This window comes from Anguilla rostrata, chromosome 14, assembly GCF_018555375.3.
Source record: "Anguilla rostrata isolate EN2019 chromosome 14, ASM1855537v3, whole genome shotgun sequence".
Lineage (NCBI taxonomy): Eukaryota > Metazoa > Chordata > Actinopteri > Anguilliformes > Anguillidae > Anguilla > Anguilla rostrata.
The window spans coordinates 26,687,752-26,808,583 of NC_057946.1; the positions used below are offsets into that span (position 1 = coordinate 26,687,752).

The 120,832-nt window shown below is 41.6% G+C and overlaps 6 protein-coding genes, 2 long non-coding RNA genes and 1 pseudogene across 13 annotated transcripts; 5 read left to right on the forward strand and 4 right to left on the reverse strand.

The window, feature by feature from the left end:
* Window positions 1-1,068: 1,068 nt before the first annotated feature.
* On the forward strand, window positions 1,069-2,414 carry LOC135239996 (uncharacterized). Its single transcript, XR_010325541.1, has 2 exons — window positions 1,069-1,485; window positions 1,654-2,414. It is a non-coding gene; the product is annotated as an uncharacterized LOC135239996 (long non-coding RNA).
* A 4,632-nt stretch (window positions 2,415-7,046) lies between these two features.
* il11ra (interleukin 11 receptor subunit alpha) lies at window positions 7,047-48,392 on the forward strand. Of its 3 annotated transcripts, none has more exons than XM_064309020.1 (12): window positions 7,047-7,241; window positions 28,556-28,652; window positions 30,643-30,709; window positions 30,856-31,022; window positions 33,084-33,198; window positions 33,888-34,054; window positions 34,769-34,932; window positions 35,776-35,917; window positions 37,060-37,161; window positions 38,466-38,562; window positions 38,861-38,940; window positions 42,904-48,392. In XM_064309020.1, the coding sequence occupies exons 2-11, from the start codon at window positions 28,556-28,558 to the stop codon at window positions 38,937-38,939; spliced, it is 1,197 nt and encodes a 398-aa protein (XP_064165090.1). In that variant the 5' UTR covers window positions 7,047-7,241; the 3' UTR covers window position 38,940; window positions 42,904-48,392. The 3 variants fall into 3 exon arrangements, with proteins under 3 accessions (XP_064165090.1, XP_064165089.1, XP_064165091.1); XM_064309019.1 differs by lacking the exon at window positions 7,047-7,241 and adding an exon at window positions 7,778-8,145; XM_064309021.1 differs by lacking the exon at window positions 7,047-7,241 and adding an exon at window positions 15,627-15,670.
* A 7,552-nt stretch (window positions 48,393-55,944) lies between these two features.
* si:busm1-57f23.1 (uncharacterized protein LOC368621 homolog) lies at window positions 55,945-59,835 on the forward strand. The gene is made up of 4 exons (XM_064308049.1): window positions 55,945-56,205; window positions 57,859-58,004; window positions 58,410-58,511; window positions 58,681-59,835. The coding sequence occupies exons 1-4, from the start codon at window positions 55,974-55,976 to the stop codon at window positions 58,762-58,764; spliced, it is 564 nt and encodes a 187-aa protein (XP_064164119.1). The 5' UTR covers window positions 55,945-55,973; the 3' UTR covers window positions 58,765-59,835.
* Window positions 59,836-60,863: 1,028 nt separating this feature from the next.
* On the reverse strand, window positions 60,864-71,308 carry rassf6 (Ras association domain family member 6). Of its 3 annotated transcripts, none has more exons than XM_064308047.1 (11): window positions 71,098-71,308; window positions 66,984-67,072; window positions 66,660-66,738; window positions 65,643-65,791; window positions 65,073-65,173; window positions 64,229-64,422; window positions 63,862-63,963; window positions 63,649-63,700; window positions 63,137-63,255; window positions 62,879-62,976; window positions 60,864-62,331 (listed from the first exon to the last, which is right to left on the reverse strand). In XM_064308047.1, the coding sequence occupies exons 2-11, from the start codon at window positions 67,037-67,039 to the stop codon at window positions 62,262-62,264; spliced, it is 1,020 nt and encodes a 339-aa protein (XP_064164117.1). In that variant the 5' UTR covers window positions 67,040-67,072; window positions 71,098-71,308; the 3' UTR covers window positions 60,864-62,261. The 3 variants fall into 3 exon arrangements, with proteins under 3 accessions (XP_064164117.1, XP_064164116.1, XP_064164118.1); XM_064308046.1 differs by having other exon boundaries at window positions 66,984-67,084; XM_064308048.1 differs by lacking the exon at window positions 60,864-62,331 and having other exon boundaries at window positions 62,875-62,976; window positions 66,984-67,084.
* Window positions 71,309-73,847: 2,539 nt separating this feature from the next.
* On the reverse strand, window positions 73,848-76,235 carry LOC135239337 (zona pellucida sperm-binding protein 3-like). Its single transcript, XM_064307934.1, has 9 exons — window positions 75,612-76,235; window positions 75,414-75,532; window positions 75,094-75,197; window positions 74,830-75,007; window positions 74,648-74,765; window positions 74,487-74,572; window positions 74,327-74,412; window positions 74,116-74,223; window positions 73,848-74,007 (listed from the first exon to the last, which is right to left on the reverse strand). The coding sequence occupies exons 1-9, from the start codon at window positions 76,206-76,208 to the stop codon at window positions 73,886-73,888; spliced, it is 1,518 nt and encodes a 505-aa protein (XP_064164004.1). The 5' UTR covers window positions 76,209-76,235; the 3' UTR covers window positions 73,848-73,885.
* Window positions 76,236-79,608: 3,373 nt separating this feature from the next.
* On the reverse strand, window positions 79,609-82,075 carry LOC135239336 (zona pellucida sperm-binding protein 3-like; annotated as a pseudogene).
* Window positions 82,076-84,185: 2,110 nt separating this feature from the next.
* On the reverse strand, window positions 84,186-86,515 carry LOC135239543 (zona pellucida sperm-binding protein 3-like). Of its 2 annotated transcripts, none has more exons than XM_064308257.1 (9): window positions 85,892-86,515; window positions 85,695-85,813; window positions 85,397-85,500; window positions 85,132-85,309; window positions 84,940-85,057; window positions 84,770-84,855; window positions 84,610-84,695; window positions 84,444-84,533; window positions 84,186-84,349 (listed from the first exon to the last, which is right to left on the reverse strand). In XM_064308257.1, exons 1-9 carry the CDS (start codon window positions 86,489-86,491, stop codon window positions 84,225-84,227), a joined length of 1,506 nt encoding a protein of 501 aa, XP_064164327.1. In that variant the 5' UTR covers window positions 86,492-86,515; the 3' UTR covers window positions 84,186-84,224. The 2 variants fall into 2 exon arrangements, with proteins under 2 accessions (XP_064164327.1, XP_064164326.1); XM_064308256.1 differs by having other exon boundaries at window positions 84,186-84,334; window positions 84,426-84,533.
* A 1,060-nt stretch (window positions 86,516-87,575) lies between these two features.
* Window positions 87,576-88,659, forward strand: LOC135240103 (uncharacterized). Its single transcript, XR_010325594.1, has 2 exons — window positions 87,576-87,653; window positions 88,492-88,659. It is a non-coding gene; the product is annotated as an uncharacterized LOC135240103 (long non-coding RNA).
* A 2,087-nt stretch (window positions 88,660-90,746) lies between these two features.
* Window positions 90,747-119,490, forward strand: musk (muscle, skeletal, receptor tyrosine kinase). The gene is made up of 17 exons (XM_064307509.1): window positions 90,747-91,097; window positions 98,255-98,381; window positions 98,609-98,760; window positions 101,695-101,822; window positions 102,127-102,268; window positions 103,114-103,238; window positions 104,936-105,095; window positions 107,560-107,566; window positions 108,788-109,051; window positions 110,045-110,217; window positions 111,643-111,666; window positions 111,787-111,875; window positions 112,758-112,917; window positions 113,390-113,561; window positions 114,066-114,257; window positions 116,230-116,378; window positions 116,836-119,490. Exons 1-17 carry the CDS (start codon window positions 90,995-90,997, stop codon window positions 117,516-117,518), a joined length of 2,850 nt encoding a protein of 949 aa, XP_064163579.1. The 5' UTR covers window positions 90,747-90,994; the 3' UTR covers window positions 117,519-119,490.
* The last annotated feature ends 1,342 nt before the right edge of the window (window positions 119,491-120,832 follow it).

The window sequence follows — 120,832 nt, forward strand, 5'->3', positions numbered from 1 at the left end:
CTTCTCACATTCTGCTCAGTGCCTGAAGTTACCGCCTGTTCAGAACCACCCTAAGATTACAAATCACTGTAATGCACATTTCCTGAATATCAACATCAAATCTAACACCAGAGATAGTCTATTAGGTAATCTATGGTCATTTATCTCTCGCTACAGGCTTTTCTAACGCTGCCATTGCTCTGGAGAAAGGAAAAGAGGTGATTTGATTGGTTTCCATTTTTTACCAGTTCAGACAGCTCAGTGCAAGAAGCTCTTCCCTACAAGCAGCTGATAAAAACAAAAACATAAAAATAAAAAATTGATGGTGGTAATGTTTAATTTATTTTAGATTTAGTGTAACTAACGGACACTGATTCTAAATCAACTGCAGTTAAATGCAAAAGTATTGGGACAGTGACACATTTTTGTTGCTTTGGCTCTGTACTCTAGCACATTGGATTTGAAGGGTAACAATGATGTAATGATAAAGATCATGAGGTTATGAAGTTAAAGTGTTTCTTTACCAGCTGTGGGTCTTTGCATCATACGTTTATGCACAAGAAAGCTAACAATGGGTGTAAGATTGATTCTAGCTGTGGTATTTGGAGTCTGTTGCTGTTGTCATTCAACATGAGGGGGAAAAAAACTGTGTCAATGCCAGTAAAGCAAGCCAGCAGGAGGCTGAAAATCTGAATAACTAAATCTGAGGCATAGCCTAAACGTGGGCGTGTCAAAACCGAATGTTTGATCCAGCAATAACGAACACTGGCAGACCACTGAAGATCGCTGAAATGGTTGACCAAAGAATACTTTCAATTGAGAATAAAAACCCGTTTTCAACTGTAGAACAGATTAAGAACACTCACTAGGATGTAGGCATAGATGTGTCAATGACTACCATAAAGAGAACACCAGCAGAACCTCAGAGGGTTCATCGTAAGATGCAAACCCCTGGCAAGCCTCAAGAACAGAATGGCCTGGTTAAAGTTTGCTAAAAAAAAAGTACTATAACAAAGTCTTGTGGACAGATGTGATGAGTATTAACCTGTACCAAAGTGATGTAAGGAGGAAAGAGAAAGAAAGGAACTGCTCACAAGACAAAGAATACCACCTAATCTGTGAAACAAGGCAGAGGTATGGTGTTATGTTTTGGGCATTTATGGCTGCCATGAAATGGCCTACTTGTCTTAATTGATGACGTCACTTCTAACAGCAGCAGGAAGAGGAATATTTGACATTGTAGCAGTCGATCCGCCTGAGAGGAGGATTGGTCTCGGCTGCGCCGGCTGGTGGAGAGGGCACACGCACCTGGGCTGCGTTAGCTAATCAGCCCAGGTGCTTAAAGGTGTGCTGCTCTCCACAGTTCGGGGCTGAGACCGGGAGCCGAGACGCAGTTATGATTTTCATTTCGTTTTATTTTGAGCACAAAAGAAGAAGGAAGCAATCCTCAGCTGAAAAGTTGGAGGAGCTGGACCTGGCCGGGAAGGTGGGTCAGCTACAGAGCAGGTAAACTGAAAAGTTGATGCTCTGTTTTACTTTATTTTGTCTTTGTTATTTTAGCTTATTGTTTTAGTTTATTGTTTTTGCTCAGAACCCGAAGGGGGAAGGGTAAAGTGGTGCATTTATTTTATTTAATGTTTGTGTGAATGCGCTCTGTCTCTCTCCGTGCAATAGAAACTGTGTTCCCCGGTACTGTCGCATCTCCCTGCCTGGTGTGTCACATTGGTGTGTGACAGACGTGTACAGAAACATCTTATCTTCTCAGATCCAACCAAATGCTGCAAAGCTCACTGGATGGTGCTGCTAAAGCAACCAAGTTTTTAAGGCCAAAAAGTGGATAGTGTTCTTCACTGGCTAAGACAATCACCTGACCTGAATCCCAATGAACATGCATTTCACTGGCTAAAGACAAGACTGAGGGCAAAAATCCCAGAAACAAACAGGAACTGAAGATGGCTGCAGTACAGGCCTGGCAGAGCATCACCAGGGAAGATACCCACCATCTGGTGATATCCATGGGTCACAGACTTCAGGCACCCATCAGCTGAAAAAGATTTTCAACCAAGTAGTAAATATGACAGCTTTATTTAAGGCTATGTAAATTTGTCTAATTACTGTTGGTCCCCTTAAAAGGGGGGACTGTGTATAAAAAGGGCTGTAATTTCTACATGGATCACTGGATATGCAATTAATAAATACCATTAAATTAAAGTTGACAGTCCGCAGTTAAACCTAGCCACTGCTTCCTTTCAAATCCAATGTGATGGAGTACAGAGCAACAAAACAACAAAAATTGTGTCACTGTCCCGATACTTTTGCATTTAACTATGCTCATCTGTTCTCTGTTCCATCCAAACATCTGCATTTTGCTGTAGTTCATCTGAATCTTTATGTAAACGAAAGCGTTAAATATTCTGATGACTAATGATTACAGACTGACATCTGCTGGACAGATAGAGAAAATGAAACATTTGACTAATCGTTATAAAATTTTGACTTTTTTCCATGTCTATTGGCAAATCACACTTTAACATATGTTCATTGTTATTCAACAAGAACTTATCACAGCACAGTGAAATGGGGTTCAAAAAATAATATTTTTTAGAAAACAAATGACTAGTGCAGCTAAACACAGCAAATAAAGACACAGAACACACATTCGACTAGCATAAACAAAACTAGGGTGACAAAACTGAGAAAAACAGATCTACATTTATAAAAAGAAAAAACATGGAAAGAAAATCTTTAACAGTGTCAAATGTGGGGGAGAAATCTACTGAATGAAATAGTGTCCCAATACAGTGCTGCAAAAAGATAAGAACACATAATGCAGTTTAAGTTCCAAATAAATGTTTTTGCTACATGAAATTGAACTGGGGACTCGCTGACGTGTAATCGGACCAGTGATTTGCGGTATAGGGTCATTTCAAGGTTTTGCTTCACCGATAGAGCCTATGCATGGCGTGCAGTAGAAACATTTTCAGGAAAATCCTCTAATACACTCTATAAGCAAGTTTGATATGATAAAGGGTGAGGGATTTCCTCCGTCTGCTGCTAGTGGGGTATAGACCATGTTGGGAATAAGAAACGTGGAAGGAGTCACTATTTGTTATTTAACGCTCAACTGGCTTCGAGCCTCTGGCGCTCTGTATACTGTGGCATCACGGGATGCCAATATACAAGATGAGAAATTAGGCAAAGAGCATAAATATTTTCCCCTAGTCTTTTGGAAAGACAATCCGAGCCGCTCATTAACTGGTTTGAGTTCTCCTTTGAGCATTCTTACGAAGCGCAGAGCTTGACAGTGTTTATCCGCTAACGTTTGAAGTATATACCCACACTCTAGCCTACATCAAAACAGAAGCTGTTTCAAAAAACCCATAAAAAACACACACAAGAAACTCACCGCAACCACGTACGATCATTGATGGCATTTGGCAAATTTAATAGTAAACAGAACTAATGAATGTATACATTAATTAATTCTTAAAGTTTTGAGTAAGGTTTCTGCTAAATACGGTTGTATCATATTTTTGATTTTCAGAGGAATGTGTGCAAATATACAGGATTATTAAACTGAATTCTGACAAAATGAAACGATCTTTTTCCTTTAATCAAAGTTATATTTCTGCTATTTGTAAACATGAGTGACTTCCAAGGAAGGGGAAAATAAAAGTGAGGTTAGCCCTATGAGAGATCAGTGTGTGCGCACATTCTAATTCCCACCAGGAAGTTAAATATTGCAAGTTAGACTCGGTACACGTCAGTGGCATCATGTTGTAGAGCTGCTGGTTTTTATTCAAATGCAATTTGCATAGATTTTCACAGCGCATCACGAAACGTTCTGCACAGTAGCAAAAATTCTGCTGACTTTATAGATGGATCATGTCAAACGTGTGACAAGAAAGGAAATAAAATGACACTTACAACAAAATATAAGCCTTCATAAAGGAAAAGCATTCAAGAATGCTTGTCACTGTGTGACTATTTTACAGTATCACAGCTATGTTACACATTTCCCAGTATGTTCCTTTCTTGTGGTACGACAGTACAGTGGTCCTTGGGGAAATGGAATATACTGAAGATAGATTATCAAAGTATTGCAACATTTCACAGTATTATATTGGAAAATATACAAGTTATTACAATTTTCAAATATTGAATATGTGGAACATACACTGTATGGCCAAACATATCATCCCTTGGTCTGTGGCTGTTTTTCATGGTTTTGGCTCAGCCTCTTAGTTCCAATGAAGGCAAATCTTAATGCTACAGCAGACAATCACATTCTAGATGATTCTGTGCTTCCCCAAAGGTTTGGCGAAGGCCCTGTTTCAGCATGACAATGCCCCTGGGCACATAGTGAGGTCCACATACTCTAAATATGATTTTGCCAAAAATGGTATAGAAGAACTTGACTGGCCTGCATAGAGCCCTGACCTCAACACAGGTGGATTGCAGGCACCATATAAATCGGGGGAATTGCTACTATTATTTATGAGTCATTTAGGCCCCCCAGTAAATGGGCAAGGTGCTCCAATGTGTGGGACTTCTAGGCACAGTCATAGCTAGCTTTTACAGTTATATAAGTCATAGGGCACTAACCACTATGAAGCTTTGTGCTCAAGCTTGTGTGATAAATTTAAGCAAGTGCTACATTAAAGAACTAGTCTTCACTGTAACTTAAAACCTGCAGGTTCAATTCTCAACAGCCAAACAACAGGCGTTGAAAAAAAACATAGCTATATAAACTATAAGCAATGTATACTGTAATAATTATATTTCTGCTTCTGCTATACATAGTGATTAAACAGGATACTTTCAATTATCTATATAATACTCAGTTCAAATGGCTCCTGTGACAGCCTGTTTGTCAGACATGAAGACAAAAGCAACTTATTCACCGCCCTGCCCAGATATCAGTAATTTCAGATGCAGTCAGCCACCTTTGCAGGGACAGTTGAGCTGTTTCAGTTGTGCCTTGACGTCTAACCAGCGGCCTTGGGATCTACAGTTGTTTCTCTGAAACCAAACAGTAGATGTCATCAGTGAGCTGAAATAAAGCAGCGTTCATTGTAAGCTGTGTCTTTAATGGAGTTAGAGGCTGGGAGTAATTATTGAAAATTGTTTTCGCATTTTCTCTATGAAATCATTATTATTATTACTTTTGTTATTATTATTGTTATTGTTATTGTTATTATTTAGGGTCCAATAAGAGAATGGGTCTACTGCCTCTTTACAGGTTAATGTCTGTAAAATCCAGAGACGCTCATGAACTCAAACTTGGCAGGATTGTATAGGACCAAGTGAAGCACGTGTCCTGATGACATGCCACCAGTTGGTGAAATGGTGGCACTACAGCAGATGATTTAATGAGACAACTTTGAAAGCAAAGTTTTTATCCACTATATAATTTAGGGCTGCTATGCTATTAGACCATAAAACTGATTCATCAGCAAATATTTGACATGCTCACATTTTTTTTTTTTCTGCTGAAAGGGCAGTTTCAGGTGACAATATTGACCTTTCAATGTTGCAGTGCTGGATACAATTTTCATGAACTGTCCATCCTCCAGGGACATCTTGCCCTTTTTGATTTCATGTTGTTCCATGGAATCAAATCTTGATTACACTGCCTGAACAGCAGCTCTTCTAAACTTGTGATTGAAATTCTATTGGTGCACAGTGATGCATATGGCCATCCATGACAGGTTTTTGGGAATGGATCACTGGCCACCCATACAAGGAGGCTTTTTACAGCATACAGTATATTACCTTCACTGTTTATGAATCTTCATGGGCTCAGTGACTTTTGGACATTGATATAAATCGTCGGCCCAACGCCAGCATCGATTCCAGCCGAATCAACATCCCCCCAACCATTTTTTAATGTCATATGATGGAGTACTGGCTTTTGTGACAGGGATGCCTCTCTGAGTTAAAAAACATCGGGTATCAAAAGGAATGTATTGCTTTTGAGACTGACAGCTTATAGCCTGGAGACTTACAGAGAGAAAAATGAACGTGACCATTAAACACAGACAGCATTTATCTCTAATGTTATGTTCCACTCTCAGATATTTGTTTCAGGGGCTTTTTATCCGTACAGAGTTCTAGGAAATGGGCCACAAGAAATATAGGGTGCTCTTTATAGCTTATAATGGCAGAGAACATACAGCTCTGCCAACACTGTATCAATAACAAGTCGCTTTGGGAAACGGAAAACAGAATCATATGTACTTGCTCTGGCATCAACATGACAACATAGAGACAGCTGCCTCATTTATTGACCCTATGTCATGCAAAGCCCATACACTGCCTGTGCGTGTGACAAAATTGATTTTAACTGAAAAGACAACATGTACTAACTTTGTTCCAGGTCCATGAACCCTGGAAGCAGGAGAACAAAACATTTCCCTTGCCCTTTGCACACTTCCCGTTCAGAAATACTGAGTTTGCAATTTCTAAGAGAAAGAAATGTACTTTAGGAATATGTCATGTGATGTGTGTTCTTCAAAAACCTTTTTAAAAAAAATTCTACTGGATCTATTTCTGTCTTTCACTGAAACATATACACACAGCTTCCACTGAAGCACATACAACAAACTCCACATACAACACACACTACGAGAGAAGAGAAAGGCAATAGGTTTTCTGGCGTTTAAACTCATGAGCAGTTAATCAGAGTGGGTAGGTAGTTAGATCTTCGTACTGATGACTATGATCTGCAAAGTTTCACAGAATACAAGTGTGCCTTCTGTTTTCTTACATACGGCTCACACCTAATTCATTTATTTGCTTTGAACTGGTTACACTGCATTTAATGTGCCATGCCTTTATGCAGTTGGGTATTTACTTTAGAAACTCAAAGACAAGTCCGGTGACCCAAGCTAAAACAGCAGTAAAACCGGCTGACAAATTCATTGGGTTTCTTTTTTTTTGCTCCTTTTTTCCTCACTAGTTGGTGTGCCCAATTGTGCATGTAAAATCGATACGACCTGTTCTGTCAGCTCGGGAGAGTGCAGTCGGTCACACGCTCTTCCCAATGCACTCTCTGTCAGCTGCCAGTTCCGTTCACCCTGCGGTAATCTGGCAGAAGAACTCACAAGAGCATTCAGTCTGAGGAGTACAGTTCGGTCTGACCACGCAGTCTGCGGGTGCCTGACTGTCCAGAGAAGGTTACTGGTGCATGATGCACTGAGGAACAGCCCTCTACCAGGAGGCACACCAACCTACACCAGACGAGTTCCTATTGGAGGAAGGTGGGTACCCCGGTTTAAAAATACAAATATCTAATTTTATTATTGCGTTGACCCATATTATTACTAGTAGGTGTAAGTCCATATATTTTCTGTATATAGAATATTGTGAACAATACAACATGGCCCTACCTGACAAGCATCACCAGTACAATATCAGACTGACAATTTTTATTCAGTGTAGCATGGCTAGCTAGTTAGGTTAGACCAATGCACAGAACTGATCATCATAAGCTTATGTTTTCCAAACTTTGGGATTATGGAATAATAATACTATTTTATACTGCAGATTACTATATTTTATATTAAATTATATTTTTAGTAAGTATAAGGCCTTCTCCAATTTTAGGCCTTCTCCAAGAGTTTACTTTGCAGAGAAGTAAAAATAACTGTGCCATGATTGGCTTACTTGGCCTAGGCAATGTCACGACTGAAATTCCAAACCATAGACTGTATAAAAATAGTTCCAAACGCACAGCTTTTCAGAATGGTAGCCTACTCTACTGAACCCATGCTTCATCTCAGTCCGTGGTCAGATCGGCGGGGTGGGTTTCAAACGTTATCTCAAATAACCTAATGTAGTTTTCAGAAGATCGCAGTACATATTGTACTATATGCAAAACAGATTTTGGGTACACTCGTGAGTAATGTCGGATCAATATCGGGGCATTTTTAGAAGACCTACTGCCAACGCTGCCAGCGCCGCCTCCCCCCTCCCCAGGAATCCTACTCCCACAATGTAATTGACAGGAGGCCGTTCCAATAGGCTCTTTTCCTTTCGGATCTCATCGTATCCTGCCGTGGGGTTTCTGAATACGAGGAAAAACTTGGACAAACAAATACTATGGACGGAGATAATAAGAAAATGCTTCTTTAACCGGGAGGTATTCGACCCAGATTGTGTACGGTAAGTTGTGTGTATGACTAACTGTATGTTGCTGGCTAAAAATGGTTTCAATTTGGAGAAACGCTGCGCGTCCGGGTGCCGCAGACGGAATCGTGGAAAAGTTTCCATTCAGCTAGCCAACATTAGGAGGGATATGGTCTGCAAGATATCACTGCTTAGCTAGCTAACTACCGGACTACTGCCGTTTCATAACATTATTGTCAGTTGTGTATCTGATATAAAAAAATAGCTTTAATTAAGCGACATTTAGCAAACTTATTTAGAATTGTACTAATCGGAGGGTAGACTAAGCCTTAGCTAACAGGAACTCTACTTCATTCGATAGATAACGTTAGCTAACCTAACATTATAGTAAGCTCATTACCCGAAGATTGTAGCAGCTAAGCTACTGAAGTACAGATCGCGTGCCGTCGGTATTTCACCTAAAATAGCGGGCTAATTTAAGTTATAGTCGTTAGCCAGGTAGCTAGTCTAGTTGAATAACATTTACATTTAGTAAAGATATACAATTAGTTTGCTAGAAGAGCTGATTAAGTAGTTGACTAGCATAACTAAGTTACTAACGTTAAAGTTAGATACCGGCCGATATCGATTCATGATGTTGCAAAGTTATCTAACTAACTAACTAAACTAATGTTAAGATGGCTATCTACTAACGTTGGACTATCGTATAGTTATAGACCTATCGAATAAAATAACGTATGCACTTGTTATTAGCTAAACACGCACTGTGTGTTTTATGCCAGTTAGCAAGCGAACATCTGGCAGCTCGTGTTCTAGTTGACGATAAATAAAATGAGAGTGCATTCCTCAAGCAAATTAACTTCAGAAATAGAAGTCCGTTAGCTAGGCTAGTCTAGCAAATGTTGTCATATTTATAGTTCCGTTAGCTAAGTTACTTCTCACCATTCGATCTCCCTGTGTTGTTCGAAACAACTTTCGCTTTCTTTATTTTAATATTCTTCAAGAATTAGACTAATTTCCAGGCCCTGTTTCATGAAAAAAATTTAACTGATTGCTTTTCGTATTGAAATGTTGGGAGTTCTTCCCTGTTCCCTCTTTGGTAAAGGGGACTGTCCTGATTAGTTTTGTGCAGCCTTCCAGAGATTAATTGGTTTGTTTCAGCCAGTCTGAAGCAGTGCAGATGTTGCTTTCCAGAAATAGCCTATAAATTAAACTTAATTTCCTCTGTGCCCGTGATACGTTGTTATCTTATTTACTTGCAAAATCATTTTATTCCACATTTTTCTCCATTGCCAAGAACATATTTACAGTGGGGGTTATACTCCTGCCTTGGTGGTGGTCATGCCAAACAACATTGTTGCACAGCTGTTAAAGTTGTGATTGTGCATACTTTAGTCAGTGGTTAAACAATTCATAATTGTGCTGTAGCAGGGGAAAATCGAAAACATTTAGGATTTTTTAAAAAGTCTGTTCGTAATTGGTCAGATTTTGTACAGCAATTTCCTCTCACTACCTTGCCTAACTGGTTCAGATTCTATGGTAGAGTTTAGGTTTTTTTTTTTTTTTTTTTCCATGGAATCATTTTATGATAAGTGTTATGCTAACTGTTGCTGTCGATAGCAGTATTCCAGTAAACAGCACTGAGGGCTGTGAACATTTATCCCACACACAGTATCAAGGTCAGTAGCTGTACCAGATGCCATGAAGGTATCTGTTCTGTAAATTAGGGATAAACAGTAATACCACCATACAGGTTTTCTTATGCTTAGAATATATTATCTAGCCTGTGTCATTGGGTGTTTTATTTAAACCCGTTCTCTTTTTAGGGGTCTCTTTAGGACTATGCACCTTTTCACACAGATAATAAGAACATCCAGGAGGGTCTATGTGACAGCCTTGGCAGGTGATAAAAGCATTTGCCTTGGCCAGTGGTTGTCAGTTTCGGTCCTGTGGGACCGCTGCGTATGCTGGGTTTTGTTCCAACCACATGGGAATCCCTGAAATTTAACAAGCTTTTAATTTGTCTTTTCATGTTTTGAGGGATTATTTACCCGCTTAAGCCATATTATGTCAGAAATAGTTACGCAAATGCCATGAAGAACAAAAGTCCCACATTCACATCGTGCTGTATTGCAAACAGTCACATACTGAGAGGTTAAAAAAATAAATTACTGAACAAATTAAAGACTGAGGCGAATCAATAGGATCCTAATTTGTGAAAGTGTGGATACATCGCCACTTAAACTAACCATTTGGTAGAAAATTAAGAATACAAAGACAAAGCCAATGATAACAAGCCAAACTTCCTTTAGCAAGTTTAAGGGAAAAGTATGAAATAATTTTACACGTGTTCGAGAAAACTAATCGAACGAAAGTTTAACTGCAAGAAAAACCAGCGCACACAATGGCGTCCTCCAGAATCAAGTTTGAAAACCCCTATTCTTGGGCGAGGCCTGTGTTGTAAGATAGCCTCAGGTGCAAATATGCAAAATGCCCATTGCCAGTGCAGGTTTCATTTTGGAATAGTACAATTAAAATGTATATAGAGAGATTGTGTGCTATTATTTTCTCCTTGAATGGATGTAAATAACTTAGCTATTTTTTGGTTTGAATGTCAATTTTGTTGAATTAATTATCATTTCAGTTGAAATTCTCCGGTCACTATTCACCCTCCTTGTTGTAAGGTCCAGGTGCCTGAAGAAGAACAACAACCTGCTCAAAACAAAACTGCTGTGCTCCAGTTTGCCGAAAATATTTTCTCTATAACTGGCATTTATTTGTTTATTATTTTTTAAAGTGCTTCATAAAAACTGAGAGGGCCAGGCAGTGTCCGTGATTGAGTTGGCATGGAATGAATGACCCATATTCCAAAACATTTATTCACAGACTGTTAAACAAGGCTTGTATGCATGGTTTACCTTTTAAAGTTTATGTTTAGTTTATCTTAAAATGGCTGCCTGTTGTGGCATGCCGGAGATGCCTGGTGATTGCAAAAACAGCTGCTAGCCAAAACCTGAGAGAGACTGGGCTAGAGACAGTCCTGATTGCTGTTTTTATCATTAGCTGTTGTTATGCTAAGTCGCTTTAAATAAACATGTAAGATTAGTCTTTAAAGGGACTTAAAATTTTGAGAGTTTTGTTCAAAGGTAAATAACACTTGCATGCATATAATGCTTCTTAGTAGCTTATAAACTTGTACATTAGAACTACCATATACATATTTTTTGTGTGCATCAAAGCCTAGCTTGTACTGAATTCTCAACAACATTTTGGCAGTGATTTTGCTCTGAGAATTCAGTCCAGGAATGCAGTCCAATTGTGGCAGAATTTAATCTGATTTAGGCTCGTTTCCAAACCACTTCTTATTTTCTTGAGGTACCACAGGCCGTGGTGAGTTTGCTGTCAATGTTTATTTTATGGCTTCTTCTCAGACGATCACTGCAAAGGTCGTAGAATACGGGGCGAACCTCACACAACTTCTGTATATTCAAATTTTGATGTTTATTACCAACATTTGATTTAATTTAGTAATTTAGGCTAAAGTTTATATTCCCGTATCACTGATTCATGCAGCCAAAAAATCGCATTTCCAAAATCAAATTTGTTTGAAGTATAATCATACCACTCTGTTGTACTAAATCCGGAAAAAAAAAATGTTTATTTTTTTTTAATGAATACCCAAATTTGGAATTGGCTTGAAGACACCCCCCGCTGCCGGCTCAGGAGAGTGAACACAAGTCGCAGTTCCCCTCCAAAAACGTGTGGTGCCTTCCGGCTGTTTCTTTTTGTACCTCAGCCACGAGCCGCACGCGCGTGCAGAGCAGGGGCGGAGGAGGAGACCCAGTCATACGCACATGCAGAGGGCAAGCCACGGGCTCCCGGATGGCCCACCGGAGTCACTTAAGCAGTGAAGCTTGCTATCCCCGCCTACTCAATCCCTCCCATGTATCCCATGGGCGAAGCGAAGCCGTTTGTGTGTCACCCCTGCAAGGCTGCTGACAAGAAGAATTTCTAATTAACTTACTATTATTGTTTTTTTTAATTCAGGTCATTGTAGAATAATTCATATCTTACATATAGGCGTGATTCCGTGGAGTACAAAGTACTCGGCAAAGTACTGTTTAGAAAAATGGTTTATGCATGGAAAAGCACATATTTATTGAAGTGAATGTGTACCAGCTGAACGCATCTCCTTACAGGAGGCTGTTTACTGCATGGCGGCAGTTAATAATGCACAACTGCAGGTCACAAGGTTACGCTTCCCCGGGTGACGCTCAAAAATGACTCTGAAAAATAACAGGGAGAAATGCAGGCCATTTGCTACTCCATCATTGATTACATATGCAAATGATGAGTGAGAGATGGCAAAAACATAAAAATAAAACGAATATTCTAGCCGCTAGATAACATTTGTTAGAAAACAGTGTCTGAATATTGCTAACCCAACCCTGTTGTTGTGACACAAAGTCGTTTGTGTTTGTTTTTGCGCATAATGACACGTTCACTATAAGCCCTCGTTAACTAGTCCTTGGACTTATCCTGTCCTGTCTCGGCTTGTTTTCCCGGGTCCTTCCCTGTAATTACGCTCAGTAGCTGCACGGCCCTGTGTAAAACCGTGCTCGCGCGTGAGGTGGGCGACGTTTACTCCGAAGCACCGAAGCTCTCTCACCGCGCGTCTGTAGAGCGGGGCCTTCTTCTAGCCTAACCCTCTCCACGATGCGTTTGGTGAGGAGCTGCGCTCGGCTAATTGGGGAGAGGTGCCGCTGGGCCCTCGGAGGGTTTGAGGCTCCGCGCGGCGGTGACTCATCGCTCTGGTATACAGCCCCGTCTCCCGGACCAGCGCGTAAATCACTTCACCCCCCCCGCCCCCCCGTTTGGGCAGAGGAGATGGTCTGGCCCGACCGCGGGCCCTTTTCGCTGTTCATTGTTCTCATTTCCAAGCTGCCAGGTCCCCGCCCTGCGTTTTCGAACCTCCGACGTTCCGCCAAGCCCCGCCGCCGCGGAGCGAGGGCGATCAATCAGCCCGGATCGGGCCCCGCTCTTTATTTATTCCTCCAGTCCAAAGTGTTTACGGACAGACTGCAAAGAATGGGGGGCCCCCGAGAAACCGGCGGGCCCCAAATCGCCGGCACCTGGTTTCCACGTCGTCCTGGAACCTTCCGGAGCCTTTGGGATAAAGCCCGGTATCCGCGCGACCCGTTTGATGTTTCCCCGGTCGCTGGAGTCGAAGGAGCCAGGGAGAGATGGCGATAACATCCAATCGCACGCTCGGCGCGCCGCTCCTGTGTGTTTAAAAAAAAAAAAAAAACCCCGCCCCTCCTTTTCCCCAAGCGCTAGGCTGTGGTACATGTTTTATAAACAGCCCTACACACTGGAGCTGTAAGCGGTGGCCATTTTAGGCCTCTTCCTGTCAGCTCTGGGTCCTTTGAAGTGCGCCCTACTCGCACGCGGCCCTCTGCACGTACTTTCATCTCAGGGGCCTGCTCATACCCTGGAATACTTGGGTAAAAGACATGGACACCTTCACTGGATGAAAATCACTGAATAGAAAGCGGTGTTCAAATGTAAGGAACGAAAGGGAATGCTATTACATTACATTATTGGCATCTTGACTTGGACAACTTGGACAACAATAATTATTATAATTTTTTTTTACATAGCTGGATATATACTGCAGCAATGCAGGTTAAGTACCTTGCTCAAGGGTGCAACGGCAGTGTCCTACCTGGGCTTCGAACCTGTGGCCTTTAGTTTACTAGTTTACAAGACCTGCTCCTTACCCATTGTACCACACCAGTAGGGAATGTTATCTTCATCTGTGAATGTTATCTTTTTTTGACGTCTCAGCACGAGTAGTGTTTTAACACTAGCTTTTCATTAACTGCAGATGTGCTGAACGCGGTGTTCAGGGAGATGAGCTGAGGTGTGACGAGGCGCGGGGTCGCGTTTAGGGACGGGGGGGGGAGATCGGCTGGGAGGGAAACGCAGCGGTCCAGATGTGAAGCGTAACAAGCCCGAACAAGGAGCCGGGTAGGAGGGGCAGTGACAGGGTGTGAAATGGACACCCGCCACCAGCCAAATGCCCGTAGCGTTTTGATCGTGGCAGCGAAGATTTTACGTTCCAGCAGCCGCTTTGGCAGGTGACCAGCCAGGTTGTGCTGTATTGCGAAAGGTAACACGGCTGGGTAAATGTTGATGATGGCTGGTGAGTTTTTAGAATCCACAAGCCAATGAAAACAGTGAATTTCATGCCCTGAGCAGTGGATTCTCTGGATCTTGCATATAAAGAATTTCAGTGCTGCAGGGAAGGAGGAGGAAGAGTTGGTCGTCTAAAGTTTCCTCTTGGCTTTTTGCAGTAGAAGTGCTCAGTTCTGTTCCAAACCGAGGGAGAGCTGGAGCACAGGACAACCACAACATTTGCTTCAAATCAGTCAAAAAGAATCAAATGGATTTAGCTAGGTTAAAGACACTAACGCAAGCCAGCACACTGTGCATGAAGACAGTATTACAGTTGGCGATGAGTTGAAGGTTTAGCAAAGAACGGTACGGTGAACAGTCATAGGGAAACTCTGAGGTTGTGTTGAATTGTGACTCTTGAGATAAACTATTTATGAATTGCCTCTCAAGGTCGTCTTTGATTTAGGTTTACCCAGTGCATGTCCCGTAGACGTGTTAAAAGAGGAGCGGTTTTTAAATACTACAGTTGTTTGCTTTCATGGCACCAGACTGCATACCCACAACATGTGGCAGCGTGACTGGAGGTGCGAGGAGGTGCGCTCGTTTGTTTGCTCTGTCTGTCAAGCCTGCGGTCCCGCCCACCGGCCCCGCCCACCGGCCCCATGTGAGCCGCGTGTCTGCGTCGGCTCGGTCCTGCGGGAGAGGGGCAGATACGTCTGTGCCCACGACATTAGGGCCAGTTGTTTGTGTAATTCATCTAATTGTTTTCCTCTGTTTTCAACGGTGAGTATACAGGCGTACCTTTTCTTTGCGAGCGTAACGTGAAGAACGGTTGTGGAGTAAAGACATCGGGACCATTTGTTTCTCTGTGTTAGAATTGAATGTGATATTGTTACTGGAGCAGCATCTGTGTGTGCATGCCTCTATAGCGTAATAGCAGCCATATGCCTCTGTAGCACATAGAAGCAAATCCTTGTGCCCCCCCCCACCCCCCACCCCCTCCCCTTCATAATCGCTCCCTCTTAAGGACTGTGGAACTGCTGGCATTGGCTGTTTTTGTGCTAAGACCTTGTTTCTTGTTTAAGATCTTTAGACCCCTTAAATGCATGCAAATACGTTAGCACTGCACCAATGCCCTTGCACCTAGTCCACCCCTCAGAACAAGCAACCTAGCCCCCGTCGCTCCCGTCCATGGCTAGCGCTTGTTGCACTCCCTGCGCTGAAAAACGTCCTTCCGCCTCTTTGTGGCACTGCAAAATGTCAGTCTACCCTCATAAGGGCTCTGATAAGGCTATTTTTGCCTCCTCAAAATAGAGCTCTATAACTCACCCGGTACTTGACAGAACACACACTTCCGTTCAACGTTGAGAGAGTGAGCGTTAAGGTACAGTAGGAACCTCTGCATGGCGTATCAGAGCTGTATTGTATCAGTGGCATTTTTGATTGACGGCATTTTGTGTGACTGATTGACTGTTTCTGGATTTAACAGGCTGGTAATGAGCAACTGAATATCTATGCATGTGTATTGTAAAGCTAAAACCTACGGATGCGAGCCAATGCTGAGTGAGTGCTATATTTGTAAAAGGGATAGCTTAGACGCTATTGCAGTGATGGAAACTGTAGTACAAATGCGCACAGCCATTTTATTTTTTTTTCCATCATGCGTTCCTGGAAAATTTTTGGTTATATTCCACTTCTTCTTTTTTTTTTTTTTTTTTGGCTATATTTACCTCAGAATGATGATGATTTTCTTATGAACTCTCATGTTTGTTGTGTATCCAAAGTGCTTTGAAAAGCTGTAATTTTGTCAGCTCTCCAGTCTTAAGTATTTCCACATGGCTGTTTGGAAGGCTTTATGTCTTAGTGGTTGAGTTAACAAAGACATTTTTTAAAAAAGTATTACAGAGCACAGTTTTGGGGTACAGAGTTTCTGTTGAAGTATTTTTGTACATATCTAATTCTTCCTAAATGTTTAAATTGCATCTCAGACACTGGACCTCATGCATGTGGTTTTGTCCTTTGAATGCCCTGAATAAGGTATTTAAAGGATTAGCTTAGATGTATGTGGGAGCAAGTTAAAAACTGCTCCCAAACATTAATGCAACAATGTGCAGTCTGGCCAGTGACTATAATTTCTGGCCCATTTAAATTGAATTTGTGAGAGTGAGGTACTACATTGTATCTTGGAATATGGCACACAGTCTTTGATCAAGACATGAAACAAAATTCTTTGACAAATGGCCAGTTTGAAGAAATTCACCAGCTAATCAGAATTACCTGTGACAATGCATTTCCCTCTACCCTCTAACTCAGTCCACTATTACACTAGTTTTGCTTTCGACCATATCCTTTTTACACACAACAGTTTTGTTGCTCATAACATAAAGAGCCTGGAAAAAAAGTCAGAAGCTCATTTCAATATTTGTTTCTTTGAACTGCTATTGTTTGTATTATGCCGAACTGAGAAATAGCCTAAGTTGAAAGTTAAATGGTACCCTCAGGGCAAAATGCCATACGAAATGAAACGTAATGAAAACCAATGCACTTAGAGGTAAACACGCTCATGCCTTGTAATTCTTGAGCGTGTTTGTTGTTTAATTTGGGCTTAAAAGGCTTCCATACCAGCCTGCCCACCTATAATGACTTCAGGCTGCGTTGCGTACAGGTTAGTGATTCTTTCGGCTCTCTCCCCTTCCATGTTTATTTATCTTAGCTGTGTAACGGCACGGCCTGGCCTTACTGATTTATAATGTCTCAGCTGTGCTGCAGACCTGCTCATCCTAGGGTGTGCTGAACGGCCTTGTATTTGACTGGTTTATTTTATGTATGATTGTGTTCTCTGTGTGTGTGTGTGTGTGTGTGTGTGTGTATTTTTTGTGTCTTATGTGGTATTTTATATCTGCGCAAACAATGCTGTTTCTATCCAACTGAATTGCCCCATGTGGAATAAATGAAGTACAGTTTGAATCAAATTGAATCATTCAGTATGTCTGAAAACTGTGCTGAAATCCTCTGCCAGATGTTGAGTGTCTATTAAAAATGTATTTTTCAATTAAATTTTTTATTTAAATTTTTTTATTCCAAATTGATAAAGGCAGGTTTTTAAAGCATGTCCTGGTAATTATCAGAAGCCTTTATTTAGACACTGAAGCATTTTTATGCCGTTAGCTTGAAGTCGGATTTAACTGAAGTTCAATCACAGTCGCAGAAGAAGGAAGATATTCAGACACGAAGATCACGCGATTTGAACAGTGGCTCCTTGAGCAGAGTTCGGGCTTTGGATAAGCCAAGCGGAGGCACTCAAATGGACCGTTGTTTTCCTTCGGATGCTGTGTTCTGCCGAAGCAAGGAGAAGACGAGGAGAAATCTGGGGGGGCGGGGGGGGGACCTTCCTCCACTCAAAGCACAGTCATTAGGCTTGTGCCTCGGGGAGCTCGGTAATTTCTCCCAGATTGCGCTGCTGCGAAGCCCGTTCCAGCAGAGCTTCAGCGCAAAGTTTCCAGTCTCTGTCTTGACTGCTGCCCTCTGTCTCTTGCGCAATACCACAAAAGGTCAGCATTTTGCATTTCATTTGCAAAATCTTTGCCAACCCATGTTCTCAGTGTAGGGTTATTCTGGTGGAAAATGGACCCCTTTTTAATTTTGTCCTCTCAGATCTTGTGATATGTGACACCCATAATGTAACCTTAAAGTCATGACCATTGGTATAGCCTACTTTTGAGGAGGGGGGGGGGGCAGCATCTTTAAGAAAATTAGGGACAAAGCGTCCCTATTTATCTTCACTTGTGGTCTACCCACCTCTGTTTTTGAGACTTGCAGTAGGCCTATTGGTAATTTTTGAATGCTTTGACAATTCTTTGCATTCATTAATACGTATAATGAAAAGTAATGTAGCCTAATTATCTGAAAATTGCATTTTATAATTTTGCTCAATTTTTCATATATTGTTCTATGCAGCCTGATGTATGCACATGCCAACTTGCAGAGTGGGATCTCTTGTCCTTTTTGTTTTACAGTACTCTTACAAGGGGCGACTGACTGGTTAAAGCATGGGTGCATTTGCGGTCCTAGTTTTTCTTCCCACTAATTGTCTTAGTTTTAGTTTTCTGAACAGTGCTCTTAAATTTAGACTCAAATTAAATAGGTTTTGCAAAGTACAATATGGCATTTTAGGAGTGTACATGTTAATTCTGCACTCTGTTTAAAGGTTCTTCTCAATCAGTCAGGTTTGCCTTCTTTTATGCCAAAATGGTAAGTCCCTGTCTGTTACATTTCCATCACTGTTACTGCACTATAAAAATAAACTATGTCTGTTTTTGTCTGGTTTCTGTTTGCAACGGATTATGGGAGCCCGAGGCAAACACACAGAACTGGCTGTGTAAACCGTTCTCAAGGCGAAGGATAAAAGATGGAAACTGAATCGACTTGCCATCTTGCTCGAGCACCTGCACGTTCACGTGCGATTCCTTTTGAATTTGCAAAGTTAATGACAACTTGCTGAGAGCATGAATGCCAATGTGCGTACATATGCTTTTCCTACTAGCCGGGGGCGGGGAGAGAGAGAGAGAGACAGAGAGAGGAGAGAGAGACAGACAGAGAGAGAGAAGAGAGAGAGAGAGGGAGAGCGTGTGCTGGCTTCCAAAGCGGAGCATTACACCGATCATAGTGTAATTGTGTTATCATTGTTATCAAGTGTTTTGTGTTATCATCTGCATCTAGTCAAACCATTGACTCGAACAGTCCTCTTTATGTTCAGCGCTTTGTTTAATGATAGATACTGCTTTGGAGCCTTAAAAAGTACCCATCATGCTTTAGAATAGACTCTCGATCGAAGTTTGAAGCCTGATTTCCTTTCTCCGCGTGCCAAGGCATTTTTTGGCAGGAGTGAACTCGGTCGGCTCTGCACCGGTGGTCCTCTATGGGGGGAGTATGTATCCACGAAGACCACCGGGCACAGCTCAAACATACTGTGAAACAAAAACGCCAGTGATTCAAACTGCCCATTCAACCGTCTTTGAAACGGTTCTGCCGTCAGATGCCCTCGTTCTCAAGGCCAGCTCCGGACGCCGAGCCGCACCGTTCACAAGCGGGTCTGAACGCCTGAGGCTGGCCTCCTGATGCCCTCAGGGACCTCCTGTGGAGCTGTGCTGAAACAATGAGGCCTAATGAGACCCGGAATAGGAAGGACTACCGTGTTCTATCGGTGACTCACTCATTTTGCCCGGCCATTGTGTTCTGCCGCGGAGTGCCAGACTTATTGTTTGAACTTTGAGCGGTCGGTTATTGATGGCACTTAATGGCGGACTCTTCTCCTGGCCCTTAGAAACAGATGCACAGAGCTGATAGCCTGACTCGCTGCACCCTTCCTCATTTGACGGTTGGGGTCAACTTATGAGTACTTAAGTTAAATTAAGCTTACATTACAGTACATTACAGGCATTTAGCAGATGCTCTTATCCAGAGCGACTTGCACAACTGTTTACACATCGTATTACTGAAGCAATGCAGGTTAAGCACCCTGCTCAAGTATACGGCGGCAGTGTCCTACCGGGGAATCGAACCTGTGACCTTTAGGGTACAAGACCAGCTCCTTACCCATTATACTACACTGCCGCCCCAAGCTTGTGTGCAGCTGATTGTTAATTCGTTCAGCTGCTCTGCTGAAGTGCGTTTGCGTTACAATTCCGCACAGTGCAAATGACGGATAAGCCATCCTTGAGGGCAACTCCGAACGCAGAGACCGCAGATGTGTCAACCCGGACTGGGCAACGCCATGGGTAAACTTCTGCAAAGGCGTTGCCTTGACTGCAGTGTGGCTGTCCCGGAAATGTAGGTGGCTCAATACCTGCCCTACGCTGGCCCGTTTTTCAGCTTGGTGGTGTTCAGCTCTGAACAGTGTGTCTGGAATGTCATAGCTGGTTTAGTGTAGGGCAACATACAAGTGTGAAAGAGATGTGTCTGATAGATGGGTAGCCAGGCGGAAGGAGTGTACATTGTAAGGGTTCTCTATAAGAAGCTGAGTACTGTATTACCACGTTGGTCCAGACTGCTGTCCAATGAAGTGGGATAGAATATGCTAATGGCTCATCAAACATCTTCAGTTTTTTTTTGTATATTCTTTATTGTTTTTCATTGTGAGGTCTTTCTCTCTTCTTTTGCATTCTGATTGAATCGAAACGTAAGAACATATTTAGAAACGGGCATGCTTATGCCTTTAGACCGAAAACATGGTCGTGGCTGCACAGGGGCCCACCAGAGGAGCTGGCCACGCCCTTTAGCACAGTACATCATGGGTTCCAGCTGCAGCGGAGCCGCTCACCGCCTGGAGGCCCGCGGCGGAGAGTCGCAGCTGCGCCCGTCCCACCAGGGCTTGGGCGAGGTCCCCGGTTCGGGGGTTCCTCGGGCTACAGCCGCGCGTTCCCAGAATTCCGAGCGCTCCTGTGGCCCAGCGCCGCCGCGTAGCGTGGAAAATAGCGCTACGTTTATAGACGTGTGCTCTGCAGGAACGGACCCGCATTTAAAACTAGTTTTTGAAGCAATTTCTAGATTTTTCTCCCATTAATTATCAAAATGAGTTGCCAGAATTTTGACCAATGTAGACTTATGTTCTTTTTTTTAAAAAAATTTAAAAAAACTGAGTGTCCTCATATTTTTTTCTGTTTTGAATGGTGTCCCTCGTCTGTTGTAGCTTTGTGTACCGGATGTGTGAGCACGTGACAGTCCTCCCGTAAAGCGCTCCTGCATCGCAGTTGGCTGTGACCCAGGGAGTCGGCGCAGGCGGGGCTGTTGGCTGTATCCCAGGGAGACGCCGCGGGCGGGGCTGTTGGCTGTATCCCAGGGGGCGGGGCCCTTGGGACCGGCGTGGCAGAGGGAGGAGCAGCAGCAGCACTCCCTTCCATGGAGCTGGAGTTCCTGCACTAATCAGGACTCCCACAGTAAATCTCTCAGCAGATTGATTTAATGCTTTCCAGGCTCCGAGCCCAGGCTTAGGAGGCCCTGACTAGGACGGTTTCGTTTCGAATCGCGGGCCTTTCCCGGTAGTGCATCCTGTTCTGGCGCTTGCTCCGGGGGCAGTGACCTGACCCCGGGTTCGGGGGGCGGACGGTGTCACCGCTGACTGGAGCCAGGGACCCGCGAGAGGACGCGTTGGCGGCCAAATTGTGGAAAGGCACCTCAGTTTGGTGCCGAGTGGGGGTGGGATCGTTTGGTCCAGCGAACAAGTACTCGCCCCAAGATTCTCATAGGGGCAGTTCACCCAAAAATGAAATAATGCTATGTTTTTGCTTACCAGGAGTGCTACAGTATCTATCCATCCAGATAGTTCTGCTGAGATTTGAGTTTTTTGATATCCGCTGCAGCTCACCCTGATGCAGTGAACCTCAATGAGACAAAGTTTTGTAGCCTGTATAACGACACGGTTACTCATGAAGATTCACAGTGTGCACCGTTTTATCGGAAATTACTTTTTACCTAAGTACGCCAACTGTGTATATCCGCTCGGCCGAAGCACTCCAGTATTCTGGGGTGCAGTGTCAACTACGTTAAATAAAACTCTGAGGAGCATTTTGGGAAAAAAATGTAAGATTTTTACATGCGGTTTTCTGTTTCCAGTTTCTGTTGAACTGCCTGGTTGTGACCAGTCCTGGCTCTCTCCTCTGCCCCTTCCTCTCCCCCATAGTTGGAGGCCAGTTTCCTGACTGAATTGTGATAAGAAGTATTTTTAGGGTGGTGTGGTTAGCAGATCCCTGTTACGAGGCCGGTGCCAGGCTCCAATTTATGCAGCCTGAAATGGAGTGCTCACTTCTACTGTACTGTCCCACCATCACCCCTCAGTTACTCAAGTGAACTCAATAGGCATCAACTCAGAAAGCATGTCATTTCATTGCATTTGACACTGCTTACTGCTTTAATGCTCTGCACCTACAATCCATTTACACAGCTGGACATAGGCTATGTTGGACTACTTCAGGTTAAGTATCTTGCTTAAGGGCATCAAATCTGCAGCCGTGGAGTTGCAGAGCTGATTTCGTAACCATTATGCTGTTCTTCTGCCCTGTTAAGAACCTGATGCTTTGATTTTCACCATATTTTTTTGTCAAGCGGAACTAGACCAGTTGTAGTCTAGTATTGTGGTCAGATACTGCATAATAATTCTTTTTCTTGGCTTGCTTGAAAACATCTAGGGAATTTTTCTCGAAATATTTAAGAGGAACAGGCAACTTAATGTGGTGTTTTAATGCGAGTTGGCATGGAATCGGCAGTATATTTGTACTTTAAATCAATATAGGCTACTTGAGATTACATGCATATCAAATTTCAGTCTATATTTGAAATGCAAAGCTGATTTAAAAATGATCTGGATAACCAGCCCGACGTGGTCTCTTCCTGTTTTTATTTCCTTTTCAGGTGTTGTGGGATTTAACTTCTCCAGAGATTGCACTGACTTGTGAAAGCTATTCCAGGTGAAAAGGTGCTTTGGGCGATTTGCGGTTCGAAGGCCCCGTTGAGTCTTGTGTCAGTTGCGGATTAACTGTTCCAGAGTTTACCTTCAGCAGCTGGCCTCTCTCTCTCAAAGACAGGAGAACCGCTGACGCGAACGCGTCACCCTTTGTTCAGTGAGCCGCCGTGCTCCGTCAGTGTTAAGCTCTTCCTTTGACTCCGACTCCGCTGAAAAGCCGTAGCGCAGAAAGGAGAACAATACGAGGGTTGAAGATAGGACGCAACTTGTTGGTTTTTTTTTTTTTGTTTGCTTTTAATTTCCATCAAATTATTGCAGTCTGCTATACGTCGCTCCCAATTCTTTTTCAGCGAAATGCTTTGCAGATGTGGGCAAAAAAAAAAACAAAAGCTAAGTACGCTGGCAAAGCCTTCTCCGGTAGAGTGGAAAGCTGGATGGAGGGTTTGTTAGTAATGCGAGTACTATTCAGTCATATGGCTTTCATCTCTCTCATTTCTGTCCTTGGCTCCCCTGGTCGGTTGGAATGTAACTCTCACTGCCTTCTACACCAGCAAAGAAGCCAGAGAGGGGCGGGGTTTGAAGGGAGGCTTCAGAACCAGGGTAACGCGGTATGGGAAATTTTGGGGCCGGCATATCGATAGCCCGCACTTGGCTGGCCATGTTGGCCCGTGCCCGTGCTTCCCTTTTAAATCGTTGCTATGCAAACAGCAGTCGAGTTTCCGCGTTCGTGGAAGACGTTGATGAGCGAAGACATCAGCTTGTGCTGGAAAATTTTTATTTGCATAACAAAATTTTTCAACTTTCCGACTGTATTATTAAGCAGGGAGCATGAGTCTAGAAAGACAATGAGCCTCTGTGTAATTTTGTTTGTGTTGTTTTATTTTTATAGCTAACCTGTTCAGTTTCATTTTTGCTGTTGTGTAACACACTTTGTGTCTAGCGATTGTGCAAGCTTGCTAGGCAGCCATTCATTTCTCATAAATTGGACAGCAATGAGTTAAATTCTTGTAACCCAAATTAAACAAAAGTTCATTTAAGTGCAATGCTGTCACCCTGTGGTTAAGTTTTCACCCAGCCCAGCCCTGATCCTTTAATTTAATAGCCTAATTAATTTTCCATTTCAACAGTATGCCGTATTTATGGATTTTTGGACGGTGCTCAAACTTACACAAAATCTCAGAAACACTTTTTCTGAAGTCAGTAATTGGACAGAGTTAATAAAATGGAGATTGCTTGAACCTTAGCCTTATTAATGACATTTTTTAATAATGTATTGCATTTTAAACATCTTGGTTTTATTATACGACCTTAGCCACAGATATCCACATGCTGAATCTGCCAGTTTTTAATTACCACAATGCTGTCGGTCAGTGTGCGGTTCACTTGTGTCCTGACTCCTGGCAGGCGTCTCGGGTGCGATGTGAAGAGGAGTGCTCATGTGACTGTGACGGAGGCAGGGCTGGCCGGAGTGAGCGTATTGGAGTTCAGTGAACTCGAAAATGCGCGGCGGCGGCTGGGGAACCGAAAGAGGCCCTTACAGTTTAGAGGAGCTCGGTGTGGCCGCCTCGGTGTTTGTCTGAGTGTAGCATGCTGACGGGAATGGCGATTCGGCAACGGCAGGGAGGGAGCTCCTTTACCATCAGCTTCTTGAGATTCAGCTTCTTCAGCGTCAATTTCTTGAGCTTCAGATTTTAGGGATTCTGCTCCTTCAGCTTTAGCTCCTTGAGCATCAGCTTCTGGAGTTTCAGTTTCTTGAGCTCCAGATCTTGGGGATTCAGCTTCTTGAGCTTCAGTTTCTTGGGCTTCAGATCTTGGGGGTTGAGCTTCTTGAGCTTCAGATTCTAGGGATTCTGCTCCTTCAGCTTTAGCTCCTTGAGCATCAGCTTCTGGAGTTTCAGTTTCTTGAGCTCCAGATCTTGGGGATTCAGCTTCTTGAGCTTCAGTTTCTTGGGCTTCAGATCTTAGGGATTCAGCTTCTTGAGCTTCAGTTTCTTGGGCTTCAGATCTTGGGCATTCAGCTTGAGCTTGAGCTCCGTGCCCGGCCTCTCTTCCCGTCCCTGCCACACCCGCAGATCTGTCTTCTCAGTCTGAACCAAGGTGTTGACAGCTCGCCAGTTTTTTTCCCTTTTTCTTTCTTTTTTTCTCCTCGCTTTTTCCAACCTCGCTCTTGTTCACTCCACAGCCTGATGCCAGTTTTTCCCGCAATTATCTTTACGGCGTTGATGATCCATGATGTTGCATCTGCAGTTTTTTGATTGTTTTGTTTTAATTTGTCATTTGATTAATTCCCTGAAATGAATCATGTATTCATATCTCTCTTAGACAGAGGTCTGCACAGGGCACAGGGGCGATATAGCTCAGGAGGTAAGACCGATTGTCTGGCAGTTGGAGGGTTGCCGGTTCAAACCCCGCCCTGGGCATGTCGAAGTGTCCTTGAGCAAGACACCTAACCCCTAACCCCTAACTGCTCTGGCGAATGAGAGGCATCAATTGTAAAGCGCTTTGGATAAAAGCGCCATATAGCCTAAATGCAGTCCATTTACCATTTACCATTTACATATATATGTGTCATATGCATTCATTGAGTCACAGAATAAACATGTTTTACCCACAAGAACTGTCAACCGGTCTTTCTGGAGTGTATTTAAGTCAAAATGGAAAGAAAGGAAGAAAAAAAAACCCTGAAGGCTTTGGGACAAAGCCCACCTCCTTTCCACGGTGACTAGTCCTCCTGGAATGTCTCTCTTTTTTAATTCTCTCGTTCCTGCTCACCTGTTTGGGGAGGATGCTGCAGTTGCAAGAAAAAGTTTGCAAACCCAATTAATTACATTAATGCACTGACTGCATTAGGTACTCATTAAATGTGGTCTGATCTTAATCTAAGTCACAATAATAGACAAACCCAATCTGCTTAATCTAATAACAAACGAATAATTGTACTTCATGTCATGTACTGAATGCATCATTTACAGTCTTGGTTAGAAAAAGAAATCTCTTGAACCTGCTAAAGTCTCTATTCATGTGTCCACTTTAAGAAAAACACTAAACAAGAATGATATCCATGGGAGGACACCTTGGAGGAAACCGCTGCTCTCCAAAAAAAACATTGCTACACTTATCAAGTTTGCAAAAGACCACCTGGATGTTCCACACTGTTTTCTGGGAGAGTGTTCTATGGATGTATGAGGCAGAAGGACCTTTCTGCAGAAAGGCACAACGCTATGTTTGGAGGGGAAAAGCACTGCTCACCAACACAAAAACCTCATCCCAACTGTGAAGCATGGTGGCAGGAGTCCTAGGGCTGCCTCTGGGCCTGGACAGCTCTCAGTCATTGCAAAAACCAAAGCATTCAAAATTATATCAAGAAATTTTACAGGAGAATGTTAGGGTAGTGGTCTGTCCCCTGATAGCTTAATAGAAGTTGGGTGATGCCACAAGACAATGTTGCTAAAGAGGTCCTACCAGTTACTAGATACAAGGATTCACATACGTTTTCCAGCCTCAACTGTGAATGTTTAGACAATAGGTTCAATAAAGACATGAAAGGTGCAATTAATTGTGTTTTATTAGTTTAAGCATAATGTGCTTGTCTATTATTATGGCTTAAATGAAGATCAGGCCACATTAATGCAGAATTCCGGGAAATTCCAAAGGGTTCACAAACTTTTTCTTGCTACTGTATACTGTCTGTAGTCTCCCCAAAATGTGCGGCTGTTTTCTCTCCCCAGTTGAGCTGTGCCTTGACTTTAATTTCCTGGAAGAAGGTTTTTTTTCTTCCTCCAGTGCATTGTAGATTGTAATCCCCCAAAGGCCATGTTTTTCTTATTGGGCTGGGCGAACTGAAGAGATGAATTGACCTATTGCCTGTTTGCGTACAGTACAGTACTGGACAGTGGTATAAATTACAGTTATTCGTCTTGCTATCAATAGGTTGCAGGTTCAAGCCTTATCTTGGGTGGGCCACAGCCTTTAATCTCCATTGTAGTGTGCCTCGCTTTACTGGCTTCAGTTCATCCCAAAACATTTAAATGTGTGTTTAAAATGGCTGCAGATAGGATTGTCTGCTAGGCCAGTAATCCCATCCCATGGCAAATTAGTACTTGTATATAATTTGATGGAAGTGCAGATGTGCTTTTGCCTTGTTTGGGAGAAAATGCACATCGTTTGGCCTCGCTTGGATCGGAACACTGCTCGCGGCTAACGAAACAGCAGCTGCAAAAAAAAAAAAAACGGTCCTTGTGTTGAAAATAAACACTAGTATTTCAAGGATGTCGTACGGGCCCCGTTGGTGTAAGCGTGCGAGCGAAAGAAACGAGCTCCTCGCGGCCCTGGCTTTTGTGCGTCCTCGTTCCAGGCAGTGGAAGGACATTCATCGGTTAGGAAGGCAGATTCATCGGCTGTTTTCTACGCACGTCTAAACACTTTTCAGACTAAGCGTCTGTGTAGCCTAGTTAACGATAAAATGAACCCAGTTCCTTACTATCTCTGTTAAGCCTGGAGGCATTCACCTTTACTGCGGCACTTGAGAAGTAATCATAGCTTTGCCTGTGATGTTTGCTGACCCTGTGAAAGGCACTTTTTGTACGTCACTTCGGATAAAGGCTAAATGGTAAATTGTGAAGTCACTGATGCAGGCAGCCGCATCTGCCAATGGAAAAGTGTCACAGAATTAAAAAAAAAAAAACTAAATAAGGGCAAAATCATAGTTGTATTATTTATGGAGACTGAACAGATGAGAAAGAAGAAGAAAGATGGGTAATACAGAGTATTAGAAGAAGTGAATCGCTATAAAGGCAGCCATGAGAACAGGTCAAGTAAGGCCTTCCAAAGCTTTGGGTTCAAACCGTTTTAACAAGAACGGAGTAAGTGTAGTTTTCCCAAATGTCAAGGAATTTACGGTTTGTTGCTTATCATTACAGCGCTGAAATAGGCCTAAACCGCGTATAATTTCTTCTAAGTACATATTTCATTTGACGACATATCGTAAAGCTGTAAACATGTAATTTTTTTATAATGGAGCTAATCAGTCGAGGCACTTTGGGAGGGCCCACGGTTTTACAGTACGGCAAACGACAGAAACATTTTCTTTGTGACCGCAACATGGCTAAGTATTGCTGATGGGGGTGTTGGTGTGGTGGTGCATGGTGGAGTTTTTATGAGAGGGTGTGGAGGTGCATTGGCCTACCGGTGTTTAATTTGAAGTAAAGGAGTGTTTGCTCTGTATTTTGTGCTTCATAGAAATCATATTTGTTTTTACGGAAGAAGGAAATACAAATAGGAATAATGGACCCATCTGGTAAATTATTGCGTGTGGAGCCTTTCTGTCATATTATCTTTAGCTAGACTGTTGCTGGAGACATCTGGTTGTCAGGCAACCCTGGACTGGGCTGTATGCGGTTTAAATGTGCTGTTCTCAAAAGGGACGTCAAGTTTTACTGACCTATTATTGCCGGTACCGTTGGCACTGTAGTCGCTGCTCCTGATATTTATAATGCTAACATTAAACATCATTATCGTAGCAGAATAGCGAGCTGTAAATGCTTTTTTTTCGTTTGTTTACGGCTCAGTTACTGATTACCCTTGGAGCCAAACACTGCGCTATAATGGCGAGGACATAAAATCGGACTCGCTCCGTTGCAATGACCGAGAGACCGAGTTCGTTTTAGCCTTCAGGTCTTGAGAGGAGACAGTTTTTCTATTTTTGAATTTTTGGCACACTTTTTTTTTATGGTGTGTCCATGGAGCTTTAAGCTATTTGTAATTCCCTCTGTCCAACAGTTGAAGGTTGATCCTCTCGTTTTTCACTTTCAGATGCCCGGCAAAACATCATGTCCCGGAGGTCTGATAGTCATTGGCATCATCTCTCTGTGTGCCGTCCATGTCAGTTCTGAGATATGGAGCAATGAAGGTAAGACAAGAAGGGCATTTTTACTGTACTAAAAGGTCTCTTTCTGGGGTATTTTTAAAAAGTATAAGTTCAGTTCTGGTGTGTGGTTTGGATTAGTTTGTGTTTGCGATGAAGGATATTTTAGGTACTTACGCATGTTTCTTGACAACTTTCCCGCTTAACAATGACTGATACAGTATGGGGGTTACCAGGGTTTCCAGTCTAAAGGGGGTAAATGCACTTCAAGTGTGCTTTCTGAATATGTAGCCTATGTATTGCGCGATTATCGTTCAAAAACAATTCGCCTAATGTTCGTTTCAGTTGGAACGGTTTCCTCTGGCCTGTTTATTGATACTTTTCTGACAATGCATAGTCTTGTGTAGTTTGCTTGAGAAAATCACTTTTCTGTTTTTGTATTTGAGGTCAAATATAAACACAGTACATTAAGTTGCAGCTATACTGTACCTGTAGCTGTGTAGTTAAATTGTTACTAATTTTGAACACACAAGGTTATTATTGAGTAACTCCAACATGGGTAACATTGAACAACAGGTAGCAGCATTCTTAATTAGACATGTGAATATTTTTAAATATTGCCTTTACTCTAATTGGTCATATCTTTATGGTTCATAACGAATAAAGCTTGCCTGTTAATTTCACAATGTGTCTCCATGATACAGAATGACATTATTTTAGCAGGAGAGATGTAAACAGCGCTGGCTTTGTTTCACATGTAATTAAGAATAGCGCTCACTGATGTTACATGTTTCCAATGTTAGCATTACTTAGGAATAACATCTTGTTACCAAACCAGTTACAATTTAACTTGGCAGCCGTAGTTGCAACTTATTGTAATGTGTTATCAAATTATGTACACTTGACCTCAATTTAAACAGTTGCCTTTTTCAGCTTTTTTTGCCAGTTGCCTTTTAGGATTCTTTTTTGAGGCCTGTTTTTTTGATTCAAAGAAGGTTTTCTGGAAGGTCCGTTAGGAGTTAGTGAGACTACAGTGAAACAGTACTCTGCAGTCCAGGGGGATTTAGCTGAACAGGATTAGCCTAGTTAAAGGAGCTTATATGGTATTTGCTCATTTTATAGCCACCCAAGGGTGACTGTTAATTCTGCTCCTGGCACAAAGGTGAAGGTTTAGTGGTTTTTTGTTCCCCCCCCCCCCGCCATTTCTCTCGGCCTGTTTGGTTGGCCATCGCGTGGGCGTGTGACAGAAAAGAAAAAAAATCTTGATTTATGTTTCACTGCCAGGGCCTGTAACCTCGAAACGCTGGAACTCTTCCACAGTCAGCAACAGGCTTGGAAACACAAACCTGTGGGGTTTAGTGCCGGCCCTACACAAAAACCAGCCCCCCCTCCCACCCCCAGCGCGTTTGCCCCCGTTTCCATGAACACCAGGCACGGGGAGCGTTCGCCTTTTTTTTTTTCTGCTGAGGCTGCGCTTTTTAAAAAAAATTTGGACCGGCGAGTTCCCCGAGCACACGGCAAATTTACGACTCGGCGAGAAAACGCTCCCATTGGCCGGAGCCGTCGGAAAAATAAATTCCAGGCTCAGAAAAACGAAGGCTCCGAAATAAAAATTCTAGGGCGCAGCCAGCCGCGATTCTCAATAGTTGTGCCAGACGGCCTTAAATACGAACACAGGCCCTGGGCTAATCCTGCGCCCGCCCGGGCCAGGGTCCGAGGCACGGCAGGCCGTTCGTCTCCCAGAATGATCTAGTTCAAGGCCTGGCTACGAATACCACGGATGTGCATACCAAACCTAGATAAGGCCCACCTGGTTCTTTGCAGAGAACAGAAACGGCAGGAGGCCGGGTAGAATTTCTTTGCTCTGCCAACATCGGCGGTTTCAGCGGGGCGAATCGGAGCTAGACCAGGCCGGGGCCTGGATGTTTGAGTCACTGTGAAACCATCTCTCTCGCCGGTGCGTCTCTCTCTCTCTCTCTCACGCGCGTCACAGAGGCACTCACCCGCCCACCCCCCTTCTCCCCCGTCCCTCTAGTTTCAGACATCGAGTACGGGAAGCTGGGGTCCAATGTCACGCTGGTGTGTAAACCCTCCTGGACCGGGTATGTATCGTGCTGTGCTGAGCCTTTACCAGCACGCGTACAGTAAAACCTCCCTCCAGTAAACCGGCAGTTATGCCGTAGAGTTGCGTAACGCTAGAGCTCTCCCGCTGAATGACGGCGACTGCGTTCTCACCGTGTGGCGGCAGGTCCCCGGTGGCGTGGCGGTTGAACGGAAGCGCGACGTTACCACGGCAGGCGGTGTCGTCCAACGGCTCGCTCACCCTCGTCAACACCGACCTCTCCATGGAAGGCAACTACAGCTGCCTGGACCAAGGGGGAGACCTGCTCTGGGCCACCAAGCTGAGACTGGGCCGTAAGCATCGCTCCTCCCGCCGGATTTGAAGAACGTGCCTCAAAGTTCCACACTAAGTTAAACAATAAGACGTAAAGGTGAAAATGCCAGCTTGGTTCCAGCCCGGTTTCAGTCTGCTCCAGCTGGTTTGAAGCTGGTTTGGAGATGGTCTGGCTGGCAACAAGATGGTGGAGATGGCGACCATGCTGGCAGGACCGTGTCCATTTGGTGGGCCAGCTTGGAACAGACAACAGACTATCGCTAAATTCCAGATGGGATCCAGCTGGAGCAGAAGCTGGTTCCTGCTAGATTCCATCTTAGGCTGGTAGCTGGTATTTTCCACCAGGGGTAGCATGTATGTCCACCCCAGTGCTAACCTGAAAATACATCTGAGTGTTTATAATTTAAATTTTGAAATGTGTGTTATGTTTAAAAGAAGAAAAAGTTGTTTCTATTGTATTCAAATGCAGTTCAAACCTCGATTTAATCTGAGTGTTTTTTGAGTTCAAATTTTTAGGAGTAAAAAAATTATGCCTTTTGTTGTTTTTTTTTTTTTTTTTGCAGTTTCCTGACATTTATGTACAAAATACATCCACATGGTGTGCACAGATGACACCCAGATATAGTGGAAAAACAGACATATTTCACAGACAAAAATGTGCCTCGAGGAGCATTTGGGTGCTGAATTCTTCCAGTTTTGTTAACCTTCCACATCTGCTCTGCACTGACCCTTACTCGGGGTTTGCTGGTGCTCGCATTTTTGTTGGATTTACGGCGGCCGGTTTATACAGCCGGATTTCACCCGTGATGCAGAGTCCGGTACAGAGACCGCCGCTCCCAACGTCTTTCTCAAACTCAACCGGGTCGCTTTTTTGAGAGGCGAGCCAACCCGAGGCAGACCTTCGAGGTCTCACCCTCTTTTCTCCGGGGACGACCGAAAAAGGAAGAAAGGGGCGAAAGCGCCGGTGGCCTCGGCCTTTCGGGGGGGGGTGGGGGGTTGCAGGAAACGAGGCTGGGGTAAACAGAAGCGGCGAGGTCGCTCGAAGAGCGTTGCCCGAGCGTGCGGAACATTTCGTATGACAGGAAGTGCCGACCCTGGCCGCAGTCCAGCTTCCTTTCAGGAAGAGGTGGTGCTGATACTGCAGGGCCGGTTCCTCATCCCCCTCTCCCTAATTACTTTAAATGTGAATGAGGAGCAGGATGTTTTATGGCACAAACGTGCCATTTGGGACTACCTGTCGAAGCTCATCTCTTTCATCTGAGTGCATTCTCCGTGGTCTAAACCCTAATGTTAAGCACCTCGACGATTTCTGCTTCAGCAAGTCCTACTAAGTTATTCCACGTTCATAGTCAGTTTTGTAAGACTCATAAATGAGTCATCGTCAGGGTCCATATGTATAAAGCATCAAAGAGTATGAGGCCAGACCTAGGATGAGCGCTCCCCTGTCCATATCCTAGCCTTTTCCATTATGAACTAAAAGACAAAACTGATCCTAGATCAGTGCTTCAAGCTCTCAGATGCCTTATTAGCATTACCGCTGCTGTTACCACTCAAGCTAACTCCCACAGCCTGTAATTAACGCGCGCTTGTAAACTTGAACACAACAGTAATCCCGCCTGACGGTAGACACCTCCTGAGGTCCAAAGCAGGACGGAGGTTAACTTCTGTTTCTTGAAGGTTAACTTCTATTTCTTGAAGGTTAACTTCTGTTTATTGAAGGTTAACTTCTGTTTCTTGAAGGTTAACTTCTGTTTCTTGAACCATGCTTTTGAGCTCCAGCGCTATACAGTATAAAATGCTCAGCAGAAGGGTGGTGCTATTTAAGCCCTGTTAAATTGGCACTGTTTCTGAACTCCGAGCCACAGAGCCATCGCCTTTCAGCACCGAAGCTATTATTGGTTTTGAACTGCAAGCTGCAGTCAAATCTTTCCTGTCAGCGCGATTCTGGTTATCAGGTTATATCAAAACCACAGTGGCTAACTTCTGAGCCTTGAGCAACCGACTGTTGATATGTATTGATGTTGCATTTAAACCAATCCCTTGTACCACCCATCTGACCCCCCCCCCCACCCCCGCTCCAGATATGCCCGGGCTGGTCAGCGTCTCGTGCAAGATGTCCAACCACCACAGCGTTCGGTGTTTCTGGAAGCAGCCGGCGAAGTCCCACCTGCCCACCAAATACATCGCCTCCTATAGGTGAGGCATCTCTGGGACAGGTGCAAATTAGTTCGAGTTAGCCATGTTCTTAGTTTAATGCAAACTTATGATCTTAACATTGTTTGTAATGGACGTTGAGCACTGATTATGGCTAGTCTGTTTTACCATGGATTGTTGAGAAAGTTAGTGTAATTTAAATGTTTTTATTTTTTTATTTTTTTAAGCAATTGGCAATCTCTGGCTTGCTTTTAAAACTTGAATTTGCATTTTAAAAATGTACAGCCATCATTCCTATCTCTTATCCAAATCACACCCAAAATTTCCCCCTTGGGGTGAATAAAGCTATTGTATTGTATTGTATTGTATTCTATTCACACCCTTCCTGTTGAGCTCACACTATAGATACATATTATCTGCCCTGTAACAGTAGCAGAGAAATCCTCCGCATGTCTATCAGTAGTAGCCTCCCTGTCCCACACTTACCACTCTCTCTTCTGGGGATTCTACTGCGCCCTCACGGACGCCCATTAGTTCTGTTCCATTAGACCTGGAGTCTCGTTCTGTTTTATTTGCCATTTCGTGAATGGCCAGAGAGTTTTTTTTTTTTTTTTCTTCTTCCCCATGTTGCAGGAAGAGATAAAGGGCTGCACTACCCAATGACTCGAATTTAAGCGCCACGTTTCAGGTCGTGGCTGCTAGTCGGTGATCATTTTCCTCCTCCTGTACAGCGACCGGGTGAGCAGGGTGGAGCCCTGCCACCAGGACTCCGTCCGGCCGAACGAGTGCACCATCCAGCAACCCACCCTGTGGCATCACTACCACATGGTCAACATCACCGAGGTCAACCCCCTGGGCGCGGAGACCACGCTGGTCCGTTTGCAGCTGGAAGCCCTGCGTACGTACGGAGCGCCGCGCAGAACGGGTCGCCTGGCGGACGCCGCCGGTTAAGCGCTCTGCCAGCGTTCCCAGTGCGGGTTTTTTACCTTCCTTCATCTGTCCGTATCGGAGCAGATCTCTAAGACACGTTCTGTTTCGTCCTCCGTGAACAGCAGACCCATGATGTCATATGCCTACGTATGCCGTTGCAGTCCAATAGCACATACTTTTCACTTTCTGCCTGCTGGAGCGTGCGTTGATATTCGCAGATCTTTGTGTTTTTGGTTTCTGTTTGGGGCGTCTCAACAAGCTCACTTGCTCACCCGTTTATATGCTGGCCTAATAGCCTGTGTGCTGTGCTGCGTACGTCTGTTTCTCCTCTCGGTCCGTGCCACTGCATATAGGTAATGTCGTTAATGTGTAATGTGTGAGTGTGTATATCCATCAATTGTGACGGTCTCATTTCCTTGTGTGTGTGTCTGTGTGTGTGTGTGTGTGTCTGTTTGTCTGTGTGTGTGTGTGTTTGTCTGTGTGTGTGTGTGTTTGTCTGTGTGTGTGTGTGTGTGTCTGTTTGTCTGTGTGTGTCTGTTTGTCTGTGTGTGTGTTTGTCTGTGTGTGTGTGTGTGTCTGTTTGTCTGTGTGTGGGTGTGTGTGTGTGTGTGTGTGTGTGTCTGTTTGTCTGTGTGTGGGGGTGTGTGTGTGTGTGTACCTATACCTATGTGTGTGTGCTCAGTGAAACCTGACCCCCCTGAGGCGGTGACCCCCGAGCCAGTGGAGGGCCAGCCCAGCAGGCTGCGGGTCAGCTGGACATACCCTTCCTCCTGGCCCAGGGGAGAGGCCTACACCCTCCTCTTCCAGCTGCGCTACCGTCCCCGAGGCTCCGTCAACTGGTCATTGGTGTGTATCCGACCACCCGAGCCAATCACAGTCTGTCCTTTCCCCGCTCCGCCCCGCCCATTCTGAGTCACGTTGAGGAGCCAGCCCACTGCTGTGTCTGCTCTGTGATTCCAGACCTCCCCATACCCAGTTCAGCACTGCACCTGTTTCTGCTGCTGTTGTCGCCCACAGCTTTGTTGTTGGTTTTGTTGACTGTTCATCTAAATCACTCAAAACTTGAGATCAATTCAAGAAAGATTTGGCTAATTTATCGTACTTAATCTGTCTGTCATTACCCCCGAGTTATCTAATCAAACATGCTTCTATTTTCACCGATTTGAGCCAGTAGGACATGAAAAAAATGTATGGATTCCATTCCATTTTTTGGAGGCTGACTTAAAAAAAAGAATACCTTTGGTTTTAGACAATGATGAAATTCAGGGCTAAGTTACTGGAACAGGGACATGGGAGGCATTGTGGAACACATAGTATAGTTTGTGTGAAATATATCTCACAAGTTTGCTGAAATGCATTTATTTGTTGCTGCATAACGTCATACAGTTGACTGCTGTGCTCACTGGAGTGCTAAGTATTTTTATTAGTGAATATATCATTATTCTGCTAAACGAATGTCTAAAATGGTACACCTCTGTGCTAGTGATGTGTAACTCCTCGAAGGGCCCGTTGTGTCCTCTTAATTCTTAAAACCCCGCTGGGACCGCTAGGCGAGCCTACCATGTTGGATAAGGCGAGGTTCAGCAAACGACAAAAACGAGGCACCAAGAGTCTTTCGAACTCTTCATTGTTTTTTGTTGTGCGTTTAACTGTGATGTTTGTCGGTTAACCGTTGGCTTCTCCTCTCAGCTGAACACCACCAAAACCACCCTGCTGATCACAGACGCCCTGGTGGGCCACGCCCACGTCGCCCAGGTCCAGGCCATGGACGAGCTGAAGTACGGCCGTTGGAGCGACTGGAGCGCGGAGGCGGAGGCCATGCCTTGGACCGGTGAGCGCCGACGGGGGTCGGGGGGTGGGTGGGGGCTTGTCTTTCGGGTGTCAAAGTTCCTGTTTCCTTTTTGCTGCGTGTTTCTGGATGCATGTGACAGTTAGACAAATACTTGTAGAAAGATCTTGTTTTCTTTATCAGGTACTAAGCACATAAAATGTGTTCTCCGGACCAATATGGCCTCTGTGTACTAAGAACCAAGTTTGTTAATAACAGGATGATTATGCCTTACCTGTACTTAAGCATGCAGTGTCACGATTCGGTTTCTCTGTGAAAGCTGGTTTTCCTGTTGGGTGCTGTATGAAATTTCAGCGTTTAGACATGACTGATTACGCACACTCAGCCAAAAAGATGCTCAACTTGATATCAGCCTGCCCTAACAAACAGATTAAACAAGTCTTTGTCTTTGCAGAGAGTTTCATTAGTGTTTGTCTTTCCGGAGAGTTCCATTAGTGTTTAGAAGGCATAATGAATCTGCTGATTGCCTTTATTTGCTAAACCTGAGGAGGTTTCTAGCTTGCTGAGTGTGCAGTTGGCGAGATAGCACATTGATAGATCTGTGCTTGTGTTAACGGCTGTAAATGGGTAAATAATACCATTGCAAGCAGGCTAACTGGGGGGAAAAATGTGCTGAAATCCTGAGCAACGATACCTGTGTTTCAATACTCAATACTGCATTGTAGAATTTAAACATTTAATAGGTATAAACTCCAGATTAAGTATCACTGAAACAACCTCCAGCTATAATAATATACTGCTTAATGAAACTAGTAGAATTTAGGAGAAACATAATTTCTCTTTTATCTGTGATACACACACATAATTTTAGAATAATCGTTGTGTAGTGAACACACTATAAAAATGCATGCTGGAACAAGAGAGAAGGAAATACAGTTTTAATCCAGATTTGAACATCATGACTGTAATTAATGATTTAGGTATTTATACTTGACTGGGGGGATAAGCTTTTCAAAATGCACATTAGTTGGCCAGCAGCAGTTGCTGGAGAAAAGGTTGTTCTTCCTTAAGATCTCATATAATTGTACACATGCACAAACTGAACAAAAGTATTGTTTGAGCATTGTTTTTTCTCTTTTTAGAACCCAAAGCCCGATTCTGAACTGTCTTTTTCCTGATTACAGAACCAGAGAGTTCCACCCTGTCACCAACTATCTGGATTGGGTTATTCACCGATGGAGGAGGAACAGTCATTCCCACTGGTGCTGAAGTGAAGACAGATGAAAGTAAGACAGGTGTACACAATTCCACCACAAGGATTCCGTATCCCTGAAAATGTCAACTTGGCAGTAGACAAGGGCAATTAATTACGTTTGAACGAGTTTTTTATTTTATTTTTTAATATAGCCTTTTGAGGTGTGTCCAGAAAGACCAGGGTTTTGGTCTAAATGTCTACAAGTACAAGTCTGGGCTTTCAGCCGCTTCCCTTACAGAAACAAACTGTAACAAATTTACAGTTAAGTGATGGGTGTTCAAATCTACAGATAAGTGCTGTGTGTGCAAATCTACAGATAAATGATGGGTGTTCAAATCTACAGATAAGTGATGGGTGTTCAAATATACAGATAAGTGTTGGGTGTTCAGATAAGTGCTGAGTGTTCAAATCTACGGATAAGTGATGGGTGTTTAGATAAGTACTGAGTGTTCAAATCTAAAGATAAGTGTTGGGTGTTCAGATAAGTGCTGAGTGTTCAAATCTACAGATAAGTGTTTGGTGTTCAGATAAGTGCTGAGTGTTCAAATCTACAGATAAGTGTTTGGTGTTCAGATAAGTGCTGAGTGTTCAAATCTACGGATAAGTGTTGGGTGATCAGATAAGTGCTGAGTGCGCAAATCTACAGATAAGTGTTGGGTGTTCAAATCTACAGAAGTGTTGGGTCTTCATATCTACATATAACGGTTGGGTCTTCAAATCTACAGATACATTTTGGGTGTTGGTTTTATATCGTATATTGGCACTGGCAAGGACCCGACTCAGGAACTTTGTTACCAGAGAGTTAAAAGTGAACCACATTTGTTAGTGTGCGCGCTCAGGAAGCTAATTTGTGCTCGTGTTAGAAGAGAGAGAACAGTGTTTACGAGCATAGGGCCAAGATAACCGAATGAGTGTAATCAATATGAGGACCGGCAATCTGCTTTCAACTCCTTCCTTTAAGTTTGCTTCCTGCACAGTTTGGCTGTCTAGTTGATGGCCTGTCATTTTTAAAAGTAAATTATGTGTTTCAGTGAAATATTCCCATATTTACATTTTTTTTTTAAAAGACATTGTTCACCAAAAAAAAAAATGCTTGGGATGTCATAATTAAATTGTAACGAGATTTTATTATCTATATATTTCAGTTGTTTTATGTACTTTAGTTGAATGCTGTAAACATCGGCATATGGATAGGCTAGTAAAGCAGATGCAAGTATATGCCCATGCCCAGAAGTGTTACACCTGTGAAAGAGGCTCTTTTGATCTTAGCGTGGTTGTCTGTTGTGGTCTCCCTGACTGACTGATCTTTTGTGTGTGTGTCTCTCTTATACGCAGACGAGGACGAGTACACGAGTCTGGGAGTGCTGATCTCCCTCGGCCTGTTTGCAGGGCTCATCCTGTCCACGCTTTCCGCTTTAGTCGTCTTTCTAGGGTAAGGGTCTCTCTGTTCCGTCGGCTGCTGTTAAACACGTCTTCGCCACACGCGCCTCTAACCGCTCTTCCACTCCCAAAACCCAAAAAACCTGACCACGAGACAGCGCGGTGCTTTTGTGCCCAGATGCGCATGCTTTAATTCCGTTGCAGTATTATGTAACCGAGTCAGATGCAAATTCTCGCAATTTTGTCATTGATGCATACCTGATAGCACAGTTCTTAATTACTGTGCAGATCTTTGTTTTGTGTACGGTTAGTGTAATCTGAAAACCAGTGCTCTCTGTCTGGAAATGCAGGGTTCGGCAAAGGAGGCGGGATGAGATGATTAAACAAGAATTGACCTCAATGGTGAAAATGAAGTCCTTGCCAATATAAGGTGAGTGAGACCTGTTTTTCTCCATTACATCAGTGTCATGTAGCTAAGGCACAGGGCTCTATGTATACGTGTTGTGCATTGAATGCACAACACTTATACATAGAGAGATGAATGGATTAAATGATTCTCGTTTGGGAAAGACGGTGGAAAGGCTTCTGATCTGAGCGCATGGTTCAGTTCCAGTTCCGGTTCCAGTGTAGAGTTTCTGTCCTTTACTTCCGTTTAGCTCCCAGGGTACTGGTAGCTTGGCAACAGGTGCATAAAGATCAAAGATCAGCAGAGCGGGGGGGGTCAAGATATTTTTTTTCAAAGAGAAGCAAGTTGCGTTGCCGTGCCAACAAAGCCTTATTATCACAGTATTATTGTTATTCAACCTTGTGTGAAATTCAGTGGGTAGGCCACTGTAATTATAATAATTTATTCACTGCCGATTGACTGAAGTTAGTAGCGCGTCTGACAAGTACATTTTGTTGTGACAGTGACATACTAGTTACTGACACATGATCACTCAGAGATTCAGTTCAGTAATGCTTTGTTGACAGACGTGTCCATTATTAAACAACATGCCTCTAGTTTTAAACTAAATATGCTTTTTACTTTTAGGCTACAGTCTTTTTTAAACGTTGAAAGCACCACTGTCCAAAATAACTTTTATTGCCGATTGTTTGGTTGCTAAAGAGAGAAAACGTCTCTTTCAAATGGTCTGAAATGAAAGGCTGACAGTCAGAATCGCAGCGTTGGCAAAAATGGACAGAAAAAATACACATTCATCTGACCACTGTTCCCTGAAGCCAGACGTTTGTGGCAGTCGTATATCATGAAACTGTTGCCTTTACCAAGTAATTTTAACTTGGATGCCATTTTGAAATGAAATACAGTTATTTCCATTCCACAACGTTCAAAGCCCCAGCGCAAAACATAAAAAAATCAAAAAATGAAGCTTTGACAACAGGCTGCTAACAGAGCAGTCGAAGCATTGTCCAGGCAGCCACCCAGCTCTTTTTTTTCCTAGAAAACTGTTTTGAATAGTGTTTCATATGATCGTTCTTGATGATGTGATGTGTGATGGTTAGATTTTAATGAAATCTACATATCCATGTCACAGCTGTCCTAAAAAAGCAAATGACCCATTGACGTCAAAATGTAAATGTAGCGGTACCCTGGGCCACAAAGAAAATTTCAAAGAATTATATTATCCCACATGCAACTTCCCTGAGGAATACTTAACCTGTTGATCCCTACCTCCCTTCTGCACTTGGTGTACTTGAAGCTCTGTTATGTTGTGTCTTTTGCATTTCTATGATTTGTGCTGTTTTTGTGTATTTTGCTATATTTATATTTTGTGGTTGTTGTTTTTAATGCAATGGTGAAGCCAAAGGCAAATTTCCACGGATGGAAAATAGTTTTCAAATCAAATCTGATTTTAGATAATCTAATCTAATCTAAATATTGCTATCATTGTCTTTTTATTATAATCCCATATAAAAACAAGAGGCGGTTGCTAGGCCAGAGCCAAATTTAGAATGAGGCCTGCCAATTTCTACCCCCTGCACTAAGAGGCCTAATCCTCTCTACTGATCACTCTGTAATTTAGGTTTCCCTCCCGAATAGCAGCTTGCTGGTTGATAGCAGTGATAAGCACGCTGGGGCTTTTTATTTACTCTCTCCATTAGCCCGTCTGTTCTGGCTGCTTCCTCTACACCCTGCTGCTAATACTCTCACTGCTTCCAACCGCACGGGTTGCCAGTCACTGGATGTTTATGTGTTACTGAGGGGGGGCTTTCTCCAGTCCGCTCATTAAAATGTAATTCCCTCCCCTTCGCGCTGTTGCAAAATGGCTGTTTTCTTTTCTCCCAAGTCTGTGGAATTTTAGGTTTATTTATTTTTTGTTTATTTGAACACTCTCCCAGCCACCAGATATCACTGTTTTCAAGCTGTTTTTGCTGATTTTTGAGTCCCCGCCCCTCTCCCCTTCCTTCTGGTTGAGTAAGTTTTTGCTCTCTTATCAGTTATGACACGCTGCCAGTACTGTGGTGTAGCAGGGCGGTCAGAGCTGTGCGGGACCTCATTGTGCTGGGCTACACCTCCCCCGCCCGCCCCCGCCCGCCCCCCCCAGACGGAGGCCTCTGAGGTTCCACACTGTGGTTTTAACCCTTTGGTGGTTCCTCGGCACCCCAGAGCCTCCTCAAGGTGTTTAGGTGCTGCCTGGGTCCGCAGAAACCCACGACACGGGCGTGGCACTTTAATGGCGAGTGGCCTGCCAGGCCGTGCGACCCGGGCCTTCGAGAACAGTTAGCACCTACGGAGGTCACGTGACGGTGGAGCCTCGCCAGGGACTCTCGAGCTTCCTGGAAACGGCCGCCCTGGTTGCCGGGCGCGCTGCGACGGCTCACGGGCCGACAGTCTAACGGACAGAACACGACGTTCCGCTGGCGAGCCGCCGGCTCCATGGCGGCTGCACTTGAGCGGCAGGGGGCTGCCGTCGCGGTAACGGGCGGCGCTAATTCCTCACGCCTCCTCGACGTTCCCGGGGGCCGCCTGAGTAAAGAGGTCCTGCCGACCCCCGGCTGACGCAAAACGTTCCCCGCGGCGCTGCCGCCAGGTTGTGGCTGTGTTACAGCATCGACGGAACATTGTGGGAACACGTTGTGCAAACTGGGAAGAAGGTCCTGTTTGGGCTGCACCCGTAAGTGGTGTCACATAAACATTTGTGAAGTGGATGCAGCCTCTCTCCGGCTGTGTGTATTTTTCTCCCCGTGGTTGCCAGGTTTTTGTCTGCGTACAACTTCAAGTAGGTGCCAGGCAGCTATTTATACCCGTCACGGGGGGATTTCTGGCTTCAGACCAGCTCACTCTCTGAGGGCTGTCAGGTAGCTATAACAACCTAGCTCTAGTTCTTTACCCATGGGGTATGTGCACAGCCTCCATGTTCTTCAGTAACACAGAGCTCTAAGAAGGTGGCCATTTTGATTGTATAAGCGCATCAGACACTTTACTCTCACAGGTGTTTAAGTTCAGAGATGGACACTTAATCCCAGATCCCTCTATTGTCCGCTGGGTTGTTTTTCAGGTCTTTCATGTGTAGACCTTTAGTGTTCAGGGCCTCCCGTCTTTTCAATGCAGGACTGCATCAGCTGTCCCCTTCTAAGCCTTGGGGTCTTGTGTGACTCACAGCAGGTATTCAGATCAGCTCTTAGCGCGTCGCGTAGATCATGTTTCTGGGCCCGCCCCCCGTCAACGCGGTCATCTGGCCCCTTTGGATCTGGGATGGCATTTCGTTGAGTCACGTTTGGGGTGCGTGGGCCTCTGAAAGCCCCCGCCCCCCATCCCCCCCTCCCTCCCCCATCCCCCCAGAGCGGTGGCAGCTTTTCTGTCACCCCGTCAACAGGGTCTCCTTGAACTTTTTGTTCACGGGTCGCCACGGCGACGGCCCGGGGTCGGAGGCCACGGCCATGTTTTTTGTGGATCCCTGTTCGTTTTCTTTTGGTCGCGGTTTTTATTTCCGCGCGTTCCGCCGGCTGAAGAGCGAGCGCTGGGCTCTGCGGTCTCCTTCAGACGGTTTCGGCGGTTTTTCCTCCCCGTTCCTTTATGTAGACCGCGGACACCACTCAGAACGCGCAGCTCGACAGACGATTAGGTGGGAACCGTTCGGTTCATTCGATCAACTGTTTCATGTCGCGTGCTGCTTAGCTTAACTGGCGCTACTCGTCTGCGGCAGACAGAGAATTTTTGGGGAGATCGCCAGTTACCAGGGAGTTGCCTATCCCTGCCCAGCAGGAACCAGCCCTAGGACATAAACAAACTCATGGCTGGAGTTTGTGCCAGAGCGAGAAATGTGCAGGCCATGTTTGTGAAGCCTTCCCTCCGTCTGCGAGCCTGTAATCTTGCTGAGCCGGCTGCAGGTTGTAATTAACGATGATTTATACCTTTCTAAGCGACTGTCTTTTCTTCTGCTCTTCCCAGATGGCCCGGATTGGCGCACTCCAATGTAAGCACCCCCCCCCCCCCCATCTCCCTTTGGGTGTCCTGAAAGGGGAGCGCTACCACTGCCAGCAATCGGGGCAGAAATTACCCACAGTCCACCAGGTTCCTGCGCCGCGCGGCTGCTATTCGAGGGTCCACCCCTTCCAGTGGATTTTTGATTTTTGATTTTTTTGGGCGAACTGTGAACTTGTACAGCCTCTTTAGCGCAAGCAACGGATAAGAAATCGGATCTCTTTCGTGGATTCGCTTCACAGACCGACCTGAACCGAGAGAGAAAAAAAAAATAACAGAACATTGCTCTTGGTTCTTGCTTAGTTTTTGTATTTTTTATTTTTGAAAAAAAATCTGAATACACATTTATAGAAAATGGTCCGCTCAACATTTCACTGAGTGACTCTTTACAGGACCGCTGTGAAAGGATGACGTTCGTCACTATTTGTCAAAAGAGAGCAGTGTTTTGGGCATTACGGACACACGTTTATTTTTATATTGGAGTTTAGAGAAATGGGAATCGAGCGAAGGCTTGCCGACAGGCTGCTGCTATCTGTCCTGGGGCGAGAAGGAAGCGAGAGGTTACTGTAACGATGGCGGACACGCGAGCAGGAATAAGGCCTCGTTTTTACCGTGCCACAGGAGAACCCCGAGCCCCGCCCGGACGCGTTCTGCGTGAAGTCGGACGGTCCGAAGGTCGGGTTGGGGGGAAATCTCTTTTCTTTACCTCCTCCTAGTGCCCCTCCCGTCCTAACTCGCGGAGGGCTCGGTTTAGACGCACGGAAGGTCGTTGTCGTCGTCGTCTTCACGCCCCAACGGACTTTGGCGGGACCGGTGAGAAAAACGTCACCGCGGGTCCCTGTTAGTTTTGAATTCCGAAAAAAAAACTAGGAACTTGCGTCGGGTTCATCGGCTGATTTACGTTCACTCAACGATTCCGACTTTTAACAAAGGGCCTGATGAGAAGAGTGTGATTTTATTTCAAAACCATCGCTTGGATGGATGACTCACAAGGGTCACATCACATGACCAGAAGATGTCAAAGTAAGTCTTTTCCCAAAGGGCTTGTCACCACATGACCATTGGAATTTCTGCAAGAGGACACAATTCGAATTGAGAAAAGAGAAGGTCCGACAGAGCTGCCATTATCTTAATGTTTGTGTCAATGCGAAAATAATTATTTCACCCAAATATTCAGGGTGCAGTTTGCACCACCTGCTTTCATTTCTCTCTGAATCAGTGTCAGAAATTATTGTCTGCAACCATTTGTTTAAAAGATATGTTGTGAGAATCTATGTGTAAGCAGTGAAACCCAACAGCCAACTAGACTGTAATGGCTGCCACAGCGTCAGCTGTTCGCTGTTCCTCTCAGGCTGTTACCCGGTCCGTTAAAATGTCTGCGCAAGTCTCTTAAATTAAGAGGGTGCTTTTCTTAGAACTCCAGAGAGTATAAAATCACGATAGATCATTCAAGTTTGGGCATATTCGCTATTTGAAATCGAAGACGCATAGAATACAGATTTTGACATCATTATTATATGTTCCTCTAAACTGTGAGGTGCTGTAACGTTAAAAGATAAAAATATTGCATTGTATCCGAACCAATCTACCATGTTTCCTCAGCCAGAGCTCTCCATCCAGACATAGGTATGATAATCACTTTAAACTTTGCTATGTATATTATATTAACCTACAAGTGAAAAGGTATTTTAGTTTGTATGAACATATATCTGTATATATATATATTTTTATTTTTTTTCCCGTTGGTGTAAAATGACTGATCTCTCGAATGGATGACCCCACATAACCTCTGTGACACGTACACATGCAGTGATGTTAAGCTTACAACAATCTCTGCCCCAGTCATGTAGCATAAGCGCTTTTTTTTTATTTATTTTTTTATTTTTTATTTTTTATTAGAAAAGCGTAAAACAAGCTAAATGAGGCTTTAGGAATTTATATGTGAGTTAATTAGAGAATGGAAGACTGAAATGTTTTCTTGCTGTTGACTTATGGACCATGCAATGTTTCCATTAGTACTTTTTTTTTTTTTCAAGATGTCTGTCTTTCGCCCACCTAGAAGATCTTCAGACTAACCGCATGTGACTGACACCCAGAATCCTCGAGTAAACGACTTGCTTAAAACGTCCAGATAGGAACATAATGGATAAACGTGAAAAATATTTCTGTAATCGGAACATAAAATCATAAATTGTGCACAAAACCTAATTAGGATGCGTTTCTGATTTAAAGAAAGTACTGAATTAAAACCTCATGTATCAGCAGAGAGATCATTTTAAGACCAACATTTTTTTGGAGAGAGTTGCCCTGGAAATACTGTTCAGGACCGATGCCATGGATAGCCATGAGGAAACTGTGCTCCTGGTTCATGAATGCACAACACATTCACTCGGTTAGAGATTTATTTTTGCCCAGCATGCACAGTTTAATATATGGGCCTGCGGTTTTTCAGGATTGTAAGTTTGTAAGGACCAGTTAAAAGCACTTGGGAACATAATGTAGTTGCTGGTGGATGTGTTCGGGTGTAGTTTTATAACGAGGTCTTGTAAGCACGAGAGAAGAGAAGAACTGAAGAGGGACGAACGTGCTTGCAATCAGTTATTTAGTTTTTTTTATGGTGCACGGGGTGCTTTTGCAGTAAACGCGTTTTTTGCAGCGCTACAAATACTGTACAATCAAACACATTTAGGATGAATGTTAAATGCTTTCTGCTCCTAATAATTTAAGGAGCCCAGTGGTTTCTTTGATGGTGTCATACATACATACCTACATGTTTGATAAAGCTGCAGTTCTGAACATTTGTCCTTAGTTAAAGCATTTGCTTGTAGAGGTATGAACCAGCATTGAAGCTTGCAGCCGGAATCCACAGCATCACCCCAGCATGTCTCACATTGTGTACGCTTGCTGTTGTTTTATTGCCCGTTTTTATTGCCCGGATTACAGTTTGAGATTATAAATCCCATTCACACACTCTAAATGTTGAGAAGTGCTCAGGTTCTTGAGCCTCCAGGATTTTGACATACATTCTGTTTGGATCAGAGTTTGAGATTATAAATCCCGTTCACATAATGTTGGAAAGTTCTCGAGTTCTTGAGTGTCCAGGATTTTGACATAGGTTCTGTTTGAATAGCAGAGTTTGAGATTGTAAATCCCATTTACATTATTTTGGATTGTGCTCGAGTTGGTGAGACTCCTGTTTTCTGACATTCTTTTTACTTCAGAACGGTAAAAGTTGAGTTTATTCACTGACATTTCTTGTAGTTTTTGCTGCCACTATTTTAGTGTCATTTTTTAAATCTGGTCTTCTCTTTTTGGCGGTTTGGAACAAACTGGTAGAATTCTCTCATCAATTTTCAAGTGAAAGTTTTTGAAACCCAACAAATGCACAGATGTTCCATGAATTTTCTATCAGAAAGTATTTGTATGGACATTTGCATATTCTATCAGATAGTGCTCAATACAATAAAATATATGAATTCTTGTGTATACTGTAACAGTGTGAATGCACACATTAGGAAGGCATGAATCTGCAACAGTTTTTTCTCAAGAATTTACTCAAGAATGATATCAAATGTCAGTTTGAGTTATATATAGGCTGCCAAGCCATTAACGGGTGCATATCAATTACCAGAAAATGTCTTGCTATGTGGACTTGAAATGTAAACATTCAAGTTTACACTATTTGTCTTGGCTGTCTGTATGTTTTTTTAAATTTTTTTATCCAAGGGTAATGTTTTAGAAAAGGAGACTTATTTTGCTTGTATATCATTCAAATTTAGGTTCAGAACATTTTTTTATACAAACAGTAGTGTTTTAAGGCTGACATATATTACATGCGAGTACATTAAAGTACATGGGAATGCTAATAGAACTTGGGTAAGTTGCACGAAAGGTTTTTTTGTTGTTGTCGGAAAGGACACACGGATAATGTGTGAAGGTTTTAACAGGCTTAAGTTTGAACAGGTTTGAAGATGGTTTTCTGTTGGCAGCTACACCTGCTGTGCTGTAGATTTCAGCAGAGAAAAAACTGCGCTTAATTTGTCGGAACTAGCTACAGGGGAGTTGCGGATAGTTCATGAACCACCTGCCAATAATTGCGGATTTAATTTTATGATCGTTGTTTTAAGGCATAATTTTTTGCTCAACTTTGTGCTTAACTTTCATTTAACTTTCATTCAACTTTCCCATTGAATTAGTGTTGGACTCGGACACGGTAAGCATCATTTACGGCACAAGGCATGCGTCTCAACGACCTGTTATATAATTTCCAGAAATAGACGGCGCTTGCGGTTTAAAAGCCGTCTTGTTGAAGCCGAGCAGGCGTGGTCCTGTCGACGGTGGTGCAGCGGAGAGCGTAGTTTCGTGAGAACGGTCTACGGTGCCGTCCCGTATAGCAGGGAGGACGACCGTGGCGATGACGGCCAGGGATTGGTGGGAAAACGCCGGCCTGGTCGGTCCACATAGCGCAGAGAGGAATTCCAAAACAAACAAGATCTTCTTTCCTTTTCTACCGCTTGTTTCTTTGTGATGTGTCAAGTGCTCTGTAGTAGGTGACTCAACGAAACCACAATGGTTGGATTGCGTACGCTCTCTTGTTTGTACAGGACCAGACTCAGCAAGGCATGGTTGCTGTGGTTATTTTGGGTGGCCATTTCGTTTCTGTTGAACTGATTTCAAAGCCAAAGGCTGCAGGAAAAAAAAATACATTCAGGTTATCCTTCAGATGCTCCACGTACAGACAGATAATACAAGTGAAATATGCAGGCTAGTTTAATTAAACTTTCAATCAGATTGAGAATTGACCTTTCTTATTGAATGATAGACACTCCAACACAAACACTAAAAGTAAAAAATTTAAGAAAACAAAAGTGTGTTGCTCTGTATGGTTTGTTGAACTGGGTCAAGAGTGGAATTTTTGTCAACAGTGTATATATGAAACATTGTTTTAGACTTATACATAAAATTCATTTCAAAATGAATCATTTTTGTAGGGCTACTTTAAAATTGTATCCATACTTTAGTATTGATTAGGAAAAGTCCCAAGTTGCCTTGTCTTTTATTGAAAATTGAGGAAATTGTATATTGTTGGTCAGAAGCTACCCAGCTACCACAAAACGCTCTCACAGTGTTGTTGCCATGTACTGTAGTGGCAATGCTACAACATTGACAGAACATTCCAGTAACATTGTGAGAATATATTTTGTGTCAGCTAGCTACATGATGGCTGCTCATTGGCTCCATGAATGGTACACGCCCAAGGGTGAGTAGCACTTGGGTGTTTACCTTTGACACAACACTTTTTATTTTTGTAAATGGAGCAGAAAATGAGCCCATTTTAAGTGACAATAAGTATGCTTACTATATGACTATATGTGTACGACTATATAAGGAATAAGCTGTTTTGTAACTATCCGTGTTTGTATTTGTACTTATGTGAAATAAATGCTATTTTATCATGTACTTGTAAGTTGTGTTTTTTACAAGTTGAATTTAATTTCAGCAGTAAACATGAGGATCAACAGTTTTGCCTCACTGAGGTCTTTGTGTGATCAGTTCTGATGACAGTTGTAGTATAGCCAAATTGCTTGGAGTTTGACAAAAATATTAAGTTTTTTCTATATTTTGGTAACTCGTTAAATTCAGTGCAATGCAGTCCAAGAATTAAATATAAGCCTATGGCATATGCCTGTGGTGTTATGATGGTTTCCCTATATTCCTCCTTAATGCAAAATTATATCTGTTATATATTTGTTTACACTGGATTATATATTGTAAGGAGAGACAAATTACTGCATGTACAGTTTTTGACCACTTGACACAATGTCAAAGCAGGGCACTACCATAGATGATCTGGAAAGAGATGATTTAGACCAATTAATTTAGAGAGAAGAAAAAAAAAGTGTTTCAAATCTCTAGTCTTCTGAGTAAAATATATTTCTCTAGGCTCCCTAATCCATATGGTAGGTTAGGATTAACCATCCTGTAAAATGGTACCCAGCGAGCAATCAAATATCTCGGAGTAAGGCTGTTTCTAAACCTGAATTCCCTTTTTGGAAATGTACAATGATGTGTTTCGCACAGATATGTTATTCTTCCCAAGCTCTGCCAAGGTCTGCCTCAGAAAAGGATATGACCGGAAAAAAGTGAGCATGAACCCAATTAGCTTAATGAAGCAACGGAAATGCGTTGCTCACAATATTACATTAGATAGATGCATTTATTAGATAACGGTGTGAGACAAACAAATTCCCCTTCCCCCGTTATTGGGTGACAGATATAGATGGATTTCTTTGTTGAATAGATACAGATTGTGTTGACCGCACACAGTAAAATGTTCCGTGTTAAATCAACTCTTACAGAGTACATATGGTTCCCATCGGGCTCATATGTGCTCTGTTAGTTTAATTAGCACTGGGCATTTTACTGTGTACATATCCTTATTATAGAGTGTAAAATGGTAAACCTTAAAGCATTTGGTTAAACTCTGGTTACACTTAAGTTCTGCCAGTTAAACAGTAAGTAAATGGACTGCATTTATATAGCGCTTTTATCCGAAGCGCTTTACAATTGGTGCCTCTCATTCACCCATTCACACACACTCACACACCAATGGTGAAAGGCTGCATTGCAAGGTACCAATCAACTCATTGGGGAGCAATTCAGGGTTAGGTTTCTTGCTCAGGGACACTTTGACACGCCCAGAGCGGGGGATCGAACCGGCAACCCTCCGACTGCCAGTCAACCGCTCTTACCTCCTGAGCTATGTCACCCCTAGTAAGTGTGCTATATATACCTATTCCTCAAGGAAAACCGCACAACTGCTGGATTATGTGCAGCGGAAGGATGTATACATGTGATAATGCCTCTATAGACTGCTCTTACCTTGTTTTACAAACACACTGAAATCAAAAAGGAATGAAGATGTGTACCTGAAGCATTACAAACAACCATACCTGTGTCTACAATCTGCATTAAAAATGGGTGACAAGATCTGAAGCAGATCTAAAAAGTTTTTGCCGTCTCTACGTATTTAAAAGCAGTGGTTTGCTTCCAACTAGTGTTAATTGGCTTTAAAGATATTTTAAATGAGAAAAAACCTTGCTCAACCTGTAGAACCATGTTAGAAGTGACAACACATCATAATAAAACTAGAATGTTCTGCATACTGCATCATTCCCACTACAGGATTTGGGAGAGGAGAAAGGTATGAGGGATGAAAAGAAACTGTGTGGGAGGATATAAATTTTCATTACACCAGGTAGGCTGAGAATTTAATTTCCACCTTAATATTATCAACATGTACGTTTGAGGAAATTGCCTGGCCACTTCATGAAAAATAAAGGATGTTGTTTGCATCTGAAGAAATTTGATTAACAGAGCCCTTAATAAAATGGGCTTAATAGCAGAGCTTTGTCTGAGCTGACGTGAGAAGTTCTGATGGGGGATCGAAGTAGGCAACTTCACTGGGCACCTCTTTCTAACGAGAACTCTGGCGACCTATGTACAAGCAGCTGGATTTCTGTTCTGTCATTGTATTAATAAGGGCACACTGCCCTCTAATGGATAATTTAAGCACCTCACTGAAAAAGTTCCCATAAAGCCTAGCAAACGGTTGTGCTCTGTGCTGTACGGTTGTGCAGACAGCAAGTCTTCCACTTTGTAGAAGACGTGAAAGCGGATCCACAGAGAAGGGGTCACAGAACAGAAGATGGTGTGGCACAGAATCGAACACCTGGCCACATGGTTTGGACCTGTAAGTGGGTCAGTAATCCTACGCACTGCGGAACATGACCTCCCAAGCATCTTGTTCCCCCCCCCCCCAATTTGGAAAATTGCAGAAACAGCCCCAAAAATGCATGTGGCCATCCACCTCTTCTATTTACCCTGCAGCCCACCAGTTATGTTGAATGAATGGGTAATTCCAGGTCAATTTAACGCACTTTTGGACTGCATCATCACAGATTTTAATTAAATTTGGCACGCTTGTTTGGTCTTATAAGAAACCCTAGGAGCCGGAATTACATTTGTCTCCCATCATTATTACGAGATATTATGAGATATCGGATAATTAAGTTGTGGCAAATTAGCTGATAATGACTTTGGCTTATCCATATACATATTGACTTAGCCATATCTACAGTACATTAATATTGGTAATAGAGAAATGTTTTTTATGTTATTTTTAAGGTCATTTATCAATTATTGTAATCTTGAAAGTTTATCTACGAAAGAAACATATTTCAATATGGATCAAATTTTCACCACAGTTAGGTTATGATGTCATCAAGTCCTCCAGAAAATTTGGTCTTTGGGCTTTTGAGTTGTTGCCTAAATATCATTACTTATCTGTAGTGATCACATTACTAAGTCCTTACAGTGTTATTGAATATAATCAGTGCTAACAGACATAGTCAGACACATGCAAAATTTCAATGCACTACCTTCTTGATAGGCCCTTCTTGATGAGCTCACTTCAGGAGTCACTTGACTTTGCAAGCATCAGAGGTTATATTGTGGTAGCATATGATAATAATTGGTGGCTGTAATAATTGGTATTGAAGAGACAGTGCCCAGCACTGGAGAATTACCTATTACCTCAGACTATACCTAGACTAACCACCACCACGCTGTATATTTCACTCTTTAAAAAAAAAAAAAAAATAATAAAAAATTTTAAAAACCCCCCTTTCATGTCACTTGTTACATGTTGCCCCATCCCAGCACTTTTTCGTAATTTGTATTTGTCCTAATACTGTAGCTTATTCTTCTGCCTAGTTTGTTTTGTAGAGGTTAGATCAGTATAGTGTTCACTGTGTGAACTGTGTTCTTGGCTAGAACTAGCTGTACAAAATAAGTATTGTACCTTACTGAACCTATGTTTAGCAGTTGTCTATGGCCATGAAATGCACTTTTTGTACGTCGCTTTGGATAAAAGCGTCTGCCAAATGAATCTAAGGTAATGTAATGTGAATTGAGATCGGACATCTGCATTGTGATGGACCATCTCCATTGTACCTGTTCCCATAGTGCCGTGATACACTTGTGACGGACCACCGATTTGTACTAGTGGTGGTTACAGCAGTCATGGCAACTAAAATGGACATACACAATCTCGAGCAGACACACATTCCTTGCATCAAAAGCTCTGAAGGAGCAGAAATTGAGAGTATAATGCTAGGGCGTTTCTTATTTCTGCAAGTAATTTTTTTTCATCTCCTTTTTGACCGAGGTTTCAGTTGGACTGTTTTCTTGTTTGCTCTCTGATTGGATGATGATTCATGCTCTCCCTGAGTGGATGTAACCTTCCAAGTTACAAGTTTTGATGATCTCCCTGTGTTTTTTTTTTTTTTGTTTGTTGTATTTTATCTTAGTTCAGTTGCAACTCCACATGGGTAACCTTCACGGTATCCTTCAGAACTGTTTTCCCTTTTCTTTCTTCTATATTGCTTTGGTTTTTTTGCTGAGCGGCCTTTTTTTATTTTAGTACCTTGCAACCATTTGTTTTGTTTTGGAGGAACATGAAAGATACTGCTTATTAACTTCATCACATCAAGAAGGCAGTGCATTGAAATTTTGCATGTGTCTGAATATGTCTGTCAGCACTGATCATCATCATACCATACCCAAATAAGAGGCAATGACTCAAAAACCCAGAACCAAATTTTTTGGAGGCTTTGATGATGTAACCTAAGTTTGAATAAAATTTGATTCATTTTGAAAAGTAGGTTTACTTTCATAGATCAACTTCCAAGATTATAATTACTCATAACTCTGTTACCTGTAATTTTCAGGTGAACATAATTTGTATTTAACATACAGAGATGGGACAGTCCTTTAAAATGACATGAACCATTTATCTATGACTTATATTAATGTCGATATTGGCAAGTCAAAGTCATGAAGTTGCGCTAATTTGCACAAACTTTGTTAGCCCATATTTCCCTTAAGGATCCGAGACGAGTGTAATTTCGGTTCCGGGGGTTTCTTGTGAGTCTAAATGAGCATGCTAAATCTCATTAAATCGGTGACGATGCGGCCCGAAAGTGTGTTGATTTGACCAAGCCTTACCTGCATGGGAATCACCCCCCCACACCCCTCCCTGGTTTACATTTAAATACATAAACTATTTTCAGACACAATTATTGCTTAGGTTCGTGTTTACAACTGCTAGATAATTGCTGTGACCTGCAATCATGGGAAACAAGCATTTTAAGACTTGGCTCTTGACTTTGCTAAGACCTGTTAAACAATATTGTTCTTCTGTGTTTAATTACTGAAAGCATGGGGTGTGGCTGTTTAAATCTGTTTAAAATGTGACCTAATTGAGCAGTTACTTCAAGTCCTTAATTCCATTGAACCATCTGCGCTTCCTGATGTAAATGTGTAAATTATCTATATTTCTGCAATTGATCTTCCTCCTGCAAGATTTTGTTCAGCAACCAATATATTTTAAAAGCTAAGATAATTAATACATTTAAACACGTTTTTGAAAGGGTATGTATTTGAACCATACTAGATCTTTGAGGACTGGCCCTAAATTTATGCTTAAATTATGGCACAATGTAAATCCTATAAGGAGATATTGTGACAATATAATTTCACAATGACACTGCAAGCCATGCAAATGTGAACATAGACTTAATAGTAGACTTAATAATAATACAATATTTTTTGTAAAAGTGTAGATATTGGAGAACTAAGTAGTGTTATAATTAGCTATGGGAGAAATACACTATATGGCCAAAAGTATGTAGACACCTGACATCCAACTTCTCTTCCAAAACTATGGGCATTAATGTGGAGTTGGTCCTCTCTTTGCTGCTATAACAACTTCCACTGTTCAGGGAAGGCTTAATACTACAAGCTGGAGTATTGCTGCATGGATCTGTTTCCATTTGGACATAAAAGCATCAGAGTGATTAGGCCTGGCTCACATTTGGCTTTCCAATTGATCCCAAAGCTGTTGGATGGGGTTGAGGTCAGGGCTTTGTGCAGGCCAGTCAAGTTCTTCCACACCAACCTCGACAAAACCATTTCTATGTGGACCTCGCTGTGTGCTCCGGGGCATTGCCATGCTGAAACAGAAAAGGGCCTTCCCCAAACTTGCCACAAAGTTGGAAGCACAGAATCATCTAAAATGCCACTGCATTAAGATCTGCTTTCACAGGAACTAAGGGTCTTTGCCAAAACCATGAAAAACTCAGACCAAGAGGTATCCAGATACTTTTGGTCATACAGTGTATATTTTTAAAAAGCAATAAATGGATTTTGTTCTGAAAGAAATGGATAAAAAAATATCCAAGTCTCCAAAACCAAAAATCTAAATTACTATGTACATGAAACACTATTATATAATATGATCAGTGTTTTGATGACGGTTTCTCTGCTGTAGGTAGATCTGTAGGTACACCCAAGTGCAGAATGCTGTCACACAAGAAATGCCTACACGTTCAACCAACCCTTATATTACATAACGACACACAATCACAGCCTCAAAGTTTTTTAGTTATCTTAACAGACAAAGGTAACAAATGCGAGGCTTTTGAAAATTTGCTCTTTGCATACATTTTATCTAAAATTGAACAGTATAAAAAGCAAGATATTCAATATACAAAATATGATTTAAAAAAAAAAAAAAACCTGACATGGAATAGGTTGGCTGTGAAATTGTGTTGTTAAAAGGACAGTGTTCCTGCCCATGCCTGTGGCCCAAGCCCAGACTGCCTAATCGATGTCAGTCTCTCCAGGCTGGTCATCGGCCGTTCCACACATTATGCCTCACTTAGCCTAGCCTCCAGGTTTCCGGTAATTGGTGACGTCAAATTCCAGGCCCTGATAATAGACTGCCAGACAGACCTTACACTGCTGCACAGACTCTCTGCTTGGCAACCTCACTTCCAGCCATTTTATCTGTCTGGATCCTCCAGCGGTGGAATGGCTATGCTATGGTCAATGAATTATTGATAGAATTATTGAACTTCATCCAATGGCGACCAGTCCAAGACACCTGTCCACACGTGGACATTTTGGTCAGTATCTGATCACACATCCATCCATTATCTAACCTGTTTATTCCTGGCCAGGGTCCTGGGAGAGCTGCGGCTTATCCCAGCATGCATTGGGCAAGAGGCAGAAACCACACCCTGGACAGGTCAGCCATTCATCTCAGGTCACACACACCATTCACACACACACAGTCACACCGGTGGCAACTTAGACGCTGCAATTAGGCTAACCTGTTATGTCTCTGGATTGTGGGAGGAAACCGGAGTGCCTGGAGGAAACCCATATGGACACGGGTAGGACATGTGACCTCCACACGGAAAGACCCCGGCTGGGATTCGAACCCGGGACCTTTCTGCTGTGAGCTGGCATTGCTGATCACACAGAGTAGTTTCATTCTCTTGCATGATCATTAATGTGTATGGCACCATGCCAATATTGTCCATATGAGTCACTGCTTGGCACCATGTGCCATGTACGCTATTAATAAGATGAATGATTATTTGTTTAAAACTTATAGCAATAAATACCTAGATTTGGGGAAAAGAAAAGCACAAATAGGATTAAACTATAAAAATAATTGCAGTACTGATTTAAAAAAAATCACCCTTGGAAAATGACTGTAACAACCCTAATTAGGTTAGGTTGAGCATAAAGGCATACAGCCAACCAACTCATTTGCTGCTCACCTGATGGGGAGTGGTGTGAGAAATGAGGAAAAATGACAAGACCTAGACTCTAGACATTAGGTCATACTTTAAGGAACAGCAGTAGAACAAAAAGAAAAAAAAATGGACAGACTGTTGGTGGGCAAGTAAAAACAAATTATTTAATCAGATTCAGGTCGTCTGACACAGACAGCATCATGCATTTAATACCCCCCAATGAATTAACACTAATTAAGGCGGTAAGTGGCTTTCGCGGTTCAAGCAGCTTCTGTGAATTCTGCAGGGAGTGGCTACTCTGTGACTCACAGTGTGTGATGACTCTGTGGCTAATTCAGCAGCCCATAAAGAAACTCCCTTTTTGTGTGGATGTATTGGCGCAGCACATACCGTTCTCATTTTCGGGAAAGGAGTGCACCTCGCGGGTTGGTAAAAAATTCCTGGGCTGAAATACAGGCCGCCTCAATTCAGTCGCGTTCCCTGTGCAGACGACGGACTGCTGGCACCATGGGTCTCCACGCTTTTACGCTCCTTTTGCTAACTTCCTCGCTTTGTATTTCAAACGGGGACCAGCCAGTGGAAGAAGAACTTACCACACCAAGTAAGTTGAGTTTGGTCTGTCATTGTGGAGCTATAGTAGGCCTACCAGACCAGTTTTTGTTAGCAACATAAACTTTTTCAAAATGTGTTTTTATATACTAACAACAAATCTCGCAAGTTAGTATATTCTCTTCCTAGAATCTCATATACAAACCAAGAGAGACCTTTAATCATGAATTTAGCCTGTCATTTTAAGAAGTCAGCCATGAGTTAATATTGTCAAGTTCTATTTTTCAGAGATTATTTCAAGGTAATTAGCTAGTACAGACATGATAGGCCTACTGTACATCGATCAGTGCTCGCGATCAAAGCTTAATTGTCTTGAATTTAAAGCTCTTTAGTTGTTTTTGGGGGGGTTCAACCACTCCAGAAATAAAACAAAAAAGAAGAGTGCTAAATAGAATGACTGATGAGTGTTCTTGTGGAGAATGACTAATGATAAATTCCTGTGGTGTTAGTTCATAGCCAACACAATATATCAACGAAGACATATACATGTCAATCAGAGCAACATTATGGTAATTGGTAAAAATATATATTCTTTAAAAAACGAATTCCTGCCTCAAGGCTCAAGCTTAAAGTGGCAAAAGGCATACATGTATATATCAGAGAAGTATATTTCTTGTGCAGCTCTAAAAAGATGGCACGCTTTTGTTATTTTAAATCAGGAGGCCAGACCATTTCTGAAATAGGGCATTACATGCGCTTACGTCAGATAGGAAAGTTCCGCTCTCCATTTGGGAGAGCCGCCAAGTACAAACAGCAGAACTTTCGACTCAGATCAAGTAAATATTTAGAGACAATAGGTTGGCTTTATCCAGTTGAAATATGAATTGTCTGCATTCCATCAATCACAGCACAATGACCCACTGATAATCCAGAATGTGGAGAATGTGTAATATAACATGCCTGATGAAGAACTTACTTCTTGATTTATTCTAATATTTTAAAATGATCTCAACAATTTACAAATATAAAATTAATTATGGAGAAACCCAGAAAGTCAAATTGACAGTTGCGGCTCATCATCAAATAGCTGGCTAAATGCAAAAACATTCTGTCATATAATGGCGTACTATCAATTTGTACAAGGCAAATCTCAAAACAACAGCTTTATGAATTACGATGATGCTGTATGATGGTTCTCATGAGCTGAAATACTCTGTTGTAGCTGGTTGTGGATAGTGTCATGTCATTGTTATGGCAGCATTGTGTAGGGCTAGTGGCAAATAGTTTACTATTATAGTTCACTATGTGACTGCGAGATCTGTTGCTGACTTAGAAATCAATACTGACTTCTTAACTGCCTGATGTTGGTGGAATAAGTGCATGTATACAGAATTGGTTACCTAGCTAGCTGTAGGGGAAAGGTTGCTCAAGGAATACAGTAATGGTAGCTAGGATGATTGTCTGCCGATAGCCGTTTACAGCAGCTTGCTATTGTTACGGTATGACACCGCATGCTACTGACCATTGTCCTTTTACTTTTTGTGCAAAGTCATCACAATATTTAATTGTGCCTCACCTGATCAAACTGCCACAGTTGTCTCAACTTCTGGTTTTCTTTTCCTCTTTGTGTGTGATCAATCTGAAGGAAATCCTAAAAGCATTTACTCGAGACATAATGCATATTTGCGAATGTAACATTTTACAGGGGACGAGCAACCTCTCGGTGGATCATATAAACTACATCCTCACAGCGCTGAAGTCCAGCGCGTGGCCAAGAAAGCAGTGGAGGACTTCAACCAAAGATCCGAATCAGACTTCAGACTTCTCAGTGTCACATCTGCTGAGTACCGGGTAATGTAATAATGTATGCATGTAAGTCTAGACACTTGTTCTTAGCGAACGTACTATTGGGATAGCGCTGTCACCTGACGGCAAAAAGGTACCGTGTACAAATTCCAGCCAAGGGTCTTTCTGTGTGGAGTTTGCATATTCTTCCCGTGTTGGCGTGGCTTTCCACCAAGTATGCCTGTCTCCTTCCACAGTCACGTATGAATGTGTGAGTGAATGTTGTGTGGACCCTGCAATGGAATGACAAACTGTCCAGGGTGTATTCCTGCCTCTTGCCCACTGCATGCTGGGATAGGCTCCTTAAAGCGTACACTTGTTCATGCTACTGTGTAGTCTCATTTTTGATTGTAACACATTTTCTAAGTATCATGCAATAGCTTAATGTGTCTCTTGTTTTTAAAATGATAGGTTACAAACGTGATAAACTACAAGATAGATGCTGTGATTGGAAAGACAAAATGCCCTGAATCTGAAGGTCCTGACCTGGAATCCTGTGTTTTGGAAAGAAAGGTAATTTAAGTGCAAATTTAAATTTATCAGAATATCAACACTAATATATGAATGTACAATTAAATAATGTACAAATTGTTTTTTATAAAATGTAATATTTTGTTTTTTTGATTACTTCATCAAAATATGTTTTTGCATTTATTTTAAAGTGATTTATTTATTTTTGCAGATGTGGCAGCGAAAATGTAACTTTGAAGTTACTTTCGATCCTCGGGATGACACATATGGCTTTTTTCAGCCCTCCTGCGAGTAATGACCTTGCAATGACCTTGGATCCACAAGGACATTTTTTAAAATAGACTGCTTTTGTAGACTGGCTGGAAGCAGCAAAATATTATTGTAGATGTGGTGCTTCTCATTTCTTATTTTTTCCAGTTTCTTAGCAAATATTGGTCATGATAAGATCAGAATATGGGTTCAGTGTGAAAAGGGTACAATGGTTTCAATGCTAATCTACCACTGGGCTCTTTGTCACAAGTGTGTGTGGGGGGGGGGGGGGCATTCATGCAGAGCTGTCCCTAGAGTTTCGGTGGCCCTAGACAACAGTATTGTTTTGACTACAAGATTCTCCAGCGTAAATCACATACTACTTAACGGGTGAATGAATTAACTCACTCGCTTATGGCAGTCCATTGAAAAACAAAGATGACTTTGCTTCCATGCTTCAGCAGGATGAATCTGAATAGTCTTATTGAAATATTCTCTCTTTTCACACAGATTTATAACCTTAGTTAGCTTTGGGGGTGAATACTGTACAATTAATATGTGTTGCAAAAAAAAAGAGGAACTGAATTGTGTGGCCCTAGGACGGTTGTGGCCCTAAATGACTGCATGGAAAGGTTATGTCAACAGCCAACTGTCATGGCTTGCTATGGGAGATTTCATCTCTGCACAAGAACGATTTGATTTTTTAGAATCAAGTCAAATCGTTATGTTAAAGGACACATGCTATAGCCAAATCCTAGACTTGATAACACTGCCAGTTTCAACATATTCTACCATTGAAGATATTCATTACACATGATTCATCATGGTATGATTTTCAGGGGCAATGGTATGAAGTGCCTGTTCTGAAATATTCACAATGCTGTCTTGTTTTGGCCATATTATCCACCAGGCAATAAACATTGCAGGGACCTAAAAAATTACATGGCAGTAAAACTCCATTATAATTATGATCCTATTATTCCTCTAACTACTGCTGGTCTCATGCTCGAAGAGTTATACTGGAAAACTCTTTTTACGACTGGGAAGAATGACAAAAAATAAATTGTACCCTTTAAAATGAAAAATAAATAAAAAACATTTTCTTAAAGTGCCCAAAGATTGAGTTGTGCTGGTTTTACTTCACTGGGTATCAGGACTTGTTGTGTGTAAAATTTCAGCAAAATTATCTTGAGACTTGCCGTGCACACACCTAACAAACATAATGTATATCAGAAAGATGCTACATTCACCATACTGCTCAGCTTCTCTGGTGGACATAAAGCACATTCTATTGTTTTATTGCAGATGATATCTGGAAAACTCATGCTTGCATGCTATACAAAGGACTGTAAATGAAAATGGTTGTCTTAAAGAACATTTAAAAGTGAAGTGTTTACCAATATACATAACCATAAGCTTTTTTTTCAAATAAATGTTTAGTTGCAGACTATAAGTTACATTTTATGTCCATTCATTCACTCTCTTAAATTGGCTGAGTAATAAATGCTAAAAATTCTACACAATAAGTAATTTCATGTTTAACACATTCTATACAATCCACAAATATGAAAAGTACATTGGAAAAGTTGGCTAGATGCTTAAGGAGATGACCTGCCAATTGTTAATTTGGAAAAAATATCAGGGACAAACTCATGACTGTATTATTTGAGAGTAATTGAAATACTGAAATAATTTTCTTGATTTGGCCCTTTACTCTGTCATGTTTTATTTGTAATCAAACAATTTATATGCGGATTCTCAGATATTATATATATTATTTTCATACACTTTGGATTCACTATATCAAAATTGCAACATTTGTAGTTCTGTCAATGAAATTCAAAGAAGCCTATTATGAGGATAAGTCATTTCTACAACTTGTAACCAAAATACCCTTTAATAAAAGCTGAGAATGCACTTGTGAATTGTTAGATTTCAAATTGAAAATTGTGGAGTACAGATCAAGCAAAAATGTCTTTAAACATAATAATGTCCCGTACTTCATGGAGCTCACTGAATATAATTTAAACATAGAAGAGCAAATTTAAATGTAGTGTATTTTAGGTTTTTCAGCTATTATAAATACAGTATTTAAAATGACAAAGATTGTAACAAGCTGGGTAAAAATGACCAAATGAAACAAAAGAAAATCGATTGGTTTTATTTCATGTTTAAATTACAACATGCACTTATTGTAGTGTACCCAATCTAACAAACATTTGTAACATCTTACAGAAAAATAAGCTACACTTCAGTACTCTCCACAAACATAAGAACCTGCTGGAAAACATTTGTTTATCCAATGTAATTTTTCCAAGACTTCTGAGCAGGCTTCATCAAAAATCTAACTGAAATATTTACATACTCATGTCCTTGATACAGGTCAACGTGGGACGAGGAAGAATGAAAATGATGGAAGCGATCAGAAATGATGCAAAACAGGGCAGCCCTGTTCTTAGAGATCTAGAGATCTGTATGTTTTCATTTCAACCCTAATTTGGCACGTCTGATTCTAAATAGCAGTTGAACGAGATCTCCAGCTGTTGAATGAGGTGTGCTTTGTCTGAGTTGGAGTGAAAACCTACGTGACGGTAGATCTCCGGGAACAGGCTTGGGCAGCCCAGATGTAAGCAGTCCCTGCTAAATTATACCAATACTACATTACAGGAAAAATAACAATAATTTTATGGGACTGCACAATATAAAAATAGATTGTATATTTTACCATTTCCAAACAAGGAAATTATTATTATTATTATTATTATTATTATTATTATTATTATTATGTACAGAAACATATTTGCAGAATGTAATCGCAAAGGGGAATAAATCATTGCAGCAAATGTGCCGGCTTCACTGTCTTTGCTTTTGCCAGTTCATTTGTGAAGCCAGAAAAGCCACATAGCCCAAGTGCTCCTGTTCCTCATGTACTCCTGTTCCTCATCCACTCCTGTTCCTCATGCACTCCTGTTCCTTATCCACTCCTGTTCCTCATCTACTCCTTTTCCACATGCACTCCTGTTCCTCATCCACTCCTGTTCCTCATGCACTCCTGTTCCTTATCCACTCCTGTTCCTCATCCACTCCTTTTCCACATGCACTCCTGTTCCTCATCCACTCCTTTTCCACATGCACTCCTGTTCCTCATGCACTCCTGTTCCTCATGCACTCCTGTTCCTCATCCACTCCTTTTCCACATGCACTCCTGTTCCTCATGCACTCCTGTTCCTCATCCACTCCTTTTCCACATGCACTCCTGTTCCTCATGCACTCCTGTTCCTTATCCACTCCTGTTCCTCATCTACTCCTTTTCCACATGCACTCCTGTTCCTCATCCACTCCTGTTCCTCATCCACTCCTTTTCCACATGCACTCCTGTTCCTCATCCACTCCTTTTCCACATGCACTCCTGTTCCTCATGCACTCCTGTTCCTCATCCACTCCTTTTCCACATCCACTCCTTTTCCACATGCTTGTCCTACCACTCCTGTTCCTCATGCACTCCTGTTCCTCATGCACTCCTGTTCCTCATGCACTCCTCTTCTACACAGTAGTTTCTGTTTTTGGCTTTGATCCCAGGCACTGTGAGAGGAGTTTGTGCTGCTGTGTGTACCTGTCAACAGCGGTTTTGCAAGGTTTAGCACAACAAAGGACTGGCCTCAATAATAAACAGAAATACTTGATTTGGAAAGTTGCTAAACGGAATGAATTTAATAATAATAATAACCATTTATGAAAACATTTAGTCATTAAAATTAAATAATAAGACATGGAAGTGATTTCAGTGATGCCCATTTGATACAGACATTGTTGTATCCTTCATGTTTGATGAGATTTGTGTTGCTATATACCTGTATATTTACTATAACAGAAAAATGTACTTAAGTTTTTAAATGAATTATCTTCCTGGTACAGAATGGGCTGTAAGGGAGTATTCAACTCTGCTTAATAAAACCTATTATAATGTTGCAAACACTGTCAGTGTCAGTCACATTAAGACTTTTCTATCAAAAGAAACCTGTTTAAACTCGTAACGACTCAGTGTTAATATTGAAGTTCAAAAGGTTTTGTACTATTTTGATATAACACATCATAACAAAGCCAAACTTTAAGTGAAAATCTATAAGCATATGGAACGTAATATAAAATAAATAACTCACTTTGAACAGATTCTTTGTATCTCTCTGCTCTCTTCTTCTCTCAATCTCTGAAGGATTCCTTCCAGAATAGGCAGCTCGAAATTCAGATACTGTGCAACCTTAAAAGAGCACCAGTCAGATGGTGATTGATTCATTCAATAGCTCTTTTACAGTATTTTGTACTTTTTGTCATAGCATTGAATATCTCATTGATTCCAATTTGCTTCCAAAAAGTATTGCATCCAAAAAACAAAAAAAAAGTTGTGCATAGCTACGTACATCATTGCTGACTTCCTGCTCATCTCTGTCCATTAAAAAAATCTTCATTATGCTTTCCGAAGGGCCGTGAAGAACCCGCTCCCACAGAGGTAGGTCTGAGTCGCTCAGCTTTCTCCTCTCTGATGAGGTACAGTAAATATGAGCAGATCGTAATTAATGACAGACGTGAAGGGCAACTTGAATCAAATCAAAGTCATAAAATGCAAGGTTAACACATTTTTTCCCCACAGATGTAACAGAACAAAAGGGAACAAAATGAATCAATCTCCGTGATAGTCTCCTGGTTTTTATGAAATATAAAATAATCTTAATTATGACCTGCTATGATCGCACAGTAGCGCGTTCTACAAGCAAACTTCACTTTACAAAATTAATCATTCCATTCAGACACATGCGAGGAGTTTTGTTCTTTAGTAAAGTGACATTTTTACGTGAAACATCTTCCATCGTAGCTATGTCTACGGTAGTGCTTCCATGCCATCAAAGAGAGGAGAAATATTAAGACGACATACCACCACTTTGATGAATGCAGTACAAGGCAAACTCGTGTGGATCATTCTCCATCTGCAATCAACAAAGGTAAGTGGTGACAATTTATCGTTTATAATGCACCTGTGATCTGTTAACTGTACAACTCATTAAGTTTGAGAATTTATCCTCATTGCTCTCTTATATGCAAGGATACTATGTTTACTATGGAAAAAGTAAAAGTTATAAGAGCTCACCTTGAACTTCTGAAGTAACTGCGCTATGACCTCGTGGGTTGTCATCTTGCTATTGATTCGTACGTTGGTGGGCGTCCCAAAGGAAGGAGTAAAGATAGAGGTCTGCGGAGAATTCGGGAAAAAATTAGCTTCATTGTATCATGAAACAAAATCCACACCACAACTGCAGATAATTCCCTGTCGTGATTGATTTTATGACATAGTCAGAACAAATCAAGTATATTGTTGAGTATTAAACATTTATCAGATGAGAATAATTAAGATTATGAATCCAAATGGTTTACTATTTTCAAACGAGCTCCCGTAATCCACGGTTAGGTAATGAATCTGTGCATCTTCTTCCTTTAAAACGCTCCCTGGAACAGACCTTGTAATTGTAGAAATGTCCATTGATGGAGAAGCGGTGCTGTTCGGCCTGCTGCCTCTCCGCCGCTGTCCTGGTTTTCACCCTCTTCTTCACCAGAGAGGCGTCGCTCATGGTGCGGAAGAGGTTCGAGGCTTCCTCCAATTCGGAATTCTTTTTCGGGAGTCTCATTGTGTTGCTCTCGTATACTGTGCAAACTTCACAAAATAAGCCGGTCGTTTAGTCATTTACTCATTTCTCATACACTGAGATGTTGTATACTGTGTGTATATATTTAGACGGGTAACCAATTAAAGGAAAAACCACCGTAAAGTGTCTTTGTAAGCCGTTGGGCTACCACGAGCTGCCAGAACAGATTCAGTGTGCCTTGGCTTAGATTCTGCAAGTCTCTGAAACTAGAGGGATGAAACACCATCCTTCCAAAAGATATTCTCTCATTTGGTGTTTTGATGATGGTGGTGGAGAGAACTGTCTATGTATAAAAAATGGCTGTAATTCCTGCACGGATCACCCGATATGGATGTAAATACAAATGAAAGCTAACAGTCTACACACACGCGCATACATGCACGCATGCACACACCCATGCACGCACACACACATACATAATGTGGCACAAAGCTGAAGGGTCATGAAAGTTCATAATCAAGCTGTACTCCATATTATATTTTTAAAAGGAATTCTATTTTCCTTACTTTTATTTAAATATATTACAAAATCCAGTTATTATTGAGTGTTTTCCATAAATTAAAACCTTACTGTACATTGTAATTTATTGATCAAACATGTCCAGTCATCAGTGCTCCTATTGATGTAAAGTAGGTGCAACCAAGCACACAATGCAAACCTGTATTGTGGTTAGTGGGTGCGGCTGGAGTGTCCAGTTTCAGTTCTGCCATTTCATCTATGTTAAGAAGGTCATCGTATTCCCCCCAACGCGTCATTCCTCTGGAAATTATGCCAAAAATTTATTGGCCAGCACATTAAAGGAAATTGTTAATATTATAATTTTTTTTAAAACAATATTAAATTTTTTCACTGGTTGTCCTTTGTTCATATTTTAGAACAAACGTAATGGCATACGCACATTTTACTGTACATTGCGCACGCTGGAGAAAGCTAGCTCTTTTAATGCCCTCTACGGGACAATTGTTAGTCCAGGACTAATAAGGAGTATTGTATAAGAAAGAGAAAGCACTGCATGCAAAGCACAAATAATGCATTCTTTTGTCACTACAGTATAAAAAAAATGTTCTGCTGTCTTTGCAAAAATATTCAACTTTAAGGTAAGATTTCTTTGAACAGATATATTTATTTACTTATTCTTGGTAATGGAAAATGTTTGGACTGCAGTGGTGAAATAACTAAACTCTTGAAATGAATGACAAGTATGTGCGTGATAAACATGATACATAACCTCTTACTTCCCAAAGGACTGATAGGGTCTGGTGACTTTTGAGCAGCGAGAGAGAGGACTTGCTTTTCGTCTTGTATTTTCAAGCGGATGGGTCTCCGTACGCCCCAGGAGATGACCAGGAAACCCTCTACTGTCACCATGCCTCCTTCCTGAGAAAGGGGCGGAATAATATAAATGAAATTTAGGCCTATTTCTACGTAGAGAACAAGAACTATTTCAAGAAAAGTAAAGATAAACAAGGAGGAAACAAAGTTCTCCAAGGACCACAACTGAAAATTAAACCAAAAGGGATTTCCACTTGCCCTAGAAGATTGGTAAAAAATAAAATTTAACAAAACACACAGTTTGTGTACCTATTAATAACTTAATGTTTTTGTGAAAAATAATTTTCACAATAACACAGTAAACAACGAAATTGCTTTCCTCTGGCATAGGGCCAATATAAAATATAATCCGTTCTGTTCAGCTGCTGTGACCATTAAAAGAAACTGCTTTTATTGCCTGTCGTTCAGCACTATTTGGAGTGATGGAAGAGTCATGTCTATTTTTCATTTGGGTGTTTCCAGAACAAATATAATTTGACCTTGAGCCAGATTATGCCAAAATATATTTCTTTGGAAATGAAATTGTTTTAACAGACTAAAATGTCCCTCAGTGTAATTGACAAGACTTAAAGATCAATGGAGATGTTGAAACATATTGTATGTTCAACTATTCAAGCAGATATATAGTTTAGAGAATTATAGTTTAATGAATTGGTCAGAGGTCCATGTGCTATGTTTGCTGAGGAACAAATACAGGCTGTGATCTATGATTGTTATTACACAAGATCCAACGTACAGCTTCTGTAGTTTGCAGCGGTAGCTGTTGGCAGATGGATCAAATAAACCGCTGTGATCTAAAAAGAATTCCTCATATCGTGTTTCAGTCCAGAGTGTACCACTAATTATACCATAGCACATTACTATGATCATGTACTAAGGCATAATCCATTGTAATTGTATTACAACCTCTTACCTCATCAACATTTAGCTGTAGATTTGGCTTATCTTTTAAAAAGCAGTTATATGTGTTGAGCAAAGATAAAACCTCAGCCCTGAAAGAGATAAAGAGAGGCACATTTTAGAACAACAAGGGGAGAATATATAGGAAGGATCATAGGATTAGGTTTATTTATGGAAATTAAGTCAATTTGTGAGTTGTATGCTGCAGTCTCAGTGTAGACCACAAACATATACCACAGCTATTTAAGCTTTTTTTATAGTTATCTGACCTTTTTCTAAATGGGGACAAAATTCAAAACTTTAATCAGCTATCAATCTTATTTTTAATAACAGATACCTGGAAAGTGATCTCCTCTCTCCAATTCGGACAACAGATGACTGTCTTGAATTCATTGTACGATTTCCTCTTACTAAAATGGTAATTACCTGTAATAAAAACTTTCAGAAAAGACAAGGGGAAATTTATTCTTACAATACATTAACATGTGTGCTGACCAATCAATTTTTCATACTATTTATGAAACTAAAATGAACACAAACACAAAAAATAGAAACAAATGCATTTAATTTGGACCATGCTGTGACAGCAAGTTCCACGATAACTTGTGACATAACAAAGTATTGGCTTGTATTCATTCAGGCTACATATGCAAAACTGAGTAGTCCCCATCTTTATCGCATTTCCGTCCTATTATTTGATAACAATGAAGCTTTTCCATTTCCATACCAATCAAGCTTTTTCACTTTATTTGTGTATGCTAAGTTAATTTCAGCTAGGTAGCTTGTTGCATCTTCCTTTGCTATTTTATCATGCCTAATTATCAATACATACTGAGTGTTTTTTTGGTAAACACACTTTAGGCCAAGTTGAGGATCATCTGTCCTGCTCTCTGAATGGATATTCTGTTCTTTTCATCCAGTTTTGTCTTGTCTCCTTTGTCCCAGACCACAAAATCCTCTGATCTGCAAAGTATCTGTGATGATGCATTGTGCTGAATCATCAGAAATTGTCCCAACAACAAAAAGGCTGTTGCCAACAGCTGCACAATCAGCCAAGATGTTCTGGAACATTCAGTGAGGTAGGTGTATGTGGCCATTTGGCTGGAGTGTAACAGCCATAAATCAGCACTACTGGTGCTGAGGGAAGGACCTTGTCATCTTGGGTAAAGTGGTGTCTTAGACAAGAGGATGGTAACGAGGGAATGTCAGTAGCTAGCTATAGTACATACACTGCAAGGCTATAACAACACATGTATTGGTTGCTTGGCACATATTGGTTTGACATACGTATGTATTGGGTTTATCATTTATGCATACCTCGGTTTGTAGTATAATTGGTGCTTCTATTAGTTTTAATGTTATTCATATTGGTTTGCTTCACATGCATACTGGTTTGATATATGCTAGCATGGATTAATAATTTGCATTATATTGGTTTGTTGTTTTCATTTGCTTTGGTTTGTCACTGATGCTTGCATATTGGTTTGTTATTTACGGATATATTGTTTGATTTCCATGAATATTGGTTTGCTATACACATGTATTGGAGAGTCATTCATGTGTATATTGGTGTTATATTTACACTTCTATTGGTTTGATTGTCATGTTTATATGAATGAATGAAAAAGCAGTATATGCACAAATGACAAAAAAATACATGCCTAATTCAAACCTATATAAATGTGAAGCAAACCAATATGCATGGTAATCAAAGCAATAGATGCACAAATAGAAAACCAAAATATTCATGAATGACTATCCAATAAATGTGTATTACAATAACATGATGAAAAACAACAAAAATGTCTTTCTGTCATTCATTACGAATAAAAACCTAACACAACAGAACAAAGGAAACCAACACAAGGAAAAGGGCAACCTCAACTCAACACCCACAGACAGCACTTGTCCATCACGCCACCACCACCACCATTCTCCCCACCCCCCTAAAGTTCTCTCCTTTAGGCCTGAGCACCAGGCCTTTTATTAGGCCCAATGATTCGGTGAAAGGCCACAGCTTAAGTGACTACAGTGCAACACAGCTGTGGCCATGCCTGTGAGTGGGGCCACAGCTGCCCCCTGGTGGTCAGCACCCCAACTCCCTGCCTGGCGCCACAATGTGTAAATAACAAACCAATATACAAGCATCAATGATAAACCGATAACAAATTAAATGACAAATCAATATATGTGTGAATTATTAATCCGTACATGCGTATATCAAACCAATATACATATGAAGCAAACCAACATGCCTGACAATCAAACCAAGAGAAGCCCCAATTTCAAATCGATGTATGCATAAATTACATTACATTACATTACATTATAGGCATTTAGCAGACGCTCTTATCCAGAGCGACGTACAACAAGTGCATAGGTTTCATGATGTAGAGGCGCAAAAGAAACACTAGAGTGAAGTAAGGATCGTAGTGCCAGAAGTGACCACATCGATCAGGACTCCAACCCTGTAGAGTAAGCTTGTTCAGCAAGCAAGAATCCTACCAAGTACAAACTAGCGCTGGAATCACACCTAATCATACAAAAACAATCCTGCCAGATACACTAACATAATCAAATTATCCTAGCTAGGTACAGTGAGTTGAACTATAGGCTAGGGAGGGGTGGGGAGAGGTGCAGCCTGAAGAGATGAGTCTTCAGTCTGCGTTTGAAAGTGGTGAGATTCTCTGCTGTTCTGACCGTCACGGGGAGGTCATTCCACCAGCGAGGGGCCAGGACAGACAGCAGACGGGAGCGGGAAGTGCAGATGCGAAGAGGGGGAGGAGCCAAGCGTCCAGAGGTGGCAGAACGGAGAGGTCTGGCTGGTGTGTAGGGTCTGATGATTCTCTGAATGTACCCTGGTGCTGACCCCTTAGCTGCCTGGTATGCAAGCACCAAGGACTTAAATTTGATGCGAGCCATAACAGGCAGCCAGTGGAGGTCAGTGGGCAGGGGGGTGACATGGGAATGTCTGGGGAGGTTGTAGACCAGACGCGCTGCAGCATTCTGGATGAGCTGCAGGGGTCTGATGGCGGATGCTGGCAGACCAGCCAGTAGCGAGTTGACAAACCAATAGGTGTGTCAGTGACAGACTAATATAGACGTCACTGACAAACCAGTACATGAACATATTAAACCAATATATATGCCTAGCAACCAATACATTTGTACACTAAATGTATAATCTTTTTCCTAAATGGTGCCCAATATATTATAGCCAGCATCATGCAAATGATTTATTCTACAGGAGTGTGGCAGTGTGAATGCTCTCTTTATACTTATGCAAGTTTTTTATTTATTTTTTTTACCACAGCCAGGTAATCATCAACTAATAATTATAAATCATAATTAAGTCAACGTATGGAAATGGGAATGAAAATAAAGAACAGCAACTTGGAGATGCCATAGAGGATGATAGTTCTCCCTTTGTTTACTGAGTAACAGAAGGAACCGTTGTGATGTCAGGTGAACAAGGATAAACAAAAGAATACTTTCTGGTCAGGTGGATACAGACTTCACATTTTCCTTTGAGTTTTCTAATAAGGTAGGAAGTCCCAAGCCCTGGAATACTGCAAATGGAATGCTGTCTCGCAGCATCTTTCTATTTTTAGGGTTTGAGAGCACCGATCCTTCCAAAATGATTTAGGATGGACTTGTTCAGTCAAGCCCAAAAGTGCTTTATAATCACTATAACATTCACTAACATTAGTTGGAACAGAACTCCTGAAATTTCAATGGCAAGGAATGTCCGTCCCATAAGAAAGAGCAAGTCCATTTATCAGGTATGTCAAGTAGATCACAGGCGAGGAAAAAATGCACATTCTCTGCTTTCAGAATATTTGGCGAACAAATGACACGCCCAGACAAGACATGCTTATTCATGCAATCCATACAAACCCTGGCTGAATTATACAGCCACAGGGAACTTCCCTGAACATTCGTTCACCACACCCAATTTAAAATGCAAAACCAACGCAGGACATAAAATGGTGAGTGATCAACATTTCATAGCCACATTGAAAGGACAGGCTACAGCATGCAGTACCATTCAATACCGAACATTTTGCAGTGAGACATATCATAGTATTTATTTGTGAACAAACATGTATGTTTACCAGCAATTATTCCTAAAGCCAATCATAGTTTTAATGAAAAATGTTAAACTAGTAACATTTCTCTGAAATCGCCGAACCTTCTCAAGTTGTCATATTTTCTGAAAGGAGATCTGCGAGTCTGAGAACACTGTAGCTTTATCACAGTTTAATGTTTAACATTTCCCCTTTTTAAGGTCAGATAAGACAAAGTGAAACTAAAAATGCTTCGTACAGAATAAGGTTAATGTTCATACGTTTTGGTTTTGTTGCTACACAGTTCAATTGGAACACACTGTTCAGAACTAACAGTTGATAATTTTATTAGAACTAGTTATGGAAAGGACAACCACAACTCACCAGTTAAGCTCTAAATGTATATATTGCACAACGAGGTCCAGGTGTACAGGTAATGACCACGTTATTCCTTGAACAGCGAATTAGGGCCATCGGTTCACATTCTTCATTTGGAAAATAAAAATGAAAGCACCGCCAATGGCTGATTTGAATGCATATGTAGCCTTTGCTAGAAGGTTCATATGATATACCTTGCCCCAGTTAGAGCTGGGAGTGTTTGCCTAACAGCGGAGTGGGTATCGCATAAACACACCCATCCTGTAGTTGCACACCTTGCGGCTCATTGGAGGTAGATGTTACCTGTAAATTAACCCATTACACACCAAATGCTACGCAATTATACTCCGTCATAAAAGAAGCATTTTCAAATATAGTTTTATTTTTTTGGCTGTAGTCAAGTAGTTGGATTGTTTTTTTGATTTAAAAAAAAAAATGAATTTACTGTATGCATTTCAAACATGACATGATTTTGGTGCAGGCAGGGAGTTGCAGTGGAGGTTACTGTGTCAACATCCTTGTAAAACACCAGCATCTGTTTATGAGTAAACAGGATAGGCAGAAACATGTTTGAATTTTAATTAGTTGCTGATATAATTACTCAATAAGGGCAAAATATTAAGGCTGATATTACTGTAAAAGGGGCTAGACGTATGCCCTTACTGATTTTGTTTTCATTTGTGATTTTTTTTCTTAGCATGCAACGTACAAAATTTGTGCATTTAAAAAAGGGGCAGCAGCATAATTCATCATGAAATGTGAACAGCAAATGTGAGAAAAGCAATACAAGATATCCTATAGAATTCCTCAGCAGCTAATTACCAAATAGCTGATGGTTTTCATACCAAATCAGAGTATGTTAAAACAGCACCTCAGAAAAGCTGAAAAATCAGTTTGGCTTATAAAGTTCTCTTGTGCTGAATGACAAAATCTGAGCGCAAGTCGTTATCCCATGAGTCACACTCATGTTTGAAGTTTTAAAGAGTACTGAACATAGGCTCCTGCCTTCACTAAAATGCTTATCCATGCAAATGGTTTGCCGTGTGACATTTGGCTGTTTGGAATTCCATTTTGCATACATTTACATTTGATTCAAATTGAACTCTGGGGTTGCTTGCCTTCAGCTTTGGTATGCAGCTGTATATTAACATGGGTTTCTGAAGTACTAACACAGGGTTTGCTGCACATTAAGTTTAGGAAGGTTTGTTTTAAGTTCTCCATGACATTATGCACATGCCCCTGAGCAGAATTGAGAGATGTAAAGGTGTATGCACCCGTTCTGTGGTAGGTACAGTGAAAGAAGAATGCACGTTTTTTTAGGTGGGATAATTAAGTCCTGAAACATCTGCAATTGTGGGCCTACTGATCACAACGCACAGCCCATATAAACCAGATGGCACCTTACAACCACTCCAAAATAACTAGTCTTGTTAAACTTCATTCTAAATTAACTTGTTTCCTAGTCTTACTTCTTAAATGACTGCATTTATAAGTTAGATGAGTTCTACAATAACTCAATGTAAATGTAATTATCAAAATAATGGCACATTAGAGATGACATTTCTATCCACATACTGTACAAATTGCTATTAATTCTGGTGACAGTTTGCGGAATACATGTTTAATGCTTGGACCCGATGCACACACTGCAATGACATTCTGATTAAGGAAACAATTTGCAATACAGATGTGCAAGTCATTTTGATAACAGAATAACTGGTAAACAATGGTAAATAGAAATATAGCTGCAAGCTGCAATTAAGGGGGCCAAGCACTTGTCACAGATGTCTAATCAGGCACTTGGTCAGCCTAAAGTTTTTTTTTTTGGGTAGGAAATAGAAAATTGAGCTTTTCCCTTTAAAATTTGAGCTCCATAGCACCACCTTTCTGGTGAAGTCGAGCCAGTTCTCAATCCTCAGGATTGAGTTGTAAAGACTTTAAGTTGTCAATTTGGGGTAATTGCATTGTGCTTAGCTGGAGTTTAAATCTTAAACAGTAGATCACAGCTGCATTGCAACTGAAGCAGCTACCTGAAGTTGTGGAATAAGGATTAACCGTTTTAACGGTTCTGTAGTCTAGAGGTTCAAACTCTAGCCAAGAACATTGCAATAACTAGGATTTGATAGTTTGGTTTAAAAAAAAAAAAAAAAAGGCATAAACTTTGTTTATATAAAGCATGCATTTGCAAGTACATAATTGAAGTTATGCAAATTAAAATATCTAGGAGGAGTGTTCTTTAATCCCAAAAAGTTGGTAAATCCATAATTATAGGCCAAGAGAGGTCCTTGAGGCAAATTTACTGCCAATTCAAGATGGTGGCAGCAAAGTCATACCGAGGTAATTACAGTATTTTCTGCAAAAATTCAAACCATGTAGTTTTTGGCTCTCCAAATTAATTTCAGCATCTTGGCCTCTTAACTGACAATGCTGTCCCAAGAGTTGAAACAAATATTCAAATGGATGTAAATTACCATGAATTAATTACATGTCACTCTGAACATTAAGCAGGATAGTTGAAAAACTAGTTTAATGGAAGATTAGTTTTGAATTCAAGACAGCAACCTCTGGGCAACTTCAGGAATTGCATCACAAGTTCAGGGGGCACAGGCTACCTTGAGACCCAATTCCATGCAAAACCCATCAGCACAGAATCGAGTAGTCAACTCCCAGGAACATCTTAGTACCACAGTAATCTTCATACTGAAGATAAGGAAGTATGCTGGACTTTGATTGCAACATTAATCCACAACACAAGGTTTGACAAATGCTCATCTTTTATTTAAAAAACACCCAGTTACAAGGTAATAGGTTTGTAGCGTCTCCATGCCAGTACAGTCCCCAGCACATCATGCAAACCAATGCAAACCAGTGCAACTGCAGCCACCACTGCAGCCATGAAGACTGCCTCAGAGGCACCTGGGAGGCAGAGAGGTTAATCCATAAACCTACATGTCTGACAAACCAGCTATTCAAGCAATTCTGGAACCTAGCAGACAAAATCCACCCCAAGCTGTACAAGATTACCTTCTGCTCTGTGATCAGCCTTTAAAGTGCCAGTGGACTGCTGCACATCTTTGGTGGCCTCTTGAACAGCAATGGGGCCCAAGACTGCATCACCTTCATACTGCACAGCTGGAGAACAGAATAAGCTCGCATTGGCAAACAGGAGGGGATTTGGCAGGGGGGGGGGGAGAAAGAGAAACTGAGGACTGAACAGAAACCATGGAAGTCAAACCTGAATCCACACTCCTGCCCTTCCTCCCAGCACAGCTGGTGTCGCAGCAACTACACGCCTGGTAATTCCCAGATGCACTAACCCACCTGAAAGAGAAACTGGTTACCCAGACGCCAAGAGCTCAAGTTCCGCAGCAATCTCCACAACCACGTTGACCTACTGTTCCTTTCCAAGAGGAAATGAGCAGGCCTTCCCTTCTGAATCTGGCAAGGCAGCAGTGGCTTTCAGATGGCAGAATATATAGATCTGGAGGGAAATGTTGCCATTAGTACTAGAACTAGATGCCCCCTTCAGAAGGAATGTCTAAAGCAATTTACTCACAGCACTCCTGGTCTCCTGGGCAAACCGGAAAGCATCCAGCTGAAATTGCAGCTTGTCATCCTGTACCCTTGACAGGAACTGTGAGCGGGAGTTGGTCAGCTTGGAATCCATTAGACACCTGGAAGGAGAATGCTGTAGATCAGCACACCAGTGAGACAGGCTACAAAAGGCACAGCACTCACCCCTTGTTCTCAATGAAAGCATATCTGGGGACAGCGTTCATGTCAGGGTCCAAAGTAGCTACACAGGTATCCACAAACACGCGGAGGGGCACGTGGTTGGCCTGGACCACTGAAGCCTCAATGTTGATGAGGTCACCCAGGAAGAACACCGTGGATGTCCTCTCCGTTTGCCAGTTATCTACAAGGGGTAAAGGGGGGGTGGGAGAAGTAGTAACATGCACAATTACAGGCAACAATCTCCACAATAAAGGCAGCTTAGCTTACCAGCCATGAGCCTCAGGGAGAATACAAGGAGGTCCTCAGCAGACAGGGTGGAGTGGTAGGGGATCCAGGTTGGTTTCAGGGCATTGCTGCTCACATTATGCAGCCTGCATTGGGGATGAAGCAAAAACCAGGCAAGTTCAGGGGTACAAAGCCAGGTTCAGGAGCCAGTAGCATTGGTTGCAGACAAGCTTATGCATTACATATGGACAAAGCCTGCAGCGATTCAGCATAGCATTAACTGGAACATGGGTACAATTTAACAGGTTACCAGAAATCCCAGTCAGTTCGGTGTACACATCAGACAGCAAGAGAGGACTTGCCTCACGTATTGACACTGAATGCCCACCACAGCACTTGATGTCCTAATGATGGGAGTGGCACCAAGTGCACTAGGTTGGTAATTCAGGGTGAAGGTGTACACTAGGGAGTCAGCAGTCATCTGAGGAAATGAAAAAACCATTAGTTACAATGCATTGACCATATAGCTGCACAGTCCACATCAAGCACATGCTACATACTGCAAGCACACTGCCACAGCTGTGCAGCCCAGTCTCAAATAGAAGCACTTGGGTAGACCCATCCAGGTCAACAGGTCCACAGCCTCCTAGGGTGATGTCAGTGGGCTGGATAAGGTGGCCGATGCCAAGCAGGTCCATATCCACTTCCAACTGAACAGAGCTTTCCCCACAGTGAGCCTTCACAGCATCTGGCTTAGGTGTAGGAGGTTCCGCTGGAATTGTAGACCCTTTGGGTCCCCCAAGAGTTGGGCGGGTCGCAGAACCCTGGGTGAAGCCTGGCCGTCCAATGGTTGGGCGGGTCGCAGGACCCTGGGTGAAGCCTGGCCGTCCAATGGTTGGGCGGGTCGCAGGACCCTGGGTGAAGCCTGGCCGTCCAATGGTTGGGCGGGTCGCAGGACCCTGGGTGAACCATGGTCTTCCAAATGTTGGGCGGGCTGTGATAGGTGCTTGTGAGCCCACTGGCTTCCTGTTAATCTGTGGGGTTGTTGCAAAACCATCTGCATTACTGTTGGAAGATTGATATCCCCCTTGAGCATTACATAAATACCCCAACAAACCAAACACCACCAACCCACTAAACAGCCTTTCTCCCCTCATGTTGAATCAGAATCCCACAATAGCTACATTAGCTCCTTTAGCCCATTTTATAGCCAGCTGAATGTAATTGATTGTTCCAATCCCCTCCCATTTCCTCATTTCACTAATTTTTCTCCAGCCTTGAGGTGGTTCTGCCTCTTTTAATGTGCACCGCTGGTAACTTGTAATTTGTTCACGTCCGTCACTAGTCATTAATTCATTTTCAAAAGCACATAACGCTGCGCATTCCAAAATAAATGCACACAATCATCTTTATGGGTCGTTTGCAGGTGCTGCAGCACAATTTTCAAAATGTCGTACTAACATGAGATTTGCTGTGTATTGAGTTTAGGCAGGTCTTGATTGCAGTCTGCAATTGAAGTTGCGTTCTAACTGATACCCAGCAAGTATCCTACTCGTGCAGAGGTGCGAAATAATAGGCATATTTGTTTCTGGTTTTCATGCCAATTGCTGGCTTCAGTTTATTAATTAGCCTTAACCTTTATGTCAGCTGACATATTATTGACATTTCTTGATAAGAACATTGATGGCAACCAAAGACTGTTCTTGTGTACCTATATGAAACGTTATACTGTGATCTAATGTATCAATTAAGCAGTGTTGGTGTATAAAGCCAATTAGCTCATTTAGCCAGGGTAATTGGTGGTACCTGCATACACAATGGCCCTCGAGGACCAGAATTGCGCACTCGTGAGCTCGTCCCAAAGTTCAGTCTATTTAAAAAATAAATTCCTTATACATCTGTGATTATAGGCCAACAGGATACAACAAAGGACCCATATAAAGAAGGCAGTGCTTACAACCACGAAAAAGCAACTATGATTGATAAAGTTTCTTCAAAATAAAGTATTACAAATTGAATACTTGTCTGAATTCCAAAATGTTGTAGTTCAGTCCTAAGCATATTAACATATTAAACTAATTAGATAAATAAACTTTTTGTCAATAGGCACCTTTGTCCTTACATTAATTGCTATTAATTCTGCAGACCTTAGAATAGAAAAAATCTATTTTATTCTAATATCACGTGGACCCAACACATGCACTGTGATGACATGCTGACTAGAGAAATGGAAATGATTTGCAATCCAAAATACATGCAAGTCCATGTTCATAAACAGAATGAATGAAAGCTGTTGAGCAATGGTAAGTTGAATTGTCAGTAATTTCATTGTTTCAGTTTCTTAAATGATAATGTTGTCCTCAAATTAGGAAAGTTTTATGTGTGCAACAACTGCATTTATCACTGTAAGTTTAATGGGGAAAATGAAAATATTATCCCTGCTTGTGCATCAATCAATATAGTTTAAAATTCCAATTTAAAGGAACTGGTTTGAATTTAACAAAGGTGTGGACACAGACACCTTATACCGTGTATTTGTTTTCAATGCAATAAAGTATTTATGTGAGTTGACTGCTCTGGGTAAAAGTATGAGGCAGTTGCAGACGAATGCCTAAAATGTGAATACGTCTTATAAAACTTGGTAAACAGTGGGATTAACTCCTTTAGAAAAGGGCCTTTGTGGAAATCCACTGTTTAAGATAAACCCCTCCAAAAATATATACAGTACAGACATGGTTCAGAGTGTGAAATAAAGAGCATCTCTGTATCAATATGACCAAATCCCCTGGTCCTCACTCAGTAAGTGCCCAGGATGCATAAATTGTGGGGGAAAAAAAAGAAATTCTAATATTTTCTATTTTATTTATTCTGTCATGATTACATGTACTTCTGACACTGGATGAAACTAGATGTATTCTTTAGTGTTACCCCAAGATGTATCCAACAGAAGGAAAAAGCATTTGCAGTTGACCGAATACAGAAGCAAAATTGTACATGGTTTTCAAAAGTTGGCCCAAGTATCACAAAAACCTAATTTATCAAATGTAAGCTGAATGAATTTTCATTGTAAATTGTTCATAAATGCTATTACACATGAAAACTTTTATAAATTTAAAATTATTTATGTCAGTTTGATTTGTAGGCTTGGAACGTTCCAGGAGCGTTACAAGCTGTTCATATTGTGTGCATAGATTTTAAAAAAAGCATAGTAGTAAAGCTTGTTTTACATATTGTGCTTTCATTAGTCCAGTCATTTGTCCTTTTATATTTTTAAAAATAGCAAAATTTTGAATTAAGTCAATTAAATATACATTTTTCAAATCATTATAATTCATAATTAGATTAAACAATAGGTTTTGCATAAAAATGATTCATCTGATGCTTAATTTCAATTGAATATAAATTCCATAAAACACAAAGCTTGCAATGAATAAGGTGCAGAAGTCATTGCATAGGTCTTAATTAAGACCGACCTTGCTTTATTATAAGGTTCTTTGCCTCCAGTCTTCAAACTATTTTAATTTTACCAGTTATGCAAATTTGAAAAACAGGGTTTATAACAACTTGATTTCAGAGATCAGTTTTAAAAATGTTTATTTTTGTTATTCCCTTTGATAGGAGTGTGGAGAGACCGGAAGAATTAAGAGGGGGAGAGGGAGAAACATGGACAAAGGTCAGCGGTCGGATTTGAACAGTCAATGTCATGGCTCGTACTGAAGATGTTGTTAGCTCATTTTTAAAACCAATGTTGCTGGTGTCCAGTCAGAGTTGGTACATAAACATCCTATAGGTTGTGCGTCAAGCACTTAAGATGAGCAAGAGTGAGAATTTGAGAACACTGCTGGCTGAAGCAAGCAACATTTTGGGTCCTCATCCAAATTAAAACCTGGACAGATCCCATGCTAGTGTCCCAAAACCAATTGATCAGTCCACTGGGCTATTGTCCACCGAGTCAGTCACACACACCTGATGGGCCACATCTGGTTTCATTGATGGAATGCTGATGATTTGGCCACCTTCCACTAGAATAAGAGCTCACCAGGGGTGAGTCACATCACTTTTCACCCACCTCCACTCATCCTCATACCTGGAAGCGGAGGAAGAGTGTTGAGACTAGTTTAAAAGCCGCTTTGCGAACAGTTCCGAGTTTGCTGTGCTTGTCTCCAATACTGGGGGACACTGGAGGAAGTGCACAGATCGGTTTCTGGGGAACAGCGTAGGCTAGGCGGCAGGATGCTAGAGTATTGGTCTGAGTTTGTCGTAATGGGGCCATTGAACAAAACCATGCCATCCTTTAGTTGCCTACAAATGGATGACCAACAAAAGGCACTTCATGCAACATGACAAGGCTGTCACCAACTGGACTTGGAGAAGTTACTCCAAACATTTACCATATTCTCATACCGAGTCACTGGAATATTGAGCAGAGAACTCCCTGGAACATTTTACCAATTCCTCAGAATTGATCGTTTACTGGACGACTACACTTCATAATTCTTGATACAATACCAAAATGGCATACATAAAGACAAGGCCACAAACCAGGACAAGGATCGATTTTCTTCCACCGTTTTATTTATAAACCTGCACCCATTTACAACACATGTTTGTAGCGTCTCCACACCAGGACAGTCGCCAGCACAATCATGCAAGCCAGTCCCACTGCAGCCATCACTGCTGCCATGATCACAGCCTTAGAGGAACCTAGGAGGCAGAGAGGTTGGTCCATGAGCCTTGACATTAAGCAGTTCCATAACTGGACAGAAGAGAACCGGATGTGGTACAAGATGGTTACCTCCTGCTCTGTGATCAGCTGTCAGAGTGCGAGGGACTCGGGCACATCTTTGGAAGCCTCCTGGATAACAATGGGCCCCAGGACTGCACCACCCTCATATTGTGCACCTGAGGAACAGAACGTGATTATGCACCATCAGAAGGGAAGCAGGACAGAAAATGGAAGCCATTATAGAAGTCAAACCTGAATCCACACTCCTGCCCTTCCTCCCAGCACAGCTGGTGTCGCAGCAACTACACGCCTGGTCATTCCCAGATGCACTAACCCACCTGAAAGAGAAACTGGTTACCCAGACGCCAAGAGCTCAAGTTCCCCAGCAATCTCCACAACCACGTTGACCTACCGCTCCTTTCCAAGAGGAAATGAGCAGGCCTTCCCTTCTGAATCTGGCAAGGCAGCAGTGGCTTTCAGATGGCAGAATATATAGATCTGGAGGGAAATGTTGCCATTAGTACTAGAACTAGATGCCCCCTTCAGAAGGCATGTCCTCAAAGTCTAAAGCAATTTACTCACAGCACTCCTGGTCTCCTGGGCAAACCGGAAAGCATCCAGCTGAAACTGCAGCTTGTCATCCTGTACCCTTGACAGGAACTGTGAGCGGAGTTGGTCAGCTTGGAATCCATTAGACACCTGGAAGGAGAATGCTGTAGATCAGCACACCAGTGAGACAGGCTACAAAAGGCACAGCAAAGCACAGCACTCACCCCTTGTTCTCAATGAAAGCATATCTGGGGACAGCGTTCATGTCAGGGTCCAAAGTAGCTACACAGGTATCCACAAACACGCGGAGGGGCACATGGTTGGCCTGGACCACTGAAGCCTCAATGTTGATGAGGTCACCCAGGAAGAACACAGTGGATGTCCTCTCCGTCTGCCAGTTATCTACAAGGGGTAAAGGGGGGGTGGGGGGAGAAGTAGTAACATGCACAATTACAGGCAACAATCTCCACAATAAAGGCAGCTTAGCTTACCAGCCATGAGCCTCAGGGAGAATACAAGGATGTCCTCAGCAGACAGGGTGGAGTGGTAGGGGATCCAGGTTGGTTTCAGGGCATTACTGCTCACATTATGCAGCCTGCATTGGGGATGAAGCAAAAACCAGGCAAGTTCAGGGGTACAAAGCCAGGTTCAGGAACCAGTAGCTTTGGTTGCAGACAAAGCAATGCGTTGCAGGGACTACAGCCATTCAGAATACCCATTTTGCAGTTAAAGCTGTAAACAAATACAAACCAGAAAGGTGTACACAAGCAACAGAAAAGGATGCCTTACCTCATGTAGTGGCACTGAATGCCCACCACAGCACTTGATGTCCTAATGATGGGAGTGGCACCAAGTGCACTAGGTTGGTAATTCAGGGTGAAGGTGTACACTAGGGAGTCAGCAGTCATCTGAGGAAATGAAAAAACCATTAGTTACAATGCATTGACCATATAGCTGCACAGTCCACAATCAAACATGCTACATACTGCAAGCACACTGCCACAGCTGTGCAGCTCAGTCTCAAATAGAAGCACTTGGGTAGACCCATCCAGGTCAACAGGTCCACAGCCTCCTAGGGTGATGTCAGTGGGCTGGATAAGGTGGCCGATGCCAAGCAGGTCCATATCCACTTCCAACTGAACAGAGCTTTCCCCACAGTGAGCCTTCACAGCATCTGGCTTAGGTGTAGGAGGTTCCACTGGAATTGTAGACCCTTTGGGTCCCCCAAGGGTCGGGCGGGGCGTCACAGGAGCCTGGGTGAAGCCTGGCCGTCCAATGGTTGGGCGGGTCGCAGGACCCTGGGTGAAGCCTGGCCCTCCAATGGTTGGGCGGGTCGCAGGACCCTGGGTGAAGCCTGGCCGTCCAATGGTTGGGCGGGTCGCAGGACCCTGGGTGAAGCCTGGCCGTCCAATGGTTGGGCGGGTCGCAGGACCCTGGGTGAAGCCTGGCCCTCCAATGGTTGGGCGGGTCGCAGGACCCTGGGTAAAGCCTGGCCGTCCAATGGTTGGGCGGGTCACAGGACCCTGGGTGAACCATGGTCTTCCAAATGTTGGGCGGGCTGTGACAGGTGCTTGTGAGCCCACTGGCTTCCTGTTAAGCTGTGGGGTTGTTACAAAATCTCCTGCATTACTATTGGAAGACTGATATCCCCATTGAGCATCACACAAATATTCAAATACACCAAAAACTATCAACCCGATAAACAACCTTTCTCCCCTCATGGTGAATCAGCAACTACAGCAACATCCAAATGTCCTCCTTAAGCCCATTTTATAGCCAGCTGAATGTAATTGATCATTCCAATCCCCTCCCCTTTCCTCGTTTCCCTAATTTTTCTCCAGCCTTGAGGTGGTTCTGCCTCTTTCAATGTACACCACTGGTAACTTGTAATTTGTTCACGTCTGTCACTAGTCATTAATTCATTTTCAAAAGCACATAACGCTGCGCATTCCAAAATAAATACACACAATCATCTTTATGGGTCAACATTTTCAAAATGTTGTACTAACATGAGATTATCTGTGTATTGAGTTTAGGCAGGTCTTGATTGCAGTCAGCAATTGAAGTTGCGTTTTAACTGATACCCAGCAAGTATCCTACTCGTGCAGAGGTGGGAAATAATAGGCATATTTGTTTCTGGTTTTCATGCCAATTGCTGGCTTCAGTTTATTAATTAGCCTTAACCTTTATGTCACCTGACATTTTATTTACATTTCTTGATAAGAACATGGATGGCAACCAAAGACTGTTCGTGTGTATCTATATACAAAATATACAGCAAAATTGGACATGGTTTTCAAGTTGGCCCAAGTATCACAAAAACCTCATTTATCAAATGTAAGCTGAATGAATTTTCATTGTAAATCGTTCGTAAATGCCATTACACAAATAATTTTAAATTTATAAAGGTTTTGTGTCAGTTTGATTTGTAGGCTTGGAACAAGTTTCAGGAGCGTTCTAAGCTGTTCATATTGTGTGCATAGATGAAAAAAAAGCATGGTAGTAAAGCTTGTTTTACCTATTGTGCTTTCATTAGTCCAGTGATTCGTCTTTTTATATTTTTAAAAATATAGCAAAATTTTGAATAAATTAAGTCAATTAAATATACATTTTTCAAATCATTATATAAAATTCAATTGGATTAAACATTAAAATAGGTTTTGCATAAAAATGATTCATCTGATGCTTAATTTCAATTGAATATAAATTCCATAAAACACAAAGCTTGCAATGAATAAGGTGCAGAAGTCATTGCATAGGTCTTAATTAAGACCGACCTTGCTTTATTATAAGGTTCTTTGCCTCCAGTCTTCAAACTATTTTAATTTTACCAGTTATGCAAATTTGAAAAACAGGGTTTATAACAACTTGATTTCAGAGATCAGTTTTAAAAATGTTTATTTTTGTTATTCCCTTTGATAGGAGTGTGGAGAGACCGGAAGAATTAAGAGGGGGAGAGGGAGAAACATGGACAAAGGTCAGCGGTCGGATTTGAACAGTCAATGTCATGGCTCGTACTGAAGATGTTGTTAGCTCATTTTTAAAACCAATGTTGCTGGTGTCCAGTCAGAGTTGGTACATAAACATCCTATAGGTTGTGCGTCAAGCACTTAAGATGAGCAAGAGTGAGAATTTGAGAACACTGCTGGCTGAAGCAAGCAACATTTTGGGTCCTCATCCAAATTAAAACCTGGACAGATCCCATGCTAGTGTCCCAAAACCAATTGATCAGTCCACTGGGCTATTGTCCACCGAGTCAGTCACACACACCTGATGGGCCACATCTGGTTTCATTGATGGAATGCTGATGATTTGGCCACCTTCCACTAGAATAAGAGCTCACCAGGGGTGAGTCACATCACTTTTCACCCACCTCCACTCATCCTCATACCTGGAAGCGGAGGAAGAGTGTTGAGACTAGTTTAAAAGCCGCTTTGCGAACAGTTCCGAGTTTGCTGTGCTTGTCTCCAATACTGGGGGACACTGGAGGAAGTGCACAGATCGGTTTCTGGGGAACAGCGTAGGCTAGGCGGCAGGATGCTAGAGTATTGGTCTGAGTTTGTCGTAATGGGGCCATTGAACAAAACCATGCCATCCTTTAGTTGCCTACAAATGGATGACCAACAAAAGGCACTTCATGCAACATGACAAGGCTGTCACCAACTGGACTTGGAGAAGTTACTCCAAACATTTACCATATTCTCATACCGAGTCACTGGAATATTGAGCAGAGAACTCCCTGGAACATTTTACCAATTCCTCAGAATTGATCGTTTACTGGACGACTACACTTCATAATTCTTGATACAATACCAAAATGGCATACATAAAGACAAGGCCACAAACCAGGACAAGGATCGATTTTCTTCCACCGTTTTATTTATAAACCTGCACCCATTTACAACACATGTTTGTAGCGTCTCCACACCAGGACAGTCGCCAGCACAATCATGCAAGCCAGTCCCACTGCAGCCATCACTGCTGCCATGATCACAGCCTTAGAGGAACCTAGGAGGCAGAGAGGTTGGTCCATGAGCCTTGACATTAAGCAGTTCCATAACTGGACAGAAGAGAACCGGATGTGGTACAAGATGGTTACCTCCTGCTCTGTGATCAGCTGTCAGAGTGCGAGGGGACTCGGGCACATCTTTGGAAGCCTCCTGGATAACAATGGGCCCCAGGACTGCACCACCCTCATATTGTGCACCTGAGGAACAGAACGTGATTATGCACCATCAGAAGGGAAGCAGGACAGAAAATGGAAGCCATTATAGAAGTCAAACCTGAATCCACACTCCTGCCCTTCCTCCCAGCACAGCTGGTGTCGCAGCAACTACACGCCTGGTCATTCCCAGATGCACTAACCCACCTGAAAGAGAAACTGGTTACCCAGACGCCAAGAGCTCAAGTTCCCCAGCAATCTCCACAACCACGTTGACCTACCGCTCCTTTCCAAGAGGAAATGAGCAGGCCTTCCCTTCTGAATCTGGCAAGGCAGCAGTGGCTTTCAGATGGCAGAATATATAGATCTGGAGGGAAATGTTGCCATTAGTACTAGAACTAGATGCCCCCTTCAGAAGGCATGTCCTCAAAGTCTAAAGCAATTTACTCACAGCACTCCTGGTCTCCTGGGCAAACCGGAAAGCATCCAGCTGAAACTGCAGCTTGTCATCCTGTACCCTTGACAGGAACTGTGAGCGGGAGTTGGTCAGCTTGGAATCCATTAGACACCTGGAAGGAGAATGCTGTAGATCAGCACACCAGTGAGACAGGCTACAAAAGGCACAGCAAAGCACAGCACTCACCCCTTGTTCTCAATGAAAGCATATCTGGGGACAGCGTTCATGTCAGGGTCCAAAGTAGCTACACAGGTATCCACAAACACGCGGAGGGGCACATGGTTGGCCTGGACCACTGAAGCCTCAATGTTGATGAGGTCACCCAGGAAGAACACAGTGGATGTCCTCTCCGTCTGCCAGTTATCTACAAGGGGTAAAGGGGGGGGGGGGAGAAGTAGTAACATGCACAATTACAGGCAACAATCTCCACAATAAAGGCAGCTTAGCTTACCAGCCATGAGCCTCAGGGAGAATACAAGGATGTCCTCAGCAGACAGGGTGGAGTGGTAGGGGATCCAGGTTGGTTTCAGGGCATTACTGCTCACATTATGCAGCCTGCATTGGGAATGAAGCAAAAACCAGGCAAGTTCAGGGGTACAAAGCCAGGTTCAGGAACCAGTAGCTTTGGTTGCAGACAAAGCAATGCGTTGCAGGGACTACAGCCATTCAGAATACCCATTTTGCAGTTAAAGCTGTAAACAAATACAAACCAGAAAGGTGTACACAAGCAACAGAAAAGGATGCCTTACCTCATGTAGTGGCACTGAATGCCCACCACAGCACTTGATGTCCTAATGATGGGAGTGGCACCAAGTGCACTAGGTTGGTAATTCAGGGTGAAGGTGTACACTAGGGAGTCAGCAGTCATCTGAGGAAATGAAAAAACCATTAGTTACAATGCATTGACCATATAGCTGCACAGTCCACAATCAAACATGCTACATACTGCAAGCACACTGCCACAGCTGTGCAGCTCAGTCTCAAATAGAAGCACTTGGGTAGACCCATCCAGGTCAACAGGTCCACAGCCTCCTAGGGTGATGTCAGTGGGCTGGATAAGGTGGCCGATGCCAAGCAGGTCCATATCCACTTCCAACTGAACAGAGCTTTCCCCACAGTGAGCCTTCACAGCATCTGGCTTAGGTGTAGGAGGTTCCACTGGAATTGTAGACCCTTTGGGTCCCCCAAGGGTCGGGCGGGGCGTCACAGGAGCCTGGGTGAAGCCTGGCCGTCCAATGGTTGGGCGGGTCGCAGGACCCTGGGTGAAGCCTGGCCCTCCAATGGTTGGGCGGGTCGCAGGACCCTGGGTGAAGCCTGGCCGTCCAATGGTTGGGCGGGTCGCAGGACCCTGGGTGAACCATGGTCTTCCAAACGTTGGGCGGGCTGTGACAGGTGCTTGTGAGCCCACTGGCTTCCTGTTAATCTGTGGGGTTGTTGCAAAACCTCCTGCATTACTGTTGGAAGACTGATATCCCCCTTGAGCATTACATAAATACCCCAACAAACCAAACACCACCAACCCACTAAACAGCCTTTCTCCCCTCATGTTGAATCAGAATCCCACAATAGCTACATTAGCTCCTTTAGCCCATTTTATAGCCAGCTGAACGTAATTGATTGTTCCAATCCCCTCCCATTTCCTCATTTCACTGATCCTTCTCTAGCCGTGAGGTGATTCAGTCTCTTTTGCTCTGCTGATTACTTGTAATTCATTCACATCTATCACTAGTCATTAATTAATTTTCAAAAGCACGTAACACTGCTGATTGAAAAATAAATGCTCAGGATCAGCTCTCTGGGTCGATTGCAGTCTGCCTTCAGTTTGTTTTATTCTGCAGTGCATTAACATGAGTTTCCAAAGTACCAAACTAATTTGGTATTTGCTTCGAATTAATTGTAGGAAGATCTCAGCCTGTAATTGGTGTTCCATATCAGCTGATCCCCAACAAGTCCATTAGTCCCAATTAAAAAAATAAATAAATAAATTCCCTGCCATCGTGCACATGCTCCCGAGTGGAACTTTGAGAGATTGAAAGGTGTATGCACTAATTTTGTGGTCGGCACTGTGAAGCCATAGAACGGAAAAGGTTCATTATTTGATGTGGAATATACTTTTTTTTTTGTAATTGCAGAAACACCATGGATTGTAATGATTACAACGCATTGCCCATGCATATAAATAAGACATGCCTTTTTAAAATATAAGTATGCCTGCTAAATGTTCTTCTAAATATACTGTTTGCATTAAATGTTGTATTCAGAACTTCATGATTTGAGTCTTAACTCAAGGATTAGTGTCCATGTTGTGATTGCCAAAATTATTTTCCTCTCTATTGGCCTTAGAATAGCACATGGAACTGATAATTAGATAATTATATTTGGTCAAAAGAAACCTCAGTCCACACATGAATTTCTATAGTTAATAGAGGTGACTTGACTGAATGTAATTACTCAATTATCATTATAGGTACCTTGTTAATACCACTTGGACCAAATGCACACACTGCAATGATAACATACTGATTACGGAAATGATTTTCAATCCAAAACATGTGCAAGTCATCATTTGTCAATCAACAGAATAATGGATAAAAGGTGTTGATCAATAGTAAAAATTACATTATTGGTCATGTCATCATTGTTTCTGAAGAAGCCTTTTCTGCGATAGGAAATATTTTTTCAATGCATATTATATACTGCTTTGCAGTGTAAGTATATACTATTTTGTAGTATATTGTAAATGTTATTTACTTTTTGAATAATTCTCATCTCTGATTGGTTAAGATTGTGGGACATCACATCACATTGTTTTGGAAAGGAGAACTGAAGAAGCTGTGGGTTAGGAGCAATACAGCCTCTTTTAGCATGGGATTAGAATGTGAACATGAATTATTTATTATTATTATTATTATTATTATTTTAAACTAATTCCTGTAATATAATTTGTAAATGGTCAAACAAAGGACAAGAAGTTTTTTTTTTTTTGAGTCACACATCAATTTAATGCACTAAAACCATAGCTAATATGGTCACCATGGAAAACGGGAGGAGCCGCAATTACGGTTTCATTCTCAGGCTCTTAAATGTCGTCCTTAAAAAAAAAAAAAACGATGTGAGTAAATTGAGGCAGTGCAACGCAAGTGCACGTGACACACAGCCGCTCATTTAAATTGAAATCTGAAATCAGCTTATTTCCTGGCAATGAAAGCCTGGGCTAAATCACACAGGGTTGTTTGATGGTTGGACAGAGCTTTGAAGGCAAACGTTTAGGGTTAGAAAGCCCAGTAACTGCTGCCTAAACTACTGGATTCTTTGGAGATCCCATACGAACTCACACAGGAAAAAAATCTGCCATTCTGGGACATTTGGAGGTTGCAAACGCCTTCAATGTGCTAGAATCCTTTTGTTCCCACATTCGAACAGAACAGTGTGTATCTATTTTGCACCCCTAGTGTTATTAGTTTGGTATGCAGTTGGTATAGTATGTAGCACTGATTTATTGTCACATGTTCTTTCCAGTTATACTTATTTTAATTCTGCCTTCAGTGTGCATCTAATGTGAAGACTACAGGCCAAACTGTTAAACTGTTCTCTTGGGAGGGCGCGAGCATGGATAGTACCAGCAATATTGCACGGATTTCTCGCATTTCGTTTCTCGATACAGGGTGACAACCAGATTCCTTACTAAAATAAAATAAATCAGGAAAGATGTAACATTAACTATTATGCATGCAACTTGTACACAAAACCTTTCAATATAGATAAACCAGTATTTTTTTACAGTATGATTTCAGCAAAATTAAAGTTTCGGAATTTCGCCTTAACACGCCTTGTGACCATAATTTTTTGGTATGTGATTTAAACAAGAAAATAATCCCCTCAGAAATGAATTGTATACTTTAATAAAAAAAGAAAAATCTGCATTTGTTATAAAATTACTTTATAATGCATATTGGAATTATGCGGCATGACACATACAAAGAATCATAAAATGGAAGAAGGCTTGAAATATAGGATTTGCTTATGAATTATGCCTGTAATTCTTAGAGTTTGTGCCAGAGGGCAGTGAAGTGGTATAAATAGCATTTCACATTCAGCAGAGACATAAAAATGCAAATATGAGAGTGGAGTCCCAGACAAAGAATATTCCAGACAAGATTTTTTATTTTTTTTAATTAAAAAAGCTTAATTGGTCTTAATTAATTGGATCACTCATCATTATACACACTTTTTATGACATGACCATTTACAATTTGAGGTAATAATACATTAAAATTAGGTTTTGTTGAGCATATTGTATGAAGAAATATTGTGCAGTGAAAGGGCATTCATTCATACTTCAGCTCAATCTGAGTTTATGTCCCGCATTTCATGAATGATTTTTATTAAATTAGTTAATTTGAAAGATTCACTTCTCAATGGGCGTGATGTTCTGTTTGATTAATTAAGGAGAGTGATCTTGCCAATGTGATATAACTAAATTGAGACCAGGCATAGCCTATTGTGTTTGCTGTACAAACAGACTATGTTTTGTAACCAACAGCCTTTTTTTTTTTTTTTTGGTTTTGAGTTTCTGTAGCCTCTAGTAACTCCTAGATATTAAAACATTAAATTTCATATCACAGTAAAAAAAAAAAAAAGCATGTGTATTTGACTGTAGACTATTTGTGTTAGTAAATCCCAACTAACATACACATGCCTGTAGGCTATATGTGAATGAAATTAGCAAGTGTTAGTAAATATTAGTAGTGTTCGTTTACTGTGGTCTCTGTGTGCATATGTGAGTTGTGGTTGATTAATTATATTTTCCATTCTGACACAGACTGATGGAGACTGTGGCCAGAGATCTTTCAGTAGAACAATGTCGACGGCGGTTTATTGCCACAATAAAGCATATTATCTCGGAGTGTATTTCACATATGTGTCGTTCTTTTAGCCTAGCCTCACCTCGAACTCACCCTGTCCCCACTCTACAATGCATTCACATTAACCCTACAGCACATGGCCAAAGCTTTCTGGCTGAGTGGCAATCAAACACTTTGGGAAATGTCATGCCCCGCTTAAAATAAACCGGTTCAGTTGGGCAACAGGTGGAAGACTGTTACACAAAGGCTGCTGGCATACTGTATTCGTGCCAGGCCCACACTAGAAGACAAGCGCGAGCTTATTCTGAATACTGAGAAAGTGCGGCTTTCACCTCCGTGATATCAGAACACAAAAGCCCGACCATACCACACTACATGTCAAAATGCATTCTATTATCTCCTTCTCTGATGCTTCATTGTTTTTGGAGAAGACGGGAATTCTTCCGTATCTTATAAAAAGGGAGCACTGTATGCAGAAACAAAAGAAAACCTCTTTTGTCGAGTCACAATTAAGCACATGTTAGTGTCATTTAGCATAGCCTACGCCAGCCTTGCCTCGGTGGGGAAATCATTATATTTTACAGGATTCAATCAACATTTGTCTTTAACTTTAGCTCAAAATTAGACGCAGGTATAATATTTTGCAATGCAAACACAAACTTTGAAATTAAGGTAGTTGACTGTTTAACTAGCCCAACTGTAATTGGGAAGATATTCTAAAATGTTATTTTAAATTAACATTATTGACAAATGGTGGCTGAAAAATGTGTATTTGTTTAATTCATGGCTGTAGAATAAATTTCAATTAAAGACTTTTTCCTCATCAGACATTAGAGGGGAAGCTTTTTGTGAGCCACGGAAATACTTCCTTAAGTCATATGAATCAAGTACATATGACATACATCTCGATGAAATGTTTCGTGTTTTGTTCCATATGGAGTCCGTCGTATTTTTGAGATTCCTGTCAGTGGTACTAGGCCCTGGTTGCAAGGGACACCTCTTGTCTCAAACTGATTCATACCAGCTGCTGCTGTCCATCTCGTCCGCCAGAACTGAAAAAAAAAAAAAAATCACACCGCCAGATAGCATGGACGGGCCTGCTTCAAAGCTAGTGGAATCGGGGGAAACGTAACGAAATCGGATTTTGAAATGCATCAGACGGTTGGAATTCTGAGGCTTGCTTAATGTACGCCTTTCTTGGAATAAGCATGAAGCTCACAGAACACATTCCACTTCTGAAGATCCTCTTCCTGGCACATTTCAGCTTCATTGTAGGACTACAAAAAGGTTGGTTCTAATGCTTTGTTATGATGTCATGCTCGAGTAACTTGAACAAATTATCTCTGGTTGCCTTCAACTTTTCTTAATTTTAACTGCTTGTGTGCTGAAAAAGACATTTAGCTGCTCTTCACTAGACTGCGAAGCCCACAAAATACAGGCTCACATTCATAACTGAACAGAACACTGTTTAGTGTTTTACAGCTCAGGAGGTAAACACATACTTTCAAGTATAATTTGCAAAAAATGTAGAAATTATATTTTGAAAGAGAATAGGAAGTTATGACCTTCCTCTTAATAGCAACATGTTTAATTTATGAACCCTCATATATAGCGTAGCATGTAAGTACTGCGTATGTCTGTACGTTATAAATGCGCAGTAAATGTGCTGCGCATTTATAATGCATTTGCGCACTGCTTGCATGACAGAATGTCTCTATAGAAGTGCATTGATTAAACTATTTAGCAAAAATGAATCCAGTTTGCCTTAAACGGAGACATAACTGAATTGTTAGTAGATTAGTAATGATAGTTGTAAGACTTTTGTAACATTTATTATTTTCTTTCATTTATATATTTTCCAATATGTGAAATATCAGAATGTGAAACTAAGTGTGACCTGAAAATTATGCAAGTCTGCAGTACATATATGCAGCATGTAGTTAATATTTTCATATTTATGCTATTATAAATTGTCTGATATTTTCACATGTTCTCATACCTAATGACAGGAGGAGACACTGACTACCGAATCATTTCCATTTTTATGACTGATGGTGAAGTCAATCCTAGAACAATAACAACATTGGATTTGTAGGAATCTCTTGGAGGTTTATGACCATGCGTGTTTGCATTTATGTGTACCTATAAAATAAGGAATATACAATTTCAGTTTCTCATTTATAATATTAAGTTATTTTCTAAATATAAATGTCTGTGTATTGTGTACAATACAATTATGCGGCCTAGTGAGGTGCTCAAAAGATTTTTTCTGAACTTAAAACCATACTAAATGTATGCTCTGTGTAAACATTTTACTTACTCTAATAACAGAACCCGGAAGAATGTTTCGTTAGGACTATGAACTGATTTTGTTCCTCCAGATGTTGTCATGAATGTGAACTTTGGAGTTTAATTGCCTTTGTGGCGAAAGGGTGAAATGTACTTTTTAAAATATTCGGCAAAGCATTTGCTGTTTATTTTTGGAAAATGACAGTAAACACATTGTGCATGCTTTGCAGACGAAACTGCCCAGCCTGCCCATGATGTCGATACGTACATGCACATTGGTCGAAGGGTGTCAACTTTTCATACTTCACACATCCTGAAAACATTTCAAAGTTTCAACTGTGCCACCTCTACTCTCTGCCATGAACATCATGCCTCCCATTAAGAATTCATCTGATGTGCTGTACTGAGCTGAGACTTGGCATAGAGAGCCATAGCTGAACACAACTGTCGAGCAAAATGGGGAAATGAGATACTCTTGTAAAATGATTCATTTTAAAGAAACAACTGTATGAACAATCCATTATGTACATTGGCTCCGCAGTTGGATTACTTGTTGAAAAGGAATGTAATTCATATAAAAACGATGCGTGAGTAATCCGCTAAGTACTTTGGTTCAGCCAGTTGAGGATTGGATTAATCCTTTTTATTTTTAAAAAAATGCAAACGTGTCTTGTTCTGCACAGCATTTAGCTAAACGTGACACTACAGTTAGTTGAATAAAAGTTCCATAGCAGGAGTTTTGAGTATATGGAGACGGATCATAAAACCGAAGGGCTTTCATGGGATGTTTCGCTTGATCTTTTCTACCCAGCATGCAAAGCGTATCTGTTATTTGAGGGGCAGACTATTGACCGAACTGTCCTCTGAAGTGCTTGTCAAACTGAGTGTTACTGTCTGATATGACCATTTTGATTTTGTGGAAATATTTAAATGCGATGTATATAACATCTAAGTATATCCAGCCATTTATTTATGCAAAATGATGAGAATATGCGTAAGAAAAAAATATAAGTGCATATGTGTGCTTAACTGCAGAAGAATCCGATGAGAGGTGCTATTCTCAAATTGAACGAATGGAACCAAGTAGATTCACCAACTGCTTCACCGCAGAGCAGGGCCTAGTTCCAGGCTACTGTTGGCTACTGAGGGGATGCTATTAAAAAAAAGCTCTTGCCGCACTCCTCCAGAATGCAGCAACTATGAGAGGAGCAGAAGACATTTCCGCTGAGCGTCTTTGCTCAACTGAGTCATAAAGGTTGTGTTGCAGGGCACAGGAAGCCTTCTTTCACAACTGCAAATACATCGCCCAGGGAATGAAGTTGGCCAGCTGCAAAACGGAAGCCTGTTGGGGAGAGAGGGGGGGTGGTTTGGGGGAGGGGGTGCACTCTCAACATGTAGCTCGTAGAGTTGCATGTAGTATCACAGGAGTGTGCTTTTGAGGCAGTTCTGTGGTGCTCTGTTATAATGATGTGGCCATCTGGAATAAGCGTGAGACCCATTGCTGCAAGGCCCGGGTCTCTAACAACAGCAGTTTTGCATTTGGACCAATTAGGATGTGCAGCGAAGAGTGAAAATAAGCTGGACGATTTAGTGAACGAATCTCGGCTTTTTGACCAGTGCTGCCAGACCAATGAAGTCGAGGAAAAAAAAGAGATTAATGTTTATTCCAAAGTGCAGATAACCAAACCCACTGTATGTATCCTGATTGTGGTGTTCTAGCCAGAGAGGTCACTTATAAAACTTTAATTACATTAGAGGTGAGCAGAGGTGAATCCATTTTAGGTCAGGTTTAATCTGTGCTTTGGACTAAACATAGCACTGGGAGCTTTACAATGATAGATGTCAGATTCTTAAATTGATGACGGATGTACTGGGACTTTGCAGCTGAGACGGAAATGGCTCTGAGAATCCTATTCAAGTTTCCACAGTACATGTAAATCAGTACATATGAACATAATGAGGGAATGCAGCTTATGGATATTTAGAATCTTACAACATCCATAAGCTGTAACATCTTTGTAAACTTTGATGTAATCTTATTTATATTAGTAAAAACCCAAATGAACAGTTGCTCAAGAAGTGTGTTCACAATAAGAGATTCCGCTTTTTAAAGGAACAACTGGTTCTGAATTCAGAGAGCTCAGTGAATTCTGAGAAAGGTGTTTTGTTGAAAACACAAAGCCACATAAATTATTTGTGTAATGAATTATGTTTCAAGGTTACCTCTTAACCCATCGAGCCCCATTTGCGGTCAATGTAAACGACACACAAGATTAGTGGTATCAGAATCCATCGGTATCATATGAATATGACAAGGACATAAAATATACATCCTTATAATATTGATGCAAAAAAGTGAAAGACCATGTTTACATTCATATCCAATGCAACTGGATTTCAGCACGGCTGATGCTGCCGTGTGTTTAATGTTGCATATCGCATTTCAGGACGGTAGGCTGCATATCACATTTCTCCTAATGTTGCACATAGTGTTCTGTCTCACTGCATGTCCACCTCTACAATGGGCTATCTCTTGGCCTTGCACAGTCATTCGCGATTCATTTAATCCATTTCTGTTTAAGCTATGCAATCATCAATGCGACTTGCATCACATTTTCTACACGGTATATGTTGCATAAACAGCAAGCGTATGTGCGGTATAAGTGACATCACAGAAAGAGCCTTTGGAAATACAGCCCACAAAGAAGTGAAAAGCATTCTGCTACTGTAAGTACCGTGTGGATAACTGAGACAGTAAATGATCTAGGATTCCTGTGATAATTGTCTTCTGCTCACACTGAATCTTCAGCATCGCCACATGAACAGCTCAACAGCTGATTAAGTAAACAGAACAATGGTAATGCTTAAGGTTCTGTCTTTTTTCCTAGTGGCATATTGTTTGAGATCAGGCAATGATGGGCAGGTGCCATCAGAAGGTTTTCAATCAGTTAAAAATCATAGCAAAACCATCAGTTAAAAGCCATAGCAAAACCGTCAGTTGAAAACCATAGCAAAACCATCAGTTAAAAACCATAGCAAAACCATCAGTTAAAAACCATAGCAAAACCATCAGTTAAAATCCATAGCAAAACCATCAGTTAAAAACCATAGCAAAATCATCAGTTAAAAACCATAGCAAAACCATCAGTTAAAAACCATAGCAAAATCATCAGTTAAAAGCCATAGCAAAGGTCACTTCTTTTGTGTAAGCATGGGGAAGAAGGAAATATACTCCTCCAGATTTAGGAGGGAGTTGGTCTAGTAAGATTTCAGACATATTTCGCTATATTTGCAGATCTTGTGCATAAGTCAGAGTTGTCTGTCGCTCTCACATAAACATGCTATGGTTCACAGTGGAGGAGAATGAGCAAAGCTTTTTAAAAGGTGGGTTTGCGCATTTGAATGCAAAGCTATGCATTCTGGCCTACGCATCCTCCTGCAATCAATGGTAGCAAATCTCTTACTGTGATGAATACAGAAATGTGTCATCAATCAAGGTCACAATCGACTGAAGATGAACAGACTGAGATGATTGTAGTTATTTGAAGTGAGGCACATATCAATTACCTTAACTAGCTAGCTATCTGAAGGGTCATCACTGTTTCATTTCTCACCCTATAAGTTAACGGACTTGGCTTTTAACCCTAACGAGCTCATTCTTTGCGAGTCTGCAGCGTCCTAAGGTTGCCATCACAGGTTGGTGGTCGCAAGCTAAGAGGAGATACTTAATCAGGTAGACAGACATGGCTTTAGCCTTTTGCCTTTAGTCCACACTAGACAAGACTGCGAAACGGGGAGGGGGGGGGTGACGGTGGATGCAGGGATTGACGGGTGTGAGAAGGCAATTACGGACCGAGGGGGGGGGGGTTTGGTAGCGAACCAAGTTTTTGTCATATTGCAACCAGTCGTGAGTGACATAACAAAACAACATTTGCCACTGGAAAGGGACCGTGTATAAATAAACAGTGTCGCACTTGTCACTTGATGTAATGTTTGTCCTTCTATTTTTCCCCCTCTCAGCTTAGGTGTCTAATGTTAGCCTCACCCAGTGGCAGGGGTGTGAAAAGCAGAGGTCAGTTTACATTAATGTCCCGGGGGGGACCGGGACAATAAGCCTTGGCCTGACTGAGGGAGCCTTCACCTCTACGAAAGTTATCTGGAACTGATCAGATCAGAGAAAACTCACTGGGCCTCATGCGCAAAACTGTTCAAAGTTCTTCTCCAATATCATTATTACTTTTGTTCTTATTCATGACACATGTCCAGACCTTTGTTTTTGGTCGTATCCCAGGGGTATGAGAGGATGAATGCTGGCTGTAAATTTAATGTGCAGTCCTGTTCGTGTGATTACCATGAGGAAACAGCCAAGGACAATTTCAGATAATAAAAAATGCCGAAATGTTCCTGGAAACATTCTTACGCAAAGTTTACGATCAACTGTGATCGTACACGTGCTCCGTGAATGAGGCCCACTTTGTGGGACGTTCAAATTTTAATCAACAAGCACATGGGCTATGTCCATTGTGTGAATGTGCCAAATGATGTAAATAGCATCTGATTTTGTGATGTGTAATGAATACTCCTGCCAATATTTACCCTTCAGGAATCTCAGGATCTGTATTGTTTACACATGTAGTAATAATTTAAAATGTACATTTTAGTTCCATGTTATATATACATATTTTAAAACACTTAGTTTAAGTTAATCTCAAAATGGCAGGAAAAAAAACTCCATATCCCATAATTCCAAACACAATAATTCCAAATTTATAATAATTCCAAAATTTGAACTACAATAAGACAATCCAAGTCAAATGATTATGCTTGTGTACTCCAAGTGGTGGGCAAGAAATAAAATTCTAGGAACCCAACACTTTTTAGCAGAGAAAGGACAATAATGCAGTTAAAGGAAAATGGAACCATGGACGTGTAAAATGCAAGCTCGACCAGCCTCAGGTCATAATTGCCTGTGAACAAACAAAACATTTACTTAGATGCACACAAATCACAGGACTATAAGAAAGAGGTATATAGACACAGGTGCTGAAATTTTTAAGCATTAGAAGGCACAACGGTCATGGATCTTTTCAATAAAAATGTTTGCAGTTAAAGCTTGTGATTTACTTAATCACCTCTAGAGGTCATCTGAGAAGTGAAAAATCGCCTGCAATGTGATTTCAGTGCAGGTACTACAAGTTCAAGTTCAATTGTCACACAAGCAGCTAATTATAAAGTACTGCGTTGTGTTAAACAGCTGTTATTTATGTCATGGATCTTCATCAGCCTTCCAAATGTTTTCTCCTTGTCTTCTCAATTTTGAGAATTCCAGCGGTGAAAATCATGTTATAATTGTGAACTCACTGAGGTAGCTGGCAAGTTCTTCCTTGCCTGAAGGTCAAACTAGGTCACCAAAATGGTCAGTGATCTGAACAGCCAGTACAACCAGGGAATTTCCTGTTGCTGAATAAAGCTGTTGGTGTGAAAATATTACCAGCTACAGTAGTCACAAGCCCACTGCTCCTAAATAGCTACAGCAACTGACGCCAGGATCAGGGGGATTTACTATTGAATTAACAAGCTGGATAAATAGATCACTATTGATAACCCCTTAAAATACCAACGTGAAACAATGCAAAGGTATGGAGTGACACATTCACAGCAGCAACGTGGAGTAAATATAGGTATTGTACAACCAAAAAAAAAAAAAAATACCTCATCTGAGAAACAACTGGAATCTGGAAGGCACAATGATGTTTCTACAGAAACGCAGATGTTTTCAAAGCAAAGTTTTAATTCTGGGAAGTAGAAATTTGGCAAGACCAAGCTTTGCAGAGGAGGACCTTGTGGTCAGGCACGTCATTCTACCACGTGTCTGTACAGTGTTTTGCATTTCGAGAGAAACAATTTCGTTTTCCAGAAACAATAAAAATATGTTTGTATTTCTGAGATCCCCTTCATGATTCTGCAGCCAATACAGCAGGTTGCTATTCTACAAAAAATATTATCTGTCAAATTTCATCATCTGTTTATTTAAATGCATATAATACAGCATAATCTGGTATGAATGTGCGCTTGTTGAAAAATAAATTGAACAATTAATATAATCATATTAAGCACGTATTGTAAAACAGTTGGGTGATGTTTTCCCCCCTCAGCTCCTCGAATCACAACCTTGCTTGAGACAGTGGATGTGTTATTGGATCACAACGCTACTTTCATTTGTGAAGTCGATTCACGCCCCCAGGCTGACATCACATGGACGCGCAACAATATTCAGATCCGGTAAGGAATCATAGATCTAAAATCTGCTACCATCTTGCTTTAGTCACGTTTCTTTTATAATCATCAGGATGTGATTAAAGTTTGTGTCCATTTTGAAAAGTTTTAGTAGTCACATAATTTATGCGTCGATGTATTAAATCTGAAAATAGATACAGCGAAAAATAATTATTTGGCTGTTATGTAATCGGCATACGGGATATCTAAAACATATTTCCTTTTCTTTGCAGACCCTACGATTCCCGCTATCTGACCAGAGAAAATGGCCAAATGCTCATCATTCCCAACGTGAAAGACACAGACAATGGAGAGTACTGCTGTATCGCCGACAATGGAATTGGAGAACCGGCTAAAAGCTGTGGGGCGCTCCAAATGAAAATGAGTGAGTGTTTCCCCTTCTGGATTTTCTCGGTTTTAAAAAGTGGAGTCTGCATGGTATCCCAAACCAGGAAGCTCAAACTTGGCCTCAACTGGATCTTTCAGAAAGACAGCGATCCCAAGTGTGCCGCCACATAATAATAAAAGAAATAATCTATTTAACTGAACACAAACTTACTGCTCACCACAGTCCCTGTACATTTCAGACTCTGTAATTCCAACTATGGGTGAAATATGGTGCATATCAGACCTGGGTCAAATACGTATTTGACCCAGGTCTGGTGGATGTGTATAAAAAAAGTTACCAAACACTGCTTGGAAAGGCTGGTTGCTTCCACTGTGGTATTCACACCTATTCTGTATAAATGCCTAAGCACATTCCCAACAGAGAATATCAAAAGGCTGAATCGCTTTAGACGCATGCATTTCAATGCTGTGTAAACAGTAGTGCAAAACAAATGGAAGGCCATTTATTCAATTTGTGTTTAAATAACAGGGCAGATTTTATGGGCCAGTGAGCACTAGAGTTCAATGCTTAAACCCTTGGAATAAACAAAAATAAACAGTACAGATACTTTTGGCAAAAATACACAATTTAGGAAGTTTTAGAACGCAGTTTTCCGGCTTAATGTAAGTTATGCAATCCGAGGGCGCCTTCTCCAGATAAACTGATGACAACGTAGTCATGATTTGCGTGTTAAATTCTTTGAAACACTGAAGCATTTCCTGAACACTGTGGTAAGCACATCCCCATCCCCCGCTCTAGATGTTTACAGTCACTACAGACCAAAATCCCCCAAAGCACTGTTTGCATTCCAGTTAAAAAAAAGTTTTGCAGGTCAGCATTTGTCAGGGAGGGTAAATGGGAACGAGGAAGATGAATGGTGAGGAATGTAATTTGCTATAGAAATAAATAAAAAAAAACATTTTAAAAATCTCAAAGAGAGGGCTGGGATTTGTGAAGAAAATGGTAACCCCAGTGTCAAATAAGTGCATATTTTACTTGTATGGTGCACTCAATGAGTTCCTGTCATTCCACATAGCCAATTACACGGATTAATTCGCAAATGTCCATATCAGTTTTATCCAAATGAAACATCTTGCCGCAGTACACCGCATAATTAACTTTAATCATTTATATACAGTACCTTTTATTTAGTATACAAGTCACATGATGCACATTATCGCACAGGCGCAGTGTCATTATGGTACTTTACTACCAATGGAATGAGAGGCAGAGACCAATCTGAATGTTCAACTCAAACCTATTGGACTCAGTATATGAAGTAACCATTTCAGAGATGTAAATATGGATGATTTAAATGGTTGCACAATGGAAAAGTACCCTGACCCTAATTACTTACACCCAAAACCAAAAAGATGTCAATGCAGCATGCCAATAAGCAAGTCGTTAAATTATTCCTTAAATATTGCAATACATTTAAATGTTCTCCCATTCCCATACATTCTGTATGGGTGTGAAATGGTCAATCAGAAGTAAAATGTTCATACCTTTAAGAGACATCAGAATCTGAGATTGCCGATCCAAATGTCAGTTTATAGTAGCAATATTTTTGACCGTTTTTTCAAACATAATCTCTTCAATAGGACTGTTGGTTTTCCAACCAACACACAATACAGTATGGAGATGGATATGAATACACAAACTTGGTCCTCCAATGTTATTTCAGTTTACAGTACACTGTACAATTTGGTCTAGCATTGTAATCCAAAGACAATATTGGCATAAAGTTCACTTGAAGCTTCTCTGCTCCTTTTTATACATCCCAGCACTTTTTATAATGTGGCAGAGAAATATGAAAAAAAGGCAGTGTAACATAGGCCAAACCTTTGGCTTACCAAAATCAACTGTCTGGAGCATCATTAAGAAGAAAGAGAGCACTGGTGAGCTCAGTAATCACAAAGGGCCAATGAAGACCTTTACAATTGATGACCCAAGAATTCTCACCATAATTAAAGGAAAGCCCCCAACACCTGTCCTATTCATTCTGCTGCTGCTGATATCAGCAGTTACATCACCAGTGAAGACAAGTGAGGCAGTACATGTAGGCACCATACATGTCCAAACACTAACACCAAATTAACAAAACAACACGCAAAACTTATGAAACTTTTGAAAAAAAAATAAGTAGACACAAAAATTAGTTTTTTTTTTTTTTTTTTTAAATAATAATAAAATCAGAATGGTTGGGAGATGCTGCTTCAGTAAGTCAGGGCCATTAAATTCGAGCCACATAGAACTTATCTCGTTGATAAGTTTTGGTGCCGTTAGACGCAGCACTGCGTGTTTATTTATTTTATGCTGTATTAAGTGTATGCATTCCTGGCTCGCTATTTTCACTTTTTTATGTATTGTTACTGTTGATATGACATGGTTTTAAATGAAATTTCAATCAGCTGAGAGTGAGAGAACCGGTAGCTGACAGAGAATGGGGGGGGGGGGGGAGGTGAAATATGAGGGTAGAAATACAATGGTTTCCTATGGGATGACATTTGTACGTTGAGGTAGGCATTGGTGATAACTGTGGTGGTATAGTGCGAGATTTTAACATAAATATGAATTTATCTGATGTTTTAATGTCTTGTAATTATTAGACTACAAGTGCGATTCTAAATATAAATTGTCTTTTGTTCTCGTGCTATACACCATTCCCCCATTTACCTTTTCAAAATAGATTTTAAACTCCTTTGAAGATGCACTTAAACACCAGCTTCCCTGGGTAGTGTAATATGCTTTCATACTGAGCCCTTTAGCAATACAAGTACAATAGTTTCTTCTCAAATTTCACATCATATTTTAACGTTTGGCAGAACAGTAGGTGCTCATGTTGTCTTACAGATTTAGCTGGGTCAGGCCCAGTTTTCCCTTTTTGCGTGTCATTTGACTTTTTTCGCGTATTGAACGCGTGTCTTCCAGAGCCCCAGATCAAAAGGCACCCGACAAACGTCACGCTCCTGATCGATTCGAAGGCGGTGTTGCCCTGCGTAACGCTGGGGAACCCTAAACCCGACATTTCCTGGATCAAAGACGACGATCTTGTGAAGGTAACTCGTTTACGACCGGGAACGTACGAAATGCCTCTGCGCCATTTGGCCCGGATTTGCAGGAGCTTTTTCTGATGCCACGGCACCGTAAGGTGATGATTTATTGACAGGACACCTGCCACCGTATTGTGACATTTGGCTTTCAAAGTGGTGATGAGAATTAAGGTCACGTGGGAGTCGTACACATGCAGTTGGCAACCAATGTACATAGACAAGGAATGCAATGTATAGTAATGCCTCGTTGTGCATGTCCTCAAAATGTGCAATTTTCATGTGATATCCATATTTCCCGTTCCCTTTACAGATTAGTGACCGCATATCCATTTTGGATTATGGAGCCTTAAAAATTCATAACATCAAGAAGGAAGATGCGGGACAGTATCGCTGCGTGGCCAGGAATAGCTTTGGAATTGCATTCTCAAAGCTAGTAACGATTGAAGTTCAGGGTGAGTACCAAAATGGCAGGGGCTGTATCTTACAAATGCAAATGCTAAACATGTTATAACATTTAGTTTGCTTATGAAAACATATAAGCTCACTTTTCTCAAATGTATAAAGAAAGAAAAAATAAAATTTGTATTTCATTTCTAAATATGAGTGGACTCACAAGGTATGTTCATTCTGTAGCACAGTAGTCCACTTCTTATTGGCAGGCCACTAAATGGACACACGCACTGATTGGTTTTATGCAAATTGCCATAATATTTATGTAAACATTTCGATCTCTAAAAAAATCAATACTAATTCCTAGCTGCTCTAGTGGACAGATATATTAGGTTTATATAACTACTTCATTAAAGAAATAGTACTGAGTATTTAATACTGAATTGCTCTCTCCACCAGCATAGGCAGACATAATGGACAGGCTATATTACAGTGTACTAGGAGTACTACTGTGGGTTTTGTTGTGTTGGTGCACTGGCCCTTATGTGATACTGTTCTATGACTTGTTTCTGTAAAGGCAATACATGAATTAATAAAACACCAGTAAAACACCACAGTATGTAAGTGGCACAAGCACTGAACTAAAGGAAATATATCAGGTGTCCAGTTTCACCAGTTCACACTCACATATTTATCAGACCTACAAATACATTACAAACTTATTACCAACTTTCATGCCATTTACACTGGGTTACACTGGGCGAAACTGCATTTGAGAACTGCATTTGCATTTCCAGTTTGAGGACATATCATGAATTTGTTTTGTCTTGCAGACCTGTGAGCTCAATGATAAAAATTATGATTTGTGTCGATATTCCGTGTCTTATTCCATGGTTTATCTCTGCAGCTCCAGCCCGGATATTAAGAGTCCCAAAAGAAAAGAGAGTTCCTTTTGGGACAGAAGTAAAACTGGAGTGTAATGCCACCGGAAATCCAATCCCTACTATAACATGGCTGGAAAATGGGAATACTGTGAGTTATATATGTGTATTTTTTCTACTTTTCCTCCTCTTTCTTTTCATCGTCCACCTTAGCCTGTGTGGGCACAAAGGCTACAAGTGTAATTTAAGCCTAGAGACTCTTTGCCATCAAAGCACAGTGGGATCGAGTTAAATGTCAGTGTCAGCAGATTTCTGCAGCGCAGTATAGCTGTCCAAGTCCTATCTGAAGTTATGGCCCCATTTGGTGCTAGCTGCGATGTGACTATTAACACCATTCCAGGTATGTAAATGACTCCACCGCATCATCGCTGGTGTGGCAGACATAAAAAGAGCATTGGCACGTTTTACTAGAACATGAATTCAGTACACCTGAACGTTTGTCCTTAACTTTGACTTATGATTAAAGGCGTGTCTTCATTTTATTCTTCACCAACGCAGTTCGGCGAGTTTATTAATCGCCAAAATGAATTGGGCAAACTGTGTGTGCAAAGAATGAAATGAACTCTTGCACTTAATAATAAATCAGTGGGTGCATGCTAATTGAATCAAGGCCATGTCTTCACTACACAGCGATACCAACATTAGGATCATTAAAGATTAAATTAAATATTAAATATTTATTGAATGTGTTGCAGGGAATCCACAAACAGTAACAATACCAAGCATAGATTCAATATAAACCTGTAAATTAAAAGCCTATTTGTTGTTTTATTATTTATTAATTATGCAATTATCCATCCATTATCTATACCTGCTCATTCCTGGTCAGGGTTGCTGGAGCCTATCCAAGCATGCATTGGGCGAGAGGCAGTAATACACCCTGTACAGTTCGCCAGTCCATCGCAGGGCCATTATTCATTAATTCATTAATTAGGGGTCCAAGCAGCGAAGCTGGTGGAACCCTATTGTATCTGTTAGGATTATTATTATTCTTATTTTTCTCTGTTAAAAGTGTCTGAGGCTAAGCAACCATAAATCCTAGAGAAACCAAATTTGGTAGGTGGGTTCCTATGGCCCTTCACTACTCAGGCACTACAAATCACCTATGTCGGCCAGATGGTGGCACTATAACAAAGGGTCATGCGTAAAAGGCCATCGGTGTTGTTGGGGTCATTTTGACCCCAAGCTCTATTGTTTTATAAAACCATAATTTTGATCTTGTTTTTGTTGTGTTGGCTGAGGGCACTTTCACATTAATTTGTGTGTGTGTGTGTGTGTGTGAGAGAGAGAGCATGCGTGTGTGTGAGGAGAAAACATCTCTCAGCCATCAAGAAACCTTCCCGTCATCTCTCAACCACCAAGAACTGACATGTTCACTTCCAAAAATGGAACTACTATGGTCCAGATCCCCAACTGAAAGACAGGGTAGACTTAGTGCTTAGTACAGTCATTTGCATATTTCGCAATAGTCATATAAAATCAATACTTGATGTAAAAGGGGAGGATGGGGGGAGTCATGTTTTATTTACTGGGCTATTAAGGTGGTCAGTAGAAAGGCCTAAAGTAGCTGAGAGAGAAACTTGGGTAACACTTTCAGTTACAATTATTTTCTGCAGGTTTATATTGCTGGGGTCAAATTGACCCCAAACATGGAAGTTGTTAGTTAATTTGAACATAATAGGAGGGTTAAAAATCGCTCCATAGGGGGGCGCAATTGTTCCAATGCTTGGACGCCTCCCAACGCCGCTTGCGGCTTTAATTAATGTTTAACTTTTATTTTAACCTCAGATATCCGGAGCCTCGATAGAGGAGACGTTGGTTGGACAGGTTATACTCTCAGTGCTCCGAGTCGTGGCAAACAAGCCAGCCCTTTACACATGCCTGGCTACAAACCACCACAGCGGAGGGGCCAACACAGTGAAGGCCACTGCCAAGGTCACCGTCTCAGGTAGGTCCTTTCAATGAACTAACCATCAAAGCACCCGGGGCTCTTCAGTTGAAACATCCATAAATAATCGCCTAGCGGTGCATGAAGAACTCATGTGAACGTGGGCGTAGAATAATTAAAAGTTATGGGAGGCATACCAGTGCATTAATGGTCTGAGAAGAAAGCTTAGTTTTCACTGCGTATGCCACAAGCTGTAATGCCTGTTCTCTGGTCGCTTGTGCACTGCCCAACCAACATTCCACTGTGCCTTGAATGGGATATCGATGGACGGATATTTAATTTGTATGTCGAACGATCGCTGCTCTGGGTGAAGGCATCTGGGATAACAATGGATGCTCCAGCTGGGTGGCCTCCAAGTAATGAAAACGGGACGTTTCAGGGGACTAGTTGGTCAATCCTTCGGGGAGACTGTGCGCGCACCAGATGGAGTCTTTGGATCGATCTCATTGGACAGCAGATTTTTTTTTTTTTTCCAAACAGTCCCCAATACTTGCTGGAAGACATTCAGGGCCACGATTGCTGGAGAAAGAGCAATGAATAACCTGGGAAACCCAGAAGGCCCTATCCTCCCAGAAAGGGGAGTTTGTTACTGAGGGGGATTCTGGGATTCGGTTATTAGGCTGCACTGTGTTTGACCTTTCATGTGCAGCTGGCACAGGCTGAGTGCACATGCTCCATTTGCCAAAGCAGCCACTGGTGTTCAATATAAAAAAAAAATTAAAAAAAATCAGCATCCCTGCCAGCTGAGACCCGCTCCCTTCTGCAATGCCATGGCCAATTACGTGCCCGCCCCGTGGGGCTATGAGGTTACCTTGGCTTAAACATAGTTGCGGCATGATGGCATCGAGCAAGGAAATTGCACTAATCGCAGCAAATGTTTGGAAAATGACTGAAGGGTCCATCCTCTCACTAAATCTGACTCCCTACACAGATTCTGCTGTTTTTACTGTACATATTCACTGTGTGGTAAAAGAATGTGCTTGGTGGATCACCACCTTGTCAGTCCATGTTTATATTCACATCGCATATCCGCACAACATATTCCCAGCCCAAATTATATTCATCTTTGAGTAAGAATTGCGTAAGCACATGTAAGCATCACTTAAAATATTTAGTCGGCTCTCCTAGAACCCTAAAGTAGTACAGTACTTGTTGCTAATTTAGAAATACAAAAGTTTGTACTACATACTGCTTTTTCTTTGAAGATTGAGGGACTTCCTTACCAATTTAGTAGAAAAAATTCTATAATGTGAACAGCCAAAGTGTATGCCCTAAAATTATAGTATAGTAACTTTATTTTAATATTGAATGATCACCTTACATCTGTTAAACTGATATTACAAAACAAAATCATGCACAGTAAAGTTATCATTTTGCCTGAATATATTTCAAAATATCTAACTTTCAACAGAAGACTGTAGGGAGAAATAATGAGAAATATATACATTTCCTACCAAAGCCGTACATGTAAATCTTCCTTTCTGTAGCAAACACCCCCCTGTTTAAAAATGTAATTATGCCTTTCTAAATATGTACTTTCGGCATGATATGTGGCCTGTGTTGTCATAGCTGCTTTGCTTTCCTGCATCTGCCTATTGCACATAAACTGCCAGCTGTGTGCATAAATCATTCCCTCCGGCTCAGTCAATGGGTATACGTTTCTTAAGATGGCTGCGTTTCTGCCAGGACTGTGGACTGCATCGGGATATTAAATACATGCACTGCAAATATGTCACCGTTCAAGCAGGGGAGCAAATTCGACTTAATCAAATAAAACTGTAGATAATAAAGAGGGGCAATATATCTACATCAGAAATATTGCATAGCGTTACAAAACACAACCCACCACCCACCCACACACACACGCGCGCACGCACACATTTCCTAATCACTATCACGTGCCGTATTCCAAGAGTGATTTCCACATGGGAGAATTTCCATCTGTCCAAGTTCCATACGCAGCATATTTTGTCATTAAGACAGCCACCATCAACGTTGCTTTGCTTTATAGATCACTTTAACTCTTTCGGGATGTGTTTGGAGTTTAGTGGGTCTTACATTCTTTCAGTGTAAATATATGTGGCATTTTCCGGGTTGTTGCTTATCAGTTGTGTCGTAGCAGTAAATGCGGTCAGCTTTAAAAACCATCCTCTGAAATGCAGACCCCCAGTGTCGTACTGTTATCACAGGCTCTGGCGAATATCTTCTAACCCTGCTCTTGTCCCATGTGTCTTTGTTCTCTCTATGGTGCCGGCAATTTGTAACCGTTTGAGGTTCACACCTGTCGCATCCCCCGGCCCCCCACATGCACACCACCCTTACTCTCCGCGGTGTGGTCCACTCAAAGTATGCTCTGTGCTTTGTTCTGGACACAGTGTTCTGATGCCTGGATACAATGTAATCTTTCTTTTCTTCTTGGGGCCTGTTTGGCTGCTGGCGGCCGGAACTTGTGACTTTCCCGTAGAATGGAGGTAAGATGCTTTGAAGTGCTCCATTTGTTTTGGGTAGTCGGTAAGAAAACTGGAAAATGCTAAGTAGATGCTGTGTGTAAACTCGTGTTTCACTTGCAAACGTTGCATCAAGAGTTCAGAATGATCAAGATCTCTGACAATGAAATCACAAACCAAATGATTAAACATACGTTCTCTGATTTACTCCAAATCGATTCAGTTGTTTGGCATGCAAACTAGAATGACATTCCAAAATTGTATAAGTTGCATGAATTAAATTATATCACTCAAAATATGTGATTTAAGATAACGTTTATCAGGAAATATAAGCATGATAAGCAAGATGAACGTATACATTTTCATTTTCATTGGAAAACGGAGCCTCACCCCTCATATGGTCTCTGTTTCGTATCCCCATTTTAAGTTACGTAAGAATATTCTCTGGCTGAATTAGAGTTCACATCTGGGAATGATTAATAGGTTGAATGAAATCAGATAATGCATTCTTCATTGGAACCATACGAGCGTGACCAAAATCCGCTCTGGCTGAGATGTGGAAGACAATGTGCATCTGTACTTGGACTTAAAAAAGATTAACACTAATTAAGGCTGGAAAAGAAAAGCATTTTAATATTTTAGTTTCCAGCTAGGATCCAAACAGAAAATCTTTTCGTTTGGAGATCAGTTGTAATAATAATGTGCCTATGTCTTGTAAATGAGGCTTAGCTGATTTACCATATTTACAAATCTGACAAATTTCACTTATTGCACATGACTAGTAAAAAAATATCTTGAGCATATTTTCCATTGAGGGCTTTCAGTGATGAATACTACTACCAGAGGACTGTAATTCAGAAAATTCTATGCATATTTGGGTGGCGAATCACCACCCTTCTTGCTGGTCCACTGGACCTTGACCAATTCGGAGCAGGGTTTAGCTCTGCTAAACCAGAAGAATCTCTTGCGGGAATGTTCTCAATGTACAGTGCATTCTGTTTGCTGCCCCATGTAGCGCTTCTTGACGCTTAGCATGCGGAAAAAAAAAAACTCAAGATAAATTTCCAAATGCAAAGTTCTTTCAAAAGGCTTATCATGTATCTCAACTGAATGGTGTACAGTTCATAATATATGGTCAATCTCTACCTTACTATATCATATTGTGAATTGCACTGTCATGAACTAGCCATCTATTGACATGTGCGGTGCTGTTGTTGTAAGCCCTTCTCAATGTGTCGTTGGCAGGCTGTACAAAGGCCCCGCGGGCTACTGCAGCCCGTACCGGGGCGACGTGTGCAGGGGGACGCTGCGCAGGGACGCCCTGGTGTTTTTTAACTACTCGCAGCCCGACCCGGAGGACGCACAGGAGTTCCTGGCCCAGAGCGCCGGCGCCGAGCTGGGCGCGGTCGGCTCCTTCTGCCGGCCCGCCGCGCGCGCTCTCGTGTGCCACCACGTCTTCCAGGACTGCAACCCGTCCGGCCTCGGCCCCGCCCCCAAGCCGGTCTGCAGGTAACGGGCGGGAGAACCCCGGCGGGCAAAACGCTGGGTTAAAAATGGTGTGCGAGTAAAAGCCGCTATCTTACAAATGCTTTTTTTTCAGACTTTCAGACAAGCTGTGAAGGGGATTTAAGCAGAGCTATTTCTAGTTCTAGTATGATTTAAATTTTTCTTTTATGTGATACAGAACATAAGAAATGACAAACGCATCGATTACCTCCTTCAAATAGTTTGATTTAGTCCTCTGGAAACCTTTCTCGTAAGAAACCTTTCCCATGTACCAGCTGAGATGCAGTTTACATTGCACTAACTGCCTTTTTCTGCGTGGTGTTCAGAATACTGCATTAAAACTTCTAGGGTGTTTGTCTTTTTCAAAAAGTATTTTTCCTATGTGATTTTTCTGAAACAATGGCTAGCAAAATGGCTATTTAGGTAACTGCTGTGGAATTAAAGTATTAGACTAACTAAACTACATAAGGTGCAAATTCTGTGACAAAACGGGAAGGTGGCGCAGTGGTTGGCACTGTTGCCTCACAAGGAGGTTATTTGAGGTTCCGGTCCCGGCTGGCCAGATCCTCCCTGTGTGGTGCTTGTAGGGTTTTCTCAGGGTGTTCTGGTTTCCTCCCACACCAAAAGACATGTATTTCTGGATAGGTATACTCATGCCATTGCTCTTGACTAAGACGCTGGCCTCAGAATTGGAGTTGGTCCCCGGGCACTGCACTGTGGCTGCCCAATTCTACTAAGTAGCTCGGATGGGTCAAATACAGTGGACTAATTACCCCACGGGGTTAATAATGTAAAGCATAACATTATTTTTAATAATATGTTATATATAATAATATTTTTATTTTAATCAAAATGCAACAGAATGAGATCGCTGTTACAAACAGCAGCTAAACAAAATATTTGATTACTGTGATTGTTCACAAAGAATGCAGTACTGATTTTCTACACATCCCCTGGATGACTTTGTGTTTGTAAGCAACTCCTCTTTCCATACAGAGAGCACTGCCTGGCTGTGAAACACTTGTACTGTCAAAGGGAATGGGCTTCCATGGAGGACAGGTTCACGGGAGGATTTTACAGCCCAGGGATGAGAATCCCCCTGCCAGACTGCATGCTCCTGCCCAGCCGACAGACAGCTCCCTCGCTCTGCACCGCGGTCCCGTTCGTTGGTAAGACCCTTTTTGCCCGCCTTTTCCATGACCTCCCTGTTGAAAATTCCAGCTAAGACCAGCTGTGATTCCATGGTGGTCTTAGCTGGCCATAGCTGGTCTGCGGTAGGTCAAAGCTGGTTAAGCTGGTAGAGTAAGCTGGTGGCCAAACTGGTGGACTAGCTGACTATTGGCTGGTCAGCTGATGAACAGCGAGTTGACCAGTTAAAACCAGCTGGAAGTGTTGAAAGCACATCTTAAACCAGCTTGACCAGTGTAGGCTGGTCTAAGCTGGAATTTTCAGCAGGTTTTTGACATATGGGTTTATGTGATGTACAAGAGTATGTAGAATTGTTCCGGTGAGCAATTATTTGAGGAGTAAATTCTCATTGTTTTGGAATTAGTGTGGCAATGTTGAGAAGAAAATTTATTTAATTTAGCAAACAAACCTAGTTTTATTTCTATCTAGCTAGCTACCATACAGCTTAGACTATTCAGGCGTGGTTAGCATTTGTGAAACATGTATGTAGTATCGTATAGCAGGAAGAAAATCTTGTGCATTTTACTGTACATATTCTTTATTTTACAAAGACTAAAGCACATCTCAACCATTTTTCCACTTGTGCTTGAGCAAGGATAAACTATCTCCACCACCCCTGTCCTCTCAGGCTGACAATGTAGGTGAGCCACCTGGAACCCTAACTGCTGATTTCATATTCATAAGCAAGAGACTTAAGAACAAAAAAATTAATTAATTAAAGACTATGAAACTTTTCTCAATATATTCTGACAATTACGGCTAAAAATCTATGCATTTTTGCATACATTTTTCAGGACCGACTACAACTACATCTGGCTATAATTACATGAATACGATACAATATATATACAGTGAATATAGTTGTTAGGTCACTGTTTTGCCGTACAGTTTTAGCAGGTAACTACAACACAAGGACAGGGAGTGAGAAACGAGTGGTGCTGTTTCCTGGTTTGAATCTCGGGGGGGGGGGGGGGGGGAGGGGTCAGGGGTGGGGGGTAAAGAGAACACAAGGCACGCCTGCTATGCCTGTTTTCAATAGAGTTTTGGGAAGCACACGCACAAAGATGTGCGCGGGGTCAGTTTGTGAAAGCAGGCCCAGGTTCTTCTCCCTCAGAAGCAGTATATTAGTTAGTCCACAGTAAAGTAATCAGCATGGGCACACATTGAAGTCCTTACGTTGGGAAAGAATTATGAAACAAATGTCTTGTACAACTTTTCTCCAGAAGTGAACACGATTTGCTCACGTTAAAAAAGAAAACTAAAAAATAACTCACCACATTGTATATTCAGTGTCAGTAGCATGGATTAATGCATTTTCTCTCCACTGTAATGTTTTGGTTCTATTTCAGATATCAAGAGCTGTAAATGTATTTTCTCTTCACTTTAATGCTTTTTTTCTGTTACAGATATCGAGAAAGACCAAGTCACAAGTAAATATTTTTATCTTTTTCTGCATGAGTATGCAGCAGATGCTGGTTTTGAATGAAAATTTGCTGATAAATATTACTCTCTGTTTTTCTTTAAGACGTGTTTCTCATTTATTTCCATAGCAAAATGTTATAACGACAGAGGACGTTTTTACCAAGGCACAGTCAATGTCACAAGCTCTGGATTTACATGTCAGAGATGGAGCCAGCAGGTAAGTAATGGGTATATGTCTTTTAAAGTCCATACACTGCCATAGTGCAGTGTAGCATAATGGGTAAGGAGCTGGTCTTGTGACCTAAAGGTCACAGGTTCGATTCCCGTGAAGGACACTGCCGTTGTACCCTTGAGCAAGGTACTTAACCTGCATTGCTTCAGTATATATCCAGCTCTATTAATGGATGCAATGTAAATGCAATGTAAAACTTGTGTAAGTCACTCTGGATAAGAGCATCTGCTAAATGTAATGCATTCCTTTCAATGACAATCTGGGTAAAATTAATCTAGGCCTTAATTATAATGTTTTTTTTTTTTTTTCATTCTTGCAGTTCCTGTATGTCTGTTGCAAACCCTATGAAGTAACAAAGTCATTAGGGACTGTCAGGACTGTGGGGTTTTTTTTTTTTGAGTTAGGAGCTGGGGGAAATGGCATGTTTTTACTCTCTTCTGGAAACCATTAGTCTTTGTGCACTCAGAGAACTAATTTTGTCTGTATCTGTGCATAATTAACGCAGTGTTTTGCTTTGTATTTCATTTCATATTTCATAATGGCATCCATGAGAAATGAATAAAAATAAATATATTTCAGATGACAGTTCATAAAGCACCATCAAACTGCATTTACATCTATACTACACATACTGTGATTCCAGTCACAGGCCCAATCTGGTACTGTCATTAGAATACTGGTCTGGTGCCAATAGCACCAACTGTACAACAAAAAATATATAAGAAAGAGAACAATTATTAATATACGGTATATTATATATTAATGAAACACACCAACTCTGGCCTTCAAATCATGCACATGTTCATTTGGTGGTGGCCAACTTTTTTAAAAAAAGGAACTAAAAATGAATGTTTGTTTTTCACGAAGGATCCTCACCTCCATGAGCTCTCCCCAGACATTATACCAGAGTTGCGGAATGCCGAGAACTACTGCCGGAATCCCGGTGGAGGGAGTGAGAGGCCCTGGTGCTACACCACCAATCCGCTCGTCAGACGGGAATACTGCAACGTTCAAAAATGCGACGATGGTAAGAATGCGCACCATTATTTAACTGACACACAATGCAGCCACATAGTTACATCATGAGCTGCTGAATCTGTTCAGTACCACAGTACATAACAGCCAAAAACCATGAGAATGGAAGATTAAGCAGAACAATTGTTCGTATTGACCATTTATCATTTCAGTTCCACCTTATCCCCAAGTAACTAATCTGCATTCAGGCTGCTATCAGTAGCCTCGTACCGCGATGCTGCAGTTCTGTGACTCTGATCGTCATCGTTCTCTTTGAATCAGAAAAAGTGTAACAGTATCTCAACACTAGCATGGAAAAACTTCAGATGTACTGGTTATGCTTAACAGTGTGCCAGTGGATTATCTTTAAACTGTCGATGACCTTGTATGTATCGGCGATGTCTCAAATATTTTTGTCTGCGGGAAATGCTGAGATAAGACCATTGCGTGAAAAGAGGATTCGTTGTTCTTTTCTGTCCGCGCAGTTTTCACCCCGGAGTCCTCGTATCCCAGGCAGATCCCTCCTTCGTCTACGTCTCCGACCTATTCCATGAGCGTCATCATATTCGTCATAGCTGGCTTCGCGGTCGCGGCCTTTTTCATGATCCTCGCTCTCGCGTGCCGGAGACGGAAGAAGCTGTGGAAGAGCAGAAAAAGGTTGTTATAGACAGTTTATATTGACTTGCAGTGAATAAATGCAATAAATAGTTCAGAGCACAGAAAAAAAGAAAAAGAAACTATTGATATATTATATAATACATAACATATATAACAACAAGCATCGGTAAAATGATGCTTTTTTTGATCCATTGACTGATTTATTTTTGGTGAAAAGCTTGTCAGTCATGCAAAACAAGGCACAGAAGGCCATATTTGAATAATGTGTTTTTCCAGGAGAAAATAATACTGGCACAAATTAATATTTACAATACTTATTTAATGTTATTAACGTAATTTTTATTGCAAAGATCATTTTCAAGGTCAAGATCTGTCATTTTAAAACAACTTGACTCATCAGTAAATTTGATGGGAAAGATAATTTCAAGTAAGGTCTGTAAATTGATGCTGTATATCATTAAAAGTGGTACAGAGGCAGGTTTGTATCCCTTTGGCAATGTCACTGTACAGGTATAGGTAAACCTGCTTCCTCTGATCCGACAGGGCGATGGAGACGCCTGCACTGACAGCGTTACCCTCTGAACTGCTGCTGGATAGACTGCATCCCAACCCCATGTACCAGCGTTTGCCACTGCTTCTCAATTCCAAGCTACTCAGTCTGGAGTATCCCCGCAACAACATCGAGTATGTCAGGGACATCGGAGAAGGCGCCTTCGGGAGGGTTTTCCAAGCTAGGTGAATATGAATTCAGTTTTCTATTCATGTCAAGTGAATGATATGTAATCCTGATTTGTTTATGTTACCTAATCACTGAAAGGTTACTAACAGATTAAATCATCTTCCATGACTAAAAGATAGTAGGGCTGCCAGTTTACTGTATGCAGTTTATCGTGTTAATATAACTCATACTCAGATTAGTATGGATTAAATTACACTATATCACCACTATCTATCACCATATGATCACTGACAATTGAAGATCCATTAGTGTTTGTGGTTCAACATAAATAAAATAAATGTGTTTGAAAGTTGGCTGGAATGTGTGAATTTAGCAAGTGTAGCTGTAATGAAACTAGCTATCTGTGTAATGACAGCACACAAGCTAGCTATTAGGCTGGAAAATGTAATTAATTCCATTATATTTCTGTAAGGCACAATAGGTTTGGCTGTTTTAGCAGGAATTCATTCACAATATTGGGTCAATAATGTACATTTACAGCTTTTGGACTTAAATACAATGTTTTAATTCCTATGAACAGTTAACTTGTTTTGGTCAGGTGAAAAACTAATCCCAACTAGCCTTATTGTCAATTTCTGTCGCTACACACAGTAGCTCACAAGGGGCTTTGAATAAAGCATAATGCACATATAGTACCTTTCAGATTTTGACTTGGGTCAAAAACATACAGTATGATTCCCATTAAATAAATGAAATATTTTCACCCTGACATTACTCTGTAAATTATTACTTACAGTATAGCTTTTCTTTTCTCAGAATTGTAATAACAGGGTTTGGGGAAGATCAAACCATGGAATTCAGTGCATTTTGTGAGCGGTATTGTCTTAGTGGTTAGGTAACGCTTGACCAATGTAATTCAGTCTAAAAATGCAAACACAAGATGTCACAAGATGCGTTATGTTCTGTATGAAAATGGTATAAATGTATTTCCTCTCAGTAATCCATCTGCATAGGGAAGGAATTCATTTAGCACAGGAGACTCCTGGGAACACTAGCGCGTATATATGCGTTTCGTACCCCCTTTCCCGAAATAGAGGGTGGGAGCAGAATATCAGCACGCGTCAGATTGCTTTCAGTGTGCAACTTCCCTGTAGACATTACCTTGTCAGCAGTGACTGGTAAGGGGGCTATTTATAACCCCGCAGAGAAATGCTCGCTTTCTCCCTGGAACGCTCGGGGAGCGGAGCGGCTTCCGTGACAGGAAGTGAGCAGCAGCGGCGTGATAAGTCCCCCGTGAATGGCCTCCATTATGGCTCAGCCGTGAGTCAGACGCAGTGAGTTAAACACAGCGACGTCTCAGCCCGCGAAGGGGAAAAACTAAAAAAAATGTTTACTCGGTAGGTTGGAGTGTGACCTCTAATGATTATGTTCAACTTCGGTTTATGTGAAGTAGAAGGATACATATAATGCACAAGACTACTGAGCCGAAATAGTTTTTACTTCTCATAAGAGTAATCAGGCTAGGGCTGCTGGGGGGGCTCCATGCTGTGGTGGACGGATGATTCCCCTGGTCTCTGACTGAATACCGACCGTGTCAGTGCCGACTTTGGCCGGTTGGTCCATGGAGCCGAGCACAGTTAGTCACCGAAGGTAAAGAAGGGTTCAGCTGGGTTAGGGGTCCATGTTTCATCACTTTCAAGCCATCCTCTCTTGGTCAACTGGGTGCCTGTGAATTACATGTTAAAGCCGAGTATGAAAGGTCTTCCTCCTACTCCACGCTATGCAAGCTTGGCTGTTGTCTGCAATGTGAAAAGAAGCTGTGTTTTCTTAGAGCCATGGTTGCCTACACATTGGTAGAGGGGACCGTACGTGAATGTGGCTGCGGTTGCAGATAAGTGGACATTGCAAATCAGGGTGGGAATTGGACTTGTTCAGCCCAACGTTCAATAACAAATTTATTGGGGCTCCTTCTTGTACGTTAACTTTGTGTTTCAGGACCCATAACTGCTCATTAACTGTGTGTTTTAGGGCCCCTGGCCTGCTTCCGTCAGAGCCCTTCACCATGGTAGCGGTGAAGATGCTGAAGGAAGAGGCCTCTCCAGACATGCAGAATGACTTCCAGAGAGAAGCAGCTCTTATGGCCGAGTTCGACCATCCCAACATCGTCAGGCTCCTAGGTATTCCCAAGACCCAAAGCACATATGTTACAGTACTTAAACTCACAGACCTCTTTAATCCTGAATGCAGATTTGTGTGTATTGCATTTCTGGTCCCATTAATACACACACTCAGAGATATGGGCGATTCCTGAATCTTTGTGAATTAAGTTTTTCAACATGAGTCCTACTCCTGCCAGATTTTACGGCTCATGTGACAAAACCTTGGCCTGATTTGATCAACATTTGTCCTTCACTTCATGAATATATTTACAAATGAATTCAAGTGTCCTAACAAAATAAACACTTTAATTCATTTGTAAATACATTTGTGAAGTTAAGGACAACAGTTGATTGAACATTTGCTCTTGCTTGTGGTGATTTACATATATCTCACTGTCTCTCTCTCACGCTCACCCTCTCTTTCTCTCTCTCACCCTCTCTTTCTCTGTCTCTCCCTCCCCCTCCCTCCCCTCAGGTGTGTGTGCCGTAGGGAAGCCCATGTGCTTAATGTTTGAGTACATGGCCCACGGGGACCTGAACGAGTACCTGCGTCTGTGCTCCCCGGGCCAGCAGCGAAGCCCGAGCCAGGCCAGCCTGTCGGGCCACAGCTTCTCCTCGGACCTGGAGCTGGGCTTCCTCAGCTGCGTGGACCAGCTCTTCATCTCCAAGCAGGTGGCGGCCGGCATGGCCTACCTCTCCGAGCGCAAGTTCGTCCACCGCGACCTGGCCACCCGCAACTGCCTGGTGGGCGAGAGCCTGACGGTGAAGATCGCCGACTTCGGCCTGTCGCGGAACATCTACTCGGCGGACTACTACAAGGCCAACGAGAACGACGCCATCCCCATCCGCTGGATGCCGCCGGAGTCCATCTTCTACAACCGCTACACCACCGAGTCGGACGTGTGGGCGTACGGGGTGGTGCTGTGGGAGATCTTCTCCAACGGCATGCAGCCCTACTACGGCATGGCCCACGAGGAGGTCATCTACTACGTGCGGGACGGCAACATCCTGGCCAGCCCGGAGAACTGCCCGCTGGAGCTGTACAACCTGATGAGGCTGTGCTGGAGCAGTCACCCGACGGACCGGCCCAGCTTCGCCAGCATCCACCGCATCCTGGAGCGCATGCACGAGCAAATGCTCCGCGCCAGCCTGCCTTGAAGGACCGCCGGGCATTCTGTACTGACGCTACCGTCTCTCACGCCGACACCTGACACCTGGCGATCGACATCTGTCAACAAAGGAGTAAATTAGTCCGGCGAGACGATAGCGGACAGGATGTTGGCCACGGGCAGGAGTCATAGAAGATGAGTACTGCCCAGGGTGAGCACGAACTCTTTTTCGTTGTTTTTGTTTTTATACGCAAGTTTGTTGCTGTTTTGGGAACTGGAGAGAGGACAATAGGTGAAACTTGTGGCCTTTACACGAATACTCGCTCGGTCAGTGCCCAATGTATTTAACATTTCAAGTTCTGCATCTATTTGAGCTCTTGTGTGCAGATTACAAACTATAATATTGACATATCCGACTAACATTTTAGTTAAAATATTGAGTCAAAATGCCATAACTTGTGTGTGTGGAAAGGGGTATATTCCAAAAATGGCACACAATCACTTTAACCTTTTGGTCAAGTGCTATTTTTTAAAATATTGTTTGTTATTCCCAAATGGGGTGTTTCCCTAGTTTCTGTACTTCTGTCTATTTACGGTATTACAGTTATTATACAAAAATGCCATATATAAAAATATACACAGGGATTTTATCACAACAGTGGCATCTCCGTTTAGAATATGTTAGGCCTAAGGAAGCTCTGCCACAACAGCTTCTCATTCATTCATTTTCTCATTCCACTGAAGCAGAACTTCCTCCTCTGCATACAGGCTTTATGTTGAAAACACATATACAAGGAGTGAATCACTCTACCTTTTAATGAGTTTCAGCAGTTTTCACCATCCACCCATCATCTAACCTGCTTATTCCTGGTCAGGGCCACAGATGGGCTGGAACCTATCCCAGCATGCATTTGGTGAGAGGCAGGACTACTCCCTCGACAGGTCACAATCCATCGCAGGGCACACACAGCATTCACTCAGACACTCGTATCTTATGGGAAATTTAGAGTCTCCAGTTAGCCCAAACTGCACATCTTTTGACTGTGGGAGGAAACCCACGTGGACGTGGGAAGAACACGCAAACTCCACACACAAAAGGCACCAGGACCTTTCTGTGAGGCAACCGTGCTGCCTAATTTTTTTTTTCCCAGATTAAAGAAAATTAGCCTGATTTCCCTGAGACAAGCATGATTTTTGACCTGGTGTCTATACATCTACATATTACTGTTGACTAAAGCATGAGAGCAACTTGAGCTAGTAATGTAAGCTTGGCTCCATAGTCCCTGTCTGAAATGAGCTTGCCACTAAACCACATGCACTTGAAGAAATGGGTGTGGTTTTGCCAACATATAACCAATATCATAATATCTTGTTAGGATGCAAGACTTGTGACTAGAATTAATATGCCCTATTTTTATTTGCAGATTTATTTATTTTTATCTGGTGTCTGATGCTTTGTAAATATTAAACAAACAGAAATGCATGTTCATATTTACTCAAGTAATGTCATTATGTGAAACAAACACTTTTCAGGTTCCCTCTGAAATTTTCATTAAGATCAACACACTATGGACATGAAGTTACATTTCTGAAAGGTACCCCTTGAAAAATCTAGACTGGGCATTCTGTTAGAAATTTTTTCAGTTTGAGGACCTATATACCATATGAAAAACACCCTCATTCACAATAAATATTACAATAAACACACATTTAGTTATTATCAATATTCACCTTATGTGTTTCAGTTCTCTGGATGTTGTAAAATGTTATGTTCTTACATGGGTTTTTATGTGGATTCAATTATTGAGTGATTATAAATACTCTAATAATATTTTTAATTTTTTTTTCATTTTAAAATGAGTGAATTTTTTAAAAGAGACTTACTCACAAATCTATTGGAGTTATTTTTACATGTGACTCCTACACCGCTGGCAATACAAGTATTACAAGTATGTTAGACAGGGGGCACTGTTTCACCACAATTATGAGAGATTTCAATAAACCAACTTTTAAGGCTTCAAGACTGTTTTATTTACATACAGAAGTATCACTATACTTTTCCAGAAAAAGAACATTGTGTTCTCTTTCTATATCATTTAGAAGGTATAATTTGAACTTCTACTCTCCATTCTGGTTATATTTTGCAAACCCAAATGCTAAAACATTAATCAAACAGAATGATATGTTAAAACCATACTGAGATTTTATAACACACAATATAAATACCGTTTTTCTTTTGACCCCAAAAGAACCTGTCAACATATACTTCACTTTTAACTTTATATATCAGATATACCGTACTGTATCCTTGACCTTATTTCGCCCAGTTCATTTTCCCACAATCCTATTTCAACAGTATATGATGAAATCGTTTCTGCATTTAAGAAAAAAAAAAAAAAACCATAAGTAAAATTCATTTGGAGGCTAATTCATGACGGCGCACAAAGAAAAGGCACTGGCTCGAGCACGAGGAACGATTTAAACGTCATTACAACCGCAAGGAGGTACGAGGGGAAACTGCGGAGGTGCTGCGGGAGGGCCAGGAAAAACAAACCGACGCTCCCTCGCTCCTGGTCCATGCAGCCAGCGCGCTGAACCACAGAGCCCATAATGGAGGGAGGGAGGCAACACAGGGGGCCTAAACGATCTCAGAGCGAACCCTTCAACTCCACGCGACCCTTCACAACGCACCACTGTTTACTCACGTTACAGAAGAGATGACGGGATGAACGTCTTCTTCCCGTAGTTCTGCTGTTCCTCACTGTATTCCTGTGGCTGTATTTTTCCCAAAATCAGACCATGTTTAAAATATATGTATATATATATATATATATATATATATATATATATATATATACATATATACTACATTAAAAACAGCCCAAATGAGTTCAAATTACACTTGAAAAGATGGGAGTTTCACCATCAATGTTTTGGCATCACTTCTACTTTGACTCATGTACAGTACTCTCTTGTTTCTTAAACCCACTTAAAACCCTGCAACTGTGAAAAAGATTGCTCACACGGGGGTGGAGTATGCCTCACTCCTAGACTGCATTGCTAAGCATGGCCTTGAGATATAGAACTGCATTTCAAGGCCATGTATCTCACTCGGAGCCTGTTTCATGATCATTTTCTGTTCAGAAATCTCGAGAAAAGAACGGTCAGCTGCCTGAGACATGTGTAGTGTGTCAATCAGACCTGGGTCAAATACACATTTTTTTGGGATTCAAATACTTTTCTACACTTTACTGATCTTGTCTCGTGTACTGGAACCAATTAAATACTCTCAAAAAGTGCAAACCCTGCCTTCTGGTCATATTGGCAGGCTCAATTACGCCAGGCACAATCAATAGAGCACAG

Excerpts from the sequence above, each read along its gene's own strand:
- il11ra (XM_064309020.1), top strand. The coding sequence starts at position 28,556 with ATGCCCGGCAAAACATCATGTCCCGGAGGTCTGATAGTCATTGGCATC. Across the intron at positions 30,710-30,855 it reads TGTAAACCCTCCTGGACCGG|GTCCCCGGTGGCGTGGCGGT; the intron begins GTATGTATCGTG and ends GTGTGGCGGCAG. Across the intron at positions 34,055-34,768 it reads TTTGCAGCTGGAAGCCCTGC|TGAAACCTGACCCCCCTGAG; the intron begins GTACGTACGGAG and ends GTGTGTGCTCAG.
- si:busm1-57f23.1 (XM_064308049.1), top strand. The coding sequence starts at position 55,974 with ATGTATTGGCGCAGCACATACCGTTCTCATTTTCGGGAAAGGAGTGCA. Across the intron at positions 56,206-57,858 it reads AGAAGAACTTACCACACCAA|GGGACGAGCAACCTCTCGGT; the intron begins GTAAGTTGAGTT and ends AACATTTTACAG. Across the intron at positions 58,005-58,409 it reads TCACATCTGCTGAGTACCGG|GTTACAAACGTGATAAACTA; the intron begins GTAATGTAATAA and ends TTAAAATGATAG.
- rassf6 (XM_064308047.1), bottom strand. The coding sequence starts at position 67,039 with ATGAATTCAAGACAGTCATCTGTTGTCCGAATTGGAGAGAGGAGATCA. Across the intron at positions 66,739-66,983 it reads GAGAGGAGATCACTTTCCAG|GGCTGAGGTTTTATCTTTGC; the intron begins GTATCTGTTATT and ends TATCTCTTTCAG. Across the intron at positions 63,964-64,228 it reads GACATTTCTACAATTACAAG|ACCTCTATCTTTACTCCTTC; the intron begins GTCTGTTCCAGG and ends AATTCTCCGCAG.
- LOC135239337 (XM_064307934.1), bottom strand. The coding sequence starts at position 76,208 with ATGAGGGGAGAAAGGCTGTTTAGTGGGTTGGTGGTGTTTGGTTTGTTG. Across the intron at positions 75,198-75,413 it reads ATTCAGTGTCAATACGTGAG|GCTGCATAATGTGAGCAGCA; the intron begins GCAAGTCCTCTC and ends TCCCCAATGCAG. Across the intron at positions 74,224-74,326 it reads GGGCAGGAGTGTGGATTCAG|CTGTGCAGTATGAAGGTGAT; the intron begins GTTTGACTTCCA and ends TCTGTTCTCCAG.
- LOC135239543 (XM_064308256.1), bottom strand. The coding sequence starts at position 86,491 with ATGAGGGGAGAAAGGCTGTTTAGTGGGTTGGTGGTGTTTGGTTTGTTG. Across the intron at positions 85,310-85,396 it reads CTCCCTGAGGCTCATGGCTG|ATAACTGGCAGACGGAGAGG; the intron begins GTAAGCTAAGCT and ends TACCCCTTGTAG. Across the intron at positions 85,058-85,131 it reads GCTTTCATTGAGAACAAGGG|GTGTCTAATGGATTCCAAGC; the intron begins GTGAGTGCTGTG and ends TTCTCCTTCCAG.
- musk (XM_064307509.1), top strand. The coding sequence starts at position 90,995 with ATGTACGCCTTTCTTGGAATAAGCATGAAGCTCACAGAACACATTCCA. Across the intron at positions 101,823-102,126 it reads AAGACGACGATCTTGTGAAG|ATTAGTGACCGCATATCCAT; the intron begins GTAACTCGTTTA and ends TTCCCTTTACAG. Across the intron at positions 111,667-111,786 it reads CGAGAAAGACCAAGTCACAA|CAAAATGTTATAACGACAGA; the intron begins GTAAATATTTTT and ends TTATTTCCATAG.